This window comes from Sinohyriopsis cumingii, unplaced genomic scaffold, assembly GCF_028554795.1.
Source record: "Sinohyriopsis cumingii isolate HCF-2022 unplaced genomic scaffold, ASM2855479v2 utg000721l, whole genome shotgun sequence".
NCBI classification, from domain to species: domain Eukaryota; kingdom Metazoa; phylum Mollusca; class Bivalvia; order Unionida; family Unionidae; genus Sinohyriopsis; species Sinohyriopsis cumingii.
The window spans coordinates 826,101-970,279 of NW_028315926.1; the positions used below are offsets into that span (position 1 = coordinate 826,101).

Below are 144,179 nucleotides of genomic sequence, written 5' to 3' on the forward strand. Positions count from 1 at the left end.
ATACCTAATTCGACTCTAAAAAGAAAGACAAACATGAGATGATATAATACTCAAAGTTATGTAGATGAAAAAATGATAAACAATCCGAGTGGGTGGGGGTACGCTGTCATGACATTCGAAATTTTCCTAACAAATTACATTGTATATGTACATTATACCTTAAAACATTTTAAACATCTAGAATGGTCAGTATGAGCTAAATATTTGGATGCAACTGAACAGTGGTGCATTTTTTTACCCATATTTAAGTCAAGCTGTGGACCTAGACTTAGAAAGGCATTTTTGCCTTGTCGATGAAAGTGTGAGCTAAATGAACAACTTCGTGTAAGGAGTCAACATTCTTGTAACTTGTAATTGCAGGGTTTTTTAAAGTAACATTTGAGAAAATTATAAATACAAGACCAAAGGTTGTTTTATGTAATCAATTTAAATGGGTTAATTACAAATACGAAGTGGATAATTCCGCATATACCAAGTGAGTAATTCCGACCAAAACAAGTAAGCAATTCCGACCAAAACAAGTAAGCATTTCCGCCAAAACAAGTGGGTACTTGCAATACATACATTGATGAAGCAGTTCTGTGTATTTTAATTTTCCTTTCAGTTTAGTGACAGTTATTTTAGTTAATACACAGTCCAAGTAGATGAGAAAAAGAGGGTTGAACGGGTGCATGGGACACACACTAAATATATTAAGAATGAAATTTCACATTAATTCATGAGAAATCAAATGACTTTTTAAATTATTTTTTTCCATCTGAAATTAATCATTGTTTCTCATTAGTGTTCCTATCTGGCCGGAATTACCTAGCTAGTCAATACAGCCAGGGACATAGTCAACCTCAGCTGAAATCGTGAAAACATTGTTTTAGTTGTCTGTTCCGTTTTATTTCGCATACTTATAGAAGTTTATATCTGATGATTGTATGCACACATCATATAAGGCACGGGCTAAACTGCCTTTAAAACTTGTTTTCATAAAATTACACCATCATCCTAGGTAAGTGACGATATCAGAAAAGGAAATGATGATACGATGACGAAATCTGAACCCTGGGAATGCCCTCTGTTTGAATTGTCGTACAGATCAGGGTCTGAGGTACTCGGACATCTAAGCCATTTATAAAGTGTATCTGCAAATATTTCTGATACACATGTTATGACACTTTAGAAAGAAGTTATAGCATGTTCTACACTTATAATCGGAAGTGTTTGCAGTCTTTGTCAGAATTGTTCACGCAATTATCACCCCATCGCATTCATATTCTCGGCGTCATAACCAGACGGTTTCTGGTGAAAGCGGACATGAGGTCGTGCAACATAGGATATATATTCATGCAAAAAGAAACAAGTCATATTACATGAACATATTAAGCAATAAGTGATCTCAGGAACAATTATTGAACCAGTTGTCGGATATATATACTTCTGGTCGAGATTTGACTATATCATCCTATCGATAAGCTGATAAAGCAGAGGAGTTAAACAGGAACCAGTTGAATGGAACTGTGGTGTTTAAAACTAGATTATTCAAGAACAAAGCTAAGGTTCACTAATTTCGAGTGAACAGCATTGCCTTGCAAAACATCTCACTCACACACACACACACACACACGTGCGCGCACACACACATACACACAGACACACACACATATGGGTATTTGAGAATGCTTGCCGGTAATATTTCATAACACGATAATGTGGCTAGAAAGGGCGTTCTAAAAGTTCTCTGTTTCGTCTTGGCCTCGGTCAGCAAACATTATCCAGTAAAACTGCTGTTTCAACGGGTCATCTACGGTCTTTTAAACATTACACTAGCGTGCATCATTTTGTAACACTTCGTACCTGATTTGATTATACAATTTAACTCTCTAGTGTCGTTTTCCAGCAGAGCGTATTTGGAGTAATTTTGTGTTACTCAACTAACTGATTGTAAAGATATAATTATTTTATAAAGTTGTGACCCAAAATGTGGAGTTCATGTTTGCGGTCCTTCCACATTTGTATATAATAACCTTTTTATTTCACATTATTTTCCGTCTATATGTAAACAGAGGTTAAATATTTGTATTTACCGCTGATGACTCCATTCGTTTGTTGATCAATCATGACAAAGTAAACATTTAATTTTCTTCACTTTGTATCATCAGTCCTCATAATCTTAGATACAGAGAATGAATTTCCATGGCACACATATATATACATAATGATGACATTTCTTTCAAAACTAATAGCCTTAATTCACTGTTTTAATTACCTGCAAAATATTTGTTGCTGCTTGATTTAATGGTCCACACAACGCCTGCTAACTTACTTGCAAAACAAAAAACCTTTGGCAACTATATTTGTTATACTAAGCTTTAATGTTCAAATTTACCCTTTGCGATCCGGTCAAAATATGCTACATGGACGAATATAAGTGACACCCAATTTAATTATTCCACCACAATCTTTGTATTTAAGTATTGTTCTTGCTCCTGCTTTATATTTTTGTACTCTCCTCGACATGTGCTTTATTTCAATATAAAGACAGTTTTCATAGCTGGTCACGTTTTTGGTCTTTGAAACCTTGATAACGCAGACAGGAAATGGCATCTCCACTAGACGCGCAACGTCTTTTCCATAAGGACCAGGCGAGACGATTATTTTGAACTATGCACATGTATACACTTTTGAGAGGGGCGATATGATACACTATGTTTGATAAATCGTTAAACAAAGCTAGAGACACCCACGGCTAAGGAAGAATCTACAAAGCTCGGTCTTCGTCAGTTTCGGTAGTACTATTGTGTTTACAGTCTTGGTGGTGGTTTGTCTCTGTCAAAATATACAGAACTGGTTGTGTATGCTTTTAGAGTCTTGGTGGTGGTGTGTCTCATGCAGGATATACATCACTGATTGTGTATGATTTTAGTCTTCGTAGTGCTGTGCATCTGTCATGATATACAGCACTGGCTGTGTATGCTTTTAAAGTCTTGGTGGTGGAGTGTCTCATGCAGGATATACAATTTTTGATTCTGCATGCATGTACGGTCTTAGTAGCGCTTAATCAAGGCCAGGATATACAGCTCTGGTTCTGTATGAATTTACAATCTAGATAATTTCAGGCGGGATAATCATGTTTGACTTTTCGGTTCTGTACTGACATTGCCTGATACTAAATCTCTTAATTTCAAGATTCAGTTTAGAATTAATGAGAATCTTATAGGTGTGAATCTGATATTCTGATTGATCAGCCGATATATATGTAAATAATTTTGCAAACTAATATTCTTTTTCAAACAAAAGCCTTGAGCAATAGCGTCTACTTTAACATTTGAAAAGATTCACCATTGACAGTGTTTTTGTCCAGGTAAAATAATATTTCTTAGGATCATTACTTGTTCGCTAATAATTTGCATCTAAAGCCTGGTGCCTGTATTGTGTTATGAAGTTACGTCATGTCAGTATCACTGTTACACACTGTATTGTGCTATGAAGTTACGTCATGTCAGAGTCACTGTTACAGACTGTATTGTGTTATGAAGTTACGTCATGTCAGAATCACTGTTACAGACTGTATTGTGTTATGAAGTTACGTCATGTCAGAATCACTGTTACAGACTGTATTGTGTTATGAAGTCAATTCATGTCAGTATCACTGTTACATACTGTATTGTGTTATGAAGTTACGTCATGTCAGAATCACTGTTACAGACTGTATTGTGTTATGAAGTCAATTCATGTCAGTATCACTGTTATAGACTGTATTGTTTTATTAAGTCACGTCATGTCAGTATCACTGTTATAGACTGTCTTGGTTATGAAGTTACGTCATGTCAGAATCACTGTTACTGAATAAAAGTGAAAACAATTGTCCTGGAAGAGCAGCAGAATAGCAGCCTGAACAGCAGCTGCAGCTATGGCAGATGATGACATTAAACTTGTCCGACTTGGGAATCTGGAACCAGCAGGTAGTGTAACAGATTATTCGCTTATTTAATCAATAATATGTTTCACATTTATTTAACGATCTCCTTAGGTGGCTAGAGAACAACACGTGTTATCCTTATTATCAATAGTTTGACTTGTGATGGTTTAAATGATAGATTTATGTTACATTGTGATTAATTACTAATAATTCTCCTGGAAAGCCAATACTAATATAATTGATATATTGAATATGACAAAGTTCGTGATAATTATAACAATGATGACGATAATAATAATAATAATTATACTACTACTACTAATGGTAATAATAATAACAATAATAATAATAATAATAATAATAATAATAATAATAATAAGAATAAGAAAACGAAGAAAACGAAGAAGGAGAATAAAGTCCGTAATATCTAGAACAGAACTTTAACTTTCATCGACTTAAGAGCATCAACGGACTGAATAACTAACTGAAAGGCAGACAGATGAAAGTGTCGCCATATTAAAAACCTGTTATGATAATACAACAACAACCACTAAATAAGACATTATGAAAGGCAGACAGATGAAAGTGTCGCCATATTAAAAACCTGTTATGATAATACCACAACAACCACTAAATTAGACATTATGAAAGGCAGACAGACGAAGGTGTCACCATATTAAAAAACTGTTATGAGAATCCCACAACAACCACTAAATTAGACCTTGTGAAAGGCAGACAGATGAAAGTGTCGCCATATTAAAAACCTGTTATGATAATACCACAACAACTACTAAATTAGACATTATGAAAGGCAGACAGATGAAAGTGTCGCCATATTAAAAACCTGTTATGATAATATGACAACAACCACTAAACTAGACATTATGAAAGGCAGACAGATGAAAGTGTCGCCATATTAAAATCCTCTTATGATAATACCACAACAGCCACTAAATTAGACATTATGAAAGGCAAACAGACGAAGGTGTCACCATATTAAAAAACTGTTATGAGAATCCCACAACAACCACTAAATTAGACCTTGTGAAAGGCAGACAGATGAAAGTGTCGCCATATTAAAAACCTGTTATGATAATATGACAACAACCACTAAACTAGACATTATGAAAGGCTGACAGATGAAAGTGTCGCCATATTAAAATCCTGTTATGATAATACCACAACAGCCACTAAATTAGACTTTATGAATGGCAGACAGATGAAAGTGTCACCATATTAAAAACCTGTTATGATAATAACACAATAACCATTAAATTAGACATTATGAATGGCAGACAGATGAAAGCGTCGCCGTATTAAAAACTTGTTATGATAATACCACAACAACCACTAAATTAGACATTATGAAAGGCAAACAGATGAAAGTGTCACCATATCAAAAACCTGTTATGATAATACCACAACAACCACTACATTAGACCTTATGCAAAGCAGACTGATGAAAGTGTCACCATATTAAAAACCTGTTATGATAATACCACAACAACCACTAAATTAGACATTATGAATGGCAGACAGCTGAGGGTGTCACCATTTAAAACCCATGTTATGATAATACCTCAACAACCACTAAATTAGACCTTATGAATGGCAGACGGATGAAAGCGTCGCCATATTAAAAACTTGTTATGATAATACCACAACAACCACTAAATTAGACATTATGAAAGGTAAACAGATGAAAGTGTCACCATATCAAAAGCCTGTTATGATAATACCAAAACAATCACTAAATTAGAGCTTATAAAAGGCAGACAGATGAAAGCGTCGCCATATTAAAAAATTATTATGATAATTCCACAACAACCACTAAATTAGACATCATGAAAGGCAAACAGATGAAGGTGTCACCATATTAAAAACCTGTTATGATAATACCACAACAACCACTACATTAGACCTTATGCAAAGCAGACTGATGAAAGTGTCACCATATTAAAATCCTGTTATGATAATACCACAACAACCACTAAATTGGAGATTATGAAGAAAACGTTTTCTACTCGACTTGCTCAGTTTAAATTCTGTTATTAGCTTTGAGCCTTGTTTGTATAAAATAAATAGTTTCCACTAGTCTTCCTCAATTTAAATAGTGTTATTAATCCTAACCTCAGTTTAAAGATACATGAACAGGCAAGTGGATTACATTTGAGATAAATATGGGTTAAAACAATTGTTTCTAGTACATTCGTTATCAACTTAACACCTCTTTTAAGCTTTATAGTCATCCGGTCGGTTCTGTTTCATATTCATACCGGATAGCACAATCAGGTATGTAGGTTTAATGATAGGGAAGTAGAACTTTTGAAAACATAAGGTATGACCTTTGAGATAGAGTGACGAAATTAATATTGTTCCAGATTTTGGGGAATTTAAAATTTTCATTTTCGATAAATCATTGATGAGCAGGAAGATGAAGCGCGATTTATACTTGTGACTGTTCTTATCTATGCATATGTGTGCATTGTTTGCTTGATCGTGTTATACGAGCTATATGTCTTATATATGCATATGTGTGCATTGTTGCCTTAATCATGTATACGAGCTATATTTCTTATCTATGCATATGTGGGCAGTATATTCATACGCGTAAAAATTGAAAGCTTGTGCCATTTTGAATATTTTTGTTTTTTCTCTGTGTATTAATTTCTGTAAATGTAGTAGCAAATGTTTGGAATATGCATTACTTACCAAACCTTCTTTCAAACATATGTTAAAAGCCTGACTTAAATATAATAATGTATATTTGTCATATTTTAATTTTGTATTATTCTTCCAATTGCACACTACAGCGAATTCCTATGTGTAGATCATATTTCGTTATAAAGTGTACGATTAAGAGCTCTTGTTTCATCGGTACCATTGATAGTGGTGAGGTTCGATGTGTTCCTGCACTGTAGAGTTATTTGACACATACAAACTTTTTTACTCATTGTATTTATCATAGACATTAGGTCAGGGTGCTAAATCAGTTTCCATAGTAAACCTAAATAACTCCATGATATTCAAAATGTAATAACTTTAAATTTCTGACTTCTCATCATCAAACCTATATTCGTCAGTGTAGACGAAACCTGGATTACAGATTCTGTGTAGAGAAAATGATGAGTCGTGGCATTTTATTATGGACATGTGTTTGAAATATTTGCATTTAATTTCGCACAATAGAGTCATATACTAATTTCAGTAACCATTACCGCTCCGGTGCCCTAGTGGTTAGAGCGTCCGCCTCGGATGAGGGAGGTCGTGGGTTCGATCCCCGACCGAGTCATACCAGAGACTTATAAAATGGTACTAACAACTACCTCGCTTGGCGTTCAGCATTAAGAGGTTAGTGTTAGGACTGGTCTGCCTGGTGTCAGGATAATGTGACTGGGTGGGACATCATGCTACATGTCTGCGGCATGATGCCCCAGTGCTAGACATCACTATAAACTGCCACATTGCAGACATCGTAGCGATATGACTGAAAAAATGTTAAAGCTACGTTAAAAATCAAAATCACATCACACACATCAGTAACCAGGGTTCCAAACTCAAGACTGTTCAAGGACTGATATTCCATCACGAAAACAATGTCTATTTCTTTTAAGCTACTACTAGGATAATCTCTCAAAATATTATTTTTCCTACAAATAACTTTAATTATCAGCCAATCCTAGCCACCTATTCCCATATATAAATATTTCATGGTCACCAATTTCCACGCTAGTTCCAATATTTCCTTACAATACCGCGTGTCCATATGAAGTAGTGAGGCATATTATATATATATATATCGTCCAATTTAGTATGAATAGCAATTACACCAGTCGAAATGACTCACAATGTGTAGCTTTGTTCTTATTATGCAGTGCATAAGAAACCACACATATGATAAAATGTATCTCACTTCATCCCCTAGGTGGCCATGCTCAGCCCTGGTACACTGCCATAATTTGTTTATCCTGCAACCGTCTTTTGTTGATAGACAGCCATGATACTGCATATAATGTACGCATGTATCACCGTGATACTGGAATTTTGATTGCTATATCCGAAAAACTGCGGGCAAGACCCTGGGATGTCTGTGTATTGGATGGGAACGAATCTGAATTTGCCGTGTCATTAGATGATGGAACTGTTCAAATAATGTATGTTGAATCAACCGAATCGTCGACTGTCATTAAACCGGGGAGGAGAATACAAACAAAGCTGGACGAATGTTATGGAATGCGATCCCTACTATCTCAATGTAATCTTGTACTAAGCGGTGTATACCAGCAGATGTTTTGCTGGTGTCTTCTCTCTGTTTTAGACGGAGAGGTTGGGACCATACGAAGGGTATGCGAATACAAAGGTTTTGGTGGTTTCTTGTGTACAAGTAATGATCAGTGTGATGTTTACATATCTTGTTATGCTGGTCTGAATACCGGAGTGTACGGATATCAAACGAAGACTGGGAAACACAAGTTTACCTATACCCATAGTGACCTAGCTAACCCCAGGGGGCTTTGTGTGGACAGCAAGGGCTACATATATGTTTGCAATTGCGGTTACCCTGCCTGTATTCACCTAGTGTCACAAGAAGGAGAACCAGTAATTGTGTTTAAAGAAGGGATTTCCCCATTTCCTCTTGCTATTTATTTGGAAGGAAATCAAGATGAATTCATCGTAACAAGCTTCAAAAGCAATGACCTCTCGAGATTCCGCATAGAGTGGAGGGATACACAAGGTAATCAACAGTTTTTACTTAATGTTTAACATTGACACGCAGAAAGATAAATACAAATGTATACTTGTTTCCAATTACCTTGCTGACCTCATGAAAAGGAAACTAGAAATAACAACTCGTGAGCGTTGTTAATCATGTTCGCTGAGTTCATTCTTTCGAAGTCTTTTAATTGACAGAAGCAATAGCACAATCCTTCCATAAAGTTATTTATTTTTACTTTATGGTGTGGCTGATCTAGAATTTTATGTATAAATGTAGGCTATGCTGTTCTTGTTAAACAGAACAATACGGTATTTTTCATATGCATGTGCATTTGGGGTATAGGGTTTTTGCAGTATTAATTGGATCCCAAAAATACGTTATCGGTTGATTTAAACGTTTGTTTAAAACTACTGCTAAGATTATTTTCACAAACATGACCAAATAATCGTCTGTTTGAAAAGTGACACGAGGTATTATATATTGCATATATTTATTCGTATAGTTTATCGTTTCTTTTAATCCTACGCGTGAAAACTTTAGTGAATACACATGCATTGCAACATTATATTTAAGGTGTTGTGGCACTTACATTAACTGGCTTGGCTTTTTGTATAAACGCCTACTGAATGGAGACGTAAAGAAGGTACATCATTACAATCCAACATACTATCGATTATAATTGTAGGAATCTTGACATTTAAAAACGGTTGACCTAAGTGGATACCCGCCAAAATCTTTATTGGCAAGACAATACAAAACCTTAATTAAACTGCGGTTGTAGAGTTTACGACAAATGAGGTATATAAGAACCTAACATGAATTTAGCGTGTGATGTAACAGCATAATTATTATAGGTATTACAAAATACGGAAAATATACTGAAAACATGAAATTTGTCAAGGGTTTGTTACATGTACTAATGAATTGATAGCGTTTATGTATATTAATCGCGGAAAAGTAATTACATTCATCACAAAAATAGCAACACGGCAAGAATCATAATTAAGGTACACTTAAATTTGATTTGATGAGCAGTTAAAATGAATATTTCTAGTAATTTTGTATTGAATAAAATACGAATTATGAAAAAGATGGATCCGGATGTTGTGAAAATCATGAAGGTGTATATGTTACAATTTTCTGCAAACAAAGCATACTAGCATATAAACTGAACAGCAAATACTACAAAAAAAACGTACAAATTGAAATAATGAGAAGTATTAAATGCGTCCTTTATAGCTTTATCTTCAAAGGGTGAGATTAGTTAAGGCATGGTTTCAGAACTTGTAAATTTATAAATAATAATAATATTATTATTATTATTATTATTATTAGTAGTAGTAGTAGTAGTAGTAGTTAACGCAAATAACATCAATGAAGACAATATTACAAATGCAAATACGGTAATTTAACACATAAAAACAAGCTGTAAATAATGAATGGTAAAGACGCATTGCTAAATCTGTTCCTAGAGCCAAAAGAGGTAAAGTTTTAGAACACTATTGTATGGGATCACTCTGTCACTATGTCCAAGTTCAATGGACACTTCGTTCCAGGACGTTGGACCCTGGTATTTTAAACAAAGTTATCCATATGATTTCGATCGTGCAAATAATGAGTATAATGAGATTACAATTGTGAGGAAAGGGACATAGTTATCTAGAAGGGTGATGTCAAACAGGTATTTTGTACTAGAGGCAGTCAGCGAACGGTAAGATGCATAAAATAATGTTGTTAACCGTCATAGCTATAGAATCATGTGAACTCGATTCGAGTCAGACGCCATGGCTGCTTGAGTGCTTAGAGTCAATATTTCCTCGTCTAACCTCTGTTATCAATACTTCTCTCTCATATGAGTAATGCCCATCAGTTTTCAAAAGTTTTGCATTTGATACTGAAAATGTTACAATCCTCACCCTCGTGAAATTGTCTGCGGCATTGTACGTAATATATCATTATATATTCCTTCACTACCGTCTTCAGTATATGTTTGATATCCACGAAACAGCCTTATTATGGTTCAAATCCTACGTAGTGAACAAAAACCACAACGTGTATGCGTTAAAGGAAAACTTTCTAGCACAGCTGATCTGTGTTTTGTGTTTCCTCAAGTCTTTGTTCTCGTTCCATTTCTCTTCATTACAAACACCTAGCCGCTCTCAAGTGGCAGAAAGCGACCTCCAGAGTCTCACGGATGATACTCAAATACACAAATCGTGCTGTCCAACTGAAGCTGAGGCTACCATATAATGCGTTTCTGACATGAAGTCATGGTCTACATGTAACAAACTGAAAATGAATGATGATCACCACGCACAGACTTTCATATCCTTTACCTCAAATAGTAGTCATCAGCAATACTAACATTCAATTTGCACAGTCAGTAAAAAACTTTGATGTCACTCTTGACAGTAGGTTCTCATTACACAAACATATAATGGACATATACAAGGTTGCATGCCTTTAGTTGAAACGCGTCAGCTCCATTCCGTTCCAAATTTTCATTGGGCTTATGCCATTAAAACAAATGCATGCCTTTAGCACTTTCAGGACTAAACTATTGTAATTCACTTATATCTGGTTCGTCTCAACATCAACTACAAAAACTTCATAATTTTAAAATGCGGCTACTCGAGTCATCATTTAGGCACGAATAACTGAGAATCGCGACCCTTTCTGTATCTTTCACTGACTACCAATTCGACCCAGACTCAACGAAAATTCTGGCTCCGATCCATTTTAATTTCCTAATGAACACCCCATCTAGAGACTCGCCTTCCTTTTCGAACACTCAACATTTAATCACTAACACTATTTATGCGAAATCATACTGACAGCGTTATTTTGCGTACTAAGTCTCAGCTCTTTGGACCGAATTGCCCGTAGGACTTAGATAGAAGTGCACTATGATCTCATTCAAGAGTGTTCTTATAACCTCACTATTTTGAAAACAAAATCAAACTTAAAGACTTAATATATTTTTCTTCCTTCCTTATTATTGGCATTTGTTGTTCCGTAATTTTATTATATATATTTTGTGTATTCTTATCGGTATGAATGTTTTTATGTGTTATTTAATACTGCTTAGAGCTTCTAAAGATAATGCGCTGTACTGAGTCCAGAATATTATTATTATTATTATTGATGTTTTTGTTTTTGTTGTCGAAAACGTATATAAAAAATTATATGACATTTTTCTCTTTCCATGTTTTGTTAAATCATTGTACCAGTAAAAGTATAAACATGTATACAATTAAATCATCGTTTTCTCTGTCTCATAAGTAATGCAAAAGAACATAATGTACGCATAAGAAGACATATTATTCACGGTCTTTCTGTGGTAACTACCAATGTATTTTTGATATCCTTTGGCATCACAATAATAAAAGCAGGAGATCACCAGTGTAGAACAAAAGACACACAAATACATCTAATATGTGTCTTTGGTCTGTAATTTTAATGTAGCTTTACTAATTTGTTTCGGTCTTATCGCTACGATATATGCAGTTTAGCAGTTTAAAGCGATGTCTAGCACTGGGACATTTTGTCTCAGAGATATATCATAGTGTCCTCTCCAGTTACATCATCCTTAGACAAGGCCGACCAATCCTAACACTGACCTCTTAATGCTAAGCGCCAAGAGAGGCAGTGGCTAGTACTACTTTTATATCTCTTTGCTATGATTCGGCCGGGGTTCTAACACGCCCCTTCCCGCTCTAGCAGACACACGTAAATACGTAAGTCACCAACAAGCCAACCCATTTCCAAGCCTAACTCAAAGTAAATCTAAACCACATTACATATGTAGCGTATGTGTGAGATTATAAATGCTACGCTTGTGATAATTAGGTTCATACCATGTACCTTGCAAATTAGGGGGTGTCAAAGTACGAAACTATCCAGTGAGACCTTATGTGATGACTCTGATACCAGTTCAAACAATGTTTCTCTTTTAGACACTGCAGCGATCCCAGTAGAAATTTTGAGAATGGACGCCCGATCAATTCGTTTGTTCAAAGAGGCGCTGAAAGATGGGGAAGTAAGAGTCTACAATATTCGCATAATGGTTGTGGGGCACTTGGGTGTGGGTAAAACAACCCTGATTAAGCGTATCTTAGGGGAGGAGGTCAACATCACAGACAGAAGAAGTACCGAGGGCATTATAGTCCATGTTCATTGCTGCAGGGTATCACGGGATACATTTAAATGGAGTTTAAATAAAGGAGGTATGCCTTTTCAATTTGAGTCCGATACCTTATTTTCATGTATGAAGATTTGTAATATTTTATATTTACCTCTTGGTCTTTCTGTATGTCAATCTGTATGTTCCTAATCGCTCAAACCACTTGGTTTAAAGTAAATAAAAGTTATTTTCCCCATCTATAAGATATCATTTTTGGCTATCTTATCTCGTATAGTGGGTGGGGGAGAGCTAAGGTCAAATCCACTAAAGTTATACGATAGCAAATTGTGTATTCTTTGTTTCTTAAACACATTTTTAATCTATTTAGGCATACGTTAATACACAGTTGTTTTGGTTTTAATCCCCTCGACAACTATCTTGATGTGAGAGTATGATTATTAAAATAGAGGGCTGGTTATGTTATTATGTATTTTTCCAAAATTCCGCTTTTGTTGAAAAAGGACGGAATGTTCACCTTTAGATAAAGTTGCATCCTTTGGAATTCTTCATATAATTTGAACAACTCTAAATATCGTAACCCAGGTGAGCATTTATATAGTCATCATACAATAAACGATTCCTGCAAGAGAGAGAGACAGGTAATTATAATACATTCGAAACATTTACAACCTGCGTGGGGTGTAGGTCAACGGTAAGGGTGAGATAATGGAGTGGGTTTGTTATGTAGTCCTGATAACGAGCATTATTCTTCCTACAGAGATCCAAATAACTATAACGCATTCAGTGCAATTGTAATTGTGGTTCATTTTATACTCACTGCACATTATATCAAGTGTTTGGTGTTTACTATTGCGTCGTGTCAGGTGGTATAGCTTCTGTCTTAATTAAATCATTTTGCATTTGGTTGCTTGTTCTTTAAATATTTGTCTCTCGGCTGATAGTTTTATGTTTTATATCTTCCTAGATAAGTTATACTTTTGTAAGCCTTGCCACTGGTGACAGGACGATGCTCTTTCATAATAACACCTTCACCATGAACTTGATGCTGTCACACTGACTACAAAACTTTGCAACCAATATGTATCTGAATGTGATGGATCATTACCATAATCTACGCGTAACATGTTTTTGAAAATCTTTTGTTTCAGTTAAATCACTAATTAATTAGGAGACTTAAAAATAGCATGTTTCATTAACAATTACTTTGCTCAGTTAATATATTATTGTCATCTGCTATTGCTAGTTATCTCAACAATTTCATCAGAAATTATGTAATTTTCAAAAATTAATAATATTTTCCTTCATCTATTCGGCTTTCCCAAAGGATGATTTAATTATCTATTTATACATTTATAAAGTTGCAGTGTGCTGGAATTTAGCATATCTCTTATTTAGTGTTCAAATGTCTTTTATTTCACAGTTTCTAGCAAATGGTTCAGATAACGAATTCATTCTTTGTAAATGTGAAAAAAAGATTATCTGTGTTGTGTTGAAGTAAACAAGAGAACTATATAGTTCTGTTTTTTGCTCGCCCATCTATATTGTTGTGACTGGATGTTGAAATAAATGTTATTTTATCACCTTGAGAACAGTCAAGTATTCGCCTATAAAACTCTTTTATCATTTATTTAATCCTAGAAAATAAGTGACTATATCTCGAAAGAGACTTAATTTAATTGATGTCGGAAAGCATTCGACTTGATTGTATTTATCTTTCACTCTGATGTCATCGATACAAGCGTATTTGAACACTAGGCTGCCGTAGTAGTTCTGTGTTCTAGTATCTCATATATGTTACATGCATATTTGGAAGTTAGTAAACCAGATTCAAGAATGTAAACAGGGCAATTAACCGTCGTTAAGGTATCAATACCGAATTAGGACTTTGTTGGGGAAAACCGCATTTCATTTTGAGTGATTTTATTAATTTACTTCTTTCTTTTTAACAAGCGATATTCATGAAGCTTTAGACTGCTGCCAGAATGAATTGGGTCTCTCTCTCTCTCTCTGTCAAAGAAAACAATTATATGATGTTTATTTTGTATTTAATAGGAAAAGAACTGCCAATTGTGTTTTCTTCTGCCAGCAGATACTACTACTAGTACTTCTACTACTACTACTAATCTTTTCATAATTATATTATTTCACACTATTCACAACGGCACTTACAGTAGTAACAAAAAGGACAGATAATAAGGTAGGAATAATAAAAGTCAGAACTATTTAATTTTATTAATAATATGCAACAACTTTAGATACGTATTTATTTGTATGCACATGTATAAAAGAAGCAACCTCTGATATTACCTCTCTACACATATATCTCCAACAAGAAGCAACCTCTGATATTACCTCTCTACACACATATCTCCAACATACTATAGCTTATTAAAGAATACTTTGTTTTATTGTCATTTGTAAATACGTTTGGTATACATGTATAGGGCCAGAGTCGATATACAGTATCCTTGGATTGAATAGAATAATTCAATATCGTGTGGCAAATTGAAAATCACCAAGAAAACCACCACGATAGGCATATGGTGTTTTATCGATGTAATCGATGTAGAGTCCCAATCCAATAACACTGTTTGACATATTATGGACACATATTTATTTTATTCCTGCAATCAATGTAATCATTGTAAAGCTCTATCAAAGCACATACCAAATGAACGATGCTTACATACCAAGTTTGGCTGATCAGATACTCGAACTCGGAAACATTGTTGAGATGTGTGAGTGAGTTGTTCAGGCTATCGCCTTAGATACACGGCCACTAGCCCTCCACAGAAAGGAACTGAAATTTAGCCACTAGCCCTCCACAGAAAGAACTGAAATTTAGCCACTAGCTCTCCACAGAAAGGAACTGAAATTTAGCCACTAGCCCTCCACAGAAAGGAACTGAAATTTAGCCACTAGCCCTCCACAGAAAGGAACTGAAATTTAGCCACTAGCCCTCCACAAAAGGAACTGAAATTTAGCCACTAGCCCTCCACAAAAGGAACTTAAATTTAGCCACTAGCCCTCCACAGAAAGGAACTGAAATTTAGCTGATTTACTCAACATTCAGTATTGATCTTGTTTAAAATTGATATTAATGGCATCGATCACAAATTTGCTTTTGAAACAAAAGGTGAAACAAACATGTCACGTAGGACTCAAAAAAAGGTAGGGATACCTTTTCATTTAGCTAGAAATTAAGAAGTGAATGAAGTCTAGGGTAAATTGTATCAGGAAATATTAAGTTGATTTGATGGAGACGTGAGTGATCGTGAAGGAAGAGAGAAGCTAGGATAGTGAACGCCTGGGAGAAAGCAAGTGAGGGAAATTGGTTTGGAGTGAAGTCTGTACATTTGAAGAAGATATGAGTTAACTTGAAGGAGAAGACAGCGAGAAGTAATTAATTCGTGTACGTGTAATTGTGATATGACTTATATATAATACATGATGTATTTAACGTGTCAGCCCCAAATTATTGCACGATCTACTCGTGTTCTGACGTCAAATATTGGTGTGTGATCCTGTAAATTTATTAATAATGTATTTTAAAGAAAAAGAAACCTTTGGAAAGGTGTATTGGAGATACTGTTGACAAACGGTAATAATCAAAGCAATACATATGCATATTTTGTGTAGAATTTTCAAATATCGATTATTTACAGAATCTTTGAAAAATATATACACAGTTATTTATTGATATATTTATTTACTTGTTTGCAGTCTTGTTACTTAATACTTTTGTATAATTCCGGATTTGAATGTGATTCATGGTTGTGCAATAGGGAATATAAAAAAAATCATATTTATTCGGGAAAGTGTGATTAAAATCTTTGCATAAACTTCAAACGGATTGTATGATTCTAAAATATGTATAGGTAATACACAAAGAAGATAATACAGCAAAGCATAATTTGTATCAATTTGCCTTCCACAGAAACATATAGTTTTGTCAAGTTCTTTCTGGTGAAAGGTAGAAGGCTGTTCGAAGCAATAATTGTGTCAATGTTCCTTACAGAGAAATTCATGCCGCTAGCAGAAGCATTAAATATGTCACAGAGAAAGACATGCGACTGGCCAAATCATTGAGTCCATGTACTTGACTCAAAAGGCATATGAGTGCCTATGCAATATTTTTTTGGCTGAAGTATTATTTGAGTCAATGTGTCTTTATCATATTCAAACATCTGAAGAAACTACATGTTCAAACTATTTTAAATAGTTATACATATAACATCATATTAGAGTTTCTTTTAAGCGTCCGTCTTTATCCCCTCTTACACGTACACATTATATTTTCTGATAACATTATTTTGAATGCTTTATGATATACAAGCTTAGCAAGCAAATCTTCATAATAAAATATTAAGCAAGCCTTTAACTGTCATCATTAACTGCTGATGAAACATCTTATTTGAAGTCAATATTGATTCGGTTCGGTGCTTAATTTCAGATTCAGAACAGAACTTGCGGCTAAAGCGTCTAGCTGATGTCATGAATGACAAATTACAGAAACTGAACTCGATGGACAGAAGTGAGGAAACGGTTGCAGGCAATCTACATCGGGACGTAACTTATGAAATTGATAAAAAGCCCCACTGGCAGGATGTTGGTCAAGATATTCCATCTGGTTCTACTTCAGAAAAACTCACTTCAATTGAAAGCAAGAATCAGACTAAGGTGGAAGAACCCGACTCACTAATAAGTGAGGTAGAAGATGAGCCAGCAGTGGAACTTTTGAAATTATTGCGAGATAAGGCTGATAAATTGAAGCAAGAAACAGATGAAAATGTGCCTGTCACAATAGCCGACTTCGCTGGTCAGTACTCATTCTACACAACACATCAGACATTTCTAACAGAACGGGCAATATACCTGCTGGTTTCAGATATCAGTCAGCAAGTGACTGATCCAGTGATAGATGAATACTATTTTGATATTGAGGGGACAAAATTATGTAAAGTGTACGGTAAGTTTAACCATATACAATATTAGGAAATGAACACATAGAATGTATTTCATCCATCTGACTCACGATGGGAATGTTATTATTTTCTCCCCTCAATATGTTTATGTAAGTGCATATCGAAATGTATTGAACCACCTGAGCTCTTGACAGCTTTCTGCCTTGTGTTTGCCATTTAATACGAGTGCATATCGAAATGTATTGAACCACCTGAGCTCTTGACAGCTTTCTGCCTTGTGTTTGCCATTTAATACGAGTGCATATCGAAATGTATTGAACCACCTGAGCTCTTGACAGCTTTCTGCCTTGTGTTTGCCATTTAATACGAGTGCATATCGAAATGTATTGAACCACCTGAGCTCTTGACAGCTTTCTGCCTTGTGTTTGCCATTTAATACGAGTGCATATCGAAATAGTATTTAACTACCTAAGCTCTTGACAGCTTTCTGCCATGGGTTTGCTTTAACGTCCACGCTTATATTTATATTAGAACCAGATTAGATTTCAACTAAATTAGTTTTGAACTATTAAACTAAGCAAAGGCGTGGACAGATTTGATAACACCCATTTTTGCTGATTTCTTAGAGCTTTGGATTCTGATTATCTTAGTATAGGCATGGTTCATGCAAAACATTTTTCACAAAGATAAATATGTATAGTATAACTCGAATTAAATGTTTATGAATCGTCATCACATAAATAGCTTGGAAGTGGTCAGTTATTAGCATGCTACCCACAAATTACGCTCTTTGAAGCATAATTATAGCTAATACACTAGCGTCAGTACACACTAAATTCCATATATATGGACAAGCCAACGTTAGTTGCAAGGAGAACATAGCAGTCACTTTTTCAGTGTAGCAGTTTACATAAACGGGAATAAGACATATCATTCACTTTCCTAGTGGAGACATTGACATCAAATGTTTATTAACGTCCATGGCTTATCGATACACATTTTCTAATGCGTTTTGATTTTCAAACCAGCACCATTGAATCGTATCGTTCACCTCTGATGCAAGAAAGTTGCATCTGCTGCAGCTTATAGCACCCCAAAAGGATCACAGAAAATAAAAAAAAATGAAACCATTGCTATTCTAAACTGATTGAATGATGGGTAACCCGGTTTAATGAGTAGACCGCACTGATGAGCAAAGAAAGCAGGAACTTTGAATTTCATTTGCAGTCATATATGTCTTAATGATTTTGATTAGCTTGGGTACACTTCTAGAGAACATGGTCAACCTCAGAAAAAGAAAACATGGAAGTGATGAAATATTCAAGAAGAAACGTTACGTTTATTTTCAACGAAACGGTAGATGAAGGTAATTCTTCTTGAACTAAATTTCTAAAATAAATTCTAAAGCGGAATGGTTATTAAATTATGAAATAATCAAGAAAATATTACAATGAATAGGACAAGAAATTGTTATGTTATCATAAGAGATGGCATGAATCATCGTGGATAGGATAAGAAATTGTTATGTTATCATAAGAGATGGTATGAATCATCGTGGATAGGACAATAAATTGTTATATTATCATAAGAGATGGTATGAATCATCATGGATAGGACAAGAAATTGTTATATTATCATAAGATATGGTATGAATCATCGTGGATAGGACACGAAATTGTTATATTATCATAATGGTATGAATCATCATGGATAGGACAAGAAATTGTTATATTATCATACGAGATGGTATGAATCATCATGGATAGGACACGAAATTGTTATATTATCATAATGGTATGAATCGTCATGGATAGGACAAGAAATTGTTATATTATCATACGAGATGGTATGAATCATCATAGATAGGACAAGAAATTGTTATGTTATCATAAGAGATGGTATGAATCATCATGGATAGGACAAGAAATTGTTATGTTATCATAAGACATGGTATGAATCATCATGAAGCTATGGTAATTCATTCCACATAGCTCAGGTTTTGACAGCCATATAAAATGTTTGTTTCTGGCTTCATCAAAATACTTCTTTGAAGATTAGGTGTTAAAAATATATATTGGCATATGTTTCCTAAACCATTTTATGTATTTTTCTTAATCGTGAGCTGAATCTTTATGGAGTTATGCCAATTTTATTCGGCAGGATCATTTCTGGAATCTTTGATATCGGGAGAAATGTCGAAGTCACATGAACACACCCATTAAAGTTTCGATAACATACGTTCTTCCTTTTTATTTGCATGTATGTCCTGTACCTCTTGACGGATTTCCTTTACACTTAAAATGAAAGAATTATAAAACTATACAATTCATGTTTTGCACATGTTCTTGCATTTTTAATCTTAGGATAGCAGTCCAGGTTTTATATCAATGTTTTGATGATAGGTTTTACATGCAGGGTTAAATCGCTTGTTATGAAATCCCTTAACAGACGTCCACCTGTGAATATACCCTGCTTAATGTACATATATTCTGCCCAATGTACATAATAAGTGTCCTTCGTCGACTCATAACAACCTCGGATACCTCGAAGTTGTCAATAATACAGAGGATCACCATTTTTTCTTCACTAGAAGCAAATTGATTTTGTAGCTAGACCTAAGAATGTCTCGTTTGATGACTAAATTGATCCGGTTTGAATATTTCAATGACATACGTAAATGACTCTGGAAACCTACCATTTTATTGCTTGGGTTAATTTGTGTGAGTGATTAATCTTCATATTTAGCAAGAAGGTATACTTTTACTTAGGAATTCGTTTTAATTGACTCTCTATAATACTCAGTCCCAAGTGCTAACGCCTTAGTGCTGTGAACAAGGACTATAGAGGCAAATTCTAGCTTTGTGAATGTTTGTCCTTTTTGCATTTTAGAAACAATATTTTAGGGACACCACATAATGGGTGTTAATCTTCTATTTTGTTTAAATATGCTACAGTCTTAACTTAAAATAATGTTATATACTGAGCACATGCATACGTTAATGGATGCATACTGCTAGTGCATATATGTTACACCACACTTTTAAATATATATTACATTATAAGACTTTATAGACAAGATGTCAGAATTAATTCCTTTAATCTCAAAGTGTTGTGCAACGTCCATCATTCGCTCGACATGCGCCAATAATTGCTGCTTGCAACTTATAAAAAATCCCTAGACCAATTTGATCGACACTTGACACAATCCATCATCCAATAAAGGATCTTTCAAGTTTAAATACATATTGCCGATCTGAAACCAATTATGACCGAGGTTACCAAAAATAGATAAAACGTAAATTCCAAAAACCGCTGGTCTTTACTTGATTCACTTATACAGAATTATTATTGCAATAAGGCCTTTAAAATGTTCATATATATGATGGTAAAATAGTACTTCTTGTGAATACAATATGTCAGTGATGCAATAAGAGACAGTAATTATTTGCATTCTCTTACTAACAACATTTTTCTTGCTTATCCTCCTTCTTTAGAACTTGTTGAAGTGTGGATGAACTCCATACATTCTTGTGCATCATCACCCGAGGCAGATACTCCCCCTGTGATTCTGGTGGGAACTCATGTGGATAAAATTCAACAGGTATGTCTGGTGATATATAATCCCAAACAGTTGCACTGCAATTATGGTTAGAATTCATGTAGATACAATTCAACAGGTATGTCAGGCGATACATACTCGCAAATAGTTACACTTTAATTATGTTGCGATCTCATACAGATAACATTCAACATGAATGTCTGGTGATACATACATATAGTTACAGTATACTAATGGTTGGAACTCATGAAGATAAAATTCAATAGTTATATCTGGTGATAAATAATCACAAATAGTTACAAAATAACTATGGTGGGAACTGATATAGATAAAATTCAGCAAGTATGTTTGGTGATACATACTCCCAAATAGTTACACTATAATTGTGGTGGGAACTCATGTAGATAAAATTCAACAGATATGCCAAGTGATACATAATCCCAAATAGTTACATTATAACTATGGTGGGAACTGATATAGGCAACATTCAACAGGTATGTGTGTGACACATAATCCCAAATAGTTACACTATAATTATGGTGGGAACTCATGCAGATAAAATTCAGTAGGTATGTCTTGTGATAGATAATACCAAATAGTTACACCATACTTATGGTGGGAACCCATATAGATAACATTCAACAGGGATATGTGTGACACATAATCCCAAATAGTTACAATATAAGGGTGTTAACTCGCTATGAAAATGAGATGGCCGCTATCGCTTAACCACCTTGAAGCAGCTGTTCCGTTTTTATGGCCGTTTTAACGATATTTGTGCTTGTTGCCTGTTTTCATCTTCGTTATTGTGTTCATTATGTATTGGTTGTTAAATTCGTATGTTTTTCTTTATCTCCTTGTTTTGGAAACGAAAATAATTGGACTTTTTCTCAGCTGTCTTGCTGTCACACTACATTGTGCTCTAGACTAAACGAACTGGGACGACATTCATCATTACCTAATGTAAACAGAAGCAAAAAAGAAACGTTGTTTCAAAGCTGGCCGGCGTAGAACAGGAAGAAGAATTCCAGTTATCTTCCTTATTTTGACACAACCATTTTACAAAATTTCGACCGTTAATTTAGGTAACCTAATTCAAATCCCAATTAATTCGACAACCTTTATGTCAACTATCCAAGAAATACCTCGCGCATTGCATTATTCAATGCTCAGTCAGTAGGACCACCGGAAAAGCGCACATATTGACATATTATTCTTGACATAAACATGGCTAAAAACATCAGCCCAAGTGTGCGGATCTAACACCCACTGGTTACCCTATCAAGTCGTTCCCCCGTAATTCTCGCGGAGGTGGAATTGCTGTCATCACAAAGAACTCCATGATAAAACGTCTGAACTACACCACAACATTCAATTTCGACTACACATCGTGTGAACTAGTCCAAACCACAGTCACACTGGAGCAAAACTCAGACCATTTGTTCTGCCTATACCGGCCTCCTCCTAGTGGAAAAAACAAGTTTTCTGACTCTCTCTTTTTGGAGCAGTTTCCGAATCTCCTGGACTATGGAAATTTGATAGGTGGCAACCTGATTATTCTGTTGTCAACCTCAAACAGTCAGTTAACCATCCCACCCATAAACATGGTCACATTTTAGACTGGATACTTCATAGACCTAATAATAACATTCTACGGTCCTCAGTGGTATCCCATGACCTTGCATCCGATCACCTCTGCATTATATGCCATCCTGACGTATCAGCCCTTAAAACTCCACTTTTATTTGCTACTAAGAAAAAACTCCGTATGATAAATAGAACCAAATTAATGCACGACATCCAAGCTAAGATAACAACTGGCTTACCTCATACCGCAGAAGAACTCGATAACTTCTGCGTTCATTACTTGACAAACATGCCCTAGCTACCAAATGCAGAGTATCAATTAAACAAGTGTTCTCAATGGTATAGCAGTGTTAGGGACCAGCTTCGCACTGCTAAATGAGACAGTCGTAAAGCTGAGAGGCTCTGGCTTTCCACCAGACTCACTACTCATAAGCCAGTCTATGAAGTCGCTAAGAAGAATGTCACAAATATAGTCCATGCAGCGAAATCAGCCCAGTACACTACTAAGATCATGGAAAGTTCCAGCTGCAAAGAGCTCTTCGGGATTACAAACAAGCTAATGTCAAAGAACAAATCAACACCACTTCCAACTACCTTCTCTCCAGTCGATCTTCCGGACATGTTTGCAAATTTTTACTGTAACAAAGTAAAAACCATTAGAGATAAGCTTGACACCACAATTTCAATTTACTTGTCGTCACCATACAGTTGGGATACAGAATTTGAGCGGCAACCACAGATTTGAACCTGTCTCTGTGGATTTCGTACGTACAATCGTGATGAAGAGTGCACCAAAGTCATTGGAACTGATCCAATTCCAACATCACTGCTGCTTGAATGATTAGATCCAGTATTGCCTTCTCTAACGTATGGTATTAATACCTCTCTCTCATCTGGGGAATTTCCATCATTTTTGAAAACTGCCTTTGTAAAGCCTCTGCTGAAGAAACCAACACTAGACCATAAGGATTTAAAGAACTAACGCCCAGTTTCTAATCTCCCATTCATTTCAATAATCTTAGAAAAGGTTGTTCTAACCCAGCCTGTATCTCATCTAAATTCGAACAGTCTTTTTAGCACTGTACAATCTGCATCTCTCCCTTGCCACAGTACTGAAACTACTCTTCTAAAAGGAGTTAATGACATTCTTTCTGCATTGGATAGCGCACAAATTACAGTCCTCACCCTCCTTGATTTGTATGCAGCATTGGACACAATAGACCATCATATAATACTTCACCGTCTCCAGCCTTACTGTGATTCAAGTCCTACTTGGTCAACAGGACACAAATTGTATATGCAAATGGAATACACTCTAATCCAGTTGATCTATGTTTTGGTGTTCCACAGGGGTCTGTTCTTGGACCTGTTCTCTTCAATCTATACACTCAGTCGCTCTCATGTGTCATAGATCATCATCCAGTGTATTATCAATTGTACGCTGATGACACGCAAATATACAAATCTAGCCACCCAACTAAAGTTGATGCTGCCATCCAAGGTGTAGTGAGGTGCATTTCTGATGTGAAAGCATGGATGACATATAACAAGCTGCAGATAAATGATGATAGAACTGAGGCCATTCTGATCACAACACAAAGACTTTCTCATTCACATCCTTTACCTAAAACACTATATATCAGCAACGCCAACATCAAATTCACACAATCAGTACGAGACCTAGGTGTTACTTAGGACAGTACTCTCACATTGCACCAACATGTCGTGAACATATGCAAGGCTGCAGATCTTGAGCTGAGACGCATCAGCTCCATTTGCAAATATCTTTCAGTTGATTCCACTAAAACACTTTTGTGTTCAATAGTACTTTCAAAACTGGACTATTGTAACTCAATTATGTCTGGTTCATCTCAATATCTACTCCAGAAGCTTCAGAAAGTTCAAAACACAGCTGCTCGGATCATACTAAGAGTACCACGATTAGATCACACCTCCCCGCTATTCTGTACCCTACACTGGCTATCAATTCAATCCAGAATCAAACACACAATTGGTTCTCTGTGCTACGTTTCACTGTCGGACTCTAGTCTAACATACCTATCTGACCTCACCCATGTGTACACACCAGCAAGATACTTACGCTCCTCTTCTGACAATCGTATACTCATTATTCCAAGTATGTAAACAAAGTCATATGGACAGCGTTATTTTACATACCAGGGCCCAGCAACGTGGAATGAATTGCCCACTGTACTTAGACACAAAGACACAGTGAACACATTCAAGAGGCCTCTCAAAACTCACTTATGTTGACAGCAAGAACAAACTTAAAGACTTAATAATGTTTCCTACCTGAAATATTCTCAGCATGTTTTTTATTTTTTTTATTTTTTAATGTTTTTCTAATTTCATGTTGTTTTTTTGTAATAATATTATTATGTTTCTTATCTTATAGGTGTTGTCTAAAGTTGTAAAGCGCTTAGAGCTGCTAAAGATTAGGCGCTATACAAAGTCCTCATTATTATTAGTATTACTTATTATGGAAACTGAACTCACGTAGCTAAGATCCAACGATTTGGCGGGGTTATATATAAGTCTAACTAGTTATCCCGTTTTTCTGGTGTTAACTCGTTATGTCATGTCACACACACGCCCAAATAATTACACCGTACTCCTGAAACATACACATTTCTGGTGATTATGGTAAGTCCCTATGCGGATAAGGGTTGGATATCAACCACTAATTCAACTTTAGTAGATTATACTGCTAACGTTTATCTAAACTTATCATCCTTGTATTGTTAAAATTGGGAAAGCAAGCTTTCATATTTATCCATTAGGACGAATTTAAAGTGATGAAACGTATATGCTGCGTGCCTCGTATTTGAGAAAAATTCTTTCGTAAATGCCCATTATACAATTCTATCCGATGGTATTCGTTCCGGCTACATTCAGTAGAAAATGTGTGGTGAAAGTAGCAATAAATGTTTTAAGATTCAAGCATACTAATATGCACAGAGTTATGTTCTTGTGAATAATACATTAATTCAACCACTAATTCAACTTTAGTAGATTATACTGCTAACGTTTATCTAAACTTATCATCCTTGTATTATTAAAATTGGCAAAGCAAGCTTTCATATTTATCCATTAGGACGAATTGAAAGTGATGAAACGTATATGCTGCGTGCCTCGTATTTGAGAAACATTCTTTCGTAAATGCCCGTTATAAAATTCTATCCGATGGTATTCGTTCCGGCTACATTCAGTAGAAAATGTGTGGTGAAAGTAGCAATAAATGTTTTAAGATTCAAGCATACTAATATGCACAGAGTTATGTTCTTGTGAATAATACATTAATTCAAGCACTAATTCAACTTTAGTAGTTTATACTGCTAACGTTTATCTAAACTTATCATCCTTGTATTGTTAAAATTGGCAAAGCAAGCTTTCATATTTATCCATTAGGACGAATTGAAAGTGATGAAACGTATATGCTGCGTGCCTCGTATTTGAGAAACATTCTTTCGTAAATGCCCGTTATAAAATTCTATCCGATGGTATTCGTTCCGGCTACATTCAGTAGAAAATGTGTGGTGAAAGTAGCAATAAATGTTTTAAGATTCAAGCATACTAATATGCACAGAGTTATGTTCTTGTGAATAATACATTAATTCAAGCACTAATTCAACTTTAGTAGTTTATACTGCTAACGTTTATCTAAACTTATCATCCTTGTATTGTTAAAATTGGCAAAGCAAGCTTTCATATTTATCCATTAGGACGAATTGAAAGTGATGAAACGTATATGCTGCGTGCCTCGTATTTGAGAAAAATTCTTTCGTAAATGCCCATTATAAAATTCTATCCGATGGTATTCGTTCCGGCTACATTCAGTAGAAAATGTGTGGTGAAAGTAGCGATAAATGTTTTAAGATTCAAGCATACTAATATACACAGAGTTATGTTCTTGTGAATAATACATTAATCAATTTCCTGATAATTATTTACAGCTATTGAGAGACGTTTATTCTTCAAAAGTATAATTTAATATACTACGACATATATACTTGACTGTGACCCGAATTCAAATTGTACTTGCATAATAATAATCTTATTCAAAGTACCGTTCCTTACAACCAGCACAATGTCATTTTGTACCTCAATTACCAATCTGATGCTTTCAATTTAGAAACCCTTTGTAATAAACATTGAGAATATATTCTACTTCGACACTAACCTACACATTTTAAAAGAAGTATTTTGGATATGCATGTGGATATGTAGTTCTTGCCTAAAGTGAATACATTTCCACGTATATTGCAGCAGGTCTGTAATAAAGGAATCATTATTTAAGCTCTTATACGATTCGATATAGTTGATATTATTGTGTTAATGAAATAATGTTTGATGGTCAGCGAGAGTCGATATATGTAACAGGTAGCGTTTGCATGTCTTATTTCAAAGGATATGCATGACAAATGTTTATTTGAAAGGAGGGTGTGCACAGCGACCATTCCAATTGCAAGGGGAAGCAAACCTTATAACTTACTAATTTTACATAACACTTTAGCGTCCTTGAGAGACCTAGCTGTTAAGTATCGGAAGTAAAATAAATTATTAGTTAAACAATCTTTTTTAATATCAAAGAAAGACGTTTCATCGATATATTATACTACTGTATTTTTCTAGGACAATACTCATCAATAATCAAATCAAAAAAATTAGCTAATGAAAGAAAATAATGGAGAAAAAACAAAACAAATCAAGTGTCAGGTTATAGAAGCAAATTCCCAAGCGTAATGAATAGGATCATGTAGGAAAGTTTCATGGACTTTGTATAATATTGGTTGATGTACCCTTTTTGAAAAACGGGACCAATTCAATTCTTGTAGATAAATATCAGTTCAAAGTCTTAAAACAGTCTAATAAGCTATTAGTGGGTGTTTGGGTGCTTGTTAATACGTTTTGTTTTTGTTTTCTTTAAATGACCGATAACACTGTGATGAGTGGGTTGTGTGAATGCTATCATGACTCACATTTGTTATCTCTGTCGTAAACGTCCACATTATATTAATGACCTAAAAACATAAACACTGACAATCATATATCATATGCAGTGTGTTTTCCGCATTTTGTTAAATGCCCCAGTAAGTGCTCACACTAAAATCCAAACTTGTGGTGTCTCTTGGCAACGTCTAGTAGTATCTTTGTGACGACAGCAATGGAAAGAAAACCATTTTAAGGTTAAGGGCACAACTGGATAAAATGTTCCTACAGATAGGCTTCTCGTGAATTCCACGCTAACTTATTCAGTAATTATATTTCAGGCAATCAACGATCATATTTCTTTGAAACAGGGTATTTAACATACCGTAATGAAAATGCTGACCCTGTAGCCATAATTAATTAGGTGTCTGCTACCATAAATACAATATTTACTTGCATTACGATAATGCTATCCATGTGTAATATGTTCATTATCTCAGGACTCAAGAAAAGAGGTGTGTGAAAAATACTTCCGGAACATTAGATGTGAATATCTTGGTATAAAGCCAACCATAGTTCACCTTGCTGATGAGGACTTTGCTCTGGACAATACCGTGATTGACCCAAAGTTGGATGATTTAAAAAAGAAAATTGTACAGCTTGCATCTAACCAGCCATATTGGGGAGAAAAAATTCCAGCGAGGTGGCTCCTGTTGGAGGAGCGTCTGATGAGACTTAAGCATGCAGGAGTCAAGGTATATATGATGACCGCATACATGATATCAACTTTTTATTTAATCATTCAACTTGTTATACAAATGAAAGAAAGTAATAATTTCAACTAACGTGCATAGTACAAACAGAAGATAAAACAAGAAAAGAGGAAAATGGATATCGGCAATGAAACAATGTCATTATAATCACCATTATATTATGACATGATTGAGGCATAGGTACTCTTACATTATGTCTTCCAGCCACTGATACACTATTATAATACTGACGCGATCAAGGATGACAGGACAATTGCAATCTGTGATTATAGCCACTGATAAGGCATTATATTGTTGACAGTGATAGGATGACAGGATAAGTATAGTCTGTCATTATACCCACTGAAGTGTTATTGTAATACGGACGTAGTTAGGTGTGCAGATAGTTGCACGTTGTCATTATTGCAACTAACATATTGACAACAGACCATTCTTCCCTTTCACATTTCTTGCAACTCACGATTTCTCCCACATATGCATGTATTATGGTAGTAAGGATGTATCTATGTATGTAAGTGAGTATGTATGTATGTATGTATGTATGTATGTATGTATGTACGGACCACATGTGTTATCATTAGTACTGGTATATGCCATATAGATTAGATAATAATAGCCATTACATATTTTAAATAGATTCTGTAGCTTTGCGATAGGCTAACCATTGTTCTAATATTATTGGTAATAATAATGCTAATAATACATGGATACATTCTTCATACTCTCGACCTGACCGTTGGGATATGTATCTCAAATAAATAAGTACCTTGCATCCATCCATCCATAATCCATGCGAAATGTTCGTCTTAAATTTATTAGAATCCTGCCATAATCAATACAAAATGCTCGTCTTAAATTTACTAGAATCCAGCAATAATCCATACAAAATGTTTGTCTAAATTTACTAGAACTGCAACCAACTTGTTATAATTTACTTTTGTTTACCTATTCTTAAAATAAAAATCTGGTGAAAGAGTTTCTAGATCTGTTTTAAAATGACAAACATTGTTTCCACTTTTAGGTCTAGTTGTCATAGACCGCTGCTGTTTATCGAACGCCTTGTTGTCCGTCGTCTGTCAGTACGTTATATTTTAAGTTTGTTATCAGGGGTCCGTCTTCCTCATATTTGAGATAAGTGGATAGTTAATATTCACTGTATCACAAAATATTTCTAAACGAAACGTTTGCCAGAATGTTGTGTAAGTTGGGAACCTGGCTTACAATAGGAAACGCATCAAACTTTCTAATGTACTATGTAGCTCAAAACCATGTTTCAACTTGTATACCATCTTGTGACATTATTCGGTTGGCAAAATGTCACTGAATATGCTTGATACAGCAGACATTAGTAAACACGTTCTCTCGTATCTTTCTGATGTAATCGTACATTAATAAGTGGTAGCCAAGTAATGTTTGTGTCCCATAACTTTCAAGACATATGCGAATAGTAATTTAAGGAATGTTTGTCTTCTCATATACAGGTGATTGCATACAGTCTCCTAGAGAAGATAAACCATGAAGGAGCCGTGAAAATAGAGTCGAGAGAGGAATTTAATCTGTTTCTAAGGTTTCAGCATGATATTGGAAATATCCTTTATTTTGGGTAAGATAAATCATTTCTTGAAGGAGAGATGTATGTGTCTGATGCTTCAAATTCAGACAGCTTCATAACTATGGTGGTGGCTGGAGGCGTAAATAGTCCAATACAGGCACGAAATACGTAAATTCAACGCAGAGGTTTGCCAAATTGTAAAGAAGATTATGGTAATGAGGGGCTCTTGGATTGCAACTTGGATTAATATTGAACTGGAATAATGTATTAAAAGTGTTGTCTAGCTTAGAAAACATTAATCTCAAGTCATTGCTAAAGTTATTGTGGGTGCATATTGATATGCAATCTTCCGGGTTTTGCAAATGTTATTGCTATCAAACTAGAAATAAAATAGTCAGATAGATCATATTTGCAGTCGCCGGGTGGCTGAGGGATTTAAAGCAATCGCTTTTACCGATGACTATTATTTCACCTTCGTCCCATTTAGTTCGAGGCTCTGGTTCGGCCAATGATGGTATGTGAACAAATTGTGAGCAATATCCAGTGGGTCGGTGGTTCTTACCAATGTTGTTCCTGTTTATTACTCCATCAAGTACACTGGTAACTATGCATCATGTGTAAAATGACTTTAAAACCAAACAACTGCAACAACGACAACCTCATATGTAGCCCCACGTGACGATTGGTAGAACGTTAATGAAGTCAAACACCTTTTGTAATTTTGTGCAGCAGTATTGCTTGTAATGAGGAGCTGTAGAAATCATTTTGATTTGCTCGCCATAAAAAATTGTCTTTCCTTTTTCTATTATGTTATCCATATATAGTACTCCAGGGCATTACAGTTGTCATATAAAGGCTCTATTGGTAGAAACTTCATGGAGTTAGACTGTGATCATTCAAATGTTCTACGAATCAAGACGCGTAAGGTAACATTGAAAACCACTGGCAGAGGAATGAAGCAGTGCAAACATATGAATGGGCTTGACTCTGACATTTATAGATAGGAATCGTTAGTTCATTTTAGGGTTATATTTCAACGCCTAGATCAATGTAATAAATATGTGTTCTTCAGTTAGAACAATGCATTTAATATTCATATAAATTATACATATGTATATTAGCTTTATTTGTGTCACTGGGTCTTAATATTCATTAAATAAATATTCGTGTATGAGAAAGAGTTTATAATTCCTATGTATCAACAAATGTTGAGAGGACAAGTCTCAACTCCACAAATATTTAGTGATTACAAAAACTTTACTTTATGTCACCTTCTCAGATTTGTTTCTTGCCTGCTGTCGACTTTAAGGATCATTTTCATCGCGAATTATTGAGTGATTCGTGTACATTTATTATTCTTTGAAGTTAAGAAAATGTCCTTCATTAATCATTGTGGGGAAAAACAACAGACAATAGAAAGAAATATTGTTAGAAGTTGGGAATGATGTAAATTCCTGTAGTGGTCACCTTTTATGGCTTTTATAGACATCAGTATTTAACCTTATGCAATTTGTCAAAGGCTCAAATTAGGGCAGGTAGTCGAAATGGCTAGGCATGGCATACGTTTCCAAATAGATGAGCTTATAAAATATATTAATCCTATTATGGACATTTTGATTTTCTATGCATTATAGAGGATAAAGTGTTTCATTCTATTTCATTCATTTGTATGTTTTCTCATCAATCATTCTCTTTTTTCCATGTAATGAATTAGGATGATGGCCATGATAAGTTATCAAACTGTATCGATAGTTGGGGTTTGAAAGAAGATTTTGAGGCCCAAATATAAAAGTCAAAGTTACCGTGACTGGCAGGAGATATTGAGTTCTGTGAGATAGCTTATCCTTTATACATTATACATCCGATAACTTTGATGGTTGACTTCCACTTATGATGAAGAGGGCAAATGTTAAAGTCACTCAGAGCTTCAAATATATCATGAACTACTTCAGAAAGAAGTCTATTGATTTGCAGATATCAAGATCAAATGTCAGGATCATAGTATAATAAACATCATGAGGGATTTCTGCACAATAACTTTATTGAAAGATTTAGCATCTAACAGATTTCATGGCTTACACATATAGGTAAGAAAGAAGCCTATCGATATGCATAAATAACGTATAGTTTACAATGGTTCAGATAATGAAAACATGACTATCACACAGTACGCTTCGTACTTTAATGATTAGGGATTGAAATAAGCTACATCCGGTGGGATAAACAGCTGGACAACTTAATTATATGGGATGGAGATAGGCTACAACTGGTGGGGTAAAACGCTGAACAACTTAATCATAAGGGATGGAGATAAGCTACAACTGGTGGGGTAAACAGCTGGACAAGTTAATTATTAGGGATGGGGATCAGATACAACTGGTGGGGTAAACAGCTGGACAACCTAATTATAAGGGATGGAGATAAGCTACAAACAGAGGGTTAAATGGATGGACAGCTTAATTATAAGGGATGGAGCTGAGCTACAACTGTGGGGTAAACAGCTTATCTCTTAATTATACGGGATGGAGCTAAGCTACAACAGCGGGGTAAACAGCTGTACAACTTAATTATAAGGGATGGAGATAAGCGACAACCGGTGGGGAAAAACAGCTTACAAGTTAATTATAAGGGATGGAGGTAAGATACTACCGGTGGGGTAAACAGCTGGACAAGTTAATTATAAGGGATGGAGATAAGCTACAAACGGTCGGTTAAATAGCTGTACAACTTATTTATAAGGAATATAGATAAGCTGCAACCGATGGGGTAAACAGCTGGACAACTTAATTATAAGCGATGGAGATAAGCTACAACTGGTGGGGTAAGCAGCTCACAACTTAATTATAAGTGATGGAAATAAGTTACAAACAGCGGGTTCAAAAGATGGACAACATCATTATAAGGGGTTCAGATAAGCTACAAACAGCGGGTTACACAGCTGGACAAATTAATTATAATGGATGGAGATAAGCTACAACCGGTTGGGTAAATAGCTTACAACTTAATTATAAGGAATGGAGATAAGCTACAAAAGATCGGTTAAACAGCTGTACAACTTAATTTTAAGGGATGGAGATAAGCTATAACTGGCGGGGTAAAAAGATGGACAACTTAATTATAATGGATGGAGATAAGCTCCAACCGGTTGGGTAAACAGCTGTACAACTTAATTATAAAGGATGGAAATAAGCGACAACCGGTGGGGAAAAACAGCTTACAAGTTAATTATAAGGGATGGCGGTAAGATACTACCGGTGGGGTAAACAGATGGACAACTAAATTATAAGGGATGGAGATAAGCTACAACTGGTGGGGTAAGCAGCTCACAACTTAATTATAAGTGATGGAAATAAGTTACAAACAGCGGGTTCAAAAGATGGACAACATCATTATAAGGGGTTCAGATAAGCTACAAACAGCGGGTTACACAGCTGGACAAATTAATTATAATGGATGGAGATAAGCTACAACCGGTTGGGTAAATAGCTTACAACTTAATTATAAGGAATGGAGATAAGCTACAAAAGATCGGTTAAACAGCTGTACAACTTAATTTTAAGGGATGGAGATAAGCTATAACTGGCGGGGTAAAAAGATGGACAACTTAATTATAATGGATGGAGATAAGCTCCAACCGGTTGGGTAAACAGCTGTACAACTTAATTATAAAGGATGGAAATAAGCGACAACCGGTGGGGAAAAACAGCTTACAAGTTAATTATAAGGGATGGCGGTAAGATACTACCGGTGGGGTAAACAGATGGACAACTAAATTATAAGGGATGGAGATAAGCTACAACTGGTGGGGTAAGCAGCTCACAACTTAATTATAAGTGATGGAAATAAGTTACAAACAGCGGGTTCAAAAGATGGACAACATCATTATAAGGGGTTCAGATAAGCTACAAACAGCGGGTTACACAGCTGGACAAATTAATTATAATGGATGGAGATAAGCTACACCCGGTGGGGTAAACAGCTTACAACTTAATTATAAGGGATGGAGATAAGCTACAAACGATCGGTTAAACAGCTGTACAACTTAATTTTAAGGGATGGAGATAAGCTATAACTGGTGGGGTAAAAAGATGGACAACTTAATTATAATGGATGGAGATAAGCTCCAACCGTTTGGGTAAACAGCTGTACAACTTAATTATAAGGGATGGAGATAAGCGACAACCGGTGGGGAAAAACAGCTTACAAGTTATTTATAAGGGATGGAGGTAAGATACTACCGGTGGGGTAAACAGCTGGACAAGTTAATTATAAGGGATGGAGATAAGCTACAAACGGTTGGGTAAATAGCTTACAACTTAATTATAAGGAATGGAGATAAGCTACAAACGATCGGTTAAACAGCTGTACAACTTCATTATAAGGAATGGAGATAAGCTACACCCGGTGGGGTAAACAGCTTACAACTTAATTATAAGGGATGGAGATAAGCTACAAACGATCGGTTAAACAGCTGTACAACTTAATTTTAAGGGATGGAGATAAGCTATAACTGGCGGGGTAAAAAGATGGACAACTTATTTATAATGGATGGAGATAAGCTCCAACCGGTTGGGTAAACAGCTGTACAACTTAATTATAAGGGATGGAGATAAGCGACAACCGGTGGGGAAAAACAGCTTACAAGTTAATTATAAGGGATGGCGGTAAGATACTACCGGTGGGGTAAACAGATGGACAACTAAATTATAAGGGATGGAGATAAGCTACAAACGATCGGTTAAACAGCTGTACAACTTAATTATAAGGAATTGAGATAAGCTGCAACCAACGGTTTAAACAGATGGACAACTTAATTTTAAGGGATGATGATAAGCTACAACCGGTGTGGTAAACAGCTTACAACTTAATTATAAGGGATGGAGATAAGATACAACCGGTGGGGTCAATAGCTGGATAAGTTAATTATAAGGGATGGAGATAAGCGATAAGCGGTGGGTTAAACAGCTTTACAACTTAATTACAAGGAATGGAGATATGCTACAACTGGTGGGGATAACAGTTGGACAACTTAATTATAAGGGATGGAGATAAGCTACAAACAGCTGGTTAAACAGATAAACAACTACATTTTAAGGGATGAAGATAAGCTACAACAGCGGGTTAAACAGCTGGACAACTTAATTATAAGGGATGGAGAGAAGCTCCAACCGGTGGGGTAAACATCTTACAATTTAATTATAAGGGATGGAGATAAGATACAAACGGTCGGTTAAACAGCTGGACAATTTAATTATAAGGGATGGAGATAAGACACAACCGGTGGGTAAACAGCTGGACAACTTATTTATAAGGAATGGAGATAAGCTACAACGGGTAGGGTTAACAGCTGGGCAACTCAATTATAAGGGTGTAGATAAGCTACAACCGGTTGGGTAAACAGCTGGACAACTTAATTTTAAGTAATGGAGATCAGCTACAAACAGCGGTTAAACAGATGGACAATTTAGATTAATGGGAACTAGATATGCTACAAAAGGTGGTTTACACAGATAACAACTTAATGTTAAGGGATATAGATCAGCTACGGATGGTGGGATGGTGAACTGATGATTTAATGTTAATGGTTGGACATAGGCTACTGATGGTGGGATAGAGAGCTGACAATGTAATGCTATGAGATGGCGACAAGCAGCAGACGACTGGTTAGGTAGCCGACAATTTAATGCTATGAGATGGAGATGAGGTACAGACGACGGGTTAGGCAGATAACAATTTAGTGCTATGAGATGGAGACAAGCTGCTGATGGTGGGTTATACAGCTTACACCTTAATGTTAAGGTATCGATATTAGCTAAAGGTGTCGGGATCGACATCTGACACCTAACAGATAAGGGGTTAAAATAACCTACTGAGGATGGGTTAGACAGGATGACAACTAAATGATGAAGGATTAAAAGAGCTACAGATGGCGAACTAGACAACTTAACAACTAAATGATAAGTGATTTAAACAGGCTACCGATAGTGGGTTAGACAGATTGACAACTAAATAATAAAGGATTAAAAGAGCTACCGATGGCGAATTAGACAACTTGACAACTAAATGATAAGTGATTAAAACAGGCTACCGATGGTAGGTTAGACAGCTTGACAACTTAGCAATAAGAGATGGAAATAAGCTGCATTTGGTGGGTTAGACAGACATTCTCAGAAACACAAATAAAAACAACAGGTGTCATGGACAGTACTGTTTAGATTTAGCCATGCCCTGCTACTATCTACATACAAATGCATTAAACACAAAAGAGGCTTATTCTATATTGGTTATAATACCTCATTGAAATAGAAAGGCGTGTTGCATGTAATTATACATATTTCAGCAGATGTGTATTTTTAATGTATACCCGTGTCTATATTTATGCAAATTAGCTAGCAATGTAACAGTTACAACTAAGCTGATATCTAGAAGAAAAACATTCATCCATATATTGAACTGATAGAACCGTACAACTAACTATAAGAATACAATATTTTCAAGATGTCGACTATTTGAGTAAATAATTAACATCATATGTTCTAAAGTTTAAAATATTCTTACAAAATTTCTTTTTAGTGGATGTCAGAGCTCTTTTTATTAGAATAAGTGACAAGTCATCCATATATTGAACTGATAGAACCGTACAACTAACTATAAGAATACAATATTTTCAAGATGTCGACTATTTGAGTAAATAATTAACATCATATGTTCTAAAGTTTAAAATATTCTTACAAAATTTCTTTTTAGTGGATGTCAGAGCTCTTTTTATTAGAATAAGTGACAAGCTGAAGTACTTCAACGATCAGGAAAAATAATGAATCATTCGTTTAGACTCATGTGGTATGTGTTGAGTACAGTAACTAATCCGCATACTCGGTCATGTGTTATGTGTTGGGTACAGTAATTAATCCGCATACTTGGTCATGTGTTATATGTTGGGTACAGTAATTAATCCGCATACTTGGTCATGTGTTATATGTTGAGCACAGTAATTAATCCGCATACTCGGTCATGTGTTATGTGTTGGGTACAGGAATTAGTCCACATACTTGGCCAAGTGTTATGTGTTGGGTACAGTAATTGATCCTCATACTTGGCCATGTGTCATGTGTTGGGTACATTAATTAATCAGCATACTTGGTCATACGTTATGTGTTGAGTACAGTAATTAATCCGCATACTTGGCCATGTGTCATGTGTTGGGTGCAGTAATTAATCAGCATACTTGGTCATGTGTTATGTGTTGGGTACTCGGTCTTGCTGTTTAGTTTCCCAAAGCTATAGCACCAGACGGATGTATGCTGTGAATAGTTACATAATCAAGTGTCATGCTAACCTATAATTGTCCATGTGAGATCATCATTATAACTACTTCTCTTCTCAGTGGGTTATATTATAATAAACTGAGTTAGGGCGGTCATAAGAGGGCATTTCTGGAATTAAAGTTGGAGAGGGAGTATGCTAATTTATAAGTGAATGCAGTAACAATAATGGGAAAGATTTATAGATTTAGGAAGGATATTCAAAGTCAGGTAATTTTAAAAAATAATACATGGTACAGGTCTTAATTGTTACTAAAATTATGTGTTGTTATATGCGTTGAAAGTTGGATAAATGGTGGGTCTTCTAAGACATTGCATTTACATTTACCAACTAGATGCACTTCTAGTGTACATTGACATCAATGTAAAGGTCTTATCAACTATAAGCTACATTAGTTCTAAACTTTGGTTACGTTGGCATAAATATTGAAGTATACCAAGGACTATTATTTTGAGTCTCAAATACTCCATTGTTTCATTATATATTTAGTAAAACCTAACGTATTTATTTAAAAGGTGTTCAATGATGTTCAATTATTGGTGTCAATTTCAGGACAGAAGAGCTGAAGAAACAGATCATCCTTGACTCGCAATGGGTGATATATGCCTTGAGAACCCTTATCACGGCTGAGGATTTCATCCTGAAGAAAACAAAAAAGCCCAAGGTCGTTCAAATGTGGCGTGACTTCAGGAAAACCGGAAAGCTCAAGCAAGACTTGATTGGTAATTTGATCAGCCAGAAGTTAAAATGGGGTTCAATACAAACATTTTATATAATAATTACAAACCATTTCGTTTGTAGGCTTATACGCTATATTTCCGTTAATTCTGCATTCAATTTATGTTTCCGTTTATGTATCGTGTCATAATTTAATGTTTCCATTTTCCAGCTTCGAAATGCATTCATATTTGCATTTAATGTTTTTATAGATTGTTCGCTTTATTTTCGCTCTGTTGAAACAACTTGGAAAATAATGGAACAAAAAAAGTCGGATTCTCCACAAACGAGATTTAGTTGTAAAAGGAGGGAACTATAGTTTTGATTTCTTTCCTTATTACAAGTGCACGTTTTGACTGTCAATTGCTTCAAATGGTAAAAACAGGATCGAACTTGTTTCAGACCAATAAGAACAGGAACTAAAAACATGTAAATATAACTGAGTATTTGAGAGCATATTTCTGTCAGCATGTTGAGTCTTTGTGAGCACATAGAGTAATTGACAGCACATTTTTGTCAGTGTGTTGTGCATTTGTTAGCACATATAGCATATATGAGCGCAGATAGGGTACTTTTGACGACGTTTATATCAGTGTCTTGAGTAAATATCAGTACACAGAGTATTTTTCAGAATAGTTGTGCCAGTATGTTGGGTGTGTATCAGCGCATACAGTATATGACAGCATAGTTGTGTCAGTATGTTGGGTGTGTATCAGCGCATACAGTATAAGACAGCATAGTTGTGTCAGTATGTTGAGTGTGTATCAGCGCATACAGTATATGACAGCATAGTTGTGTCAGTATGTTGGGTGCGTATCAGCGCATACAGTATAAGACAGCATAGTTGTGTCAGTATGTTGAGTGTGTATCAGCGCACACAGTATATATCAGCACATGGACTATTTGTAATGACATGGATTATATGTCGGTGCATATAGTATTTGACTGCTCATTTTTTGTCAGTATGCTGAATGTTTTAACTTTAATAGTACAGATCGAATTACCAGCGATAATATCGAGGTATTTCTACGAAGACTGAACTAGCAGTGATAATATAATCATATCGATAGTTTTTATATGCAGATATAACTTTAAGTTATAATGTCGCCATATCGATATCTCCATACAGACACCCAAACCATTGATAAAGTCGTTACATCGATATTTCTATACCGTTGCAACTACCAATCATCATATTTTCACACTAATATTTATATGCATATACAAATGCAAGTTCTAATATTGTAACATCAATATTTTTACACAGACACCCCTACCAACAATAACGTCCTTATATCGATATTGTATCGCTGCATATACATCTACCAGTTATAATGTCGTCGCTTAAATAATTGTATGCAGATACAACTACTAGAACAATGTCACATCAATATGTATATTCAATTATCAGTGATAGACTAGTCACATCTATATTTTATATTCAGATACAACTACCAGAAATAATGTGGCCAATAGATCTTTACAGAGACAAGTAACATATAGTGTCACATCCTTATGTCTATACAGGTACAACTACGGCTGATAATATTGTCACATCAACATTTATATACAGATACAACTACTGTCAATAGAGATACGGCTAACAGTGATAATAATGTCACATCAACATTTATATACAGATACAAATACTGTCAATAGAGATACGGCTAACAGTGATAATATTGCCACATCAACATTTATATACAGATACAAATACTGTCAATAGAGATACGGCTAACAGTGATAATAATGTCACATCAACATTTATATACAGATACAAATACTGTCAATAGAGATACGGCTAACAGTGATAATATTGCCACATCAATATTTCATTACAGATACAACCTATCAATGATGTCACATGGATGTTTTATATGCAGACACAACTAACAGTTAAAATGTTGTCGCATAAATAATTATATGCAGATACAACTGCTAGTGATAATGTTACATCACTATTTGTATGCAGTACAAATACCAGTAATACTGTTGTAACATTAATTTTTTATGCACATATACAACTACTAGTAATAATATTGTAGCATTCTTATTTATACATAGATGCAACTACCAGCGATAATATAGTCACATCAATCTTTACATACAGATACAATTACCAGCGATAATATAGTCACATCAGTCTTTACATACAGATACAATTACCAGCGATAATATAGTCACATCAATCTTTACATACAGACACAATTACCAGTGATAATTTAGTCACATCAATCTTTACATACAGATACAATTACCAGTGATACTTTAGTCACATTAATATTACTGTCCCGAAGAGAACAATACTACGATTTGCAAGGGGTGAAACAAAGTATGATTGAAGAGTGTTATGAACAAAGGATCGGCTTAAGCCTAATCGATTTTAAAATCAATTTACGAAAATCAGCGCTGTCCGATGCATCATTTATTGGCATGCCTTTTGCGGTTGTGTTAGCTGTTTCATGAAAAGGCATTCGTTTTGTATTACCTCTTTCACATTAATTATGCATTCATTTATTTATTTTTTTTTTGCATCGCTGGAGAAGTCGCTAATTTCAGCGTCTGCATAATAGGCAAATTTCATTGGATACAAGTGTAATAAGTTACATAGATCGATATATTTAGCCTAATTGTCGTAATGATAAAAATAGGAACCCATGCTTTTTACATGACAATTTGCATTTTTCTCCATCTTTAAAAATTAAAATAATTCGCGTTGTGTGCAAGAGAGAACCATGTGTTCACAGGTTACAAATTAATTGTCAATGTTGTTCTTACTAATAATCGATGCTGTTCAGTGACATACATGTCCTATACATGCTAAACTACAGGAACAAAAACTATTATACGTGGGACAAGTGTATATCTACCATTCATTGCATTATTTATGATGTTAAACACGCTAATTGCTTCCGTTATCAATAGAAGTCCTCTTTCTAAGGTCTCTTTCATCGATCGAGACACCTTCATAACATTTACAAAATATGTGCATTTCTCTTGCAGAGAATAATAATATTGCAGTGAGCGGGACCTTGTCAGACAGTGTAGTAATTTAACATGTTACAGAACTCACAGTGAGTCGTAATGTAGCAGACATCAAGAGTGGAATAGATTCTATACACTGATAGTATTGAAGTCAGCGGGACTGAGATAGACTGATTTATGAGTGATATAAAGTATACGACTGATGCATATATGGAGAATAATGTGGTGAAGAGGGATGTTACTATTTAAAACTAACCAGCAATGTATTCTTTAGGCAGAAAATGTTTACATGTTATTTTCTAAGATAAGTCTTGTTCAGAAAATATAACTTAAGCAATGACATATTCTACTTCTAGATGCCGTCTGGACAAAAGAAAATAATTCTGATTTTCACGACAACAAGGACCTCCTCTTACTGCTGATGGAAAAATTGAATATAATTACCAGGTCAAGGGAAATCATTACGGTTGGGGATGAGGTCAAGGTAACGTTATGAAATTATCTGAATTTGCAAAGTCTCAGTCGTAAGGGTCCTTTCTTAAATGGATTATAGGGCATTGATCTATGTCATGTACAAAGAGGACATTTTACATTTTTTCTTCGGTCTGAATATTTACTAATTTCTTGATAAATATAAAAGCAATAGCAATATTTGAAGTAGAGTAAGAAATTGGCAAGAAAGATTATGGTCGGAAGATTTAAATGTGTGAATGCAAGTAAAATAAAGGAAATTGTAACTTAGACCTTTCACTAGGCCAATACGTCCTAATTTGTGCATTATCACTACGCATGATTAAAACGATTCCTGGGACGAACTATCAAATGAATTTGACAATATAACACTGCCGTTTCTGTCAAATAATATCTTGAATTATTTAGAAGTGATGTTAGTATTCCATCCCAGAGGACTACCCTGCATAGACTATATCAATAAAATCCTCCTCATAATTGCATGCAAAATGTAATCATGACCGTTACACTACCCTTATCTTTAACGCAAATTAAATAGAAAACATCCAAACTGAAGGACTTTGTTTTATAATGTTTTCTATTTATGACGCATATGGCTTCCATTGATAAAAACATAAATATAGTTCATATATAACGGTTGGGGATACTTTAGCAGTATAGGTTATGCTCCAATTCTGGGATTTAGGCTAGTTATGCTTATGTGCTTCTTCAAGTCTCCAAAGCTCATAGGCACTAGCTCCAGTATGGTTTAACGAGTCGAATATGGGGGTCGGCAGCTAAAGCCTGCGTTTGCTTTGGCAAATCTACAATTGGTGTCATTATCTGTAGGGAACGCACGTGACAGTGTACTGCCGTTGTATATGAATTTGTCCGCTTTCTGGAGGATTGTGCCATTCACTGTGATGTTAGGCTCTACATTAGATTGTTCTAGTGTTAGCTGGTTCATTACTCCTGTCTCATAATAATATAAACGAAAGAGAACTGGTACGTACTCTATTGTGTGTGAGACACATATCTGGCATCCAGGAAACAGTCGTCAGCGGAGCATGATCATAAACATTCACTTCATGGAAGCGTGTCTCCACAATTAGTCGCATTATATTGACAGGATTGTTATCAATATGGTATCTTATTTAGTTTCCAGAGTGATAATCATGGAAGGCATAAGTAAGTATGACGTAGATCATCATAGTAAAGAGGGATTAAGTCAGGAAGCAACTCTTTTGGTGTCGGGGAAATATTCTGATGACTCGACGTCGTTTATGACCAAGTGAGCATGCCATCATAGATTTGTTGAATCAGTATGATACATTTATTGGGATAACCAAATATTGTCATGATATTCCAGTCACCCTTATGACCGACTGAGTCAATACCTTTTGCAAGGTCAATGAATGTCATGTACAGGATGGAGATGTGCTTTTGGAATTTCTTATGCATCTGACGAGGCGCAAACATCTTGATTGTGGTCCCTCGTACTTTCATGTAGCCGTACATGTCCTCAGGACTGAGCCGTTGTACCATGTGATGCACAGCAATTAAATTGCTGCCTTTTTAACAGCACGGAAATCGTTGGTTGTCGCATGGTTGTCATTTTGCTATACACATATATACTTGGACTACTGATCGATTACCATATTCCTGGGGTATAGTTGTTTCAGTCCATACTGACTGGCAGGGTGCGGTCCTTTTGTGTGCCTCGTGCAAGCCTACGGCTCTGTAGACAAATGCTAGCATATAATCTGCTTTGGATGTTTTGCTTATCTACACCATAACAATTGTATTTCAAAGTTAAATCTTCATCGGAGGCCAGTATAACTATATATTGACTTCAGCATGGTACAAATGTTCTTAACCGATATATGATGGTTGATTGACGATGCAGTTGAAATGTTCTTCCATTTTTGTAGTACTTTGAGTGTTAATTGAGGATGGCTTTCGTTCATTATTTAATTCTTCTAAGCATGGTTTAGATCTGAAGTTTCTCGTTCAGTACACTTTGTATGTCAGAATCATTTTCGTCAAGACCATCTCGATCTTTGCTTCTGGAGGGACAGGGAGTATTGTATGCAATTGGATATATAGAGATTATGAAGGAGGCCTAGTTTTCGTTGACGTTCTCGGAGTTCACATCACTTGCATTAGTTAGCTGGACAGTTCAAACGTCAATGCATGTTTCACCTTCTGCTATTTTCGTCAAGACAATCTCGATGTTTGCTTCTGGAGGTACAGGGAGTATTGTATGTAATTGGGTATATAGAGACTATGAAGGATGCCTTGTATTCGTCGACGTTCTCGGAGTTCATATCACTTGCATTAGTTAGCTGGACAGTTCAAACGTCAATGCATATTTCGCCCTCATCTATTTCAATTTCGATATACGGAACTTAGTGGATGAAACCGGATATTGCCGTAGAGACAATGTGATTATAATAAGGACACCATATTGCACTTGTCATGGCATTAGTAATTCAAAACATTCACCTGTGTCTGACCCTGACGATCCAATAGTCGATCAGATCCCGCATTTGGAACGCAAGCGAATCAATGACGTCCTGTTCCACCTGTTAGGAGGTAGACTTTGTTAGTGACTAAGATGCTGTGTTCTTCGCTACTTCAGATTTGTCCATTTCCAATTCAAAGATGAAGGCTGAAAGTTTGAAAATAAAGTGTTTGCTCTGAAATTATGGTGATAGTTTATAACCATAAACGCCATATCTAATATTGCTATGTTTGGAGTTTATACTGTACATCCACACATAATAATGGGAACGAATAAGGAAACGCATTGATATATACCCATCAGAAACCAATATTATATTCATTGGACGTGTCTAGGTTATTACTAGTTACATTACTGAAGTACGAAGAAACTGCTCGTACGATATATTCAGTTGCTGATTGTAAATGGCAACCTTGTATGAGGATGCCATAACGAATCATACATAAAACTGTTGAAACAACATCAAAATAAGAGTGTAACTATTTATACGTTTTTCTTCAGTGTGTCAGTTATTCGATATGAAAATATGCAAACCAGAAGGACGTTTTAAGTGCATATTTCTTACATGTTCATAAACGGATATTTTATATTCACTGTTTCCTCTTTCCACAATGTCGGCAGTTTGTAGAATGAAGTCATTGAACTACATTATCTCAATCCACAATGGAACCTGCTGAACAGAATAGGATTTTACTATAGTTGAACGATTGCAATTTTTCATGAAGACCTCGTTTAACTATTAATGATATTATACACGCTACTGATCATGTATACAATTTTTGTATTGTCTCTTGCATAATGCTATTTGTTTGATGCGAATATGGTGTGTGACATCAAGTAAATGTTTGCGTCTTATTCTCCATCTAAATATATTTCATTAGACTACACAGCATCTCAAAGTAGCTTTCTCAGATTAAAACACTGATATAGCAACACTATAATAGTAATACCCTAACATAATGCTAATCTTGTCTCGTTTTTCTTTATACGTTTAGGTTGAGAATTGCTTCATTGTACCGTGCATGCTTAGCGAAAAAACACCAATACAGATTATCTCCCCTGAACGCCATCCTGAAATGGAGAGCTCGTCAGTCCTTTGCTACGTCTTCACTGGAAAATACTTGCCGTCTCCAATTTTCCATAGGCTCCTTGCTGCTTGTGTGTCTCAATGGCCTATTGCTAAGAAGAAATCAGAGAATCTGATCTTCTGTGGATGCTGCGTTTTTGAAGTCGACCCTTGTCATAAACTAACTTTACACTTGAAGGACTATGTTATTTTCGTAAGATTGACAAGGATGAGTAAAATCTGCAAGCTTCCATCATCCGATGTTTGCATTCAAATTAAGAAATTCATTGATGCTAATTTGGCAACATTCATTGGATACATGTGCCAAAACCTGACGTTTGAGATGTATATACAGTGCCCCCAATCCCCAGCAGAATGTTTGGAAGCCATGATCCCCGTTTTGCGACTGCAAGAGAGTGAAGAGCTGACCTGCTCTTCCCATGAAAATGAACACACAATTGCATCATATGACTTATTGAAGTTCTGGTTCCAATTTAAGGTGGGTGATTCTGGTGTACCCAGCAACAAAATGATAGGATTATATAGTGATATATTTGCCTTTTGGTCAATATCTTTGTACACAAATAATTCACGCCTTCGCTAAAATTTGACCATAGGTCATTATAGAAATCATAGGTGGGTCTCTATGATCCATTGAAAGGTTTAAATTCATGGAGGGGTAACTTTGCTATATGCATATGTTGATAAAGTTCCACATTCCTCACACTGTAACCATGATGACATATGTAGTGAATATTTCGAAAACATAAAGTACTAGATTTTTCTAACGGATCGTATGTAATTGATACTTGGTACAAATGAGGACCTACCATAACCATGATTTTCACATTGTACTCCCATTAAGTATTAGAGTCTAAATATACGGTATTTTGGACTATGTAACTACATAGGAGAATTGTAAGATTTTTCTCACAAATAAATCATTCTTTAAAAAACTTTTCATCCTCATGAGTAAGAATTTACTAAACGGTTTCATTTCTGAATAATGTTATTGATAAATGTTACGTCCTTAAAATAAAGGTAAAATAATGTATGATTTTAATTCATAAAATATCAGTGAATATTGATTTAGGTATGCTATTGGTTAGAAACATACACTCATGTTTATCGGTTTCATCTAATTAGGGTCATTTCTTGTGAATGATCTCTTCTCAGAAAGTATGTACTGTAAAACATTTGTACTTTTACAGATCACAATATCAATAGATTATCCCATAATGTAAATGAAAATGTTTGTGACTAAACATTTTGTGAATGATAACAATCTTTAATGTAAACGTATGTTGCTCTGATAATATGTGAATAGACTTTAATGAATTCTGGAAACCATAATAATTCCTCTCTATAAACTGGAATTACAACTAAGTATAGTAAAATAAAGTAAAATATCTGGCAAGCATTGAAACGAAAAGGAGAGGGATAAGTAGATTACAAACCAATCGAGTGGGATAAATACATAAAATAGCAATCGAGTGGGATAAATGTATTGAAGAGCAATCGAGTGGGATAAATATATTGGAGAGCAATCGAATGGTATAAATATATTAAAGAGCAATCGAGTGGGATAAATAGATTAAAGAGCAATCGAGTGGGATAAATAGATTAAATAGCAATCGAGTAAGATAAATAGATTAAAGAGCAATCGAGTGGGATAAATATATTAAAGTGCAATCGAGAATAGTTGTAAAAGGTTTGAAACACTAGATCAGCTAAAATATAAAATTCATTGTCAGGTGCAATAATATTAGGTATACTATATCTGATTTGGCCAACTTCTTCCAGCTCGCGACTTCAGCGAATATCATCAACAAAAATCGAATTATGTTGACATATAATGTACCAGTTTTGGTATTAAGTAGTAGTTTAATAACATTTAATTACATTATCCTAAGACTAAAACCGAGCATGTTCTAGTCAACCATGTCCTAATTACAGTATAAGGTAATATATATTAGATATTAAAATATATAACTGGTATTCATCCAAGATATATTCATGATTGTCAAAATTATAATTTTACTGTCATTGTTGCGGTTCTTAGATGGGATCGAGATAAATTCTACAGCTCTACTGCACAAGGAAAACATTTTTATTTAATTACTTTTTACATTAAGGCAGTGTTCTGTTTTTTCCAATCTGGAAAATATCTGCATGAATTTCATTCTAATGCTTTCAGTTCATAAACGTGCTAAGTGAATAACAACTTTTCGAGGACCATTTTGTATATACGTTTATATTCTGTTCGAATTTTGCACTTAAATAGTGAAATATTTCTTGAACGTTAGCTTCAGTTTTTTTTACGTTACTTATTTCCTAAAGTTATATTCTACTAGGGCAATATGCAAATGATTCATGACAGTCTACCAGAGTGTCTCGTTTGAGATTAATAGAACGACCAGTTAAGTGAACGAACATACATTTGATACTCAGTTTATTTCAATAAGGATGGTGCAACATTTTACAAAAGTAAACTATGCAAACTATATTCACTAGCATGTCCAAAAACAAGTGTTTTACCTTTCCTATAATAATTCCTTCATTAGGTTTATACTTAATTCGTTTCATCTATTTTGTACTTGGAGTTTAACTTCTAATCTCCTCTCAGGAATTACACCAATAGCTTTACTATGCAATTGTAATACTTTTTAATTAATTCGAAGATTCGGAGAAAAAGCATCCGTAATTTAACAATTAGTTTAATCTTTTCAGAAGTAATCTGCACTACTAATACTGCTGCTAACATTAGATCTACAACCTCCACAAGTTATTAATGTTTTTTCTACTAATGTTTTCACTACTACTGCTACCACTACTACCACTAATATTACTATAACTAATACTAGAGTTACCACATCCATAGTTGTCAATATTATTATAATAATCATTTCACTATTACTGCTGCCAGTAGAGTTATATCTCCACATCTTGTCAATATTATTCTAATAATGATTTCACTCTTGCTGCTACCAATTCAATCACTAACATTTATTACTAGCATTGTAATTGGTTCAATTACTACTGATAGCACTAACACTGCTATCTCTGCAAGTTATTACTATTAGTATAATAATGTTTCCACTACTATTGATACCACTAGCACTGCTATCTCTACAAATTATTATTAGTCTAATGATGTTTCCACTACTACATATAGCGCAAAGCACTGATATCCCTACTAATTACTGATATTAGTCTAATGATGTTTCCACTACCACATATAGCATTAGCGCATGCTGTCTCTGAACGTTATTATTAGTCTAATGATGTTTCCACTACTACATATAGCACCAGCAATGCTATCTCTACAAGTTTTTAATAGTAGTCTAATGATGTTTTCACTACTACTGATACCACTATTTCTACAAGTTATTAATGTTAACTTAATGATGTTTCCATCACTACTGATCCACTAGTAGTGCTATTAACATAAGTTATTAATATTTGTTGAGTGATGTTTCCACTAATACAGATAGCACTAGAACAGTAATCTCTCCACATTACTAATATTAGTCTAATGATGTTGCCACTACTACTGATACCACTATCACTGCTATCTCTACAAGTTATTAATATTAATCTAATGATGTTGCCACTACTTATGATACCACTAGCACTGACATCTCCACAAGTTATTAATATTAATCTAATGTTGCCACTACCACTGATACCACTAGCACTGCTATCTCTACACGTTACTAATAGTAGTCTAATGTTGTTGCCACTACTACTGATACCACTAGCACTGCGATCTCTACAAGTTCTTGATATTAGTCTAGTGATGTTTCCTCTGCTAATGATACCACTAGCACTGCTATCTCTACAAGTTATTAATATTAGTATAATGATGATTCCACTACTACTGATAGCATTAGCACTGCTATCCCTACACGTTATTAATATTAGTCTAATGATGTTTCCACTACTACTGATACTATTAGCACTGCTATCTCTACAAGTTATTCATATTATTCTGACGATGTTTTCACTACTGCTACATACATTAGATATACTACCTTCAACTGTTATTAATATAATTATAACAATGCTTCCACTACTACTGTTACTATACACATAATTTATTAATGTAATGTTTCCACTATTGTTGTTACCGCTAGGACCATTACCTCCACAATGTATATATTTAATTATTAATGTAATGTTTCCACTATACTCTTACCGCTTGAGCTTATACTAGCTAAAGTTATCAATATTATTCTAATAGAGTTTCCACTACTACTGTTACTACTTGGGCTAATACTTGTGAAAATTATCAGTATTATTCTAATTGAGTTTCCAGCACTACTGTTACTTCTGGAGCACTTTCTACACACGTTTATAATGTTCTTTTAATGCTCTTTTCACTGCCACTGCTGAAACTGCAGCTACTAGTTCCAATTGTTATTATTAATCATATTCTAATTGTTTTGTTAATCATGAATGTTACATATACGATATTGCTGATATATGATACATCTAAATGAGAATTATGCTAAAAAAACCTCCCAAAATGTAAAGAATTATAATGTGACCTCACAAAATGTAGACCGCTCCGGTGGCCTAGTGGTTAGAGCGTCCGCCTCGGATGCGGGAGGTCGTGGGTTCGATTCCCGGCCGGGTCATACCAAAGACTTACAAAAATGGTACTAACAGCTGCCTCGCTTGGCGCTCAGCATTAAGAGGTTAGTGTTAGGACTGGTCGGCCCGGTGTCAGGATAATGTGACTGGGTGGGACATCATGTTACCTGTCTGCGGCATGATGCCCCAGTGCTAGACATCACTATAAACTGTCACATTGCAGACATCGTAGTGATATGACTGAAAAATTGTTAAAGCTACGTTAAAGATCCAAATCACAAATTACAAAATGTAACGTATGTAGCAAACGCTGTCTGTCCGGAATGGATATCCAGATCTAAGTTTTGAAACTACTTCTTTCATGCAGGAAATGGTTGTTTCTGTACAACCTCTAAAATGCTTGATTTATGACCATCTCAAAAATCTTCATACCATTACAACCTCTAAAAGAACGGTCGTCTCGTCATAAAGGGGTCATTAAGATTATCTAGGCGCTGATAAAAGCTCTCGTCTGCCCTCCAAACTAAAACCATAGACAAAAAGAAAACCTTGTGTTCACCAGTCTTTTTGATTTAATGTCTATGTGCCATTCTTACTATTTTTACAATTCAGTATAAATAATCTATCAAATGTTATCAAAAAGGACACAATATTTTTTAAACAAAATATAAATGAAATAAACAATTATATATAACATTTAGGTGTAATTAAACAACTGCCATTGTACGATGCAATTTCTAATTTAGTTTTCGAAAAATTACATACCATTTACAAAGTCCGGATGACATACGTTTTATTTACATTTAACTACCCCCACCCCGTAAGAAAAAAAAACAAGTTGCTATACATTTTAGGTTGCCTATCCATAATATCATGTGGTTTGAATGGAATGAAGATACCTGTGTCCGTGATTCCATGATACATATTATGGCTTGTGTGATGATAATACTGAAATGTCTTTACTTTGTAATTCTCTGAAAACGTTTTATAAGCTACAAGTTAATAAATTGCCTCATCGCCTGATCAACGATTTGAAACTTTATGTAATTACAATACTGTATGCTATATACTCTCATCTGTTGGATTTATTATAATGTATAGTTTTTACTGTGCTCATTGGACGTTATATGGCCAAAACCCATGGTTTACTGGTACATATTCACAATAAAATACACTTGGCCTTTAATACAGAATAGTTTATGTGATTACTGTAATCCATTGTACGTCATCCGAAAGCATACCTTTGTTATCACTAGTCTTCGTAAGTTTATTTAGTGGGTTACGTTGAATTGATCGCACTAACATGTATCCTATTGCCTATTTGTGTCCTAAATCAAAATGATGCCTCTCAGATCTCTGCCACGGCGGTCTCGTTCACATGTGTGTTCAAGGAACTTCTCCTGAACGGAAAGCCATATCGACTTTATTTCACCAGACGACTGTTTGTCTTAGGAACATGGTGTTAATATGGCGTCCATTATGGCTGCTATGGCTACACCACCTCAACAGAAGCCACATCACATGGAGACTTTCACCTGAATGCTTATTATTGTGCATATGTCTTTGCTACACCACCTAACATAATTCACATGAAATGGAGGCATTCACCTAAGTATTATTATTGTGTCTTGTTCTCACTGAATGAAAATAGTGATATCTGATATCCAATACGGTCACTAGGAAGATCAGTTTCAAACATTATTATTGTTATTTCTGCTAACTAGGTATCATACAGACGTTTCAGTTCACCAGAATAATTCTTATGCATTTGGTCTTAATTGAAATTGTGCCGATTGCATATTTGATTTAGCGGAAATATTGACAACATTGTTACATCTGAAGTGCATTGAGGATAGATTCAAAACTCAAGAATTAAGAAGATGAAAAGGATTTTACCTTTGATTCCTTGAAACGTTATTTGGTCAGAACACAGCATTATTATTGAAGGAGTATTATTTTTGCTTTCTTTGTAGCAAGCGATGGAACCAGCTCAGCAAGACCGGACATATTCTGGACAAACAGACCTGATCACAGCTGAAAAATGCCAAGCATCTTTATGGAGAAGATCTTTGCCACCAGGAAAGAAGTATCATGTCTTTTTCAGTTATTCTAGTTCAGACATACATTGGGTAAAAGAAACTGTCGAAAGTCTGGAAAAAGACTACGGATTTGTTTGTTGTGAGTATGATCGAGATAATGCTCCAGGAACACCGTTGTTGCCATTTGCTGAGAATAGCATCAAATACGCGTGTAGAACTGTTGTAGTAATGAGCACGGAGGCGTTTAAAAGCGGTTTTGTTTTGCACGAAATTCAAATGGCTTTAATTCAGGGTTTCGACGAAGGGAAAAAATGTGTTGTTCCATTATTATTGAAGGACTGTGAAGTTCCAGGTCACCTGAGTGTCCTAAACTATATTGATGCTCGGGATCCCAACAAGAGAGACATTTGGTGGCCAAAGTTATTAATGGAGCTGGAAACCCAAGGTAATCACTACTGGTCCGAACTGAAGTAAGAGAAACTAATACCTTTATTGACTGTTGATCAGTTGGCTTGATACAATGATATGCTTTGCAATGTTGTTAGACAAAAATAACCCGAAGTAATTTCACAAATATCATCAATTTCTTTCAAATGTTTAAAATACTTTCCATCATATTTAAATTGGTATGGAGCAAACTATGGAAAGGCTTATTGCATAAAATGAAATTGCATGGCAATTATAATCATGCATATAGGCTGTATGGCAAGACGAAGAATTTCAAATATTAGACTTTCAAATAAAACTGAAAGTACCTCCTCAGAAATCATTAATGATAACCGAATCGAAGTCCATAATCAGCATCAGAGCATCAAGACATGTCATGTCTGTATATTAAACATTTGTTTCTGAATTATGTATGTACTAATCAGTAGAACTTGAAAATAAACTCTGTAGCATTCCTGCATCAAGATCTTTTAGGCCTGTATATTTTAATTTGTACTTAATCATAGGAATATAAAAATATTGAGATACTGTTACAGTCTCCTAAAAACGACAGAAAATGCAGCTTAAACAATCCTGAAAAGACAGACCCAATTTCAACATCAGCAAACCAATGAATCAAAGTTGTAGGATCTGGAAACTGAACTATTCCTTACGTAAATTTCGAACCTAAACATGATCTGGGTCTTCAGTAGTTATATTCGCTGGGTTCGTCACGCAACCTTGCACCCATTGCAGTTATAACAAGCCATGATAATATATGCAAGGTAATATGACGCACATTTTGATCAATGTTTAATATTTTAAATAATACAACAAATTGGGAATTTTATTTAAAACCCATTGAATTAAATGCACCTTCCACACAATTAAATGCACCTCCCATACAATTAAATGCACCTCCCAAACCTTTCTTCTTCAGTTTGTGAGGACAAAGTGTCTGAGGCGAAACCAACAGAAGACATGAACCATTCAGCTGAAGAAAGCAAGACCTTGGTCAAAACAAAGAAAGAGCTTGTATGTTGTACTCTCCGTATAGCTGATTACCATACTTCTATAAATAGTCAATCACTCTAACACAAATTAAAGTGTATGCGTTAGCAAAATAAAAATGATGGGAAATTACTTCAGATCGGAAGGAATGACGAATAGTGCGAATGATGATTCGGAATTAAAAAGTGAGAATATTGTTTCATTCAATGCGCAGGGGAACATTATGGGTAGTTATGTCATTGTTATTGTTGCTGATATTGTCGATTGGCTTTATTTGACGAAACACGTTGGTCATTCATTGTATGCTCACTCCCTGCGGACTCAAGGGTGTAGACTATATCCAATGTACTTTCCTTGTACTCCATGTGGACTCAATAATGTAGAATACACCAATGGTACCTACTGAACTTTCAGAAGAACTTTTAGAAGATACCTAACGTACCTTCCTGTAATGGGTTCAGATTCAGGGATGTATACTACACTCACTGTACCCTTCTGCACTCCCTAAGAACTCGTGGATGCTGTATGCGCCCAAAGTGTGTCGCAAGAGTTGACTAATGGAGGCAGTAGCTAAGTGGTGAGCGAGCTTTACCAGTAACTGAATGTACGGATTCAAACCTTACAATCAGATGTACAGGTTCAAACCTTACAATCAGATGTGCAGGTTCAAACCTTACAATCAGATGTACAAGTTCAAACCTTACAATCAGATGAGTCTGGATAGTTGATGTTGGTGTGTACATAGGCTCGGCGATTTACTCAAATTGCATGCTTTAGCATGAACTATGCAAGTCATCATATCCTACATCATTTATAAGAGACTCTTTCGAACTTGAAAGATGACTGGAGAGTACCTTGACTATATGCAAAGCAGTTGTTGCATTGGAGACATCGCTAAGACAGCTGTGTGTATCATGTAGGCGGGTGAATGAGACTTAGTAACTGAATAAAACATAACAACGTTAGATATTGAAATTAGTCTTAACGGAAATCGGATTTGTCAATTAAATATATTCAGACCAATCAAATGTAATATTTTTGCAAAGCAGTTTCTTATGATCATTTTATAACATTATAGGATCTTTCAAAACTAAAATGACTGTCAATTTGATTTAATACAAGCTTTTTGAATGTAGACCTTAAAATTTGTCTAAATATGGGCATTATTATTGCAACTATTGCTTCATCAGACTTCCATTTTCCTAGTTACATAGCGTATATTAGATGAATAGTTAAAGTTGGAAAATATGATTTAATTTTTTCCATTCAAAATACTTCCTAGATTTCTGTTTATAATGTATATCGAAAGATCATATGTAATGCATGTAAGTGAACTCGAGCTAACACTTGCCGCTTGAGTATAGATATACAGTTGGTTTAACTGCTTTCGACATACGTCACCAGCAGAGTGCTTATCGTTATACGTATGTTCCGCTCAGTATCTAGGAACAAACTCCAGATGGCGGGACGTCAGTATTAATCAGGTACTGCTCATCTGTGATGGCCGTCATATGTTGTCTTTACATCTGAGACAGAGCCAACTAGACGCTCTCTCTCTCTCTCACTCTCTCTCTCTCTCTCTCTCTCTCTCTCTCTCTGCGGCCCTGTCCAGTGCTTTGACTGCTGTCTGCCGTGCCCTTCCTTTTATTCCCAATACATACTATTCATAAATAAAATGCATGGTAACTACTTTTGAATCACCTTGTAATGTGTATAATCGTATAATAAACACGATTGAACAAATAAATGTGCATGCAGATGTTTGTTTGGGATCAGGAAATTCTGTATTTATATCATCTAGGTAGACAAGATGCAACCTAATTCTGAAACAGAGCGGCTTCCATTAGTAGAGATGTCCAAGGACCCTGGTAATCTTGAAGTCAGAAAACTAGGTAACATTGCCAGTTCTGGAATAGACACGCCTCCATCTGTAGATGTTTCCGAGGACACCGTGGACTACAAAGTCAACACACAAGGTAACACTAGTTAGTTACAAAATAACGTGGTCGCCGAATATAAAATCACATCTTCCCAGCCAATTGCATATTTTGTGCAAACTGAAATGCATTACATTTTATGAAATATTTGCCAGAATTTGTTATGAATATCATCCACTATAGCATCGGTATATTTATACTCAAATTTTGATTTGAGAAGAAATCAATCTTAAACTCACCACTGATATTTTAATGTCTAAAGTGACCTACTGATGTACAATATAAGTATTAAAGACATTTTCCTATTGAATGGCCAATCAATGAACAAGATAAACGTCATATTATTAAACTTTTTTCTATAACGTGAGCAATTGGTGTAAAGCACAAACGTTGAATGTTTACCTGTTTATATTAAGTTACCTGCTAATGAATATAATAAATGTAAACATTTACACCTTCTATTAAGTGACATATTTTTGTACTTTATACATCTTACAATTTTACACTGGTTTCTAATAAGTGGCTCTGATTTAAAGGTACAGTTTTATTTTGTCTCAGTGTATAGTTGAACAAATTGGCAGCGCCAAACTCTTAGTTGCCAAAGCACACAGCAAATATGGGGTTAATGACAAAGTAAAGTACAAGTATATGATATAGTAATACAGTTCATACCAGACAAATACATGCATTTTAGGACACAAGGGTTAATTTGCGATCTTGGGAAATGTTTATTCAATATCAATCATGTTGTCACTTTCATTTTTGCGTAATAAATATCCACATCAGTTTTAGGACGACTTTTAGGATGACCTGTTTGATGTTGTTGAGTTGTGTATTATTGATACCGTACACCATTAGGCTTATGAAACTTTAACAAAACGGATGTCACTTCAGTGCTTTAAGAACATTTAACATTAGTCAGTCTGTGTACCTATGGAAATTTAAAAATGTGTATCGGTAATTGGCAATATACGAATTTAAAAAAGGCTGGCATAGCTCTCGATAGAAATATTATTAAATTACTCAAACATTTTATGCAAGTAGAACAATATTAACAATATTTCATATTTTCCAAATAAGGAATGCACTTTCCGAAAATCTAGTGCGATAGGTATGTTTTTCTTGGTTTATTTTCTGTTTTACCCTGTTACAGCTGGTACAATGCATTGTTGTATATCTAAGCCGAGATGCAGATTCTTCCCATGAAATGTTGCAATACCATACGTACTATAAGCTATTGAATGGTAAATGCAATAAACCAGCCTTCTTCAATCCAAGATTGTCGAGGATATAGGTTGGATGCGCGGTAGCCCCATCTCTTATCACATGTTATCTTAACGTTTATATCATCAGAAATAAATATAAAGGAGAAAACAAATTTTCTTAATAAATTATGTTTCTCTGAAAATACTTTAACACCCTTAATACTTCCCCCATCGTTCCAGCTTACCCGTTTATCCATAGCTCAGGTTAAATCTAAAGACATCTTTCGGAGGCAAAGGGGAGTATTGGCAGTGGTTATTGCCCTTTATCTGTATGATACAGACCAAATAGGAGGGAGTTCTTCGTCTTTTTGGATGGCTGGACTCAGGAGGTAGTACATTGTATCTCTATTGCTAATGTGACCGGGTACATATATTTGAAGAAACGTAATTCATTTAGAACATATGCTTTCTCAATATTTCTAAGAAGATTTATTGAATGTTACTGGTATCTTGTTATAACACATTTCCCCATAACATGTTAGTTAGTGAGACTAAGTTTATGTACTTTCAGACTTTCTGTGATCCTGCCTTGACATGTCCATCTTTGCCAGTTTTCGTTATGGGGTCTTTGGGAAAAATACGTGTTAGTTTTCTTTTGGTGGTGTTTGTTTGTGAAAGTAATGGGGTTAGGTTAAAACAATAACCTTTTTCATAACGTTTGGCGGTAATGTACTTAAGATTGTGGAAGTAGCTTTGAAAGTCAGTTGTAAGGATCTTGCTAAGTCTAGTAAGAAAACACAGGTTTCTAAACTATAAGTGAAGTTCAAGACTGCAGACTTTGACTAAATATCCTGGTCATTTAGACCTGGTGCTAAATAATATCCAAAATCTACCATGCCCTGATGAGATCTACATAAAGGTTGATTAAATACTTGGCGGACACATGATGTGGCGTGCAAGGTACTATTATCTACACGACCACCATGGCGAAATGCTAAGTACTGATATATTGCTACATATTAAACAATGAAAATATTACAGATATCTGCTGTTTCTAAAATGACTATCCTCATTCTTTAGTGACACCCCCAGAGATCATGTGGATGGATGAAAATGCTCAAAGGTTGTATACAGAGGCACTAACAGCAGGATCAGAGAGGGTCTATAACATACAACTTATGATAATGGGACTTAAATGTGTTGGAAAGAAATCCCTCGCCCGACAACTGCTCGGAGAGGGAGTCAAAGAAAAAGGAACTGAATCAACAGAAGACATCGAGATTCAAGATATGTATTGTCAAATAGATCCTGGCACAAGAGAATGGAGAAAAAAGACAGGTACGTTTGTTGTCTTAAATTAAAGGTGTTCTAAATATATCTTCATTACCTTAGATAATTGTGGTGCTCTTGTCATTTAATTTATGACATAGATAGCTGATTTAAATTTACTATCTGACTTGTTACTTTGCTTTGTATATATATATATATATACATATATATATATATATATATATATATATATATATATATATATATATATATATATATATATATATATATATATATATATATATATATGTATATATATATATATATACAAAGCAAAGTAACAAGTAACAAATAATATATATATATATATATATATATATATATATATATATATATATATATATATATATATATATATATATATATTATCAGAATGAGAGCATATTTTCATCTATACGTCAACATATTTGCAAGTAACAGAAAATCTGTCTACCGTTAGATTCAGTGGACACATTTGAACTACTTTTATTAACTGCAAGGCTGATTTAGACGAAATTGATTTATTGAATTCATTTAAAAGATCCTACTTTCTCACCACATGACGCAATTATCACCGTTATAGAACCAAAAATCAAATAATTTCTCAAATAAACTTTCATTAGTTGAACAAATAGCACTATATACAATACAAATATGCTTCCTTTTTTATTCCTTGACGTTGATTGTGAGAAATCTAGACGTAATAGTTAGGTTCGCGATTTCAACCCTGGTTAACCTAATAATGTCCTTAGATAGTACACGACAGATTTGACCACATACTTTCATTTGTTTTCAAAAACGTTATTTTCATTAATGCCATCAATAAGTATGGTGCATTCGTATTTGATATTTATCTCTCAAAATGTAGTATTGTTCTGTAGAAAGCTTTTGTTTCGACTGTAACATGTATTGCATCTTCATGTTTGTTACTGAGTGTTGTGCATTTTGTTAACTGTATTGTGTATTTATGTTTGATACATACCCCTGGAAAGGAAATCTGTAGTGTGCAAAATTTATTTTGCATTCATATTTGACACTTACCTCTCAAAACGTTTTCCATAGTGTGTACAAGGTATTGATTAGTGTCTAGAATGTATTGTGTATTTAGCAAACATTATCGTGCATATGTATGGATTACTGTGTAGTGTGTTAAACTGAGTATGTATTTTGTACAAAAATGTGTTTTGTGTAGGCAGTAAATGTAGCATATGTAAACTGTATCGTGTATGGTGTAAAACGTATTATATATTCATACTTCATATTTGTCAGATACACGTCCATCAAATGGTCATCGAACAGCTGAAGCCGTTATGAAGCACGTAAATGATTCAGCTAGTCTGGATACAGAGATCAGTAAGAGACCGGAAGCTATTAAAATCACGACTTCTTATGAGATCAGTCAATTGGTAGTATCGGACACTGGCATGGGGACACTAGTGGAGCCAGACAGAATGACTAATGATGCCGGTATAATACCTAGCAAAACAAGAAAAATCTCATTACATGAACAAAATATACAATCTTCTAACCATGAGGAAAAACCCTCCAGCAGAAAACTAAATTCAGAAAAGTATTCCGAGGCACGAGACATATTGGCTACTGATGCCAATATATCTCCGAGCAGAACACACCTACCTTTATTACGTGGGGAACAATCACAACCTTACGTCGCTGAGGTACAGAGCTCATCCCATGCGAAGGTTGAAGAAAGTCGTTATTATAAAATTGACAAAGGCATCCAGAATGCAGAGAGTGATAAACAATGCTCTTTTTTAGATTTAAGAAATCAGAAAGAATACCAACACGTAAATAGTATTCAAGGGGAAATTACGAAACATGTTCATATGAAAAAGGCTTTCCCCACCTCCATGAAAACAACATGTAACATTACTTTGCTGGATTCTGCTGGTGAGGTTTTGTCTTACATAACCCAGCATGCCTTAATGTCTAGAAGAATGGTGTACATCATCTTGACCAACCTGAGCTTGTCCTTATCTGATACAGTTAATGATGACATTTTGAAGATACCTGCTGAAAGAGATGAGACCTGTACTATAAAAGGTATGGTCTTGTAATTATATATATTACCACACATTACTAAACATGGCTTTTAAGTTCTTGTAATTATATATATATACATATTACCACACATTAAAAAACATGGCTTTTAAGGTCTAGGTACAAAGCAACTAATATAATAACAATGTTGTTGGTATATCAAGTTGTGAGACATGGCGCATTAACACCCATTTCCAGTGTTTGAAGTGTAGGCTATCGCTTCTACTCTCTACATCGATAAAGAATTTCCACTGTTAAAGCATTAGCGACTTCAGAAACAAACCAGACAAGCTATTAATAACCACCGTTTTCAAAATAATTAAAACATGTTTTTTCTCTCTATATCATGCACACGTGTAAAATATGTGGAAATCCGTGTACTGAGAGAAAAAAAAGAATTTGTACCTAATGAAGCAATTGAAATTGAACTTAAACCAGGTAACCTACGTTGTTTAGATAGTCCTAACGGTCAGGTGCACACGTTCCATTCGATTTAGATACATTGTTCATAATATAAACGAAGTGAAGTCGCAATAACCGGTCGAACCTGTACTGCAAATTACTTGGTTATGAGGCGCAAACTTACTGTACTATATGGCTGTCATCATTATTATAATACTATACATATATTTAATACTAAAATGTCCGAAACTCAGCCTACCCCTTTATATCTTACTGTGTTGCTTTGTACGGCAGCAGACTAATCGACCTACAAAGACACATCAGGATGGATGCTTAACACTAATCCTATATGGTATGCCTTCCACGACCAAGCCACCGCCACATCTCCCTCTCTTTCTCTCTCTTATTTGATGTGTCGTCATATCATATTTACTGCTGTTCCCCCCTACCTTCCTCCCTCCTTCTCTCTGTCTCTGTCTCTGTCTCTCTCTCTCTCTCAACTGAGGATAATTCTGGAACAATCATGATGGTACATTTTACAGTCATACGGACCAACGGAAAGGTGCAAGGTAGAATTGGAGTACAGAAACAATTGTATGGTCAGTAGTAACGTTAATTAAATCATCCTAATGACTTAAATCAGCTGTAAATACATTTCAATGTTTGAATTACATCTTGTTGGTTCGTCATTTAGCTTAGTCTGTATTTCCCACTCTTTTCATTATGCCTCCAGGAAGGAAATGAATGGCTTCGAGTTCAGAGTTGAAGAATGTAACCATACTGTGTTTTTAATGCTCTACTGTCTTCATTTAAGCCATATATTATCTCGCAGTCATAAGTGTGTCTTATATTTATTTAATCAAAAAGAATGAAAAATAAAAGTTCAGAAAAGAAAAGAAGCAACTTATCAGTATTGCAGTGAGGACTATCATAGCCGTAAATGGTAAAACATATATTTTTATAGGACGTACTGCGCAAAGTTCATTCTCTATGTCAAAAATAATTGCTTCTAGTCTATCGTAACTCCGGTTTAATACTAGTATGTGTATTAGTGTATGATACAAATAAAATATATGTACATTAGATACGCTGTATCAGCGACATACATACATACATACATACACACACACACATACATACATACACACATACATACACACACACATACATACATACATACATACATACATACATACATACATACATACATACATACATACATATATACATACATACATACATTATATATATTCAGAGTACAGGACGCAGTCTGGTTCCTGGTTTTATTTCTATTTTTATTAAAGAACTTTAATAATTTTAGTATTTTGCTCGCTATACCACTGGGTTGTGACATTACACGAATCCATATCATGAGATCACATAATTTCATCACGTGACGTGAAAAGAATAACAACAAATGCAAACTATTAATTTTGTTTTTTCACATATTTGATCGAAACTGAGCATTGATTTATAGTTTCTAATTCATTTTCTTCACTGTTTTTCTTTAACTATTGTTAATAGTGTTAATATTTGTAGTCATTGTATTCATTAGTTGTTTTAGTAGTAATAATATCAGTAGTACTTATATAAGTAGCAGTAGACGTAGTTGTATTAGTAATATTAGTCAAACAGAAAGTTAATTCTATCTTGTTTATGTTCTTTCAGAACGTCTAGTTTACTGGTTCCATTCAATTTTTTCTCGCCTCTTCGTCTCTTCTGATTACAAGTCACATATGGAAGTCAACGAGAAGAAACAAAGGCAAGGTAGTGAAAGAGACCAGGACAATACCAGGTCTTGTCCACCCATTATTCTTGTTGGAACACATGTGGACAAAATTCATCAGGTATGCAAGTTTGTTGTTATCGAGAACAACAGTGGTGATACTGGACAATATGTTTAAGATTCAATCCAATCCATCATCAACTATGTTAGTAGAGTTAATCACATTCATTCACTAATAAGTTCACAGATGTTATCTGGTCCATCTACTGTTTAGTTAGCAGACTGGTTCCAGTTTATTCATTTGTAAGTTATCCGATATTATTCAATCCGTTCACTCTTAAGTAGGCATCCTTAGGTTCGGTGTGTTAATAATTTAAATATTTTTAATATGAAGCTGGAATTAGTGCGCTATTTGATATATCGAATGCCAGTTTGTATTTTGCAAAATGTTTCTAACACGCAACATAATTTCTTGCTTTCTTATTGACTAAAATGGGCTTTAATGATTTTCTAACATTTTGTAGGAATCAATAAACAAGCAGAAAGAGTCTTATTTTCAAGAAATAAGAAAAACGATAAAAGACGAGCCAATTAGTTGTTATTTGGTTGACGAGGACTTTGCCATCAACAATCTAGCATCCGATTCCACAATAAATAAGCTTAAATCCAAAATATTTGAAGTGGTCGAAAAACAAGAGTACTGGGGAGAAGAAATTCCAACTCGCTGGATACGCCTTGAAAGAGAATTGAAGCTGTTAAAAAAGACAGAAAAACAGGTAGTGTTTATGCTTTAAGAAACTTCAGCTGATTTGTGTTGTATTCATGATATATGTTATTATATATAATTAAATCGTGTATAGAGAGTTATCATACTGAAATGCTACCTAAATCACGGTACTAAACAACTGAACTTGTCGTACCAACGACGAAATTTATTTTACTTTCTCTAGGTTATCTTATTTGACGTAGTTTTAGAAAAGATATTTAAATAAGGCAACATTTATACATTTGCTTTCCTTAAAAATGCAAAATCTTTGTAATGAATCTATCTATCATTATGTATCATTATTTTTTTTTGCGATGATATAATTTTATCGCATTTCTGAAGATGTGTATTAGGAAACTTCAGACTAAAATTTTAGATTGTATCACTAGTTATTCCTGAGTATTGCATTCAAACAAGAACATTTTACTTTAGCACATCGTTACCATGTCATTGTTTTCACATTCGTACTAGGAAATAAATGCATATCATTTTAGCACATGTGTATTATATAATTTTTAGCTTAAGCGTACCATATCATTTTAGCGTAGCGTACCATATCATTTATTACATGACATTTTGCACCACATACATAACATGCCATTGTAAGTACATTCGTGCCATGTGATATTTAGTAAATCCAAACCGTGTTAGTTTGTCACATATATACGATGTCATTTTTATTAATGTGATTATTATGATGGCCAGGTCATCGAATACGCTGATGTAGAGATGCTTAACGATTCCCTCCAAACCAGAATTGAGCGTCCAGAGGAACTCAAGCTATTTCTAAAATTCGAACATGATATTGGGAACATCGTATTCTTCAAGTAAGGAAGATTATGTCTCACACCTGGACATTTCTATTGTATCTTGTCTTTGCTCTCGTTTGCTTTCAGAAACAAAATGATTACGAGACGCATGATAATGGATGTAATATATGATTGTCTTTGTTAAAATCAAAACAATGTGGAGCGCAAATTATATAATGAAATGTATGTTCATATACCAAACTTAAGATTAAACTTTGGAAAATACTTTTATGAAACCACAATTAAACTTCATATTAAAAATTATAAATCACTTTTTTTCTGTTTAACCTGCTTCATTTACATTTTCTTTGTTTTATTGGCTTTTGTTTTATTTTGTGCAGCACGGAGCGTCTCCGACACAAAGTTGTTCTTGATCCTGAACTGTTGATTCGTGGACTGACCACTTTCATTGCATCTGAAAAATTCATTAAGACACGTCAAGAGTTGGCAGACAAGTGGTCCGAGTTTAAGAGAAATGGGCGACTTGCAAGAAGATTCATAGGTATTAATACATGATTTATGTACCAGGCGTCTTGCAAGAATATTCATAGATATTAATACATTAGTTGTATACCAGAAGATTTACAAGAACATTCATAGGCATTCATATATTAGTTGTTAACCAATGTCAAACACTGGCGCGATTCCAGCTAGAAGTCATATGTTTACCCCAATCAATGCAAGACTTCAGATTTCACAATCTGCCAAATATCTATGAACCGCACATCTGCATGGTTTCTCTTCATTATTTATCCGTACCGACAGCAGTTTACTCTGTAGAAACTATACAACTATCCCTTAACACATGGTACCATTTTAACTAAGCCACCTTAGGCCAGTAAAAATATGGTTCCCGGGTACATTTTAAGACCTGCCAACCCTGACGAGACCGTCTCAGTAAGGCAGTTGATTTTGTTCCCATACTATTGACGAGTTTTCAGTAAGATGTATCAAAATATCAATAACTGCTATTGTAAAGCTGTAAAACGTAATTAAAAGTTCGACGCATCAACGATAAACATTATGTTTAACCGAAAAGTTTGTAAAGTACATGTAGACTTTATTTACCACTAGTACAGTTGCACAAACTCTAGTTCCAAACCCTATGCAGTTCAATGGCTTGTTGCTATCTCTCAACTTGACATAATTCTTGGAAATTCATTTCCATTTCACATGACGACAGCAATCATCTCTCCCGCCGCGAGACATACTTAAATTGGTACGTGATGTCTAATAAACGTATTTGTGTCCTATCCAGCTTTTATTCACAAGAATCTGAATACTTCTTCCATTAGTTCCATGTTGATTATTAACACTTGTCAAGAAGCTTATTGTCCCCATAACATGCACAAAATTCTCAACGCCATTTTAAAAAATTCTGCAATCAACAGTTTGATCATGCAGACGCTTCGCATGAACAAATATATGCAGTTTAAAGCGTCTAGGTGCCGCTGTTAAGTTAGTCTGGTCCCCTGACTAATTTCCCGAAACCTAAGATGAAACCCGGATCCAAATAAAGCGCGGAAGGACCTATTTTCCGGATTTTTCGGCTTAGATGTTTTTTCCGTAGTTCTTGCTAGTATATTGTAAGTCCGTATTTTAATGGTAATTTTCATAAGACTTACGGCAAAATTGTAGGAGTTGGCAGGTCTGCATTTCGCACATTAATAGGTACTTTATTATTCGAGGGTCACTCATTCGGTGTAGACCTAAATTCATTACTAGTGAACCATGGCATCATGGAAACTTACTTAAGCCGTTACTCCAGGACGTTTGCTCCTAGTAATTGGCTAATTATTTCGGGCAAAGGAATATTAATATTGCACGGAATTCCAATAATTAGACAATTAATCACAAAAATCTAAGAATTCTTTAAAGCGGTGCGTTATAACCAAATGCGCATACTCCAAATGTATTACCATTGTTATTAATACACTAGTTCACTACCAGTCTTGCTATGAATGTCTAGTTTGCGTTAAAACTGATTATTCAAACAGATCTAGCGACCTTACTACATGGAACTAACAAAAATGTAAATGTTCATGTAAATAAAATCTTGATATAAAATATATATGACAAAGTAATACAAGGTCTAGTTTAGCCATTTTGGAGACAAAGCATATGTCCTTGATCTGTCAGCACCAATGGAACCTGTTTCCCTCATTCCTTGCAGCTAGATTACTTTGGTAATTCCATTAAGTTTTGAATTCTAATGTAGGTGTTTATTATATCTTACCTTCTCACTTAAAATGATAATGTCAGAGTAAGTCATTAAGTAATCATTGATGTTTCTGTTGCATTAAGGAAGGTGTTCTGGCAAGTTGTTATAAACGTAATTTTGTGATTGTATTTTTCTAGCTTAGTGCTCATTAGCGACCAAGAACCATAAGCCAACAAAATAAGTTATAGTTAGGCCCACTTAGTATTAGTAGACAATCGGCCAACAACACAGTTTTAAGGTGAGACACATTTAGCAGATAAACGGTCAACGAAACAGTTGTAAGGTGAAACACGCTTAGCAGACAATGAGCCAACAAAGCAGTTTTATAGTTAGGCACTTTGTATTTGTAAACAATCGGCCAACAACAGTTTTAAGGTGAGACACAGTAGACAATCGGCCAACAACACAATTTTAAGTGAGACACACTTAGTAGACAATAGGCCAACAACACAGTTCTAGGGTAAAACACGCTTAGCAGACAATGAGCCAACACAACAGTTTAATAGTTAGGCACATTTAGTATTAGTAGACAATCGGCCAACAACACAGCTTTAAGGTGAGACACTTACTAGAAAATGAGCCAACAACATAGTTTATAGTTATACCCAACATAGTGTTGGTAGACAATCGGCCAACAACAGTTTTAAGGTGAGACACACTTAGTAGATAATCGGCCAACACCACAGTGTTAAGGTGAGACACACTTAGTAGACAATTGGCCAACAAGAAAGTTTTAAGGTGAGACACATTTACTAGACTATGATACAACAGCACAGTTTTATAGTCAGGCACACTTAGTATTAGTAGACAATCGGCCAACAAATCATTTTTAAGGTGAATCACACTTAGTAGAGGAAGAGCCAATAAAAGCAGTTTTATAGCTAGGCAGACTTGGTATTAGTAGACAAACGGCCAACAAATACTTTTTAAGGTGAAACACACGTAGTGTACATGTAGCAACTAAAAACAGTTTTATAGTTAGGCTCATTTAGTATTAGCAGACAATCGGCCAACAACACAGTTCTAAGGTGAGACACGCTTAGCAGACAATTAGCCAACAAAGCAGTTTTATATTTAAGCTCTTAGTATTTGAAAACAATCGGCCAACAACACAGTTTTAAGGTGAGACACAGTAGACAATCGGCCAACAAAACATTTTTAAGGTGAAACACACTTAGTAGACGAAGAGCCAATAAAAGCAGTTTTATAGCTAGGCAGACTTAGTATTAGTAGACAATCGGCCAACAAATACTTTTTAACGTGAAACACACGTAGTATACATCTAGCAAATAAAAACAGTTTTATAGTTAGGCTCATTTAGTATTAGCAGACAATCGGTCAACAACACAGTTCTAAGGTGAGACACGCTTAGCAGACAATTAGCCAACAAAGCAGTTTTATAGTTAAGCTCTTAGAATTTGAAAACAATTTGCCAACAACACAGTTTTAAGGTGAGACACAGTAGACAATCGGCCAACAACACAATTTTAAGGTGAGACACACTTAGAGGACAATAATCCAACAACACAGTTCTAAGGTAAGACACGCTTAGCAGACAATCAGCCAACAAAGTTGTTTAACAGTTAGGCACACTTATTGTTATTAAGGTGAGACACACTTACTAGAAAATGAGCCAACAACATAGTTTATAGTTATATCCAACTTAGTGTTGGTAGGCAATCGGTCAGCAACAGTTTTAAGGTGAGACACACTTACTAGACAATGAAACAACATCACAGTTTTACAGCTAGGCACACTTAGTATTAGTAGACAATCGGCCAGCAAAACATGTTTAAGGTGAAACACACATAGTATACATCTAGCCAATACAAACAGTTTTATAGTTAGGCTCATTTAGTATTAGTACACAATCGGCCAACAACACAGTTCTAAGGTGAGACACGCTTAGCAGACAATGAGCCAACAAAACAGTTTAATAGTTAAGTACACTTAGTATTAGTAGACAATCGGCCAACGAAACAGTTTTAAGGTGAGACACACTTAGTAGACAATCGGCCAACAACAAAGTTTTAAGGTGAGACACAATTAGTAGAAAATGAGTCAGCAACATAGTTTATAGTTAGGCCCTACTTAGTATTAGTAGACATTCGGCCGACAACACAGTTTTAAGATGAGACACTTAGTAGATAATCGGCCAACACCAAGGTAAGGTGAGACACACTTAGCAGAAAATGAGCCAACAACACAATTTTAAGGTGAGACACACTTAGTAGACAATGATCCAACAACACAGTTCTAAGGTAAGACACGCTTAGCAGACAATGAGCCAACAAAGTTGTTTAATAGTTAGGCACACTTATTATTATTAAGGTGAGACACACTTACTAGAAAATGAGCCAACAACATAGTTTATAGTTATATCCAACTTAGTGTTGGTCGGCAATCGGCCAGCAACAGTTTTAAGGTGAGACACACTTAGTAGACAATGAGACAACATCACAGTTTCAGGGTAAGACACACTTAAAAGACAATCGGCCAACAACACAGTTTTAAGGTGAGACACACTTACTAGACAATGAGACAACATCACAGTTTTATAGTCAGGCACACTTAGTATTAGTAGACAATCGGCCATCAAAACATTTTTAAGGTGAATCACACTTAGTAGACAAAGAGCCAATAGAAACAGTTTTACAGCTAGGCACACTTAATATTGGTAGACAATCGGCCAACAAAACAATTTTAAGGTGGGACACACTTAGTAGATAATCCGCCAACAACACAGTTTACTGTGAGACGCTGTAGACAACGAGCCAACAAAATATTTTTTATAGATAAGCACACCTAGTATTAGTAGACAATCGGCCAACAACACAGTTTTAAGGTGGGACACAGTAGAAAATGAGCCAACAACATAGTTTTAAGGTGAGATACACTTAGTAGACAATCGGCCAACAACACAGTTTTAAGGTGAAACACACGTAGTATGCATCTATCCAATAAAAACAGTTTTATAGTTAGGCTCACTTAGTATTATTAGACAACGGGCTTACAACACAGTTTTATAAAACAAAACAGTTTTATAGTGAGATATACTTAGTAGACAATAAGCCAGCAACACAGCTTTTTAGTTAGGCACAATTAGTATAAGTAGACATTCAGCCAACAACAGTTTTATAGTTAGACGCATTTATTAGTAGTGGAAAATCAGCGAACAATACAGTTGTATAGTGAGTCACGTTTAGCATTAATAGACATTTGGACAACACTATAGTTTTATACTTAGGCATGTGTATCATTAGTAGACATGAGCGAACAGCACATTTTTATAGTGAGACACACTTAGTATTTGTAGACAATCAGACAACAACACGGTTTAATAGTGAGACATATTTAGTATTATTAGACGATCAACCAGCAACACTGTTTTACAATTAGACCCACTTAGTATTTGTAGACAATCAGCCAACAACACAGTTGTATAGTTAGGCACACTTGGTATCAGCAGACAAACAGAACAACACGGTTGTATAGTTAAGCAAACTTATTATTAGCGGACTGTCAGCCAACAAGACAGTTGTATAGTGAGAAACACTTAGTATTTGTAAACAGTCAGCCAACAACACAATTTTATAGTTAGACGTGCATTGTATTCCAGTCGTGTTTATGGAATAAATCATATACAACCCGTGTTCCACAGCAGCCAAATGAAAGTCGTAATAAACACAGATCATTTCATAACTTTTATTCAGCGGGAGGAGTCCTAGTTGTTTTTATTTTGATAGACATTCAAGATATCATACTCACCTTAGGGGCTTTACATTAAATTTCAGATATTTCATGCTTACACTACATCGAGTAATTCAAACACAAATTAGCAGTTATTAAGTTATGAACTCGGCTAATAATCCGCAGGTGAGGACGGGACACGATCAGGTAAGCATGAATACTTCTTCAATAATCGACTGATATGGTATATTGTCAACGAGAGTCGCACACCGTGCACACACGTTTTGATGTTAGAGGTTTCACACAGTGGATTGTACATTCAATAGACTGCAGAAACACTTCAATTATCCAAATATCTAGATTTTCTTCTGTATGCTGCGTTTTTGTGCACATCTTGCCGTTTAACAATAACAGTTGGTCGTAACATATTATATTGAAAACCTACTGCAAGTTCACGCAAAAATGGTTCTAATGATCACTATAATTATCTTTACTGTGGAAAATGTGTTTAATTAATGATATAATGCTTATTGCCCATCTGTTACCATGCCAACAGGAGAGTTCCAGTGAAAGCTTGTTCATATTCATATATAATGTATCAACCAACCAAAGACTATACATATACATATATAATGTACCAAATACCGATTATTCACATACATATGGTAATATACCAAAGAAAGGATATTTGTTTACATATTTGATGTGCCAAATAACGAGTATTCACATACATATATAATATACCAAAGAAAGGATATTTGTTTGCCGAAATAATGTACCAATTAAAGACTATTCGTATACATATTGAATGTATCAAATAGCGACTATTCGTATACATATATTATGTATCAAAGAAAGACTAAATCCTCAGAAAGTAATACTTATTACAGATTTGCTGTGGTCCCATCACCCTGGTCTTCATGAACATCGAGAGTACCTATTGAAGGTAATGGAAAGGATTAATATTATTGCAGGACCTCTATGGGATGAGGAGAACAAAGAAGTAAGCAACCTCTCTCAACGACGTATTCTAGGTCTTGAATAGGAAAAGTCTTCACTCAACACATTACTAATATCAGTTTACTTGTTTATATGAACAGTCTGATCGAGTGGTTTAGTTCACGTTTTACTTTTCGTAAACATACATCGCAGTCGGCAATTGATGAGAACATTTTGACTTGTAGACTTACTTTATGGATGCAAGACGTAACCTTAAATTCTGGTAAATCGTTGTTAGAGTTTTTAAACAATCACTTTACGCATTTTAAGCGGGGAAATGGATATTTTCTATAAATTATCCTTTTGATGCAGGACTATTACTGGGTCCCCTGCATGATCCACGAGAAAGTACCTGATGACATAAAAAGTGTCTGGGAGAGTGGAGATACAACCAAGACACCTACGTTATGCTTCCAATCCATGACTAATTTCATACATGCAGCTGTATTCTTCAGTCTCATTGCCTTGTGCTTGTCTAAATGGCCTCCAGGAATGGAAGGAAAGAAATATCTCCTCTTTAGTGGTCTTTGTGTCTTCGAGCTGGATGAATGCCACAGCCTGATGTTGGCTTTGAACGACAGTGTTATCCATGCTGCTGTGATACGATACACCAAAAAGAGACTGGTCCCTGATCTGTCTGTTTATATTACAGTACGGAACTACCTGCAAACATCATTATCTGAGATTGCCGACCGACTGTGTCCTAGCGCTGTGTTTGAAACTTGCATCAAATGCAATGAATCGTCCCTCCTGACAAACGAAGGTCTGCACAAGCTAAGTTCTCTACGCAAACACGATGAAATGCGGTGCAACTCTCACAATGGTATCCATTGTATTGACTCACAGGAACTGCTGAGTTTCTGGGAGGTAATTTCAATCTCTTACTGATTGCTATATGTGTATGGAGAAAGAATAATCTTAAAATGAAACTGTCTCGTTTATATTCGCATTGCGGCATCCAACTTTCCAATATTATTTGTCTTCTAGCAATCTATGTGTCTTCATAAAATTTAGAAAAATAGTAAAAACTGTCAAATTAAATGTAGATTAATATGGTTATGATTTGGACAACACATGAAATCATGTACATGGCACGAATACTATACCATATTAAGAAAACTATGCCAAAGAATATGTGTTCAAGTAGCGGTTATTCTGTTATTGTTTAGCAAAGTAATTTCATATTTGTCAATGAGTTGCAAAACACCGTATGTGAGAGAAGTCACCACTTGATTATTGCATTTCTCAAGTCAAAATATTTACCCAACACAAGACAATTATCTTTTGCCGACCACTCCAAATGGGTACCTTTCGCTCTATTTCATAATTAGTTTTGTAATCAGTGCTGTGCTTAGAAATTTTTCAGATATCCGCAATCTCGTTTATGGGCATTATTTGGATAACTCATATTAGGTCAAACAGTACTGACTAGGCACATTGAACCACCTACAACCATTATTAGACATTGTCATCCTCTGATTTTCTTGTCGAAATATAACCATGGGTGCACCTTGTTTTCCACCGAAGATCTTGTCTGAATGAAACCATCATTAGACATTGTCAACCACCGACGCTTTTGTCAGAATTTAACCATAATTAAATAACGTCATAACCTCCCTATTGGATTTTATTTTTAATTTATTTTTTATTAAATGATAATTCATTTCTTTCTTGTATATCTAATAGTAATCATCTTTTAGTAATATGTCTTGTGTTCATTTTAATTCCAGGATACTGACAAAAAGAGTAAGTAATTAAATATTCCATTTTCATGAGTCTGTTTGGCAGTTTGTCAAAGTACTAAGGAGAAAAAGAAACAAAATTTAATATCAAAATTTAATATATATCTTCTAATAAATACAATAGCAGCATAGACTTCACAAACAGTTATATTGATTTTTTATCTAATGATTACCTTTTGACATATCATACAATTTTAACCATCTTTTTTGTTGCGGATTGTTGTATGTAACATATCTATATTATCTTATGGGAAAAGTATTAAGGATAAATGTCTCCAAATATTATATAATGTATAAGTACTATTCGATTTCACTGTTTTACGTTCATCTCCAAAACTCCAATAATTGTGTTCCCAGAATAGACATAAAATAACGTCAAATGATATGTATGTATGAATATTTTTTCACTACCTTTCACTTAAATTATTTTAAAAGTATATGGAATAAGGCAAGGAATCAACAATTGTGCATTTCCGATTACTCCTTGCACTAAGTTGACTTTCGACATATAATGAAAAAATGTATGGACACATCATATATGTCTGTCCGTGTACGATTCAGTGATTACAAGCATTGGTTGTAATTTACTGTCGGTGTATATTCAAATGAGTAAATGTATCGTTTATGATGCACTGCATGTATATGTTCTAATGAGTACATGCATAGGCTATAATTCTCTGTACGTGTATGTTCTAATGAGTTCGTGCATTGGTTATAATGCACTGTACGTGTTTGTTCTAATGAGTGCATGTATAGGCTATAATGTTATATAACTGTACGTGTACGTTCTAATGAGTACATGCATTGGCTATAATGCACTGTGCGTGCATGTTCTAATGAGTACATGTATTGGCTATAATTCAGTGTACGTGTATGGTCAAATGAGTACATTCTATTGGCGATAATTCACTGTACGTGTATGTTCCACATAGTACATGTATCAGTTATAGTGTATCGTACGTGTATGTTCTAATGAATACATGTATTGACTATAATTCACTACACCTTTATGTTATATGTATCGGTTATAATGCACTGTACCTGTATGTTCTAATGAGTACGTGCATTGGTTATAATGCACTGAACGTGTTTGTTCTAATGAGTGCATGTATTGGCTATAATGCACTGTGCGTGTTCGTTCTAATGAGCACATGCATTAGCTATAATTCAGTGTACGTGTTTGGTCAAATGAGTACATTCTATTGGCTATAATTCACTGTACGTGTATGTTCTAATGAATACATGTATTGACTATAATTCATTACACCTGTGTGTTCATATGAGTACATGTATCGGTTATAATGCACTGTACGTGTATGTTCTAATGAGTACGTGCATTGGTTATAATGCACTGTACGTGTTTGTTCTAATGAGTGCATGTATTGGCTATAATGCACTGTGCGTGTACGTTCTAATGAGTACATGCATTGACTATAATGCACTGTGCGTGTATGTGCACTGTGCGTATATGTTCTAATGAGTACATTCATTGGCTATAATTCAGTGTACGTGTATGGTCAAATGAGTACATTCTATGGTATAATTCACTGTACGTGTATGTTCTAATACGTACATGCATCGGTTATAATGCACTGTACGTGTATGTTCTAATGAGTACAAGTATTGGCTATAATTCACTGTACGTGTATGTTCTAATGGGTGCACACATTGTTTATAATGCACTATACGTGTATGGTCTAATAAGTACATGACTTGTTATAATGCACTGTAGGTGTGTATTCTAATGTGTACATGTATTGGTTATAATCAACTCTACGTGTTTGTTGTAATGAGTACTTGCATTGGTTATGCTAGACTGTTCGTCATTAGATATAAAATCAAAAATCTAAACGTTGAATAAGATTCAGAGTTTGTTTCAAATCTGTATACTTAGTACACACCACCAACCGAAAACACATTCCACTAGACTGCGAAGCAAAACGCGAAGTTTAACAAATGGGCTTCAATCTGTACGTCAGTGAACGTATAAATAATATTGTAAAAGCCTTTCTTAGTTTTAAAATAACTCAGCATTTCAGATTTGCATATTTTCATAAAGACAAAGAAATATTATGTAAGAGAAATGTATAATATTTCAGTCCCTACCAATGTGATATCTACTATTGCAACAAAAGCGAAAATCAATTCTTGAGAATGTATTGTTTGGTGGATGTCACGGGAGCCAAAGTACTCACATGGATTTTACATTTCCACACCATCACTCCAAGCAGCACTCTGGATCAGTGTCGGAAGAACCCCGATGGCTTTTAAATTTGTATGACATCACGCCAAGCTGCAGACTGGATCAGTGTCGGACAACTCAGATGGCTTTTACATTCGTATGACATCACTCCATGATACAGACTGGATCAGTGTCGGAAGAACTCAGATGGCTTTTACATTTGTATGACATCACTCCAAGATGCAGACTGGATCAGTGTCGGAAGAACTTTCGTCGGAGCCGAAGTATTCAGATGACTTTTATATTTCTACACGATCACTCCAAGATGCAGACTGGATCCGATGATTTATGAGCAAGAAATTCTTACTCTTCTCAACTGAATCTCATATTTTCTCTCACTAGAAACACGGGTGTGAAACGTTGTGACATTGTTTTACCGCAGCTCTTCTTATTGACCAGAAAAAGGAACATAATGTACCTGCATATAGAGAAAAATAAACTTTGTGTTCAATCAACCAAGATTACAAGGAGTGATATGTATTTGAGGTGGAAAAATATCACAGCCACAGTGGCAGACCCTGTCAAGATCTATAACGCTGCTTGTGTTAAGACGGAGATTCGGGAAGAAATTAACGAAATTCAACTCTCTGGATCTGATGACCTTCTTTTTAAGCTTGAAAAGGTTAAAAAAGGACCGGATGCGGTAACTGAAATCTGAAATAAATTATGACAGGGATAATTTGTATTTAATAAAACGGTTCACATTTATATACCTGCATTTAATTAATTTTCAGACTAGAAACAAATGTCAATCAGAAGTAGAAGTTAAAAACTGTTATGGTATATCACTAACAATGACTGGCATTGATTTACAATACATGCATCTTCTCAGTCATAAAATGTATTGTTTTATTAGTGTAGTTTACTGGCAATCATGTGTTCATATAATGATGTTGCATATGTTATATTTATTCAGATTTGTATGTCAAATTTATTGTATGTCTTCCGATATTTATTTCAAATGTTTTATCTTTGTTTAGACATATAGGTCAACTTTCTTATAATGTTAATAAATTTATATTCAATGATTAGATGTATTCGGATAGGTATGTTTAACTGTTATATGTGTACAAATATTATGGTTAATCATCATATGTGCACATATATGTAGGGTTAATCTTTAAATTTGTACAGATATGTGTGGTTAATCATTATATGTGTTAATATATATGTATGGTCAATCATTATATGTGTTCGGATATGTGTGGTCAATCATTATATGTGTACACATATATGAATGGTTAATCCTTATATGTGTTCGGATATGTATGGTCAGTTATTATATGTGTTCGGATATGTGTGGTTAGTCAATACATGTGTTCGTATATGTATGGTTAATTATTATATTTGTTTGAATATTTATGATAATATGTTTTGTGTTCAGATATTTGTACAACATGATTTATTTGTGTGTGTGACTTGGATTTTTAACGTAGCTTTTACAATTTTTCAGTCTTATCGCTCCGACGACTGCAATGTGGCAATTTATTGTAAAGTTTAGCACTGGGGCATCATGCCGTAGACATGCCCACCCAGTCACATTATCCTGACACCAGGCCGACCAGTCCTAACACTAAACTTGTAATGCTGAGGACCAAGCGAGGCAGCTGTTAGTATCATTTTTGTAACTCTTTGATATGACTCAACCGGGGATCGAACCCACGACCACCTGCATCCGAGGCGGACGCTCTAAGCACTAGGCCACGGGAGCGTTCAAAATGATATGTGTTCACGTATATATGTTAAGTGTGTTATATGTGTTCACATGTTTATGTCAGATAGATATATTTGTTAGACTATTAGTGTTACAATTTTTATATTAGTCCAGATGTGTACGATAAATATATTTAACGTATTCACGTAGTTATGGTAAATATGTTATATCTATTCATATACTTGTGATATACATGTTATATATATATTCACATATTTATGTTAAACATGTTATATGTGTTCACACATGTGCGTTAAATATGTTGCATATGTTCATATATTTAAGTTTAATGGTTAAGTTAGTTTAGATATTTATGTTGAATTAGTGTATTATGCAAATAAGTGTTAACATATTGTCAGTTAATATACATGTCTTCCATAGTTCAAGTAGACGCCCATTCATTGACGTGAGAACGGCTGGTTACTTTTACTATATATATATATATATATATATATATATATATATATATATATATATATTATATATATTGATAGATAGATAGGGATATGATGCAGAAATATAATGCAAAAATGTCACTTATTGATTATAAAATTAACAACCCATTCACACGTCAATTAATGGGCGTCTATTTGCACTATATATACATATACATATAAATATATATGCATAAACATATATATATACATATACATATATCTGAATAGAATACAGAATTTATATATGGACATAACTGTTTTGTAGTATAATAAGAAACAGTCATACATCGTATGATTTGGTGTTAAGTTATCGCTTAAAAGCGTGTTCTTAAGTTCTGAGTTTCCAAGCTTGCAATAGTGTAGAGAACTAGAGGTAAGTTGTGTTATCGGTATATAAACTTGTTTTTATTTATGCTAAAAAATTCCAGTGTAGAGGCAGTTAACGGTACACAATTCATGTTGCTCTATCAGGAAATGGATGATTCAAAAGCTGTGCAACTTTAGTTCATCATCCTGAACGTCTGATTATGAACTGACAGAACATTTTATCATTGGTAGTACAATGTTTTGTTGTGTTGTAGGTTCATGTGCATTTAATATTACATACGGAAAAGGAAAGTGTTTTCTTTTGAGATGAAACGAATACCAATCTATCTCGAAGATTCGGTGCATGTAATGGGTCATAGTTCGAATATCTGTCAACTATGACAAAGCAATAACATGGTCTGTGTTTATTTCATATTATTTCCTTAGTCCATCTTCGTTTTTACTGAAAGTACCTTCATCCCTCTTCACATCTTCTGCCAATCTGTATGATACCACTGTTAACTCGACTATCTGAATTTAAGGCCGGTACCAAATGCCGGGAATAGCTGTAATAAGTTTTAACTCTTCCCTTTGAAGTAACTTGATCAACGTGGACGTAATGCATACGCAACCAATATATACCTTATTGCTTCACTTTTGTATCTAACGTAAACTGAATTATAGGATTGTGTTCATTTAATCCAATGCCATTCAACTTCCTAATTTATGATAAGACTTAATTATGTATGACCTTCTCTTCATCTCGAGCCACATTGCAATTTATTTTGTTCCTCACTAGGACTTTTCCAAACTTGTCCTAAGTTATTCACTAGCCAGTGGGCAACAACTTATGATGGATCGGTATGCAGAATATACACCATTGGCTGGACGCATTCTGTCACATGGGACATATATTTGACGACCCTGTTATATTCCATATATTCTTATGTCACGCCGTACATGAATCACTTTAAGTTCTGATTGCTTTTGAAATTCAAACTAATCCACTCACGTCAAGGACAAAGTCCAACTAATCAACTTAAGTTTAGGATACATTCAAGCTAATCGACTAAAGTCTTTGCTAAACAACACCACCAATCTGAATAAAAACAGACAATTCACAGTTAATGTACTGCCTGACATAATTGTAATGTCTACCCATAAATGTGTATCCAAGTAACCTGACAGCATCGCTTAAAAGTGTCGATATAATCATCAGTAAAGTACTTACTAGTAAATGGTCCATGGTGAAGAAGCCTAAAATGTCTCCTGTAAGCCGACAGGGACAACAATCACTTGAATTCAATAATCTGAAGAAAAATAAAAATTCAGCCCCAAACTGGACACAGTATAAAACAAACTTAACGTTTCGTGTGTTAAGGAACAACCGATAGCATTCGAATCATAACATCAGCTATAAGACTAACTAAAACGCAAAACACATTCTGGGATGGGGACAAGAGTTCATCCTTCTAGAAAAATACAAGTTTATTTACGAATTAACAAATGCATCACTTCATGTAGCCCAGGTATGACATTGACTTAACTTACTGATTCTTACTGTGAGATATGTAAAAAAATTTTTACCAAAACTGTCACTTATGTTAAGATCACCAACTATATACAATATTTATATTATTAGGTATTTACATAAATGAAATGAATAACGAATGTCAATCAAGTCAAACAGAACTGAAATTAGTTCTAATAAAATAAATATTCAGAACAATTTTATTTGGATCTTCCTATATCGATATTCCTTTGGAAGGTCATTATGTACACTCCCCGATAAACATATACGGCAATACTTAATGTTAAAGTACGTGTGCATATTTGGAAGAGGTCAAATTAAAGGTGTTGTCCAGTTCAAACCGATGTGATGTCACAATGAAAGCAACGCATGTTAAAGCACTTCATTCTGCCTTATAATGTGACAATTAGACATGAGGTCATACTACCTTATATTGTGACAATTAGACCCCACGTCATGCTAAATTATAATGACAATTAGATCCGACGTCATACTACTTTATAAACTGACAATTACAACCAACGTCATACTACCTTATAATGTGACAATTAAAACAGACTTCATACTATCTTATAATGTGACAATTAGACCCAACTTCATACTACATTATAATGTGACAATTAAACCCGACGTTATACTACCTTATAATGTGACAATTGGATCCGATGTCATACTCCCTTATAATGTGACAATTAGACCTCGACGTCATACTACCTTATAATGTCACAATTAGACCCGACATCCTCTTTTCTCAACCCACTTTAGTACCTAGCCAATACTGTAAATGCATTAGCATCAAACAATTTCGTCTGGAAATGTCTTTATGACAGTTACGATGAAAAGCATTCACTAATCAGACTGAATAGACATTGGTTAAACTATACTAGTAATACTTGTTAGAACAACATGTACTGTTTCGTTTTATATGCGTAAATGTGTCTGCATGACCACATTAACATACACTAGAGCACAATGAACTACCGAGTCTGGTGTTTGGTATTATTACTCACTTGGCAAACATATCTGAACACATATTTTCTGTTCATAATGACAGTGAAATAGAAATAACGCAAAACAGTGTGAGATTGACCAAACTGAAGATTAATATATGCTGAAATTGAAATGAAATGTGCAAGTACATCATACATACACATATGCATAATACATACTTACATGTAAGTACATCATACATGCACACATCCATAATATATACTTACATACAAGTACATCATGCATCATACATTCACACATGCATAATACATAATTACAGATAAGTACATCATACATACACACATGCATAATACATAATTACATGTACGTACATCATACATACACACACATACATAATACTTGCTTACAGATAAATGCATCATACATACACACATGCATAATACATGCATTTAAGTACATCATAAATACATACAGACACATACATAATACATACTTACATATAAGTACATCATACATATACACATGCATAAAACATACATATAAGTACATCACAGATGCACACATACATAATAAATAATTACATATAAGTACATCTTACATACACACATGCATAATACATACTTATATATAAGTACATCATACATACACACATGTATAATACATAATTACATATAAGTATATCATACATACACACATGCATACTACATACATACAGTAGATCATACATACACACATGCATAATACATAATTACATATACGTACATCATACATACACACATGCATAATACATACGTACATGAAAGTACATCATACATACACACACATGCATAATACATACATACATATACGTGCATCATACATGCACACATGCATAATACATAATTACAGATAAGTACATCATACATACACACATGCATAATACATAATTACATGTACGTACATCATACATACACACACATACATAATACTTGCTTACCGATAAATACATCATACATACACACATGCATAATACATACATTTAAGTACATCATAAATACATACAAACACATACATAATGCATACTTACATATAAGTACATCATACATACACACATGCATAAAACATACATATAAGTACATCATAGATGCACACATACATAATAAATAATTACATATAAGTACATCTTACATACACACATGCATAATACATACTTATATATAAGTACATCATACATACACACATGTATAATACATAATTACATATAAGTATATCATACATACACACATGCATACTACATACATAAAGTAGATCATACATACACACATGCATAATACATAATTACATATACGTACATCATACATACACACATGCATAATACATACGTACATGAAAGTACATCATACATACACACACATGCATAATACATACATACATATACGTACATCATACATGCGCACATGCATAATACATAATTACATGTAGGTACATCATACATACACACATGCATACTACATACTTACATATACGTATATCATACATACACACATGCATAATACATAATTACATGTAAGTACATCATACATACACACAGGCATAATACATACTTACATATCTGTGTGATCCTTCAGATATTTACTTCAAATTGCTTAGTTTCTCTAAACGTTAATTACCAATTCAATATTTTGAAAACTTTAATTGTCAATAACCATGTATTCTAAACTTAATTAACCAATGCCCATTTTTTAAAAACTTTACCAATGTCCTTTGTATTACAAACTTTATTTACAAATGCCCATATATTATGTATTAAAAATGTATTTACCAAGTCACATGTATTACAATCTTAATTTAGCAATGCCATTGAATTACAACATTTTATTTACCAATGCCCGTGCATTACAAACTTTATTTGCGAATGCCCATATATAAAAAATGTATCTACCAATTCTCATGTATTACTCACTTTATTTAGCAATGCCAATTTATTAAAAATATATTTACCAATGCTTTTGTACTGCAAACGTTATCTAAAAATGACATTGTATCACAAATTGTATTTACCAGTACCATTGTATTACAAATTTACTTAACAATGCCTATGTATTGCAAACTGTATTTAACAATGCCATACGTGCAAAATGTATTTACCAATTCTCCTGTATTACATTCTTTATGTAACAATACCATTGTTTTACAAATTTTATTTACCAATGTCATTGTATTACAAAATTTAATTACCAATGGCCATGTATTAAGAAATTTATTTAACAGTGACCATGTTTTAAAAACGTATTTTCTCTAATGCCCATGCATTACAAAATGTATCTATCAATGACCATTATTGGTAGCAACTAAATTGCTATCAACAATAATGGTACGCACACTGTCATCAAATAATTTAATATAATTATCTTCTCATATCATATGGTCTTCTCTTCTTTATCGTAATGCGAAAACAAAAATACATACAAGAGAGACAGTCTTAACACACAGTTGAATACAGATCATGTATGACATTCAATCAATAAAAGTGAAAATGCAATAGAAACAATACTGGCATATTACACCATAATGATACATACATTATTACATATATTAATACATGAGTAAATAAGCACGTAAATAAGATCGTCATGAGTCCTTGCCAAACTATATAATACATCTCTCACACAGTATGCATACAACTGACATTAAAACCAAGTATATTTCTATGGTCTTGTTTTCCATTGTGGAACACAAACTCGAGATTGTTCTTTCGTAAACCAGTGTTTAAAATTTGATTCAATCCAGGAGTGATTTAACATTTGATTCAATTGGGGAATGGTGGACGCTATCCCACAACAATCTATGTGATGTTAGAAGCATATTACCGATTATGTGAATGTCTTTATCTACAACTGGATATGTGTTGTGTGAAGTTACACGTCTATTGATAGTAGTGTTTAAAAATGTTGTACTCATTAATGTCCTTATCACACTGATATGTGTTGTTAGAAGCATATTCCGTACCCTGTTAATGTCCTTTATCTACACGTGGATATGTAGTGTTAGAAGCATATTCCGTACCCTGTTAATGTCCTTTATCTACACGTGGATATGTAGTGTTAGAAGTATATTTCGTACCATGATAATGTCCTTTATCTACACGTGGATATGTAGTGTTAGAAGCATATTCCGTACCATGTTAATGTCCTTTATCTACACGTGGATATGTAGTGTTAGAAGCATATTCCGTAACCTGTTAATGTCCTTTATCTACACGTGGATATGTAGTGTTAGAAGTATATTTCGTACCATGATAATGTCCTTTATCTACACGTGGATATGTAGTGTTAGAAGCATGTTCCGTACCCTGTTAATGTCCTTTATCTACACGTGGATATGTAGTGTTAGAAGCATATTCCGTAACCTGTTAATGTCCTTTATCTACACGTGGATATGTAGTGTTAGAAGTATATTTCGTACCATGATAATGTCCTTTATCTACACGTGGATATGTAGTGTCAGGAGCATATTACGTACCCTGTTAATGTCCTTTATCTACACGTGGATATGTAGTGTTAGAAGCATAGTCCGTACCCTGTTAATGTCCTTTATCTTCAACTGGCTATGTAGTGTTAGAAGCATATGACATTGTCATTATGTGTCATTGTTAGGCTGAATTAATATGACATATGCATGCAAGTAAATAAAAAGATAAATAAATACATGTACAGTGAAAGATAAGTGCAAAATTCCGCATGTAGGCAAAGTGAGATACCACATTTAGCCTTTCTATCAACCATCCACCCATTAATAACACATCCGCAGAATTTTGCTCCTTCTTATAATTTGTGACTTTTCTCATGATACTGCTTAAAAATATAAATTCTTTACTTCCTCACCTCCCTCAAGACAACATAATATCTACGAAAAGTTTATAGCGTGGTGTTTAGCACATCTCCATGGTACATATATGCATATATATATATATATATATATATATATATATATATATATATATATATATATATAATATTTCCCTGTCTAAAAACATGGTATTATGCACATATACCGTCAAGATGATCTATCTTGGCACAGTGTAAGAGAGATAACTCAAAACTGCTTGAATCCAACAGAGGAGAATTGTTGCTCTTGTTATTCTATAACAACTCCATGGTACATAAATATAATATTTCCCTGACTAAAAATATGTTTAGTATGCATATCTACCGTCAAGATAATCATTAATTGAAAGCAAATTGCTAATACTCATAGGTCATGCATAAAGTCCCGTTTGATGTAAATCCCCCATTCGATCTGAATAACGAAAACATTTGTGTTGTGTGATAAAAAATGGACATAACTTAGTCAAAGCATTCATTGATTTATCATTTCTAATCTAACTATGATCAGGGTAGTATAATACTACCCACTATGCTTACTTTAAAATATACATTGAAAATATTGTTGAGGGAGGAATAAGAAACCTAACTGTGATAGCGTATATCAATTTGTTCTCGTTTTGTTTAGAATCTCACGACGATCTAAATTTCAGTCCTAACATCATCCTTTTGCATGTTCTTAGTACGTTTGCGACTGCTGTCATAACTACTAAAACATACGGTAATCATGATGCATTGGTTTCTTCAATTTCACATTGTTCAAATCAGACTTGGTCCAAATGAACCTGCAATCAGGTTCAAATCAGACTGACACTTTGTCCAAATGAACCTGCAATCTGGTTCAAATCAGACTGACACTTGGTCCAAATGTACCTGCATTCTGGTTCAAATCAGACTGACACTTGGTCCAAATGAACTAGCATTCTGGTTCTAATCAGACTGATACTTGGTCCAAATGAACTAGCATTCTGGTTCAAATCAGACTGACTCTTGGTCCAAATGAACTAGCATTCTGGTTCAAATCAGACTGATACTTGGTCCAAATGAACTAGCATTCTGGTTCAAATCAGCACGTAATTGGGTCTGTATCAGGCATGGTCCAATTGAGCCAGCATGCGTTTCCATAATAATGATTTAGTTTTTAACCTATACTGTATAAACGTAACAGCAGAATGATTAGGGAGTCAACCGAAGTTTCAATACTGGTTAAACGAGGGTGCAAATAATGATGATTTAGGGTTTCCTACAATTTTCCAAGTTTTCCAATATCCAACAATTTTTTAAACAGTCTTGTAAATGTCAAAGGTTTTCAAGCTAAATTCCAACTGTACATTTTTACTGCCTGATCATTTTCGTGTCTGAATCCAACAAGCAGACTCACAAGCGATACGATTTCCGAGTATATGTGATTCTTGGCTATAAGCATGTTGCAGCCATGATTTGTGTAGGCTAATCGTGTCCTCAAAGAAGAAATAGGTTTTCACTTTAATTATAGCTTTAAGTTACTTTGATAAATATACTTAGTGTGTATTATGAAGTTGAGTTTGACTAGTTATACAGATTTCGATCTATAATTCGCTGATTTGAATTTAGGAATATATATATATATATATATATATATATATATATATATATATATATATATATATATATATATATATATATTGTTATTAGAACGTGGTATACACGAGTCTTCATTATCAAGAACTAGTCTTCCCAAGTCTTTATTATTATGGAGTAGTCTACCTGAGACCTTATTATTAGGGCCTGGTCTACCTCATACACTTATGATGGTTCGCATGTAGTGTATATATATTGTCATTATTTTTAGCCTGGTCAACATGAATCCTTATTATCAAGATGTGATGTGATGTGATGTGATTTTGATTTTTAACGTAGCTTTAACAATTTTTCAGTCATATCGCTACGATGTCAGCAATGTGGCAGTTTATAGTGATGTCTAGCACTGGGGCATCATGCCGCAGACATGTAGCATGATGTCCCACCCAGTCACATTATCCTGACACCAGGCCGACCAGTCCTGACACTAACCTCTTCAAGCTGAACGCCGAGACAGGCAGCTGTTAGTACCATTTTTAAGTCTCTGGTATGACTCGGCCAGGGATCGAATCCACGACCTCCCGCATACGAGGCGGACGCTCTAACCACTAGGCCACCGGAGCGGTCTTTATTATCAAGAAGTAGCCTACATGAGGTAAATATATGGTGGGCATCTATTGTCCTTATTATTAGGGCCTGGTCTATCTGAGTCATTATTATTAAATCCTAGTCTACCTGAGTCAGTATTAATAGGGCCTGGTCTACCTGAGCTAGTATTGTTAAAGCCTAGTCTGCATGATTCCTTATTGTTAAGGCCTTGTCTGTCTGAGTTGCTAGTATTAGGGCGTGGTCTACCTGAGTCCTTACTATTAGGGCCTTGTATACCTGAATCCTTAATAGGATCTGGTCTAATTGGATCCTTGTTATTAGGGCCTTGTCTACCTGAGGGAAACATGTGATAGCTAGCATGGATTCTGCATGCTGGATATGAGCGAGACACTTCCTTAAAATCTCACGCAAAAGCTGCATCTACTGCAATTCTTATGTTTTGAGTGATCCGTACTCTAAGACATAGTCCACTGAAAGGTTGCACGCAAAGGTAATCTTTATGGACTTATACATTTTTACTGTTTATAAGTCGATACAGAAGTTCATGTGTTTGTTATATTCCTGAAAAACAATCCTCTTTTGCCTATTTTAGTCTCTTCTTTTCACACAGATTTTTAATATTTGTAACCGTTTTCTACAATATAGAGTATAAATTAGACTTTTGCTCTTAACAACCGAAGCTAGAATATGACGTGTGAGTTATGACGATTTGTTTTTATTGTAACCTAAGCCTCATTAGTATTAGTATTAGCAAAGCCAAATGTCACCTTGCATTGATTCACCATTGTTGTTACGTTGGCTATCATCCGACATCTTTGATTTCTGCAAAGAAAGACTTTTACACCTATCTACTCATAAGAAGATATCTCAAGGTGTCATTAAAAAGTTATTTGATACATCATCAAAGACAAAGGCTTGAGGGCATAGTTACAAAATTATCATCTGTAGTTGACCATTTAATTCGTACTTGAAACTATTTATTTTATGAGTTTAATCTACGAAGCGTTGAAGCTACGATTCGCCACTGACATTAAACAATACCAGTGTATTCCATGTGTCAATATACACTATAAAGATCACAATGGACCGCGTTGAAAAGACACGAATATGTAAGATAATAGTGTAGTGGCATAATTAGAAAAGGAATCTTAAATAGAGGAGGCCATTCTTATTATATAGAGTTACTCCCCCTGGATGACCTATAGTGTACCGGGTCAACGGAATACCATAGTGTATTATTACCATTCCATTCACTTTGTTTTTTACTGTATTTTCCCTCTTTAGAAAGTTCATGCTATGTCAGTACATCAGAACTCAGTCGCTTCTACAATTTGTTTATTTTCCTTTTTTAAATCTAGTTCAACGCCTTATAGCGTAATTACATCTCCTTTTGGACCTTAAAATGATTTCAAACTTAGTGTTCTGAATCATTGTTTCTTAGGTTTTCCCCGCTATTTCATATCCTTCAATGCACACGACCTTCATAGAATGTTTATCTATGTGACATGTCCTTACTATGAAATGCCACTCTGTATATTGACTGCAGCTGACAAAGTTGCATTATAATGTATGAAGCTGCACTTTATGTGTACCCAAATGAGCCTTACTATTTTATCTTGGATTATGGCAGTATTTTGATTGTCAAGTATATTAATTCGTTCTGAAAAGTTACATTTTCCCGATTGTGTGGTTTGTAAACCAAAAAACAAAAAAAAAAAAAAATCGTTGTCACCGGAGACCAGGTATTCTCAAGTTTTCCGAGCTCTTATGCGTTTACATGTACTCTGAAATCATAGAGCGTTATTAAGGCAAAATGTTACATCAAAATAGGTTTTATTTTGTTCCAGTATCGTCACAAATAAATGTAACTGGCCTCGTTTCTGGTGAGCATTTAATGAGTCGGTATTTCTGTTAAAGGTTTGATCGTTTCATTACCAATTGTCGCCACCACTGAAAGACTCGACCTTGAGGATGTATAATACTAATTTTAATTTTGGACAATATGAGTATGTGTGCGTGGTCAAAATAGTTTACTCTGTGTGCTTATTGTAGCTGAATTATGGTTCCTTTTGTGTGTTTGTGTGTGCTTATGATAGCTAAAATATATACCATATGTGCGTGCTAATGGTAGCTGAAATATTTGCCATTTGTATGCGTTATTGGTAGTTAGACCTCATGCGTGTGTGAGTGTGTGTGTGTGTGTGTGTGGAGGGGAGGGGGCTTTTGACAGCCAAATGATATATATATATATATTTATTATATGGACTTTAGTAAACCTTATTTACACCAACTTACTCCAACGTGGCTTTCATGGCAACAAAGTCGTACCCAGAAAGCATCGCTAATGATTGAGAGATATTGTAACAGAACAAATGCCTGTTTTGATTGGGATTTTGATACATAGTTTACATAAATGCACTTGTAGTTTTAGATGAATTTAAAGAGACGTAGTAATCAACATTAGTTAACTGGTTGCGGACTAACAAAAATAAAAGATTTAAGAGAACAAATATCCTATGTTGACAGGAGCTAACGTTCTGTCACGTGGTTCAAATGACCTTACACCAGAAGGTAGATCGCTCCGCCTACCGAACACGTGACTTGACAACCTCTTAACCTCCGAAAAACATTCTGTGAAAATGGCGGGCGTGATAACCTTAAAAGATATACCAGACGATAGTGGTCAGAAATATTTGCCATATGAAACAACATTGAGACAGAGACAGAAAGCGAGAGCATTTATCTATCGCTTGCACTTCTCTAAGTTATTTCGGAATGCGGAGAACTCGCCCCATGGAGAGCTCACCCCCACGTATATGGAGAAGTCGCCACAGAGTGGTTGGAGAAGTCGCCCCAATTGGTTGGATAAGTCACCCCAACACTTGTCACCAAAATAACCTTTTTATAACAGAATTAAGTAATCTTTTACGTGATTCATATTTATATTTTCATATACAGGCGATCGCAAAAGAGATATTAACTAAATTAAAGCAATATCATAGTAATATTTATAAGGACGAAATTAAGTCTGTATATAAGATAATGAATGACGACATTATAGTGATTAAAAAGGATGATAAATCAAACACTATCATAATTGTGAATCAAGATGATTATGTTAAAGAAGTTGAACGTCAATTAGAAATTAAATAAAAAATTCAACATGCATTAATGAGATCGCTAAAAAATAATAATTCCGTATATGAGAAATTTGATACATTCCCTCTTAACATACATAAACCCCAATTCTACTTATTACCCAAAACTCATAGAAATCCTGACCATAATTTATGTTAACATTTTCCAGGACGAACCATTATATCAATATGTAATTCATATACTGAAAACCTATCCAAATTTATTGATAGTGTTTTGCAACCTTTAATAAAATCACTTCCTTCGTACATTAAAGATACAACTACTTTCATTAGAAAGTCGAAGTCTATTCCACATCTATCTGATAATTTCAATACTGGTATCATTAGATGTAACGTCACTATATACCAACATTCCGCCTGAAGATGGTATTGAAGCGTGCAAATATTTTCCTGATAACAATCCTAATAATAGCACCCTATTTAGCGAATATATTTGTAAAATAATAAAAACTTATCTTGGTAAATAATTATTTTCAATTTAATAATACGAATTACATACAGATAATGATTATTAATATGGCTCATATATACTCTTTCCTTTCATGGGTGTATTAGGACAGAATTTTTCAGTACAAGTAACAAGATTGAAAATTCCTCTAAATTGTGTTAAGAGTAAGGTTTGATTAAATTGTATTAGAAGTAAATTGATAAATCATACTGAAAGTTATCCTCTACTAAAATATACTGAGATTTAATCCATTTATTCGTGTTACAATTATATACTACTATTCAACAATGATTACGCTATTATGATCAAGTACGAACCGTCTTATACAAAACATTACTTGTATCTCTGACTCAGCACAAAAAGAGAGTACATTCATCAGGTTATGAAAATAGCGAACTAGACAGATTCCTAAAATTCCTATGGAGGGGAAATGTGCTGATCTTGCAGAAGTACTTACGTAATAATGTACACAGACCTAGACAATAATCTGTAAAAGACTACGAAGCCTCACTTTGAGATTCTGGCCTTCGCAAAGAGCGAGGAACGCGCCATATTTGGCGTTGTCTTAAGAAAGCGGGTATAAAAAGCCCCAGCCACGGGCCGACACCAGTTTTGCTGGCCAGAAGCTGAAACAGGCTTTGTCTTTGCAGCTCGATCCCGAGTACCTTCAATTCCCCAAGAATGTAGTCACGTCTTCATCATCGAGTGACACCTCTTCCAAGAGGATTGAACTTCGTTTCCTCTCTCTCTCTCTCTCTCTCTCTGTCGGATTTGAGAAACGGATTGACTTAGAGTTTACGAAGCAAATCTTCACGTAAAACCTGGTGAAGAAATCTCTTCGTAAAAGGTGAATAAGAAAAGGATTTTCTTCAAAATGAAAATTTTAATCCATCTGTTTGTTTCAGATTTTTAGATGACAGATTTATGATCTGGAAACATTCAACTGAAGACCTGGAAGAAAATATTGATAACACTATCTCTACAAATATTATTAAAATACATATAATAATTTGAAGAGCAGAGCAAAAGGGACAGATAACACTTATTTTTCGTAAAGTACAGAAGCGGAAAAGTTGAAGAATTGCACATCTTATACATTTAATATGTTATTAAGTTGAAGAAAAACAAAAATAAATAAAGCCTTTGCGAAACCGTTGCGAAATTTGCAAATATATATAATGGCCGAGTGGATATCGACAGAAGCAGCTTGTCGGAGGAAAATGGCGGACGTAAACAGTGACTGGAGGTGTGTATAATAGCGCTCGCTGATTGGTCAATCGAGCAGAATGATTGACAACTTGCGATAGGTCAACTGATACATGAACGTAAATAGTCAGGCTCAGTGAATAAATTGACAAACTGTAATTAAAAGGCTCTGTGCGCAACTTTTATACTTATCGCTTTCCTATCGTAATAAAAGGTAAAAGAAAAAAACCCAAAATATATATTTCCAACAGTTCGTATGTATGTGCTATTGTTAATCAAGTCAGAGAAATATGAAAGCATTAATAACTGGTAGGTTTTTTATTGATGTTATATGAAACTTTGAACAGGAAGTGAAAATAGATACTAATTGTTGTAGTATCAGTTCATCGATCACCAATGGATTTCCTCCACTATTGCTCCGTATAAGTTGCATAAAGTCAATTGTTAACGGCATTGCTGAAGAAAGTAACTGATGACTCTGGGTAGCAAGGTTGTAAATCTTCCGGTAATTCATTTAGTTGATAGTTTCACCCGGACAACATCAGTAGCTATTGAAGAGATTGTGGCTTATATTAATTTAGCACTACATTTAGGACAAACTTGCTTATGGGACTTAGCATCGAGTAGGTTTTGGGACTGTACGGGAGCTGTGGATTGAAAAATGCATCAAGATTTGTGATGGCATGTGGCTTATCCTGGAGAAAATTCATCAGAGAGACAATTTATTTGCGCATCAGTAGAAATTCAAATTCAATTAATACTACCAATTCAATGATCAGGTATGATTCGGACAAACCAATTTTAAATGGCTTATTATTTGTATTACGGATCGGTATGGTCACTGACGAATAAATTAATATTTTTTAATGTTAGATACACACATATGTGATATATATTGCCTCGGTGTTGGCATCCCACTCAAGATTTCCTTGCCTGTTATATCAATAGTGTAGATACTGAATTCTAAACTTCGGTGTCAACACTTATTTTAATTAGCAAGGTCTTTAAGTTTAGCAGCATGTCCTTTACAGGGTGTCAGTTGTAATGTAAGCCGAATCATACCTTTTAGTTCCACGTTTTACATTTCAATAGATACTGTAATTAACATAAATATATCAAATGCAATACTGAATATTAATTGGGTGGGTGTTGCTATTTCCATTTCAGATGTTTTATTTTATCTCAAAATATGTTTTCAAATAATATGATATATATATATATATATATATATATATATATATATATATATATATATATATATATATATATATTGTTATTTTATTTTAAATTAAAGCAACATATTTCAGCTATCAAGAAACGGAAATTTTCAGAAAAGAAAGGTCCCAATCTTCTGCCAGAGATAATTATTTTGTTGGTCCCTAATGTATTCGCCATATCGCGTGGTATGTTGAGAAATACCCGGTTATATACATTTGGGCGTACTTATATGAATCTTCATCCAGGTTTTTTAAAAAGAAGAATAAGTATTCAGGAGTCCAACATTTTGAATAGTGTCTTAATAATATCTCGAGCAGATAAGCTGCTTTTCATTTCATATTTGGAATTTACTGTTTATATTCAATGTAAATATCAACCTCAATAATTTATATATGGACGATATCGTGTGTATAGCAACAAGGATAACTCTTTTGTAAAAGTACTCGATATCTTGAGTATAGACTCTCTCTCCTCCTCCTCCTCCTCCTCCTCCTCCAATGACTACCCCACACACCTGTATTTAGATCAAACCGATAACCGTCAAAGAAAGGAATAGTATATTCAGGTAAAAGTTGTCATGTCAAACGTTGCGTATACAAGTCATAAGCAGTGAGAGTAAAGACAAATTGAAAACTAATGTCTGGAAATTCGATTCGTCAAGGGCCTATTCAAAAGTAACGGACATGAACAGTTAATGGCAGTTGAATCGTCTTGCTCGTTCAGGTTTGAAATTGAATTGTATTTTGTCACTAAATTTAATTCCTATACCTCAACGAAGTTTCAAATGAGGGCAAGAAGGTGACTGATTAAAGGCTTAAGGGGTCGTGCTTTTATAGTTCTTCAAACTTAAAATTGCAAATACGTAATGTTTAGTCAGATAATTGTCAATCTATTTATCTTTAGAATATTTAAATTGTTTAATAATGGTCCCTTTAACTTTGAATTCTTTATTCAAGCCTAACACCAGGATTAATGGCCAAAGTAAAATAAATGGTTCAAATGTATTATGTGTTAAATTTAAAATAATATTCAAATGCACTGAACTAAATTTTGTGATAATCAGATAGTCAAGAAAAAAAATATATAAATTTTAGATCATAAATGAAGCATACTGTCATAATTAAATTTCTGAGATTTTATAAATTATCGTTGGCTTTTCTCTACTATGCTAACATCTTCGGATACGGAAGCTTGTGGGTTCGAATCCCGGGCGAGTCAGGCAAGAAACTTATAAAAATGGTAGAACTGCCTCGAAAGGTTCAGCATTAAGATTTTAGTGCTTGGACGTGACGTCCTGATGTCAGGATAATGTGACTGAGCGGGACATCATGCTACATGTATGCGGCTTGATCCCTCTGCTCCAAACATCCCTATAAACTACCACACTGCATACATTGTAGAGATATGACTGAAACATTGTTAAAGTTACGTTAAAAATCCAAAATCACACACACACACACACACACTCACTCACACACTATGGTGACATAAAGAATTAAAACCATCAAGTTAACGTAAATAATTAATCTGCTTGGTACTAGAGAACTTCTGTTATCTCTAAGTAATCTTTTTTTTAATTAACTCATCATGCATGCAATTAAACGAGTGATGTACCCTGACCCACCGAAAAAACCACAAAGTCCCACATCTCATCTCAACACACACTGTGATGTTATCCATCTGTATATTATGTGTTAACAACACAGACTTGTCAGTTTGATCCTTAACTGTTATCGCTTTTAAGACCAAGTCTACATGATGGTGTGTATGCATTGACCATGCTATTATGGCATAGTTTACCGTAGTCTTCATTAATAGGGTCTCGTTATATTGGACCCTTATTATTATCGAATGGTCTGCAAGCGTCTTTATTATTAGGACCAAGTCTACCTGACATGCATATTATGGTATTATCGTCCTTATTGTTAGGGAATGGTACACCTGAGTCATTATAATTAGGACTTGGCCTACCATAGTCATTAGTATTGAGGCCTGGTTTACCTGAATCCTTTTTTTATTATGAACTAGTCTACCGGATTACTTATTATTAGGGCTTGTTCTACCTAAGTCATTAGACTGAAGCAAACAGAATTTTACGTAAATTTGAAACAAACAAACAAACCCATAAACTTAAGAGCTATCTACTTGATTGTACAAAACAAGAACTAGAGAAAAGTGCATGAAGGAAGGAAATCAAAAATTATCTTAGGTCAATACATTAAGACAAATGAAATATTGGCTTTTGAAATCATGGATGAATGAAACCAAAGAGAATAACAGAAAATGGAATCAGAGAAAGGAAACGGAATGAGACAGTTACAGTTGGTAATGGAACCTCGATACCTTATTTACTTTCCTTTGTTAAAACACACTTCTGGAGGGTTCCATATAAATAGAAAGGAAATAAAAAAAGGCAATGAGTTGCGCTCGTGTATCTGAAAGAAATCTCCACGCTTGTAGATGATATGAAATAATGGGAAGAAACTAATTAAGAAATCAGAACAAATTTCATAATTATTTGAATTTTTAACATGCTAAGATGAACATTTGATTTCAAGCACGACATTCTACAAACTTCATTTGTTTTGATTTACGACAAACACCGGATGGAACATCTTGATTGCCTTAAGCTTTAAATCCTAGCAGAAGTGTTTCGTGTCGTGAAAAATGTTATTTATTGAGCGCATAAGGGGGAACTCTTCATTTTAAAACTTTACTAAATAAAGTTTGTGAGCGCTATTTTTAATCCAACTGGAATCAAGCAGCTCATATATTTTTTTATCTTCCGTTCTAAATTACAAGATTCGTATTAATCATTATACTGTACACATGACCACTGACACACAGTTATTATCTATGTACTTCGTATACAGTACACATGACCACTGGCAGACATTACATATGAATGCACATTGTATAATGTACACATGACCACTGGCAACCAATATGTGTGCACATTGTATAACGTACACATGACCACTGTCAACCAATATGTATGCACATCGTATAATGTACACATGACCACTGGCAACCAATATGTATGCACATTGTATAATGTACACATGACCACTGGCAACCAATATGTATGCACACTATATAATGTACACATGACCACTGACAACCATTAAATATGTATGCACATCGTATAATGTACACATGACCACTGGCAACCAATATGTATGCACATCGTATAATGTACCCATGACCACTGACAACCATTAAATATGTATGCACATCGTATAATGTACACATGACCACTGGCAACCAGTATGTATGCACATCATTATACTGTACACATGACCACGGGCACACATTTATTAGCTCATTCAAAGTCAGTTAAAGTGCGCCAATTACAAATATCGGGGTCACAGACGTTTTTTTGATGACCAATAGTATATTTTTTATGGGAATTTGACTTTTAAGTTAACCCCTAGGCAATAACGAGTTGAAAAAATAACAATAACATTCTGTTTGACTCATTTATTGGTCAACACGGACTCATTTTGAAGCCTACACAGTAAAAACCATTGTGTCACAAATTTGGGGTACTAAATTTATTTACATGGCAAGAAGATTTGTAGCGAAATAAATAAGTGAAATAAGTCTTCTATGATAGAGAATTGTCTGAATTTTGATAAAAACACTCTGTTTTTATGTCAGTATATTTGGAATTTAAAAAAAACAACAAATTATTTGTGTCCCATAAAATGCTGTGAATTACGTTACAATTTTATGATAGCCGTATTGCAAACATATTTGATTAATACAGTAATGGTACCAGAACAAATATGTACATTAATGCTTCGAAATATTTATAAATCATGATTTAAAGGTGTAGGAATAATTTTGTCCTAAAAACCAGTCTTTGATTTCAATTTTTAATTTTTTGCATTTAATTGTGAATTTCGTTACGGTACCTACCTCATAATAAGTATATGGTATATGCGTCAAACACTGTGAGTTATAAACACACTTATGTTAACCATAATTGCTATATAAACATTGCTTTTAGCTGTTGTAACATTTCTCATATATTTGAAAATGCTTATGTCCGTGAATTACGTTGCGGTGAATTACGTTACGGTATATTCAGTAAACATGGTTTAAAACTATTTCCTAGGAACAAATTACCTGGAAACATTATTTTCTGACACCGCCTAACATACGGGCGTTTATTGAAAAACGGAAGTTGCCAAGCGGGAAACATTTAAAACATTTTCTGGTGTAAACATTACCATCACTCGTAAGTACACATTTATTTAACAAGAAGAACACTTAGTATATAACATCAATTGTCAGCGAAAATCATTATAAAACGACAAAATATATAATATACCGAAGAACTGTGAACATGGAATATTGATTCCATTTGTATTTACGTCACGTGAAGGCACACAGTTTAGTGTAACGTAATTCACTATTGTGTAACGTAATTCACCAACATCTAATGATTTGCATATTTCGTTAACTGCTTTCAGGAGATGACTAGAATGAGCAATGCTGAACGGCAAAAAAGATACAGAGAGAGGAAAAAGGAAAAAGAAGGCGAAGAATACCTAAAAAGGGAGGTACAAAGAGTGAAACGATATTATGTACCAACAACAGAACTTTCTGATCGATCATTGTCTAAAAGACGGAAGAAGATACGACAATGCATGCGAAAACATCGTCAAGAGAAAAAAAGCACACAGCACCGCCAGCAAGATCAGAACGAAACAGAAATGAGATCTAACGAAGAACCTGGACCATGTGACTCAACAACAGATAGGGAAGTACCAAGCACATCAACCCCTGGACAGCCTTTTTTTTGTCAAAATGAATTTCAACGAAAAGAAGCGTAAAAGGAGAACAAATAAATCTCTATCAAGAGCAAACAAGAAGATAAAGACTTTAGACATGAAAGTTAAGACACTAAACACAAGAAATGCTACACTTAGAAAGAAAGTACAACGATTGAATAGAAAACTCAATAAATCTTCATCACGTGTAGATACAATTAGAACTCCACAACCAAATACTGACACTGAAACAGGTGTTCCTAGTACTACCACACCGAAAAGTCGAGCTATTACGGAAGTAAATCAACTCAATATGACTCCAAGATCAAGAAAGAAAGTACGACAAAAACTCCTTTTTCAAAATTGTTTAGTTGGAGACACTGAAGAGGCAGCACAGAGATTGAAAGGAAAAGCTAAAATAAGAACAACATTGGGAGTTATATGTGGTAAACTTATTCACCGATACAGAATGGGCAGGCAGATTAGCCGAAGTCTTGGAGTACATAGAAAACAGTTGCTTAAAGCAAGGGTAGGAAAGAGCATTAAAAAACAGCGACTTAATGCTGAACGACAATCAATGAGGACAAGAGTTAGGCTGTTTATGGAGAGGGATGATAACAGCACATGTCTGCCAGGGAAGAAAGATGTCAATAGAGGAGACGAACACCAACAGAAAAGAACATTGAATGATTATATTTATAACTTGCACAGAAAGTTTTTAGCGGAAAACAGCGACACAAAGATAAGCTTGACAACATTTAGAAGAATGAGACCTAAACATATTAGCGTTGTCAAATTTAGCAACAGAAAGACATGTTTATGTCAACGACACCAAAACATGGTTTTAAAGTTAAAGGCACTTAAAAGTTTGGGCATTCCGACCTCCGAAAATCCAGATGTTTACGTTGAGCAAAGGTCAGACGAAGAAATCGTCGAAGGAATAGAAAGTATCAGCGAAGAAAAGATCAAGTTTTCAGAATGGAAGAGGGTAGACGTTGAGAAAAACGGAAAGTTCTTTAAAAGAATGCAAATAGTATCAGTGGAGAAAAGTAAGACAGACTTTGTTGCACTTTTGAGATCAGAACTGACAGAATTTAGGAAACATATTCACAGAGTCAAAGAACAATACGGTCGGTCAAGACGTTTGAAAGACATACTGCCGACAACACATGCCATATGTCACATGGATTTCGCAGAAAATTATACTTGCGGGTTTGCGGAAGAAATCCAGTCAGCATATTTTTATAAGAATGCTGTCACGTTGCATCCAGTTGTAATTTATACCAAGGATAAAGAAGATGAGGTAAAGGTAAAGCATAAATCACTAGTAGTAGTATCTGATGAGTTGTCTCACACTTCATCGACAGTCTTTGCAATCATGAAGCATGTTGTAAAAGAAGTGAAAGCTGTATTACAGAATGTTGAAATGGTTCACTATATGACGGACTCGCCTACGTCACAGTATAGAAACAAGCAGATTTTTTCTATAGTAGCACATCATGATACGATCTTTCCCGGTATTAAAGCTTCCTGGTTATACTTTGAAGCTGGACACGGGAAAGGCCCCTGTGACGGGGTCGGGGGTACTGCCAAACGACTAGCTGATATGGCCGTCAAAAGACACTCGGCAATAATTCAGTCAGCAGATGATTTTTTCCAATGGGGGAAAACACAGGAAAATAGCGCACTTAAGTACATATTTGTCCCAAAATCTCAATGTACAGAAGCCCATGAAGAACTCTCGAATCTTGTCGGAAAGCAAGTGAAGGGTACTATACAGGTACATGCAGTTATTCCACTTGGAGAAGGCAGCATTGCTGTGAGGAATACGTCATGCTTTTGTGATAAGCGTTTCGTCGACGGTCAACCAGTACCAGCATGTGATGGATGGACAGTACATCAGACCAACATAGTCCAAAATTCAGAAGCTGAACAAACAACAGGACATGATGAGAGTGAACAGCAGGCTACAGAACTAATGGAATGCAATAAAATAAACACAGATGAACTTTATCAAGTCAACACATACGTAGCAGCGATTTATGAAAGCAGGTGGTACGTTGGACAAGTTTTAGAATACGACGAAGACGACCAGGAATATAATATTAATTTCATGGTGGCTGGAAAAAACTCTTTCAAATGGCCTGCGAAACCAGATCAGATTTGGATACCAAGTTCCGACGTATTGTGCTCATTGGATGAGCCGATAAAGCAAGGAAAGACCCGCAATATGTTTAAATTCTCAGGACGAGACCTTGAGAAGGTCAGAAATCTATTTGACAGACTTTGACTGTACATCATGAACATGCAACAGGATATATACTGAAGCGACCATGTGCAGTAAAACGTTAGTGAATTACGTTACAGCATCATTTATGTTTTATACAAGCAATATAACAGTATTGAGTACACAATCATTTGTTCAAAAACATTTAATGGTGTAAAATGATCATAGCCCATTGTTTATCTTTGTTCAAACCGTTGTGAACAGCACAATTTCATTTGTGAAACTTGGGATTTTTGAATATTTCTTCGCGTTGGGAATTTAATGTAACATTTTAAAAGATTTTATGTTTTATGTGTTAATATAGTTGCAAAGATATTGCAAATCATTGTAACAAAAAAATAATCATAACCCAAAAGTTCTTTTTTTCTACAATGGTTCCAGTTTAAACATAAATAACAAGGATATATATTTTATGGACTTTGGTGAACTACGTTACAAATAGTACTACTTCTGTAAAGTCTAATAAATATCTGTTTGGTAAAGTTTCAAGTCATATTAATTGTTAAGTATTATCTTAAATGGTTAACAAATGCACAGATTTAATTAAATGGTCTTTAGACTTTAAAATAAAAGGGTATCAACATTGAAAAATAGCCACTTTTTCTTAAAAGCGTCTATTTTCCTTTTTATTGTTTAAGTATAAATGAGTTGACCGATATGTTTTAGAGTTGGTTAGTGTATTGTTTCTTAAATGTTTTATTTGGTAAATCAATCATATATCTATCATATAAATGTGTTTTATACGCAATTGTGGTTCTTTTTACGATAAAATAGATTTGATATGATTACAGAAGTAAGAAGTAACGTAATTCACCATCCAAAATAGCCCCACATGTATATTCATGTTTTTCTTGGTGTGAATTTGTTATTCAAGAGCTACCTTTTGTGTTTTCTAACTGTTCAAATATAGTTCTTTCAAAATAAATACATTTGTCTTGTTTCCAAAGCCGAAAATCTTCAGCCGTTTTTCGTGTGCAAATGGCGCACTTTAACTAACTTTGAATGAGCTATGCACTTCGTATACTGTACACATGATCATTGGCAGACATTATATATGTGTGCACATCGTATAATGTACACATGACCACTGGCAACCAATATGTATGCACATCGTATAATGTACACATGACCACTGGCAACCAATATGTATGCACATCGTATAATGTACACATGACCAATGGCACACATTAAATATGTATAAACATCGTATAATGTACACATGACCACTGGCACGCATTAAATACGTATGCAGATCGTATAATGTACACATGACCACTGGCAACCAATATGTATGCACATCGTATACTGTACACATCGTCATTGGCATACATTAAATACGTGTGCACATCGTATACTGTACACATCATCATCATACATTTATTACGTCGACATTTCCTTTAGGGATTTATTATGTCGACATTTCCTTTAGGGACTTATCGTGTTTTCCATAGACATTTTCATTTATCTGTACATTTAGTTTTTTAAATACAAATTTAGATGAAACAGTTGATATTAAATAAATAAATACAGTTGATATTAAATAAATGAATAATCCGCTGAAAGAACCGGTCAAAGCTGAATTCGCTATTAAAAGTCTGGTAGCACTGTACACACAATCTGCTATTGAAAAATGTTGTTATCACCATGTCACACCATGTGAAGGCGCAATTAAAATATTCTTTATCTCTGTGCGCACTTTCCGCAATAGGAGACTGTACAGAGAGAGAGAGAGAGAGAGAACACAACTATATATAAGTAAAGCATATACTTCCTAGTCACACAGGCCAAGACGGAAATGGATGCATATAAATCAACCTCTCTCTCTCTCTCTCTATCTGTCTCTGCCTCTCTCTTTTGACTAAACCGACCTTAGTTCTGCTAATGTCACTAAAATATATAACATAGTTGAAGGGAAATGTGATGTCCACATTTAAGTTACAGTGACAGACAAGGGTTCAAAAATAACGACCGATGTAACGAAAGTCAATCCAATACTATTCAGTATGTTCATTCATTCATTCATGTCAAGCGAGTCTTTTTAAATATACTAAATGCAAATATTTTATGGAGTTTTCATCTGTGTGCTCAGCTAGTCTTCTAAGCAAATATTCACTCTTAAATGGATAACAGTAGCCCAGAGCAGCACTCGTTCCGAAATGGGGGTGGGTCGCGGTGCACAGTCAAAATTAAAAGGATGAAAAGACTTGCTGGCTGTTTCCAATTACCGGTATGTGTCTACAGTGTACGTATATTTGTTCCGAAAAGATTTGCATGAAGCAAACGTGCATATTTTAATGATCAGGTGATATCAAACCCTTATATCTTCCGTCAGTATCAAACTGATTGTTTTGGGGCGAGAGGGCGTGATTTATCAGACTAATGCAAGATAGGCCCGATATTCCATAGGGTCTCAACCATTTAAAATGAATTTCTTGAGGAATATAGACAGCTTCGATAACTTTCTAAACAAAGTTTTAGCATTCTTTTCAAGTGAAACTGAAATGCTTTGCTAGTACAACAATGAAAAGGGAATTCCAGCTTTCTTATTGAGTGAAAGGGATAATTGTATGCAACAATTAAAACTGGAATTTTAATCTTCTTTATGGCTGGAAGAGAGACAGATAGTTATTTTTATACATCAAATAATAACGAAAATTTTTAATTTTTGACTATATATATATATACAAAACAGTGATATCTCTCTCTCTCTCTCTCTCTTTCTCTCTCTCTCCATTGCTTACATTGACATCATGGCCGTGTAATTTAGATTAAATCAAGCATGAAGTCAAAGTAAGAAATATTATATCCAGGTTAAAATCCCATTGTCAAACGTTGTGTAAAAAGTAATCAGCAGTTTGGGTACAGACAATGAAATACTAATACCTTGAAATTTGGTTCCAAATTATCCTATTCAAAAACAACTGACGTGAACATTTAATCAGTTTGTAATCTTTTCGCTCATTCAGGTTTGATATTGAGTTGTTTTGTTTGTTTGGCTTTGGTCTTTTTTCCTTTCATACAAACCTCGACGACGTCCTAAATGAAGGTTTAAGTCACTGTTTGTTAATATTCCATTGTTTAATAAATATATAGAAGTAAACATTTCTAAATGCTAAACTTATAAATATGACTTGTATGAAATTCAATGACATTTTTGTCCGATAACTAGTTATTCTTGGTTTCTCGTTCCTTATAAATATTAATGAACAATTAGAGATACGGCCAATAAGCAATTATTCTCACCTTAATGTAATGGAGAGCCACTTTGGTTCAGTTGGAAGGGCTTCAGATTCATAATTTTTGGATCGGGGCTTCAATACCCACATACGCCGGATCAGTTCCCTTAGTGTGTTGTTGTGAAATGTAATTACCTTCCATTTCCTAGCATGTTGCGACCATTATCTTGAAAACTGCTGCTGAATCAGGGCTCGAACTCTGCACATAAATTAACATAGCTGAAGTTCTACGTTCTACCACGTGATATATCATAAACAGTGCACCCGATTATGGACACGCAGCCGATGTCTTTGAATCTACGGTAAATGTGGGTTCCCCAGTCTAGCTTAACACACACACGCACATACACACAGATACACGCAAACACACACATATATACTGGATGGATATATATATATATATATATATATATATATATATATATATATATATATATATATATATATATATATATATATATATATATAGATAGATAGATAGATAGATAGATTTAGACATACAGATATATAGTCAGACTTACACACATAGAAACAGACACAGACATACAAATACAGGGACACATGCATACAGACATATATATATATTGATAGAGACAGACACATATAAATACAAAGACAGACATACACATAGAAAGACAGACACAGACAGACAGACAGACAGACAGACAGACAGACACACATAGATCAGGGTTTATTCCTCAGCCGCTCTAAACCCTGCATAATGCTTAGTCAAACTGTTACAACTGAATTATGATATTTACCCTCACCCACCCGTCCACAACTAAGTCCCACCTTCCTCTAAATATATTTTTCGTGAGAAATGCATTTGATGGTGGGCGTGTATTGTGCTTGTTGAATGTGAACTGGAGTCTTGCTTCACTTCATGCAAAGGATTCACGCACTGCAATCCTTAATGTTCAAGTGGACAGTACCCTAAGGAATATTTTACTGAATGGACCTTACCCTAAGAAATATACCACTGAGTGGACCGTACCATAAGGAATATTGTAGTGAGTGGACCGTAGACAAGGAAATATTCCACAGAATGGACAGGACCCTAAGAAATATGCCACTGAGTGGACCGTACCCTAAGAAATATTTTATTTGGTGGATCGTACTCTAAGAAATATGACATTGCGTGGACCTTACCATAGGTAAATTCCACTGAAACGTCAAAAGATTATAAGTCTATACTGTTGACTTATACCTCTTAGTTGAAAGACAAATATCTATGTTGGTCATGTGTTTGAACATCGATCAACATTTTGTCTTTCTCTATCCTGCTCTTTGCACACAAACTTGAATATTTGTATATTTAGTTCTTCAATATAAAAATGAGTGTAAGCTAAAGGTAACCAAAGTATATACCTTATGCGAATATTGCTAATGGTAGCTAAAATATAAAATTATGTGAGTGTGCTAATGGTAGCCAAGATGTATAATGTATGTGTGTGCTAATGGTAGCCAAGATGTATAATGTATGTGTGTGCTAATGGTAGCCAAGATGTATAATGTATGTGTGTGCTAATGGTAGCCAAGGTATATAAAGTATGTGTGTTCTAATGGCAGCTAAAATACATACATTGTTTGTGGGCTAATGGTAACTAATATATACATATATACCTTAATTATGTGTGTTGATGTTGATGTTGGCTAAATATATACCTTATGTGTGTGTGGGCTAAAGGTACCTAAAATATATGCCTAATGTGTATGTGCTAAAGGTAGTTAAAATGTATACATTATGTGTGACTAAACAAAATAATATATCACTAGTGCTTCACTAAGACAAGTGATATTGTAGGTGATATTGTAGGTGTACTTAGAATCCAGATGGGATCAATGGCTCTCCGAAACTCGTGCTGTCCATTTTCCTTTCAGGTATATGATAACGGCACTGTGCCCAGTTTACCCCACCAATACAAGAACTCTACCTTGGTCTAAAACGACGTTGTGGCTGTAGTGATTCTGTTATTTTTATTTAACTCTATTCTTTGAATCTGATGCCGGGACCTACCTGTAATCATTTTGACCAGGATGAACCAGTACATATGTTGAAATATGTCTATCAAAACTTAAATTTTTGAAAGATATAGTTTCATCTCATCTATATCGGCTAACGACATCGACGCCGGTTAATACAACGTCAAAGTGAGCTAATTTATTGACGACAGCGATACCCTTGTCAATAATTACCTAGAATATAATAAGCTTCAGTTATCGCGTGTCTTTTCCAAATGACGTGTTATACATATGGCATGCTAGTGTTTTAAAAAGGAAATTAGTGTATGGCGTGCTAGCATGCAATACGAAAGTTTCTAGGCGTAGTCGTAGAATAATGTACTCTTGATGAGCTAGCGCATTGTTCAGCTTCTGCAAGTTTAGCTTTCTTAGTGCCGATAATAATAAATCGAGCTCTTCTTTCACCCATCGCCGGTAATCTAATTCCGTTCAAATCATGAATACGATTTACATCAGCGATGTGCCTATTATGTGTGTCTTTCGATGTAATGCAGGTCCTAATAATACTTTTAATACTTTGCACAGTGCACATGAATCATTAATATCAAATTTTGTTTCGCCATTCGAGAGTGCAAATAATGATGATTTAGGGTTTTGTACAATTTTTCAAATTTCGCAATATCCAACAGATTTTCGAAGTCTTGCAAATGTCAAAAGTTTTCAAGCTAAATTCCAACTGTACATATTTATGGCCTGATAATTTTCGTGTTTGAATCCAACAAGCAAACTCACAGGCGACAAGTTTCCCGAGTATATGTAATTATTGGGTATAAGCATGTTGCAGCCATGATTTGGGAAGGCTAATCGCGTATACAAAAAAGAAATAGGTTTCCACTTTAAGTATAGCTTTACGTTACTTCGATAATTATACTTAGTGTTTATTATGAAGTTGAATTTGACTAGTTACAACAATTTTTATCTATAATTCACTAATTTCAGTCAAGAATATTAATTATGTTTATATTCTGAAACTTAGCAATTTCTTAATGCGCATATTTCTTCTCAAGTCCATTTGTTAGCAAATTATTTATCTCTTTATGACGGGGCCACGAGTGACCGAGTGGTCTAAAGTGCTCTCCGTTACGGAACACTGCCATCTCACCTCTGTCTGCGTCGATTCGAATCTCGAATTCAGCCAATGTGGGTATGTGAGAAAGATTGCCAGTAGCTTCTCGTGGGTCGGTGGTCTTTCCAGGGTTTTCCCTGGTTCTTCATCCACCATTAATACTGGCCACCATGTATAGCCTATAGTCTGATGAAAAATGGCGTTAAACCCTACAACAACAACCACAATATATTTAAGACTGTTCCTGTTGATATCTCTGATACATTGAAGTTATGCAACTTTATTCTAGTGAGTATTTGTCATATTTTCTTACCACATATCACCTCTTCCGTGTTATCTCGTATGTGTGGAAATTTAATGCGAACATGCATCTACCTATATCAGTCCTATTTCATTCTATAAACGTTTGATCATTGAACGAGTATGTTCAAACATCACACTTTGCAGGACTTAAAATCTCAATTTCATGAATTTATGTGCTTTTGGTAGTAGTGTATTGGACAGATACTCCATCTCTTTCTTCACGTTCTCCTCCTAGACTCATTGTCCTCCTCTTCATCGACTCTATACCAACAAGACTTGTCGACTCCAACTTCTATGCTAGTCTTACTTCCGTCTCCCCTCTTAGAGACACCGCACTCATTCAGTCGGAAGTTCTGTTCCCCCAAAAGCCTTCCTTTACAAAGCTTTATCTTTCCTTAGAGTCTCCTCTCGAAGTTTTCCGCCAAATTACGAGTGGCTTTCTCGGAGTAATCCTATATGCTGAGCAATCTTCCCAGGATAACTAAATTTTCGCTTGCTAGTTAGAAGCTATAATTCTGATCGAAATTGTTATCACACCCTCCATCTTAATTAATATTGGATCTCACTTTAATTCGATCTAATCAAACCAGCGGACGATGTCCTTTGCGTATCCTGTCCACGTGGGGACAGATTTAGAAAACGCGCTGTTTCCTACTTGCGGTTCCTCTGATCTCGTAACACATAGGTGGGAAGTCACTCGATCTAACACCTGTGCCGATTCAAGATGCCGGATCGTCTCTCTGGTCACGGTAACCTTGCGTGAGAGATTAACTCTAGACTGCGGCATTTTCAGATATCAAACATGGCTTGTAAAAATAGTGTCTTAGTTTATACACGACTTACGAACTGTGGCGAAGCAAACGTGACACCCCCACCCCCGCTTGAGAATAAAATCGTGATTTTATTTCCCAAAATTTATCCAAATACAAATGTGCGTTACTACACGCAATAAAAGAAACAAAATCAAAATGAGGATACACGTTGAGTACGGACACGAACATACACACAACATATGGTCATCTACAGAGCGATGTATGCCATTTTAGCACTCCCTCACACGAAAACAGCACCAAAGATTTCTATTCCTTTCATGTATCTGATATGCATATGGTAATGTTATAAGAACAATGACCATCGCCTCAAGCGTCCATTCGCCCATTTTGTATGCGCAAGATAGGCGAGGGGTTGATGGTCGGTCTCCAATTTGAACTTCCGCCCGTATAAGTTCCGCTCGAACGGTGATATCCCGAGAATGATCCGAGGTATTCCCTCTCCGATACGGAGTAGTTCTTCTCGGCAACAGACAGTTTCAGACTGCCATACGCGACAAGACAACCTCTAGATAGCGTGCAGCGTAATCTACCACCGTTGAAATATACTGATTTATTTTAAGCCGACGCGGGTCTTATCGGTCCGATTAAAATTTTGCGTAACGTCAAAATGGTTCAGCGACACGGGGTGTATTCCCCAAGCGGGCCGGTCGATGATCCATTTTAAGTGCCATTCTCTGACAATTGTCACAGGAGAGACAAAACCGCTTAACATCTCCATTAACCCCTCAATAGGGCCTGGTCTACCTGAGCCCTTAAAATTAGGGCCTTGTCTACCTGAATCTTATTAGGGTCCGGTCTACTTGGGTCCTTATTATTAGGGTCTGGTCTACCTGAGGCAAGCGTATGATTCCTAGTATGCATTATGCATGCTGGATATGAACAAGATATTTCCTTAAAATCTCACGCAAACGATGCATCTACCGCAATCCTTATGTTTTTAGTGATCCGTATTCTAAGAAATAATCCATTGAGGTATTTTATCGACTTATACATTTTAGCTGTTTATAAGTCGATACACAAGTACATATGTTGTTTATATTCCTGAAAAACAATCCTCTTTTTGCCTATTTTAGATTTTTTACACAGATTTCTAGTGTTTGTAAATCGTTTTCTTCAATATAGAGTTTAGATTAGACTTTTCCTCTCAACAGCTGAAGCTAGAACATGACTTGTGAGTTATAACAATTTGTTTTTATTGTAACCTCTGTGTCATTAGCATTAGTATTAGCGAAGCCAAATGTCACCTTGCATTGTTTCAATCATTGTTGTTACGATGGCTATCATTTCACAACTTTGATTTCTGTAAAGAAAGAATTTTACACCAATCTACTCATAAGAAAATGTCTCAAGGTGTCATTACAAGTTTATTTAATACATCATCAAAGACAAAGACTACAGGGCATTGTTACAAAATTATTCTCTATAGTGGACTATTTATATCGCACCTGAAACGATTTCTTTCATGAGTTTAATCTACGAAGCACTGAAGCAAAGATTCGCCGCTTACATTAAACATTACCAGTGTATTCCGTGTGCCAATTTAATCTATAAAGATCACAATGGACCGTATTGAAAATGCACGCATATGTAAGATAATGGTGGATTGGCATAATTAGAAAAGGAATCTTAAATAGAGGAGGCCATTCTTGTTATATAGAATTACTACCCCTGGATGACCTGTACTGTACAAGATCAACGGAATACCATGATTGTATGATCACCATTCCATTCATTTTGATTTGTACTGTATTATTTTGCTTCACAGAGTTCATACTATGTCACAACATGAGAAATCACTTACTTCCACAATTTGATTATTTACCTTTTTAAATCTAGTTCAACGTCTTATGACATAATTACATCTCCTTCTGGACCTTAAAAGGATTTCAAACTTAGTGTTCTGGAATCATTGTTTCTTAGGTTTTCCCCCTCTATTTCATATCCTTCAATGCACACGACCTTCATAAAATGTTTATCTAAGTGACATGTCCTTACTATGAAATGTCACTCTGTATATTGACTGCAGCTGACAAAGTTACATTACAATGTATGAAGCTTCAATTTATGTGTACCCAAATGAGCCTTAATATTTTTATTTTGGATTATGGCAGTGGTTTGTTGGCAATGGTTTGTTGGCAAATACCTTACTTCGCTCATAAATGTTACATTTTCCCGAGGACCCCGAGTAGCCGAGTGGTCTAAAGCGCTCACCTTTACGGATCACTGCCATCTCACCTCTGCATGGGTTCGAGTCTCGGATTCAGCCAATGTAGGTATGTGAGAAAACATGCCAGTAGCTTCTCGTTGGTTGGTGGTTCCTTCCGGGGTTTCCTCGGGTTCTTCCTCCACCATTAATACTGGCCGCCATGTATAGCCTATCTTGTGCTGAAAAATGGCGTTAAACCCTACCACAACAAAGACAACATTTTCTCGAACGTGTGGTTTGTAAAGCAAAATATACGACATTCGTTCTCACCGAAGACCAGGTATCCTCATGGTTTCCAAGTTCTGATGTGTTTACATGTACTCCGAGTTGAGACAAAGCGTTGTCAAGGCAAAATGTCGCACCACAATATGTTCTTTGTTTTTATATTTATTCCTGTGTCGTCACAAACAAATGTAACTGACTTCGTTTTTGGTGAGCATTTAATGAGTTGGTATATCTGTTAAAGATTTGATCGTTACAATATCAATTGTCGACACCACTGTTAAAGATGATTAATTATTAGCATTATTATTATCTTTACATTACCAATTGTCTCCACCACAGAATGACTTGACTTTGAGGATGTATAAAACTAGTTTTAATTTTGGACAATATCAGTATGTGTGCGTGGTCAAACTGTTTAAACTGTTGATTATTGAAGTTGAATTATTTACGTGTTGTGTGTGTTTTTGTGTGCGAGTATTGTAGCTACAAGATATATATTATGTGCGTGCTAATGGTAGCTGAAATATTTGCCATGTGTATGTGCTAATGGTAGTTAATATATAGATTTTGTGCCTGTGTGTATGTTTGCTTATGGTAGTTGTAATATTTGCCTTTTGTATGTGTTGTTGCTAGTTAAAAATAGACCTTATGCGTGTGTGAGTGGGGGTGGGTTATGGTATCCAAAATATATTCCTTTTGTGTGTGCTAATATATGTGCATTATATGGACTCGATTAAACCTTGTTTACACGTCCTTATTTACTCCAACATCGTTTTTATGACAACATGGTCGCACCCAGCATGCATAGCAATGACTGAGATATATCTTAAAAAGAACAAATGCTTGTTTTGATTGAGATTTTGATACGTAGTTGTACAATAATGCACTTGTAGTTTGAGATGAATTTAAATAGAAGTAGTAATCAACAGTAAGTTAACTGTTTGCGGACTGACACAAATAAAACATTTAAGAGAAAAAATATCCTATGTTGACATGAGGTAACATCCTATCACGTGTTTCAATTAATATATGATGGTAAATAGTCAGGCTCAATGTATAATTGACAAACTTTGTAATTAAAAGGATCTGTGCGCAACTTTTATACTTTTCGCCTTCCTATCGTAATAAAAGGTGAAAGAAAAACAGTTCGTAAGAATTCCTGTGAATCAACCCACATACATATGAAAGCATTAATATCTGAGCGGTTTTTTATTGGTGTCACAGGAAACTTTGAACAGGAAGTGAGCAGCAGGGAGGTTATACAGACCAGGTGGCACAGACCGAATTAACCCTCCCACCAAACATTTCTCCGTAGAAGCCTCAGATTTCAAAAATAAACCTTCCTGCGCAAATTAATCCGCAAAATTTCAACCCAAAGTGCATTTTTAGGCATAAAAAAAAGACAGCTTTTTTGGGGGGGGGTGTTGTAAAATTTATTTGTGATTGCAAGATTGGGTTGCGGATACTAATTTTATTTCACAATAAAACAATATAGTTGAAAATAAGATGAGTCGAAAAGTTAGCACAGTTGGAGAGCCTCAATCTGCTAGATTAGCGCGAGATCAATTAGCGGCATTAAAGAAGCTAATTCCGACAAAACGATTATTTAAGAAAAATGTTCGTGGTTACGAAGATATGCAACATGGAATTTCAGAAACTTCGGCAAAATGGTTGAAGCCAGTGACCGGAACAATTGAGCAGGTTGTATATGGCGACGAAAAAGATCCAGATGCTAGAAAACGTGGAATCTTTCCTATGTTGAAAGGTATTGAGGATCAATCACGAACATTACCCGAGCGATTAGCAATAGCAGCAGCGGCGCAACAACTTGCAATTGCTGATGGAGGAAAACCTGGAGGTGGAAAGCCGGGAGGAAGAAAAATCTCAATGATAAAAGGGAAGTTTAATATCGATAATTTAAGAGAAAATTTCACCGATGAGGGATGGGAAATAATATCGCAGCCCCTCTCGACATTGTATAATATAGATGAGATTGGCCAATTTGCGGAGGAATATTTTAGTAGTCGAACTGAATTTTTGACTGCAGTGGGGAAAAAAAGATATGCAACTCGCGATAGTTGGTATGATATGGTATATAAAATTTACACACAAACAACATCAATAAGTAAGACAGCGGATCCGCGTTACAGAAGATTTTTAGAAACGGCAAGAGATACACAAAGATATAATAAGCAAGAGAAAGAAAGAAAACAACAGGAAAAAGAAGAAAGAAAACAACTGGAAAAAGAAAGAAAACAACAGGAGAAGAAGGAAAAAACTAAAAAACGAGGGAGAAAAGAAACATCACAGGAAGATATTCAACCACAGGAGCCAATATTTCAACCAGAGGAATTAGGAGCTAGACCAAAAGAAAGAACTCCACCTCAGAAAAAGGAAAGAAAACCAAAAAAGAAAAAAGATCAGAGTGATGAACCGATAATTGTACCCGAACATGTATCATCACCGGCTATTAGTGTGTTTAAAATTGATCCTAGTGTAACAGCGGATAATTATTTGAATCCAAAAAGATTTTATTTACTTGGCGACTATGATTCAGTAGTTCAAATAGCTGCGGATGATTCTACGAAAAATAAAAGATTCTTTTTGCGAAAAGAATTTGATGCTGATAAAGTTAACATACTTGATTGGTATGCGATAATGTATTTTGGTAGTTTAGGAAAACCAGTAAGATATTCTGATGAAGATTTTGGGAAATTTTCATCGGATGTTGGTAATTACAGAATAAAGTTATCAGAGGGAAAAGCAAGATTATCAACTTTAATAACACCTAAAAAAGATAGTCCTGAAAAGTTTAGTCCTAAAAAAATTTATAATCCCACAGAGGAACTTATTTCTAAATTAACATACCCCCCGCGTGTAAAATCACTTGAAGAAGTTTCTATTTTACAACCATATGCTCCTCTTGAAAAGGCTGCTATAAGCCCATATCTTACTATAAAGGATAAATATCCTAAACAAGATAGTCCTATAGAGGATTTGCCACCGAAGTCATCGTCGTCAGGGACATCTTCATCGCCGTCAGACGAAATATTTTACTCAACGCCATTGGAATCTCCAGAAACAAAAAAAATAGGAAGTGGATATTCAGTTTGTCCCGATAGTGTTGTCAACGATGTATCTCGCCTTGAAGTATTAATCGGAGGAAAGCGAGCCGGAAATAACTCCCGTGAGATAGTCAACGAAGCATCAGATATTTGTCAGCGATTATTCCGTGGTGGTATCATCGATTCTCACATTTACAAGGAGTTTGTCGATGAACTCATCGATTAAATCAATACAATTGAAATAACATGATTATTCATAAACATCAACGCAGACCTAATCAGGTCCGCATAGTAAACTCTCGATTGCCAGTATACAAATATATTCACGGTAATGGATTTGGCGATATCATTGGAAGTCTTGTCACGCGAGTAATACCTAAAATTGGACCAATGGTAAAACAACTAGGATTGAAAGCGATAGGAAAGATAGGTGAGACTGCTGTTTCTGGTATCGGTAATTTGGCCAGTAAAGGCTTCAACGCTATCAAAGATAAAATATTAAGTTTAGTACGTAAAAAGCAACCCGTCAAATTACCCATTACCAGCGAAATGCCACCCGAAGTCAGTAAGGCCATAAATGATGCGGCAAATAAAAAAATAAATGATCTAGCACAGGAAGCTGCTATAACAAATCTAGCGCAGGAAGTTGCTAATACAAATCTAGCGCAGAATGTTGCTAGGACAAATCTAGCAAATACAAGTTTTGTTTCAGGTGATGGTCTTCGTTTTAGACGATATTATTAATAATAAATGTTCGCACAAGTGTCAAATGAAGTATTTGACATGGATGAACCAGTAGGTAGGGATACATCAGTGCGAGATTTCCAGTATTTCTCGTACGATACAGTTGAGCCCGATTCAAGAAATCGAAAGGAAATACAAGTCCACGATACAACAAGATATTTTCTTCCATCTGAGGCGTATATCGAATTTGTTGGGAGAATTGTAAAAACCGACGATACCAACTTTGCGGCGGCTTATAAGATAGGATTTGTTAACAATGGTATCATGGCATTATTCAAGAACGCCACTTACATGATCGATGGAAAAGAGATTGAGTCAATCACGAATAATGTTGATATAGCAACGACGATCATAGGACTAGCAAGATACTCTGATGATTTTACCAGGTCAGCCGGTCCTAGTATGATGTTCGCCAAGGATAACTCTGAACATCCTGATAGTTACCCGTATAATAAAGTACGACCGCACGAACATACTGCCGCTGCCAATATTGCTGATGTCGAACCTGTGGTGTTGGGACCTAATGACAATTACAACCTTGGATTTTACACACGAAATAAAATGTTAGTTGGGGGTGATCGAAGATTTTCCTGTGCAATTCCGTTATCTCATATTTTTGGATTTTGCAGACATTTTAGAAAAGTTATTTACGGAGCGAAGCATACGATATCTTTCGTTCGAGACGCCGATGATAATAGAGCCATCTGGCGAGAAGCTGGTCCAGATGCTGGCAAAGTTGTCCTTGAAAAAATTACCTTGTGGATGCCAGCAATAACACCGTCGATGATTATAGAAGAAAAATTATTGTCATTTATGAATCAAGGTGGAAAATCCGTTATGTCCTGGCTAACAACTATGACTGACTCCTACGATATTAATATGAACGGAATATTTACCTGGCGAATTGCTTCACAACAAGGTTCTTCCGCACCAAGACATATCTTTGTTGCTCTCCAAAACATAAATAAATACGATCAATTACACAGTCACATGATATTTGATAAATTCGAGGCAACAAATGTTTCGTTGAGAATAAATGGCCAACAGGAGCCATCCGAAGAAATAGCTATCAATTTTGAAAATTATTCCACGGCACGCGCGTATCATCGATTGTTAAGTTTCATGGGCCGCGATCAAAATATTGATACCGGATTGCAAATATCACAACTAGATTTTAATACACTCTATCCTATCTATTACTTTTCCCTGGAACATCTCGATTTAGTAAAGCAGTCGGTTGTCGATATTCATTTCAAAGCCAGAATTAACACAGGAGGAAACGCAAGAGCAATCGCGGTTATTCTCAGCGATAGAACAATGATCCTAGAAGGTATTAGTGGAAGAATGAGAGTCATCGATGCACCCGTAGAGAACATGTAATAAATTCTAAATTTAGATTAAGTGATTATTAATATGCCATACGATCACGTCAGCGTAACTCTGACCCCCGGTCAGGTGAAAAAACTTCAATCAGCAACAGCAGCACGACGAGGTTTAAGTTTAACTTTGAAAAGTAATCAACTTCACGGTGGACCTAACAAACTATCGTTAACTAAAAATCAACACGGACATTTTACCAGAGCCAGATCAGCAAATACTGGTATTCACTTGAATCTCTCAATAGGAGCAATCAGAGATATGATCAAAGTAGGTGGTATTTTTCCATTGGCTGCGCTTATACCCGCGTTAATAGCAGGCGCAAAGGCAGTAGGATTAGGTGCACTTGGTGGGATAGGTTCCGCAATAGCAGGAAAAGTTGTTGGAAGAGGATATCGCAAAAAAAAGGGAGGATTTCTCTTCCCCTCTCTTCTCGCAAAATTGTTGCAGCCGCAACAAGGATCCGGCCTTTACCTAAGACGACCCCCGTACGGATCCGGTCTAAGTCGAGCCTACCAGCCTCAAATTTAGATTTAATAAGTGAAGCAAAAAAAAAGAAAATAAAATTTTTCAGAGGCGTATTTATGCGAGATCAACTACCAGATAAACCAAATCCCACCGAGACAGGAATAATAAATCTCGATAAAAATTCCGGCCCTGGCACTCACTGGGTTGCTTACGCGATTAATCCTCGCGAAGTTATTTACTTCGACTCATATGGATTAGCACCGCCAAATGAATTTATCAAATACGTGTCAAAACTAAAACTTCCGGTTTGGTATTCAACACTTCCAACACAAACATTAGCGGATCCACCAATATGCGGTCCAGAGTCAATTAATGTCCTTGATGCAATTTCAAAATCATCCAATCCTTATCGCAAAATTTTATTTGAATATACCGTAGATAAATATCATGGTTGACATTTACGGTAGATCTCTCTTCAGAAAAGAAAAAAAAGATGCAGTCGACATCGATACATCAAAGTTTGCAACCAAGAGCGATATTAACAATCTTTTATCGCTATCAGAAGTTGATCCTGGTGAAGTTGCTGTATTTCAAAATACAGAAGGGCGATTACAAACTAGCAACGTCAAAATAACTGACATAATCAAGCGAGACGAATACCGCAATCACATTAGTCAATTTACTCGCCAATCGGAGATGGTATTAAAATCTGTTGTTGATATCGCCGATATTATAGCAAAGTTACCCCTGAAGGCCGATAAAGCATTACACGACGATCTTCAGGATAGAATGACAAAAAGACTTAATAGGCTAAATAACGACCTTAAAAAACTTGACGATGCTTTAGATAAATTTAGCAAAAAATTTGACGAGAATATAAAAACATCAACTGATACTTCCTCCGCCGCAAACGAACTAGCAAATAAAAAATCCGATCAAGCATCACATGACGATCTTAGCGAGAAAATAAAAAAAATCAACGAGGAAATTACTAATATTCTTGCCGAAATTAACGAAGTAAATATCTCGATGATTCAGAAAATCGATAAAACATCAATCGACGATCTCAACAAAAAAATAAAAAAAATCAACGAGGAAATTACTAATATTCTTGCCGAAATTAACGAAGTAAATATCTCGATGGGTCAGAAACCATCCACCGACGATCTCAACAAAAAAATCAACGAGGAAATTATTAAACTCGGTAATGTTGTTGTTCCCGAATTTACCAGGGGGATTAACGCGATGCAAGTACAAATAAAATCCATCAACGATGAAATTAACGTGGTACGTGAATTAGCGCGTCAAAAAGTCGATACATCAACGTACGACGAAAAAATTCAAGATTTAAAAACAAAAATATCGTCAATGAACCTTGGAAGATTATCGCGAATTTCGATACCAACGGAGGTAGAAACAAAAAATCTTACCTGTAGTGTGCCACTTGTGGTAGAGGTACGAAAAGAGGCATGGTGGACACCCGTGAATAACAAATTTAAATTTAAACCGCCAATTAGTGGATATTATCGAATATTTATTCAATCTCCGATAGGTTTTAAAATAATAGCCGCAGGTGGTAAAATTTTTGGTGAATTTTTTAATTATATTATGTACACAGGTTACGAGAATACATTTGTGCTGGAACCACCAGATAGAACTAATATGGGACCAATTGGTTATAGTATAGTTTTCGAATATTTAGCCGAAGATATTTCGGATTATGAAAGGTTATTTTTCCCTGTTGATTTGGAATGATAAATAACTAATAAATGAACGCATCGGATTACCGTTATAATCAGGCGCGATCATGGCAGGATTCGTTGCGAAAACAACTTGACGATTATCAAACAAAAATAAATAAATACCAGCGCAAATTAGTTATCATTGATGTTGCAGTGTACGCGGTATCTGCTGTGGTCGCTGGTGCGGGTATTGTTTTATCCGCGGTAACAATGATAGCGCCAATCGTAGCAACAATAATAATCTCGTCAACAACAGCAATCGCGGGTGTTCTTAATATCATCGCAAAAAAGATATCCTCGTGCACAAGTGAAAAGTTATCTTCGTACAAAAGTAAACTAACTAAAGTTAGTGACGCGTACTCGAAGTTATCATTGTTACTTTCTGAAAGTCTCAACGATGGTATTATATCCGATCTAGAATTTTCTTCAATGATTAGTATTTACTCGGAGATTGAACAAATGAATATTAATAATGTCCGAGTTAGCCCAGATCGTGACAAACACGACACCGCCAACAACAACGTTAATATCGCTAAGTTCAACGAAACCAGAGTTTAGCATTAATTTCTCAACACCAATTAACGTTAGCGAAATTGCATTAACACAATTGCGCGTCTACAATAGCTGGCCTAATGTTAGATCAAAATCATTCGGTAATTTGATGTCAAATAATTCACTAGTTTTTGCAAATAAGAATAAACCCGATGGAACGCCGGATTGGATCGTTGTTGGTATACCAACGGGCAGTTATGAAATTGATCAGCTGAATAATGAGTTTACCACTAGAATATCAAATATAACCGGCGATGCTACTCCGGGAATAAAGATATCTTCACATGATCCAACATTGTCATCGATCATCGAAGTAAAATCGCCGTATATTGTTGATATTTACCAATCGTCGATTAGAACCGTATTAGGTTGGCCCGAGGTTGCACCTCTAGCAGAACCAAAGAAATCGGATGTTATTATTCCAGGTTGGTATGATGAAACCCTTCCAGAAATACCGGAACCAAAAAAGGAAGATTTTACAACCGACGAAGGATGGTATGGAGATATCAAACACAAACCTCTGATCCACAGCGCCATCAATCTCATGAATAACCACAAATTTAACCTGGTAATGTTCGCTTTCACTTTTATTAACGAAAGAATTCTCTCATGGTTGCCTCTTCCTAAAATCCCCCCAGATATGAAAATCTTCGACGCTACCCACATTAACAGGATAATAGCCCCCATAGACGGTATCTTGGTAAGAAGAACTCTAGACGAGTTTATTCAAGAACACGAATTACAATTAAATTTATTGCGAGGATCATTTCATGAATGCATCCTAAATAAATCTAGTTCATGTAGCGAAATTATAAAGCACGTGAAGATTTTAAATCAACTTGCGAATGATATTGAATATTATCATGATATGTTTATTCGGGCGATAGTCGACGATATATCAATTGCCGACTATGTTCTTCCTATTAGCAAATTCGAGTTGATCAAGAACTCGGGTGAAAAACAAAAATTCATGAGAGTATTTGAATTAACCGAGGAAACACTGCCAAATTTCAAATTTCCCAATTCTGATTTTGATGCGATGAGAAAATCCGTCACTGATACCATTGATGATTTATTTCCAAAATTACATGCTTCATGGACCAAAAAAATATATTCAGAATTGATTCTTAAACACAATAATGATCCTTCCAAACTTGGACGACATATATCGCCGGGTATCGTTAATATAACGGAAGTTATCGCGATTTATCTTCACGCGGATGTTGTCGAGGGTAGCTACAACGTGGATTCGTCAGAGTCAAATCAAGCCCATCAGGGTTTTATATTGTATTCATTTTCACCTAGCGCATCTCCTGGTTATTTGATAATCAAGGAACCAATGAATCCGTTTTACCTGCGATGTCATAATCGATTATTGACAAGAATAAATTTCAAACTAACGGATCAGAAAGGAAATTTACTTGATATACGCGGGGAAACTGTGAGTATCAATCTTTTGGTGAAATCGTGAGCGAGATTTTCCAAATCTGTCTCCGTGGGAAAAATGGGCGAAAAAAATAAATAAAATCCAGGGAAAATTTCAAAATTAATCTTTTTTTTTTGTTTTGCGGAGATATTCAATTATTCTTCGTCACTCTCCGAATCAAATATTATTGGTACATAGGAGAATTTGATCCACGAATCAGCATCATAAGAAAATGTTGCGTTGTATTTTCCTTCTGCCACAAATTGTACTGATCGTGGTTTAATAAAGAAATGTTTTGCTGCTGCACTCATCGATGTAAACGCGATTTCCTCACCTGTTGCTTGATTCACTGATTTAACAGTCTTCGAATAATTAGGAAATCCACGGTTATTACCAAATCTTGAATTTTCACTCTGGGTTACCGCGCGCAGATTGGAAAGTTTATTGTTAAGTTTATTACCGTCAATGTGGTCGATAACAAGTCCGATCTCTATTGGTCCTTTGTAGCATTCGAACACAAATCTATGATTCGAATAACATTCTGTTCTTTCATTTCTTTTATGGACTGTAAATTTGAGATATCCCGAATTACAAATACTACCAACACGTTTCTTTGTTTTGATGTTTCTGACATTACCATCCTCAGATGCTTCGTAACCTTCGATGATGGGATGCGATTTATATTCACTCATGGGAATCGCTGATTTCATTTCCATATATGATATTCTCTTTGTTTAAATCGAAATTTGCTTTGAAACGATTAATATAATCTTCTTCGCATTTTATCACTGACGAGGATCTTTTTTCATAATATCTCCGTAACTCACGATATTTTTTCCCTCCACAGGAGAAACATAATCTTGTCTTTCCTCGAATACCAACTTGGCAAACTAAACATCGCTGTGGTCCTTTGTTACCTCGTCGAATTTCGTATATATGAGCGCCACAATATTCACCTCTGCAGGATTTGTTACATGATTTTGTTGATCCAACTGTTATCCACGCGCATTGCTTCATTATATTTAGATATTTGTCTAAAATATAATAATGGATTTATTTGATCTCGATGAGGCAGAATATATCATTCCTGAAGTTGATAGTGCGAAGAAGGAATTTTTTGATGATGGAGCGATTCATGTTTGGTCGACATGGAAAACTAACTTTGTTGATGCTACGATGAATTTGGAGCGAGCGAAAAAGATAATCGAACATATAAAAAACTCACACAAAGAAGAGAGATTTATTTTCGGAATAAAATTTATTGCACAAATGCCCGATGATATTTGGATTATTCGCGACAAACGAGATCCAGTACGTGGCGGTAAGAAAAATGTTGTTCTTGATAAAAATTCGAAACCAGGATTGTTATTAGGGATTGATGGTCCTTATTATGCTAGGGCGTATCCTTCTAGTGCTGTTGTCTATGGAATTTATCGGCTGAATAATAATCCTGATGTGAAAAATCTACCTGCGATGAGGGAATCTCCGATAATAAATTGTGTAGCTGAGCGAGTTATCGAACATATGAGGAATGCCCGTCGCGGATCTGGTCTGACTCAATTGAGATTGGATAAAATTAATTCATGGGCAAAGACAGTTGCTGATGGCGCATCAATCGATGATGTTGCTGCGTTAAGTAAGAAACTTAAATTTCCTATTACGGTTAAAACACTATCGGGAGAAATATTATATTCATCGCCGTATAATTCTCGAGGAACACCAATCGAAATTGTTGATCATAATTCACATGCGTGGAGTCAGTCGGTAATGATATTTCCGCGAGATCGTGTTGTTAAGTTTTATCCCGTGGAATCTGGGAAAGACAATTCCGATGCAATGTTTAGGTTTATCAAACTATTAGCCAAGTCCGATCCAATATCGATTTGGTTATTTTCTAGCAAAGAAAGATACGATCAATTTATCTTACCACGCGGAGATATTTACCGAGATGAAATATTGCATGAATCGATGAAAAATATCGCGGAGAAGTATTCGTCAAATCCAGATCAGTTACTGACAAATTGCTTTACTGTTCCGTCTGTTGCTGCTCACGCTGCTAGAGAGAGAAATTCGTGGAAACCTACAAGAAATGAATTTCTTAATGATATTCAACTTAGCTGTATCGAATACGGCCATGGAGGATTATGGAATACCAAGTATTATTTCGAAGATATGATTTCCGTTGATATGAGCGCGTGCTATCCTGGAAGTTTCCTTGGGTATGGCGATTGTGCGGATTACTTTGCTAAATTTGGCCATCCTACCAACGAGATGACAAGAGTGGCAATTAACGGACCGTTACCTGATTTTGTCATGACCGGATTCGCTTATGTTACTTCGTTTGAACTTGCTGAGAATTTGCATAAAATTTGTTATATTTGGTTTGGTCGGCATTTATCTCAACGCAGATGGGTCCCTACGGTATTGTTGAGATTTATGCTGGATTCATCGATGTTAATATCGTTGACGGTAAGCGAGGCAATTATATCATATAGAAAGCAAACCGAGGTGTGGTTGCCGACAGATTGTGAGAACGCGAAAGATATTGGAAGAAAAATAATTGGTAAATTTACTCAAGGAGGATCAGTTGATCATAAACATCGCCACGCTAGGTTATTTATCAATGATGCGGAGATGGATTTTATTATTGCTGATACAGTGTCTCGTGGAATATTTTGCAACAGAGAAAATATTATTATTGATGGAGAAAAATTGGGTACAGTGATCACTTATCTCGATGGAGAATCCGCGCAGTATACTCATTTAAGATCATCAATGCTCGCTTATGTGAGTATTAATTTGCTGTCAATGATAAATAAATTTTCTGATATCGCGGTAAGGGTTGCAACGGATTCATTTTATATCAATAAGAAATTTCAATGTAGATTGGAAAATTTAATCACCGATGGTTCCTGGGGAACTTGGAGAATAAAAAACGAGGATATTCTAGATTATTGTGAGGACGCGGATGTAGAAGATTGCGATAAGTTTCATAAAGATAAATGTGATGAAATATCAACAGCATCATCTGCGTTTGATCCGATTTCACGAAACAAATTTGTTTACCTAAATGGTCCTGGCGGTAGTGGTAAAACAACAAGAGCAATAAACTTATTTTCAAATTCTGATATGATAGTGTTAACTCCAACTCATAGATTAGCGCGAGAAATAAAACAACGTGGCGTTAATTCTTGTACGTATCATAGTTATTTCAAGTATAGCGGTGGATTGTGGGATTCAGCTCGAATGGGAAACAAATATATCAACAAGATTATAATATTTGATGAAATTTGCACGGTAAATTTAGTTGTGTTAAAATCATTTCTAAGTTGGTTAGAAGAAAAAAATACTGCAGTAATAATGTGCGGCGATCATGGTCAACCTGATCCTATTGATGGTGAATCTCCTCACAGGTGGCTTAGAAATTTTGTAGATTATTATGAAGAAATTGACGCTGATTATAGATCTAATGATATTTTACTGACCGAGTTTAAAAAAATGATTCGATTGCAACCTAATAAATTTCAATGTGATGTGATGAGAAAAATAATCGACGAAACTTCGATGGATAATTTTCTAACTTTGTGGCGTCCAGATCATCTGATCGTTGCTAGCAGAAAAATTGTTCGCGATGTTATTCAGGAAATATTATTCAAACTTCATTGTGATAAATTTCCAACGTTGCAGGTTCCGTTGTGCTATAGGCCCGCTGATACTAGAAAACAAAATATTAATGTTACTTTGCCGTGCGGAGAAGAAAAAATATTAGTTTTGAACGATATTATTTTCGTTGATATTAATCTTGTCAATGATGCAATAAACGCAGAAAGATCGCCATGGAAACTCGGATACGCAGCAACGATACATTCATCACAGGGATTAACAGTAGATGGCCAGGTCTGGATCGTCGATGATAGAATTTCCTGGTCAAATTTAGTTTATCTAGCCGTGTCTCGAGTAAGAAAATTATCTCAGTTAGGTAGAATTAAATTTCACATTAACGACGATGGTGGTAATTGAGTATCCTTTGGTATTATTTGTAATTCTTCTTTGGTAAATCCGCGTTGTGGTGCTAGTGAATCTAGAAAATAAATTGCTGGTCTTCCTGATGATCTTGTTACAGCTGATATTTTATGCGTTGTAACACTCCAGTTTGGATCAGTTGCTCTTTTTCTGCCACCCTCGGCTTCTCCCTCCTTATATAAATATCTGACCGTGACGCTACCTAACACAGGTGGAATAGTAGAATCTCGCTTTAGTGGTATTTTTGTCTTTGTAATTGCAATTGCGGGCTTCATTGATATTGTTCGTGTTACTTCGTTATTTAGTGCGTTAATCACGTGAGGTAATCTTGTTACCCAATCGTGAGATCGTTTATCTTGGATAAATTCGCGCGCGTACTGATATCCGAATAATCGTTCTGCAAGAGTTTTATTGAATCTCTCAACGATAGCTTGATTGTGATGAACACCTACAATACCGCGACGGATTTTAACATTATTCTTTTTCATCAGTGAAGTCACCGCGCCAAGAAATTCTCGACCTGGATCAACCTGGAGAAGCTTCGGCCATGTTAATGGAGATCGTGAATAAATTTCGCTAAACGCCTTAGCAATATCTGTTGCTGTTTTATTCGATAACGGTTCCGCTTCCTTGTATCTGCTAGCAATATCAACAACCGTCAGAACATATTTGTATGTAACTCCGTCAACGGTATCGTAAGGAAGAAACATAAGATCAGCCTGATGGACTTCATTAGGGACGCTGACAGAGAAACTCGCATATGATATTTTCTTAGACGGAGGAAGATAAATTTGCCAGACTGCTTGCCTCGATAGCCACGATTCAGCGACAGATTGCTTTACTTTTGCTGCCTTAGCAAGTTTGGCTATTGCTGATTTTCCTCGCCAAAAACCTCGCGGAGAATAATATATTTGCTCCATTATAAATTACCAGCACCTAGTACTAATTTACCTTTCATTGCTCCTTTTATCAACCAAGTTGCCAATTTCTCTTTGAAATTTTTATCAGGAATAGCATCTATTGCGTGAATTAATTTAATATCAGCGAGATGTCTTTGTTGTAAATCTCCGCTGCGATATGCAAGATCGTGATAGTAGCATGCGTTATCGATAGCGTTTACTGGATCCTCGCCAGGATTTGGTTGATTATTATCGTTAAGTCTTATATCTAGCCTTGTACCAGGTCCGCAGTAATTATATCCTGGTAAATGTTTCTCTCCGGGATATTTCGCCCAGGGAGTTCCAGGCAGATTTGTTAAGGAGGTTGCGATGTCTCCTCCGGTTCTACTTTTTTTTTTACAAATCTAAACTTAATTGTCTTGCAAACTTCACATTCTCCCTTGATTGCATTCCTGTTGTTGCGTGTAACGACTTCGATTGGATTTAGCGTAGCAGTTCGAGTGCGACACTTAACACAATATGAATCCATAATATTCTAATAACATGAATGTAATTGATTTTTCAGCCACAAAAAAACGCGAGCAAGTAAAGCACACCGAGGCATTACCAAATTCGATTAGAATGATAATTATTGGACCATCTGGTTCTGGAAAAACGCAATTGTTGTTGAATTTGATAATGAGATGGCTAAAATGGGATAAATTATATTTGGTTGCGCCATCCGTTGATGATCAGCGATGTTATAAAGTACTAAAGGAATTTAGCGATAATACTGAGGATGGCACAATAGAATTTATAACGGATATCAATGAAGCTCCATCAGTGGAAAGTTTAGACGGTGATGCTAATAATCTTGTCGTATTCGATGATGTAATGCTGGATAAGCAAACTAACCCAGCTAGGATATTCTCGCGTGGCCGACACAAAAACACCGATGTGATTTACGTGACACAGCGATATACGCAAATTCCGAAGGTAATTAGAGATAATTGTAATATTTTATCAGTTTTCAATGGAGTTGATACTCACACGCTGAGGAATATTCATCAAACTTGGTGCAACGGCGACATGGATATAAATAAGTTTAAAAATTTCTTCAGTCACGCTCAGGCAACACCGCACGGATTTGTCACGATTAATCTTCATGATCCGCGTAGTAGGTATCGAGTTGGTCTTGATCAAATTTACTCATAAAATTGCAACCTTTCATTGCAATCACAAATAAATTTTACAACACCCCCCCCCAAAAAAGCTGTCTTTTTTTTATGCCTAAAAATGCACTTTGGGTTGAAATTTTGCGGATTAATTTGCGCAGGAAGGTTTATTTTTGAAATCTGAGGCTTCTACGGAGAAATGTTTGGTGGGAGGGTTAATTCGGTCTGTGCCACCTGGTCTGTATAACCTCCCTGCTGCTGGAAGTGAAAAAATATACTAATTGTTGTAGTATCAGCTCATCGATCACCAGTGGATTTCCTCCACTATTGCTCCCATAAATTGCATAAAGACAACTGTTATCGAGATTGCTGAAGAAAGTAATTGATGACTCTGGGTTGCAAGATTGTAAATCTTCCTGTAATTCAGTTAGTTGATAGTTTCACCCGAATAACATCAGTAGCTATTGAAGAGATTGTGACTTATATAAATTTAGCACTACATTTAGGACCCTACGTGTGTATGGGACTTCAGCATCGAGTACGTTTTGGAACTGTAAGGGAGCTGTAGATTGAACAATGCATCAATATTTGTGATAGTATGTGGCATATTCTTGAGAAAATTAATCGGAAAGAGCATTTATTTGCGCATCATTTGAAATGCAAATTCAATTAATATTACGAAATTAAAGATCAGATATGATTCGAAAAAAAAAAAAAAAAAATTTTAAATGGCTTATTGTTAGTACTACAAATCGATATGGTCACTGATGAATATACTAATATTTTTTTTAATGTTAGATACACACTGCAGCACATTTGTCGCGGTGGTGGTTCCGTTCGGTGAAAACGTTGTTGTGCCAGCATAGCAAAATACATTACAATTCTGTGTTGGCATAGAAAAATAAATGTCATTAGGTAAACTTTGTGGAGGTTCCAGTGTACCTTGGATGATATAGTTAAACGACATTAAAAATCAACTCATGACGCACTAGAAAAATCTTGTAATTACCGAAATTAACCACAATACCTGCAATCGTGTGAGATGTTACATATGTGACATATCTTGCCTCGATGTTGGAATCCCACTCAATGTTTTCTTGCCTGTTATATCAATATTGTAGATACTGAATTCTATGATTCGATGTCAACACTTATTTTGATTAGTATGAGCTTTAATTTTAGCACAATGTCCTTTAGAGGATGTCAGTTGTAATGTAAGCCGAATCATACCTTTTTAGTTCCAAGTTTTTCATTTCAACTGATACTGTAATCAACATAAACATAGCAAATGCAATACTGAATATTCAGTTGGTGGGGGCTGCTATTTCCATATCAGATGTTTTATTTTATTTTATCTCAAATCATATTATATGTATAATATGTTGTTGTTTAAAGCAACACATTTCAGCTATCAGGAAACGGAATTTTCAAAAGAACAAAGGTCCCAATCTTCTGCCCGAGATAGTTGTTTTGTTGGTCCCTAATTTATTGCCATATAGCGTGGTGCGTGTCGAGGTATGTTGAGAAATACCCGGCTATATACATTTGAGCGTAGTTATATGAATCTTCCTCCAGGTGTTTTAAAAAGAAAAATAAGTATTCGGGAGTCCAACTAACTGAATTGTGTCTTAAGAATATCTCGGGCAGATAAGCTGCTTTTCATTTCCTATTTGCAATTTACCGTTTATATTCAATGCATATCAACCTTATTCATTTGTATATGGACGAAATCGTGTGTATAGCAACAAGGATAACTCTTTTGTGCACGACTTCGTGCAAAGGTATTCAGTATCTCGAGAATAGACTCTCTCTCTCTCTTGTGACTACAATGACGACCGCACATACCTGTAATTTAAATCAAACCGATAACCGTCAAGGAAAGGAATAGTATATCCAGGTAAACGTTGTCATTTCAAACGTTGCGTAAACAAGTTATGAGCAATGCGAGTAAAGACAATTGAAAACTAATGTCTTGAAATTCGATTCATCAAGGGCCTATTCAAAAGTAACAGACATGAACAGTTAATTGCAGTTGAATCGTCTTGCTCGTTCAGTTTTGAAATTGAATTGTATTTTGTTACTAAATTTAATTCCTATGCATCGACGAAGTTTCAAATGAGGGTAAGAAGGTGACTGATTAAAGGCGTAAGGGGTCGTGTTTTTTTAATTTTTCAAACTTTAAATTGTAAATACGTAATGTTTAGTCAGATAATTGTCACTCTATTTATTTAGAATATTTAAATTGGTTAATAATAGTCCCTTTGACTTTTGAATTCTGTATTCAATGCCTAACACCAGGATTAATGGCCAAAGTAAAATAAATGGTTCAAATGTGTTATGTGTTCAATTTGAAATAATATTTAAGTGTACTGAACTAATTTTTGTGATAATCAGACAGTCATTAAGAAAAATATAAATTTTAGGTCATAAATAAAACATATTGTCATAATTAAATTTCTCACATTTTATAAACCATCGTAGGTTTTGCTCCACCATGGTAACATCCTCGAATAGAGGAGGTCGTGGGTTTGAACCCCGGGCGAGTCAGGCAAAAGACTTATACAAATTGTAGAACTGCCTCGAAAGGTTCAGTATTAAGAGGGTAGTGTTCGGACTTGACGGCCTGATGTCAGCATAATGTGACTTGTCGGAACATCATGTTACATGTCTGCGGCTTGATACTTCTGTGCTAGACATCACTATAAACTGCCACACTGCAGACATAGTAGCGATATGACTGAAACATTGTTAAAGTTACGATAAAAATCCAAAATCACACACATACTCACACTCACATACACATACACACACACACATACATACACGCGCACATACACTCACACACTCACTCACACACTACAGTAACATAAGGAATAAACGAACATGGTAACGTAAGGAATCAACAAACACGGTAAGGTAAGGAATTAAACAACACGGTAACGTAATGAATTAAAACCATCCCGTTAACGTAAATAAGTAATATGCTAGGTACTAGAGAATCTCTGTTATCTCTAAGTAATCCTAGTTTTTAATTAACTAATCATGTTTGCAATTAAAAGAGTGATGTACCCTGACCCACCGGGATACCACAAAGTCCCACATCTCATCTCCACACACATCCCAATTATGTTGATGTCATCCATTTATATATTTTGTGTTAACAACAATGACTTGTCAATTTGATCCATAATTATTATCGTTTTTAAGACCACCTCTACCTGATACATACATATGATGGTGTGTATGCATTGACCTTTGTTATTTTGGCATGGTTTACCGGAGTCTTCATTAATATGGCCTCGTGCTAATGGATCCTTATTATTATGGAATGGTCTGCAATAGTCTTTATCATTAGGGTCAGGGCTACCGGACATGCATATTATGGTATTATTGTCCTTATTGTTAGGGAATGGTACACCTCAGTCACTATAATTACGGCTTGGCCTACCTTAGTCACTAGTATTGAGGCCTGGTTAACCTAAATTCATTGTTATTATGGACTAGTCCACCAGATTAATTATTATTAGGAATTGTTCTACCTAAGTCCTTAGACTGCTCCAATGGACTAGTAGATAGAGCGTCCGCCTCAAATGCGGGAGGTCGTGGGTTCGATCCCCGGCTTGACTTGACGAAGCTTACACTTTAACTTACCACCTGTAACAAATGTGACTTGATTAAGCTGACACCAAATCTTACACCCATTAACTAATGTCACTTGATTAACCTTGCAATATAACTTACACCCTGTAACTAAAATGACTTGATTAAACTTACACTATAACGAGCACCCTGTAACTAATGTGACTTGATTAAGCTTACACTATAACTTTCAACCCTGTAACTAACATGACTTAATTAAGATTACACTATAACTTACACGCTGTAACTAATGTGACTTGATTAAGCTTACACTATAACTAACACCCTGTAACTAATATGACTTCATTAAGCTTTCAATATAACTTACACCCTGTAACTAATATGACTTGATTAAGGTTACACTATAACTAACACCCTGTAACTAATGTGACTTGATTAAGCTTACACTATAACTAACATCCTGTAACTAATATGATTTCATTAAGCTTGCAATATAACTTACACCCTGTAACTAATATGACTTAATTAAGATTACACTATAACTTACACGCTGGAACTAATGTGACTTGATTAAGCTTACACTATAACTAACATCCGGTAACTAATATGACTTGAATAAGCTTGCCATATAACTTACACCCTGTAACTAATATGACCTAATTAAGCTTCCATTGTAACTAACACCCTGTAACTAATGTGACTTAAGTAACATTACACTGTAAACTGTAACTAATGTGACTTGATTGAGATTACACTATAACTTACACCCTGTAACTAACTTGACTTGATTAAGCTTACACCATCACTTACACCCTGTAACCAAAATGACTTGATTAAGCTTGCAATATAGCTTACACGCTGTAACTAATATGACTTGATTAAGTTTGCAATATAATTTACACCCTGTAACTAATGTGACTTGATTAAGCTTACACTATAACTTACACCCTGTAACGAATATGACTTGATTAAGCTAACACTATAACTTACAACCTGTAACTAACGTGACTTGATTGAGATTGCAATATAACTTACACCCTGTAACTAATGTGACTTGATTAAGCTTACACTATAACTTTCAACCCTGTAACTAACATGACATGATTGAGATTACACTATCACTTTCACCCTGTAATTAATGTGACGTGATTAAGAAAACACTATAACTTTCAACCCTGTAACTGATATGACTTAAATAAGATTACACTATAATTTACACCCTGCAACTAATGTGACGTAATTAAGTTTGCAATATAAATGACACCCTGTAACTAATATGACTTGATTAAGCTTACACAATAACTAACACCCCGTAACTAATATGACTTAATTAAGCTTGCAAAATATCTTACACCCTGTAACTAATATGACTTGATTAAGCTTACACTATAACTAACACCCTGTAACTAATATGACTTGATTAAGCTTGCAATATAACTTACACCTGTAACTAATATGATTTGATTAAGCTTATACTATAAGAAACACCCTGTAACTAATGTGACTTGATTAAGCTTACACTATAACTTTCAACCCTGTAACTAACATGACTTAATTCAGATTACACTATAACTTACAACCTGTAACTAATGTGACTCGATTAAGCTTACACTATAGCTTTCAACCTGTAACTAACGTGATTTGATTGAGATTACACTATAACTTACACCCATTAACTAATGTGACTGGATTAAGCTTACACTATAACTTACACCCTGTAAGTAATGTGACTCGATTAAGCTTGCACCTTTAACTTATATCCTGCTACTAACGTGACTTGATTGAGATTACACTATAACTTACACCATGTTACTTATGTGACTTGATTAAGCTTACACCATAATTTATACCCTGTAACTAATGTGACTTGATTAAGCTTACATTCAAACTTACACCCTGTAACAAATATGATTTGATTATGCTTACACTGTAACTTACATCCTGTAACTAACGTGACTTAATTAAGCTTACACTATAACTTACATCCTGTAACTAACGTGAGCTAATTAAGCTTACAAAATAACTTGCAACCTGTAACTACTGTGACTTGCTTAATCTGACTCCATAAATTACACCCTGTAACTAATGTGACTTGATTGAGATTACACTAAAAAGACACCCTGTAACTAATGTGACTTCATTAAGCTTACACTATGGTTTACACCCTGAAACTAATGTGACTTGATTAAGCTTACACCTTTAACTAACTTACTGTAAGAAATGTGACTTGACTGAGATTGCACTACAGATTACACCTCTAACTAATGTGACTTTATTCAGCTTACAATATAGATTACACCTCTAACTAGTGTGACTTGATTAAGCTTACTCTACGGCCTACACCCTGTAACTAATGTGACTTGATTAAGCTTGCACTCAAACTGTCACCCTGAAACTAATGTGACTTAATTAAGCTTGCAATATAACTTACACCTTGTAACTAATATGAGTTGATTAAGCTTACAATATAACTTACACCCTGTGACTAATGTGACTTGATTAAGCTTACACTATAACTAACACCCTGTAAGTAACGTGACTTGATTAAGCTTACACTATAACTAACACCCTATAAGTAACGTGACTTGATTAAGCTTCCACTGTAACTAATATCCTGTAACTAACAAGACTTGATTAAGATTACACTATAACTTATATTATGTAACTAATGTGACTTCACTGAGAGTACACTGTAACTTACACTCTGTAGCTAATGTGACTTGATTAAGCTTACACTATAACTGACACCCTGAAACTAATGTGAGTTGATTAAGCTTGCAATATAACTTACACCCTGTAAGTAATGTGACTTGATTGAGATTACACTGTAACTTACACTCTGTAACTAGTGTGACTTGATTTAGCTTACACTATAACTGACACCCTGAAACTAATGTGACTTGATTAAGCTTGCAATATAACTTACACCCTGTCCCTAACGTGACTTCATTAAGCTTACACTACAACTTACACTCTGTAAGTAATGACTTGATTAAGCTTGCACTGTAACTTACACCCTGTGACTAATGTGACGTGAATAAGATTACACTATAACTTACACTCTGTAACTAATGTGACTTGATTGATATTGCAATATAAGTTATACCCTGTAATTAATGTAACTTGATTAAGCTTACAATATAACTTACACTCTGTTACTAATGTGACTTGATTAAGCTTACCCTATAAATTACACCCTACAACTGACATGACTTGATTAAGCTTACACTATAACTTACAATCTACAACTAACGTGACCTGATCATTTTTACGTTACAACTTACTAACGTGACTTGCTTAAGCTCTGACTATAACTTAAACCCTGTAACTAAAGTGACTTGAGTAAGCTTACAATATATATTACACCTGTAACTAATGTGAGTTGATTAAGCTTACGCTCAATGTGACTTGATTGAGATTACACTATAACTTACACTATGTAACTAATGTGACTTGATTAAGCTTACACTATAACTGACACCCTGTAACTAATGTGAGTCGATTACGCTTATAATACAACTCACACCCTAGGAGTGGGATGCCAACAACAGGGCAATATATTTATCAGAGAGAGGTAGTAACTTTGAGTGGGATGCTAACACCAGGGCAAGACATTTATCAGAGCGGACTAGTAAACATAAAACTACTTTTCTCCACAACGATTGTCTTGCAAATGAAAACATGTACTTAAGACAATATATGCTAGGAAATAGCTATAAAATTGTCTATTGTTTTAACCGATATTTTTCCAAAAGTTGGATTTGGCTCGAGTACATTTTACATCATATTTGGCCACCACGTTAGCTTACGTGACGTGTCAAACATATGATTAAAAGATCATACATATAATTATACTTGAAAAGTTTAAAATATTAATTTTCGGACAAATACAACTATTCTGCAAATAAAACTGTTATTATGATTAAAGTAGTAGTAAGATTACTCGGAAGCTTCAGTATATTCCTTATTATTGACGGAAACAGCCGAAGCACCAGTACAATGTAAAAGTACTCCGATGCGGACCACCAGAAAAGAATACCACAGTAATACAGGTAATACCGCACACTCGTAGTAAATTACTCGTGTATGTAGGGTAGTGATCTCCACAGTGTCATCTTTATGATATAGGTACATAAAAGATTTAGGACATATTTTGGCAGAAGGATTACGGCTATAAACTTTTTAACTGACACACTCCTATAGAAAAAAAACAGTTATACACTAATTAAGACGTAAAGCAAATTCCCGGATGTGGGTCAATCTTCTAGAAAAAATAAAAGCTTGTAACAATTGTTACATGTTATTTGTTACGTAATCCAGGTATGGCATTGATACCACTTAATGGATCTTACCCTGAGAAAGAAAAAAAGAAAAAATGTTTGCTAAAACTGTCACTGATTTAGATACAATGTTTATATTATTAGTCAGGTCAAATAGTACTTAACGGAATGTATGGACAATGTCTAATACAGTAAACATTGTTACATTACAACAGCATGTAATGAAATTAAAAAATAAAACTAAGAAATAATATAAATTAAGTATACATAACACAATTTTATTTTGATTTAGTCTGTGTGTACGTTAGGCGTAAGTGAACACAGAGAAGAAGCGTGATATTAGATCTTGATGATTGTTGAATTAAAATATTGTCTGTTATATTAATCTTTGACAAATTCATTATTGTACCGTGGAATGAAGCATTCCCAGAAGGTGGTCAAACTGAGAGTATGTTAAGCAAACTACTTCATGTATTTTACGATCAGAACACTGGATAGTTCAATGTGCCCACACAGTACAAATAAGCTAGATCAAATCATGGGCTTCATTAGTGGTTAGAGCGTCCGCCTCGGATGCGGGAGGTCGTACGTTCGATTCCCGGCCAAGTCCTACCAATGACGTACAAAAATGGTACTAACAGCTGCCTCGCTCGGCGCTCAGCATTAAGAGGTTAGTGTTAGGACTGGTCGGCCTGGTGTCAGGATAATGTGGTGACTGGGTTGGACATTGAGCTATATGTCTGCGGCATGATCCCCAAGTGCTAGACATCAATATAAATTGCCACACTGCAGACATCGTAGCGATCTGACTGAAATATTGTTAAAGCTACGTTAAAATATCCAAATCACACACACATTAAGAGAGATGAGATAAGAGGTATCAAGTGACGAATATTGAAGGCTTATCGATAAAGACTAGACTATCGACAATATTTTGCATGCATAAGCACATGTATAATGAAGATTAATACCAAAGTCAAATAACGGAAATTACCGAATTCAGAGTCCCATATATAACATAACCTTTATATGTGTCATTCAGTAAACACACACAAACTCTCACACACACTGCTGCTTTTAATTTACGTCATGCTTAGGCGTGCTGGCATGCGCGCCTCCTTAGTATGTGCGCATTTGCGCACTGATTAATTTTTCCGATTATCCGTTTATTATTAATGCTGCCAAAGCAAGACACGAGACGAATGGGCTCTAATATAGCCGACACACGTTCAGCCTCCGGTAAACAAGGGAGCCATACGGGTTCCGTCTTCTCCGCTCCCTGGATCCGTAGTCCTTGTTCTTCCTCCGTCCACCCATCCTCCTCTCTTTCGCCTTTCAGTTGCTACACTTGCTGTGTTATGTCGACTCTATGTCCAGTTGTCTATTTATGTGGACACTCCATACCCTAACGCCGAAAAATGCATTAAATACATTCCGGAAAAAATATTCCCGAGTTGTGAATTTTCCTAAAAGTTGTTTGTTTCGATTTTGTATTGAGAGTACTTGTTTTCCGAATAGATACCAATGAAGTTGGCTTATGGTGGTCGTATGATTTTAATATCTTAATTTATTTAGTTTTCACGTCGCCGTTTGGTGATATCACCAGCATCATGCCATCCGCTTTAGTTTCCAGGGCCACGTAGTTTTCAGGGCCACTTAGTTTTCAAGGCCACATAGTTTTTGCCCAAAAGACTGGATCAGAACGAAAGCCGTATTTAATAATTGTGTTGTGCGTGCTATATTTGTGTAGCTTCGCTTTTCGTTGGGGTGGTGTTGAAATGCTATGTTTTGCATGTGAGTGCTATCATGGTTATAAGTTATAGATCTGTTTGCTTCCCTTATATTTCAGTTGGGGCGGGGGGTGGGGTATTTTACTTGTTTTTGGCGTTTGGGAATTGATTTTGTTTATTTGGGGTGGCAAATTCTTTTCTGTTTTAGTCTGCAAGTGGACTATTGGGCTTTCCTCTTTCTTGATGCTTGCTTTCCAGATGAAATCATCTTTTTATTGGTTGCCTCTCGTCGTCTTTCCTGGTGGGTTTTTTATCTTGCATATGTTGCCTGTACAGGATTGTTCATTAGGTACTGATGTTGCCTATGTTGCCTTTACATGATTGTTCATTTGCTACTGATGTTGCCTATGTTGCCTTGACAGGATTGTTCATTTCGTACTGATGTTGTCTATATTGCCTTTACATGATAGTTCATTTAGTATTTATGTTGCCTATGTTGCCTTCACAGGATTTTTAATTTGGTACTGATGTTGTCTATGTTCCCTTTACATTATTGTTTATTTGGTACTGATGTTGCCTATGTTGTCTTTACAGGATTGTTTATGTGGTTATTTCAAGTGAAATGTTTATTTTGATTTGTTAATCATTTGTTCCTGTCACCTATTCGTTGTTCTTTGTGTTAAATAAAGGTGAGATTATTATTTGTGATCCCGTTTTTTTTAATTTCCAATATTTTATTGTGTTATCTTTCTTTGTACATTTCTCAAGTTAACCATTATTATTGTTAATATTATTATTATTATTACTTATATCTTACCCTTCCCCATTTTTGCTTGTCCTTTAGTCATCTCCTCGACAGAGCGAACTTTGTGCTGGAACTGGGGAGCTGACATGTTATTTTAGTACTACTTCTCACCCTGTCGGGGTTAGTATTACATGGCCCTTCTTCCTAGGGTTTGCGTTGATGGTGTGAGTTATCGTCATTATGTTTTATTGTGAGAGTTCTGTGTTTATATTTACTTTGTTTCCAGTTCACTTTGCTTTCGATCAGTCTCTTACATAAAGCAAATTCTAGGATCATTTGTTTAAGTATCGTTTGGGTCGTTATGTTTAAGTTGATGTTATTGTTTTATCTTTTGTTTATATGATTACGTATATTATTTCACCCAGCTGGGCCGCGGATGGGCAAGTGGTGCCATCTCACTTGTGCCCGCGTGGGTTCGAGTCTCAGACTCGGCCAGTGTGGGTATGTGAGAAAGCTTCCCATGTTTACCACATGTTCGAGCTTTTGCGGAGTCGGGCAGTGAAGCAATTTGTACTTGTTAACCTTTTTCTGTATTTTCATGCGCATACTGCCAATATTTATTTTAACCTGTAGGATGTCCATTACCGTAAATGTACTAAAGCAAGACCATATATGTTCTATCAGTAAGGTGTCCATTACTGCAATCATACTAAATCAAGATCATATGTTTTGTAAGTTGGGTGTTCATTAATGTATAGGTGCTAAAGCAAGATCGTATTTGTTATGAAATCCGAGTTAAGTGGAACTTGTAAGTTTATGAGACCTAGTGAAAAATGGTAATTATCCACTGTGTAGTTAACTGTCAAAACCATATTGGCTTGTAGGAGCCTGTGTAGCTGACCCTCAAAACAAGATGGGCTTTTTCTATTCCATGAGGATTAGATAACACCTGTGGCGAGATTCACCGATGGCAATTCCAAACACGTTTTCGGTCATGATGACGATATACGCAACTTTGCTGACCAAATAAACGAAAATTCACTGACAGCCATTAATTTTCGACAGGTGTTCCGCATTAAAAAGACCCACTGAAGTAAGATTTTAATTTGGGGTCCTCAGAAATGTCCGTTATAAACGGGTATTCACTATATGGATGCGACACTGTACATTCAAGATAGTGATCGATTAAAACAATATCTTACTTGGAAACAGCCAGAGACAAATCACACCTTGTAAAGACCAAACATTTCCCATGTATGTTACTATGAGCCAACCCTTTTCAGCATTAATGTGATGTGATGTGATTAATATTTTTAACTTAGCTTAAAAAAAAATCAGTCATATCGCTACGATGTCTGCTGTGAGGCAGCTAATAGCCAGTTTATACTGATGTCTAGCACTGGGGCATCATGCCGCAGACATGAAGCATGATGTTCCACCCAGTCACATAATCCTGACAACAGGCCGACCAGTCCGAACAGTAACCTCTTAATGCTGAGCGCCAAGCGAGGCAACTGTTAGTATCATTTTTGTAAATCATTTGTATGACTCGGCCGGGGATCGAACCAACTACGTACGGCATAAGAGGCGGACACTCTAACCACTAGAACACCTAAGCAGTCTTTTCAGCAATTAAAGAACAATGTAATGATTCTCCACGTGAATTTAAATTGTAGAAGCATGCATTAATTCTTTTGGTTTAAGTGAAGGATTGATACAATATTGTTTTGTGGTACATGTGCAAGGGTTAGGTTAAAACTATTAATGTGTTAGACTTGTCGTTAAAGACATTAATATGTTCGACTTGTCATTAAAGCCATTAATGTATTAGACTTGTCATTAAAGCCATTAATGTGTTGGACTTGTTGAAGCCATTAATGTAATAGACGTGTGGTTCATGTCAAAAGTGTGCTAGACGTGTGGCTGACGCAAATAATGTGCTAGATGCGTCGTTAATGCTAATGTGTTAGACGTGTGGATGACGCCAATAATGAGCAAGACGTGTCGTTATTGCTAATAATGTGATAGACACGTGTGGTTGACGCAAACATTTGCTAGACAGACGTGTCGTTAATGTCAATAACGTGCTAGACACGTAATTGACGCCAGTAATGTGACAGACGTGTCGTTAATGCTAATAATGTGATAGACGTGTGCTTAAAAAAATGCAAACAAAAGATAAAACATTTAGGTCAGTTTTTATTCTGGTATCGGACATTTAAAGGTCAAAGTTCAAAGATAGATAATTGTCACTCATCAGAAGTGTGTCTACTCTGGCCTGAACAATATCAGTATACACAAATATAAATATATATTATCTCTCTCTCTCTCTCTCTCTCTCTCTCTGTATATATATATATATATATATATATATATATATATATATATATATATATATATATATATATATATATAATTCTTAGTGCTCACTCTACTTAAAACACGTCACATATAATGTTTTAATATATGGAATACAATGCCAATATATATAATTCTTAGTGCTCACTCTACTTAAAATACGTCACATATAATGTTTTAATATATGGAAAACAATGCCAATAACGTTTAAATATGAAATATGTGCTGTCGAAGTACTCAGTGTTCTATCTGTGGAAATAAAGCCTAGTATGTGTCCAAAGTGTGTTCTTTGTAGGGGATGACGTCATTTAAATCGTAGTGGAAATAAAGCCCTGTATGTGTCCAAAGTGTGTTCTTTGTAGGGGATGACGTCATTTAAATCGTTGTGGAAATAAAGCCCTGTATGTGTCCAAAGTGTGTTCTTTGTAGGGGATGACGTCATTTAAATCGTAGTGGAAATAAAGCCTTGCATGTGTCCAAAGTGGGTTCTTTATAGGGGATGACGTCATTTAAATCGTAGTGGAAATTATGCCGTTTGTCAGTCAAGCGTAGTTTTGCATAGTTGCCAACAACTCTCCGTATGGGAGTCTTTCAAATAAGGTTTGAAGTTATATCATTGTTATGTCCAATGTATGGAGAGAAAACAGAATAGCATTATACTATTCATACAATTTTCTTTCCTTTCAAATACTGTTTGGATAAAAGAAAGACAATAGACCATAGAGGAATGGTAAATTATGTCAAATTCTGGAAATATTTCAAATCAGTGCATGATGTACATGACGATCCTTATCACCCCCACCCCTCCTTGCGCTTTGGAATAATCCTGGTTTTTGTTGTTGTAGGGTTTAACGTCATTTTTCAGCACACGATAGGGTATACATGGCGGCCAGTATTAATGGTGGAGGAAGAACCCGGGAAAAACCACCAACACTCGAGAAGCCACTGGCAAGCTTTCTCACATACCCACATTAGCCGAATCAAAGACCCTAAACCACGGAGACAGAGGTGAGATGGCAATGATCCGTAACGGAGAGTGCTTTAGACCACTCAGCCACTCGGAGCCCCAAGAATCGCGGTGACGGGGAAGTACACGGTGACTTTTTATGAAATTGCCTTCTGGCGGTGTTTATACAAATATGGTTTCTCCGTCTGTCCATCTGTCCATTAACGTTTCCGTGTCTGTACGAAACTTAGTGGATGGCTTGAACTTGTGGTACGAAAGAACCGATTTTTGAATCGAAAAGTTAAATAATACGGCCTCTTTGACTGAAAGATATAATTGATTTCTGGACAATAAAACTAGTTCAACATCACATATGAAGACTAAACTTTTTATACACCTTCAACATGTAACTTGGAGCGATAACTTATGAACGTGTATTCAACTGGTCAAAGGTTATGTTAGTTTTCGCTGATAGAAGACAAATGAATTCCGCACAATACATTTAGTTGTTTCCCATTCCTAGACAAACGTAAACGTAATGCATGCCTTGCACTTGGCTAAGAAAGAAGCATACCGATCTGAGGGTCACAGAGTGAAGGGACAAAGTGAATGTGATATCTAAATATGGTTTCTGTACAAAAATCCAGTACTTGATCACGGATAGTCACCAAATTTTAAATTACTTGCACCTTGACTCTGTAGCCATTAGGTCAAAGTTCAAAATCACATTCAACGAACTAAAGATGGTTTTTGCATATCAATTTTAGTTCTGAGGCTCATAAAATAAATCAGGTAAGAGGCCTGCTGCATTTGGTGCAGAAGTGTCAAAAGTGAAGGTTGTCATGATTAGGATGAATTGGTTATGCAAAATAACTTCTGTGCTTGAATAAGTTTCTTGATCGAAATATGTGTAGATGTTTTATACAGAGGGTGGTAAACATTCTGTATATTATGGGTAGAGATGTCAAGGGTCAAGTTTGATATTTATGCACGGTAACGTTCGTTCCAAAACAGCATACACAGACCACTAATTAAAACCCCATGGTCATCCCTAAATTATCCATGCCATACAAATAATCTAAGATAGGACATAAAATTAGCACTTGAGTGGTACCCTGATCCAAAATATTACATACAATTAGCACTTAGGATGTACCCTGATCCAAGATAAGACATTCCAAGATAATTCCTTCAGTTAGCACTTTTATAGTACTTAGATATTACCCCGATCCCAATTAAGACATTCTATTAGAACTTAGATGGTACCTTGATTAGCACTCAATACCATGATCCAAGATCAGAGAGTCAATGGGCACTTACATGGTACACTTAAACAAGACGATACATTCGGTTACCACTTTGATAATATACTGATGCAAGACAAGACATTCAAATAGCACTTGGATTGTATCCTGATACAAGATAAGACATACAATTGTCACTTTGATAATACCCTGAGTAGTTAAGTGGGCCACATTAGGGACAATGGGACTTAGCATTAAAAACACCCCTGGGCCACTTTAGGGACAATGGAAATTTAACATGGAGAAAAACGCTCGGCCACTTTAGGGACAATGGGAATTTAACATAGAGTTTGGGTCTGTCTGGGGACAAGGGAAATTAACATGGGAATAGAGTTTGGGTTTGTCTAGGGACAAGGGGAATTGAATATGGGATTTTTAAAAAAAAAATTTTTAAAAAGTTTTTCTAAATTTAAATTTAAATTTAAATTTAGAAAAGGGGTAGGCAATGGAAAGGCTATCTCTTTTCGAGAAATATGGCTGGCCCTGAAAAGGGCCTTTGGGTTTATGTTAATATTAATATTAACATAGATGGCATCTGTCACATCTTCTTCTTCTTCTTCTTAAACTCCTTCTAACTACCGGTCCATACACAAGTACCCTCTTGAGACATCCTTGTCTTTCTATGTAAACTCTCCTCATCCATTGACTAGTATCTGTCCTATCAACAACAGTCCACTTGGACCTGACATACATGAGCATGTCCGTCCTAAACATCATGGAAGACACAAGGGTGGATGACTCAACTGTGGTCCACATCTTGAAGCGACGAGAATAGGTGAATCAATGCAGTGAACTGCGCTTATTTATAGGTACAGGAAGGATTGAAACGGATTGAATTCATTCACCAATCCGAACACCCGTTACAAAATTCAGTCAGCTCGCATCCAATCCGAAGAGAGCAGTCTGTGACGTCACGTGGTCTATATAGATTCGTTAGCGCTTGTGTGCAGTCAATCTATGCGACAGTGATTCAACATGACGGAAACTCAGAAAACGATCCATTGGGGTGCACCAGCAGGGGAGACTGCCCAAGGGAACCCGGACTTACTTTCAGAAGAGGTACACTGGGATTTTGTGGATTTTCTTACCTTGCAAGAATTTGTTCCAGAACCTTCGTTACCTTCTTCATTACCGCAAGTGGAGAATTTTAGACAGAGACAGAAAGAAGAATTGGAGAAATTTATGCATCGACAAAAGGAAGCGGAACAAGCTTTTCTCATACAGCAACAGCAACAGCAACAAGAAGAGGTAAGAAAAAAACAACATCAACAACAGCAAGAAGAAGTAGCAGCAAAGAAACAAGAGGGTGAAAATCAAACGGCTACGGTACTGTTGGACATTTTAGCGGAGTTAAGAAGTCTGAAACAAATGTATCAGACTTCTTTATCACGACCGAAGAGAATACGACCTTCCCGAGCTAAACACGCCAACCCTGTGACTAAGCCTGTCGTACCACCCTTAGTGATTTCAACCCAATCGTCAGAAGTAGGCCTTGGCCGTGGCAAAGGCTTAAGGCAGTTAAAGTTGATTGGTTAAACTCACCCCTACACCAAAATAAAAAGGCCCTTTTCAGGGCCACCCACATTTCTCGAAAAGAAATACAATTTCAATTTGCCAATAACTCAAAAATAAACCCCACCCATTTTACCCTTATAGTACGTGTCTGTGTATGAGTGCGTGAGTGTAGCTTCTTATTTTAAAATCAAAACTCAAAGACACTTACCTTATATCATTCATGTATTCTTTTATCCATTTGTTTACAATCCAATTCACAATTCACCACAGAACACTTTAATTAAAAGTTCATTGACTTCTTCTTTCTCCTTGTTTAGTCTCTCTGTTTTTTGAATTTCTTCACCGTTTTTACCTCATTTTCTTCCCTTCTTCTTTTCTTCTCCTGTTTCTTTGCTTCTTTTAAATAGAATTGTCTTCTTTCTTCCTCTTCTTCCTCTGAAGAATCCCTCTCTTCTTCCGAAGAATCCCTCTCTTCTTCTGAAGAATCCTTCTTTTCTTCTGACTCCTCTTGTTTCTTTTTTGGGCAATCTGGAGACCAATGTCCTTTTTCTTTACAATAATAACAGGTATCTTGACTTTTGTCTCTTTTAGTCCCTGTTTTTGTTCCTTTTTGACGGTCTGGACACTCTGAAGACCAATGCCCTTTCTTCTGACAGATATAGCAAGTATCTTGATATTTATCTCGAAAGGAAGGAGAGTAGTCCGTCGGCTGGTCTGAAGATAATTTTCTAATGACCCCTCGCAAAGCTCTGACGAAACGTTCCATCTGGGTAGTCTCTTCCATCGTTGTGCTCGGCTTGAGAGTGAAATGAATAGTGAAAGGACAAGACACACACCCTTTTTATATACGCTGGTTTGCCAAGACTATAAATTAGTCTGTGGTGTTTAAACTTGAGTCATTTGACGTTTTGCACTCAAGATGAAACAATCCCATTCATTCGAGAAGAAAGAAGAAGAAGAAAGTAAGAGGCAGAAACGTGATTTATCGCCTCGTACCAGGGCTGAAATCTTGGCACAAATTCATGCCAGTGATTTTGAAGAGGACATGAGTGAACCAGAATCCGAACCCTCTAAACCAAGTTCACCACCCTTAGTCAACCCTGAAAAGTACTATTTCATTCGAGAGACGGAAAAGCGCTCCTCTAGAAAATTTAGAACCACCGCTTACACCTACACGGGGAAGTTTAAAGATTTCAAGGCCGACGTACCCTTGGAGAAAGCAGAAGGGTTTATCACCGAGATGTGGGATTCTTTGCTCACCTCACTCAAGCGACAATGTCAACCCAAAGAAGACGATCGCTTGACACTATCCATAGATCACGACGGTTTGAAATCCCCTGTTTGGATCGAGTTTAGCAGACCCGCAGAACTAACCCCTTCCAAAGTCATGGACAAGATTCAACACGTACAACAATCTAATGACCAGTTTGACATCACCGATGGTAAAGCCACATTGAAAATGGCTCACGTCTCTCTTCCTCAAGGGACAGGACGCAAAAAGATGTTATTGGTGGACGACCTTCGCAACACAAAAAGAGTCTCGTCCGAATTAACAACCCTCAAGACCAGATGTGCTTAGCCCGTGCCATCGTGGTGGGACGAACCTATGCCAACAAGAACGACACGGTAGAATGGAAAAGAACCTGGGAGAACATTCGAAAATCGAACCGAACCAAACAACGAAACGAAGCAGAACTCCTGTTGAAACAAGCTGGCCTGTCCAAAGACACGCCCTGTGGCATTCCTGAGATGCAAAAATTGCAAGATGCCCTAGCTCCACGCTACACCTTGAAAGTGCACCCTCAAGAAAAGCGCGGGTCTCTGTTGTTTCGAGGCCAAGACTTTAAGGACGGAAAATACATTCATGTTTATCATCACGATGACCATTTCGATACCATTACCAGTATCACCGGATTCCTGGGATACAGATATTACTGTGAGAAATGTGACTATGGTTATAATAATCGAGAGCAACACAAGCATTGTGGATGGAAATGCCCAGGATGTTTGGCCTCTCCACCCTGTCTGAGCGAAGAACCAGTGCCTTGTTCGACTTGTCTGCGCACGTTTGTCAGCCCTACCTGTTACCAACAACATTTGAAAACACAAGGTTCACAGAAGAAATGTGCTTGTCAACTCCTGAGATTGTGCCCTACGTGTAGACAAGGCATACGTACCAACAATGCCAAGGCACACGTATGTCGAGGAAAGAAAAAATGTCACATTTGTCACCACATCGTGGACTTGGAACACGAATGTTACGTGCAAAAATACCAACCCCCACCAGAGAAAGAGGACGGTCACAAGAAGAAAGGCAATTTCATCTTTTTCGATTTCGAATGCATGCAAGAGACTGGCATTCACATCTCTGCGTGGCTCATCGAGCGTGCGAGAAGTGCATTCAAGAACCTATCTTCAGTCATTGCCCTCACTGCAGCAAGATTCCTGGAGGACGTGAAAACTCTTTCGGGGACCAAACACGTTAGCCGATTTTGCCCAATGGGTCTTAAACCCCATCGACAAGACGTGGAGCCAAGAGGACATCGAACGTTACGGAGATTGTCATCGTCATGCCACGGTGATGGCTCACAATTTCTCCGGATACGATGGACAGTTTCTTTTGAGGTACTATACGGAACATGGCACCGAACGTCCTAAAGTGATTTTGAACGGAGCCAAAATCATTTTCATGCAAGTGGGACAAGTACAGTTTAAAGATTCGATGAGTTACTTGGCCATGCCTTTGAGCCGAATGCCTAAAACGTTTGGAATGACAGAAATGGCTAAAGGGTACTTTCCACACTTTTTCAATACGGAAGCCAATCAACATGCTGTTCTACCCCATTTGCCTGAGGCTCACTATTACGACCCCGACAACATGCGTACCGAACAACGAGAAGCTTTCTACGCTTGGTACCAAGCTCACGCTTCGGACCCTTTCGACTTTCAGGAAGAAATGTTAAAGTATTGTCGTTCCAACGTGGACATTTTACGGCGTTGCTGTGGAAAAATTCGAGAACTGTTCATGGAACACGGAGGGGTCGATCCTTTGAAAGAAGCTTGCACCATTGCCAAAGCGTGTTCCTTAGTGTACCGCCAACGATTCATGCCTGAAAACACCGTGGCTGTCATCAGCCCTCAAACGACCCAGTATGTCAAAGCCCTACGTTGGTTACATTACTTGTGCGACAAGGAAGACAAATGGATTCAGCCTGCCCGCAACGGAGGAGGCGAAAAGACCATCGGAACGTATTCGGTAGATGGCTGGGACTTAGAAAACCCCAAGATCGTGTACGAGTTTAACGGTTGCTTATTTCACGGATGTCCCGTCTGTTACCCTGACCGTGGCACTAAAAATCAGTTTTTGCAACGAACCATGGAAGACTTGTACCAGGACACTTGTCAGCGACGCTTAAAGCTAGAACAGCAAGGATACCAAGTGGTGGAAATGTGGGAACACGAATACGATCACCGAGTTTAAACGCCTCGTGGAAAGTTACCAGTTCATGGACCCGCTGAACCCGAGGGATAGTTTGTACGGAGGAAGGACCAATACCACCTGTTTGCTGTACCAAGCCGACGAAGAGAAAGGAGAAGAAATCAAATACTTGGACGTGTGTTCGCTGTATCCCTACGTGTGCAAATATTGTTGCTTTCCTGTAGGGCACCCGCAATTGCTGACGGAACACATCGACCTGAAAAACATTCGACAATACGAAGGCTTGATCAAGTGTAAAGTTTTGCCTCCCACGAACCTATACCATCCCGTCTTACCTCACCATTGTCAAGGCAAACTGATGTTTCCCTTGTGCCGTACTTGTGCCGAAACGTGCAACCAGGACCAACGTTGCCATCACAGCCAGGAAGAACGGGCCTTGACGGGAACCTGGGTCAGCGTGGATTTTGTTCAAAGCTCTGGACATGGGATACCAACT

At 35.5% G+C, this 144,179-nt stretch overlaps 1 protein-coding gene and 1 non-coding gene across 2 annotated transcripts; both read left to right on the forward strand.

Annotated features, from left to right (window-relative positions):
• Window positions 1–3,901: 3,901 nt before the first annotated feature.
• Window positions 3,902–72,129, forward strand: LOC149773270 (uncharacterized). Its single transcript, XM_089946542.1, has 23 exons — window positions 3,902–3,953; window positions 7,836–8,645; window positions 12,584–12,853; window positions 17,225–17,740; window positions 21,191–21,297; window positions 28,293–28,547; window positions 30,047–30,168; window positions 35,213–35,293; window positions 37,993–38,162; window positions 41,499–41,626; window positions 45,112–45,681; window positions 51,752–52,262; window positions 53,184–53,278; window positions 55,056–55,230; window positions 57,477–57,734; window positions 58,974–59,765; window positions 61,833–62,011; window positions 62,415–62,666; window positions 63,362–63,483; window positions 63,807–63,967; window positions 70,267–70,379; window positions 70,688–71,242; window positions 72,106–72,129. The coding sequence occupies exons 1-23, from the start codon at window positions 3,902–3,904 to the stop codon at window positions 72,127–72,129; spliced, it is 6,318 nt and encodes a 2,105-aa protein (XP_089802668.1).
• On the forward strand, window positions 49,746–49,822 carry Trnap-cgg (transfer RNA proline (anticodon CGG)). The gene has a single exon. It is a non-coding gene; the product is annotated as a tRNA-Pro (tRNA).
• Window positions 72,130–144,179: the final 72,050 nt, after the last annotated feature.

What these genes read in the sequence shown, in the direction of transcription:
- LOC149773270 (XM_089946542.1), top strand. Translation starts at nt 3,902, where the DNA reads ATGGCAGATGATGACATTAAACTTGTCCGACTTGGGAATCTGGAACCA. An exon ending in ATGGAGTTTAAATAAAGGAG is followed by an intron (nt 12,854 to 17,224) that starts GTATGCCTTTTC and finishes GCTTAATTTCAG; the next exon opens with ATTCAGAACAGAACTTGCGG. An exon ending in AGTTCTGGTTCCAATTTAAG is followed by an intron (nt 45,682 to 51,751) that starts GTGGGTGATTCT and finishes CTTTCTTTGTAG; the next exon opens with CAAGCGATGGAACCAGCTCA.